Source organism: Zeugodacus cucurbitae, chromosome 5 (assembly GCF_028554725.1).
Source record: "Zeugodacus cucurbitae isolate PBARC_wt_2022May chromosome 5, idZeuCucr1.2, whole genome shotgun sequence".
NCBI lineage: Eukaryota > Metazoa > Arthropoda > Insecta > Diptera > Tephritidae > Zeugodacus > Zeugodacus cucurbitae.
This window is the reverse complement of record NC_071670.1, coordinates 36,219,064-36,363,242: the sequence shown is the minus strand read 5'-3', so window position 1 is coordinate 36,363,242 and position 144,179 is coordinate 36,219,064. Positions and strand designations below refer to the sequence as shown.

Genomic DNA, 144,179 nt, shown 5'->3' with positions numbered 1-144,179 from the left:
CTCACTAACGAAAAACGTCAGAAACACTAAATTTCACATAAGAAATGGCAGATGGAAGCTGCACTCAAATTTTTTTACAAAATGTAAAATGGGCGTGGTGTCGCCCACTTATGGGTCAAAAACCATACCTCAGGAACTACTCGACCGATTTCAATGAAACTTGGTTTGTAATAGTTTCCTTACATCCCAATGATATGTTGTGAAAATAGGTCAAATCGCTTCACAACCACGCCTACTTCCTATGTACCAGAACTTTGAAGACAATCTGAATCGTTTACTATACAATATATAAAGTAAGCACTAGTGAAGATATCGATGCAGAACTTTGCACAAATACTACCTTTATAGTGTGGCAGCCCCATTCTGAAAATCGCCGAAATCGGACCATAGGTTTTCAAGGCCCCATATATCGAACATGAGGACCTCGGTGCTTTTAACCTAATATTAGGGTTACCAACTTTCAATGGACTATATAAAATATATATGAAGAATATGTGGGTCAAATTGTGTATTATATAATAAAAATAAAGTTAAATAAATAAATTGCGACAGTATAAAATGTTCGGTTACACCCGAACTTAGCTCTTCCTTACTTGTTTTTGTATTGAATTGTCCAACTGTTCTATTCCGTTCGAAGCAAGTTCAATGGGGAATTCTCTTAATATTACCGGATTTTAGCCGTCCAAAAATTGTCCTTTCGGCAATTTGAAACTACTTGGAGTGGTGTATAGTAGTAGAAACTTGCTCTGGTTACAACTAGATTAAAAATAAAAAAAATACAATTTATAAAGCCAACTTCTCAGGTTCAAGAAATATTCCTAGAAAGCTTGATACCTTCTTAAAAAATCTGGGAATATGGTTATCAAAGTAAAGAAATTTAAGAAGACTTGCAATTGAAAATATTTTTGAGTAGGGTTGCCAACTATTTCAAATTATTATTCAATTATACTTCTTAAATAGATGATATTATAGATATACTAACGTATTTATATCGACTTTATTAAAAAAAGGTTTTTGTCGAAAGTATTTTTGGAAAGAGTTGCCACTTGTGTCGAAATTTTCTTTCAATTAAATTGGTAAAATTAATTAAATATTAGCTGCCATCGATTGGTCACTTCTCTGCTCGCTATCTTTGGGCGCTGCTCGCCTGTCAAAAATTTTACATGTGAAAGCAACAACAAAGATATCTAGTTGAATTCGTGCTGGAGAGTATGCGAATACCTCATTAAAATTGCAATCGTCGCTTGTTGTGTGCTACCAAGTTTTGTTTTACACATTTTAGAACCATTTTACTACTGTGAACGGCTCAAAGGACAAATTACTGTCAAAATAATTAAAATTGTTATACACAAATTTGAAATTGAAAAGGGCAGGCGAAGATAAATCGTCAGTATTTTTGTATTGAATTTATTGAATAAAAAACTTTAATAAAAATTAAATTTGTTGTAGAAAACGTTAGACATAGACGGTGGTTGAAGAGTTCAGTGCGACCAAGTATATACAATTCGATTTCAGTGCTGCCAGTTTGTATGAAAATTAGGAAAGTTTGTTCGATTGGCTTGTCTATAGCAGTTAGCCAATCGATGACAGCTATTATTACAATACGGTTATTCAACTAAACAGTGTTATGAAAGAATGTTATCGGAAGTGTTTTTTGTAAGGTTGCCACATGTTTGAAAATTTAAATTTGAAATAAAAATATATATATAAAACTAATTTAATATTACAATACTGGTAGCAGATAAAAGATATTTGAGAAATTATTTTTGTTCGTAAAACATTTTGAATAGTCTTAGCATTTAATGGATCACCCTTCAGATATCGTTAATCAACCAAGTCAAGTTTTAGAACTTTATTTTAATTGCATTGCAGGAGGGTTTTCCAAAACCCACAAATTGTATGCGGAAAAATGGAAAGTTTTGAGGAAAGCACACAAATGTTCTTTTCACACAAAGAAGACAGTACCGCCGTCATTCGCTCTTCACTACATTGTTTATTGTTTACTTAATTCTCCTTAATTACGTTCATTAATCAAATTTAAAGCATATGTAAATCAGAAAGCAATGTAAGCTCTACAGGCAGCCGGTTCGCGCAATTATCGCTTGGCAATTAAATGTGAAGGCAATAATTGCATTGATATCGCATAACTCAGTAATATTTGAAAAATTCAGCAGTTAATTTTTATGATTATTATTGATTTCATTGTTGAGGCGACAATTGGGTGCTTGAAGCGGCTACTAACAGCAGTCTTTAATGTGCTTATAACAATGCAATGCAAGATTAATGATAATCCAAAGCAATTGATCCTATAATGAAAAAAAAAATTTGTTTATCTCACTTTAAACAATTGTAAAATATTTTTAATTTTATTTGTGTTTTTTTTTTGCTTACGTTCTTATTGATGATTTTTGTATGTGCATACATATGTACTTGTGTATTGTATATAAATAAGTTATTTAATTTAGTTTCGGTGTGCTTCGGTCGATGAGGATAATTTGCTTTGCACGCTTTTGCGCACCCTCTTTTGAACTCGTTCACTTATTGGCTTATTTTGTCATTCAGCCACGACAGTCAAGCTTAGCCAAGTCACAGTTGTAAACAACGCAGAAGCCAATCAAATTCAAAAGTCAACAAGTTCATTCACATTTGTTATTCATTTCTTTTTTATTACTAATTTAAAAATTATTACAAAAACAACAACAACAGATACTATAACAAAGAAAACAACAAAAATTGTGTGCGTGAATTCATTATAAACATCACTCATAAAGACCGATTTCTTTCGAATAGATCGAATTATAAGTGGTGTTTTGATTGCGAATTATAATTATCAGCAGATATTTCTATGTTTTTATAATACAAGAAATAGCAACATAGAACATGCACAATGCATTAATCCAAATAAAATATTTATTAAATCATATAAATTTAAACAAATATATTTAATTTGAGACTAATAAATTTATAAAATTTAATATTATTTGCCGATATAATACAATAATTAAAGAGGTGGCAACCCTTCCGTTCATACTTTTTACATGTCATAACTAAGTCTAAATAAAGTTATGAAAGTAAAATTTGGTACACAGGATCACAATAGGGAGGTGCATATTTGGGTGTAATTTTTTTGGGGAAGTGGGCGTGGCCCCGACCACAAATATGTTTTTTGTACATATCTTGTAAACTATTAAAGTCGTTTCTTTAAGGTACTACCTTATACAGTCCAAAATGGAGGAAATCTGATTATAACCACGCCCACAAAGTTATGTTCCCATACAAAAGTTATGTTGAAAACCACTAAAAATGCTTTAATTCAGCAAGGAAAAACACTGGAAAACATAAATTGCATAATAAAGAAGGTACAGAAAGGCTACATTCAAATTGCTATTCAAAAATTTAAATGGGCGTGTCTCCGCCCACTTATGGGTCAAAAACCATATCTCCGAAATGACTTGACCAATGTCAGTGAAATTCGGTTCGTAATATTTTCCTTGCATCCCAATGATATGTTGTGAAAATATTACAAACCGGTTCACAGCCACGACTACTTCTCATATACCAGAACTTTAAAGTCGATCTGAATCGTTTTCTTTACAATATGTAAAGTAAGTACTAGTGAAAATATCGGAACAGAACTTTGCATAAATACTGCATTTATAGAGTGGTACCCCTTTTCTAAAAATCGCCGAAATCGGACCATAAGTTTTCAAGGCCCCATATGTCGAAGATGAGGACCTCATGGCTTCTAATCTTTTTTTACCGGAAATTTAGGTAAGTCTCTCAGATATTTTGAAGAAATTCAGAGGGAACATTTTTCTTCTAATAATATGTCTCCGTGCCAAAAATGGGTGAAATCGGGTCATAACTTCACCTAACTCTCAAATACCTAATATTAGGGTTTCCAACTTTCAATAGACTTTATACCATATATATGACGAATATGTGGGTCAAAGTGTGCATTATAATAATAAAATTAAATACGTAAATTGCGAGAGTACAAAATGTTCGGTCACAACCGAACTTAGCCCTTCCTTACTTGTTTTAATTTACTTTTCTGTTACTGATGCTGATTTAAGATAAATCTCTAAAACACAAACTGGCAACAATTCCTCGAAGTAAAACCCTACCAATCATGAACTAAAACTTTGCAAAGAATTGAAAAATCAACGTTGACCTCAACAATAAAGCAGATTATCATGTTAGAGTCGAACCATAAAAGATATTGAGAGCCTTTGCCAATACCACAATGCTAACATCTATTCCCGTTAAAAAGAAAAATATTGACAATGCGTTTGCTTTTACGGTCTCACTATCCTGCTTGGGTACTCTTGTACGCTGATAATATAAACCCCGAAAGACCCTTGAAACATTTACAATAGCATACATTTTTTAACTCATCATCTGGGGTTGCTGGGTTTTTTCACATAGTTAAGAAAAAAATTATTGTATAACTAATTCAAACTGTACACGTGGTTTCTTCAATACCTACTTATAAGAAACTTCACCTTAAACTCGAGTTTATTGATTTTTTTTGTATAGTCTTTTTTTAAATAGCCTCTTCAAACACGATGTTTAACATATAAAAACTTATATGATTCAAATTAAACTCATGAATGATTTAATAAACACAATACCTTAAACTCGTGTTTAGACGATATTTTACATTAAGAGGCTCCTCAAACACTGTGTTTAACATAAACTACTTTTTGATTCAAATTAAACTCTGAGTTTCACAAACACAAAATATTTAACTCGAGTTTATTGACGATTTTGAAGTTTAGTGTTAATAACCTCATCGACAATTTCTTTAACATAAAACACATTTGTTACAAGTTAAACTCAGAGTTTCATAAACACCAAATATTAAACTCGAATTTATGGTTCGAACTGATTACACCATTAAATCATAAACAAAATGTATATTGGTTATACATGTGTACCTATCTAGCGAAATTGTCCACATAATGGGTTGCAACCAAAAGACACAACTAAGCGCTCACCACTGACACAGTGCCACAATAGAGAACAAATGCGCTGCCACATTCGCTAATCGCGCTTTTTTTATGTGCTTAAGAGTTGGCTATCCACATATATGTAAATATGTATACAAGGGTACCGCACATTTAACCTAAAATTATTATTCATAAATAGGCCATGGCCGTTGACACTTGCCATGCCACGCCCACGCCACTCAAGCGCATCCTTTCCGAAAGCGCGCCGAATGTGAAAGCTAAACTCATTTATATCTGGCTACGGTGGCTTGGTGGTGCTGGTTGAGTTGCCAAAGTAGGAAACAAGAATAATGGAGGACAACAATGCAACAGCATAATAACAACAATAACACCACAGTTGCAGATTCAACGACATTACAAAACGATAGCGCCATGAATAGTGGCAATTTAGTGGCAGAAAGACGGCGAAAAAAATAACAAAATGAGCAACAACAACACAAGAAGATTTATGATTTGTAATATGGATGAATGTGTGTGATACAATTGCTGTGCAGTGACGCACAGCGGAATTCGTTAAATGTCCATTGCATTGTGCCACCCGGCGTGTTGCATGCAACCAAGCTATATGTTATTGCCACAATGGCAAAGCTGTGAGCTATTTGGTTTTTACGCTAGCTGGGCACCACTTCTCCCCTGCTCCTATCACTCTCTCTCTCCCTCGCTATTTCGCTCTGAGAACTACCGCAGCTACCGCTGTGGTTGTCATTGCCATAGCCGCCGCTGTGATTTCGTTTGGTTACTGCTTGTTGTTGTTACTACAGAAAATTGTTGCCACTTGCATGTTGCACATGATCGCCCACATAAATTGCTACGCTGCCATAGCGCCTAAAATTATGCAACTTGGCGCATTCATTCGGCCATAACGCTGCCAATGCAGCAATAGAGTTGGCGAAAATTTGCATCATTATGAGTGTGTGTGTGAGTGTGTGTGTGAGTGTTTTCGAGTGCGTGTATTGGTGTGACAGCTAACAGCTACACACACATCTCCAACTATATTTGCCAACCGGATATGCTTGCTTGCTTGCAATAAAAACCCAAAATCAGTGACTAACCACGAAGCATGCGATTTGCTCTGCTTGATGAGATTTCGTTCTTTCATTTGTTGTTGTTGTTGGTGTTTATTTTTTTGTTGTTGCTTGTTTCCACCGCTTTCTTTCGCCATTTGTCAAGCTTTATGCGATTTCTGTTGCAATTTTTCATTCGTTGTTGTCATTCATCTATGGCAGCGCACACAAAGTTGACGTTGATGATCCTTGCCGATGCATGTTGGCATGCACTCTCAAGCACCCACAAACACACACATACAAATGCGATTTTCGCCTTTACAGCTCTCTCTGCTACATTTGCAATTAAATCGCTGGGAAAAGCGTGAATTCACGCTGAAAGTGTCATGCCATTTTTTCGCGGCTTGTAAACTACAAATGTCGGTTATGCAGCTCTGTAGAAAAATAAAGATGAAAATTAAATGCCAACTGCTCGTAATTAAAACATTTAGTAGGCTCTTAAATAGTTAAACGATGTCATAACTTTCGCTTACAATTCTATTTGCTTGTGTGAAAATGATAAAAGTGCTGCAGGAGAGAAATAAATATATTATTGAATGAAGAAGGTGTAAGGAAAAACCAAAATCGGGTTGAGTCGAATATAATAGATTCCTGACTATTTTTAGTTTACAAATATTTTTTTCCTGATTGTTAAAAAATGTTGGTAAAGAACTTGCCATTTTTACAACAAAAAAATTCTACTCTAGCTAATAAAAACATAAAAAATCGCGCTTTCATTATACGTGTGTTATTTGGCAATCAGCACACTTTGTTTCAAAACTCTTCCAATGTTAAGGTAGGAAACTTCGCCAACAAAAGAAAATTTAAAATTTTAAAGAATATAGCAATTGATCTCAAACATAGTGTATTTTAACTCGATACTCTTAACCCAGGGATGCTCAAAGATCTACAAAAGAATTAAATGGGGCAGCACTCAGTTCCCTAAGTCGTCCGATTTGGTCATGGCGACAGCGCAAAGATTAACCGGTGCGTTTTCAAAGTGGAAAGGCACTTATTATTTCGGAATAATATGTCATAGTAGATCACTGGAATCTATAAAGTCGACTTCGATGTAAATCATAACTTGTGAAACACAAAAAACGGTGGACATCACCTTTCCCGTCGATAATGCAGTCTTCGCTTCAACGGAGCAAGTTCATCAGGAGAAGATTACTGTTTTCACTACATCTTGGTCTCTAGTTAGTACAAAAAGATCCACACTTTGTCAACAACATGACGGTCACTATACTGCAAAGGGGTTACAAGGTTCTTACCCGGATTTTTGAAATGCTTACTGTCTCAGCAAGGAACGTTGCAAATCTTTAAACCAACTTTTGCCAAACGGCATTGAAGTAGAAGAGTTGCCTCATTTACCATCCAAGTGCTCTATGATTTCTTTTCAAAACCAATAATTTTCTATTTTTAAAACGTATTTAAATGATATTATAAAAATAATTTGCTCATCTCAAACATATGTATGGGAATAATGGCGCCGGAGTGGAAACGTGTGGGTAGTCCGTGGTCCACTTGCTCCAGAGTGCTGGACACACTGTCTTTGAGTGAGCATCTGCGCAGTAGCGAGGGCCTTTTGGCCCACAGTGGTTCGAAAACGGCCTTTGCAGCTACTGTCGCTCAGTAAGGCTCATCTCTCCGCGATCATTGGAGTGCTTACTGGTCACACGCGGTGAGGTTAGGGATCATGACAGACGCTAGTTGCCAAAGCTGTTTGGAGGAAGGCGAAGAGGAATCGTCCCAGCACTTCCTGCTTCAATGTCCAGCATTCGCCAGACTTAGATTAAAGCACCTCGGTAGACATATTTTCTGCGAACCCAGCAAAGTTACTGAAATCTACATTAGCCGGCTGAAGAACTTTATTATTGAGTCCAAGAGCTTCGTCGCAACATAAAGGTCTTAGTGATCCGTTAGGAGTTTTTCCGGGTGTCACAATGGACAGTCGAATCTGTATCAGTGAGATTCTCTGCAATTGCGGAGATCTACCCCTTAACCTAAACTAACCTAACATATGTCACCAATCATTTTTAATCGTGGCACCAGAAGCTTTATGGACTCTGTTACTTACGCAAGCTTTCTTGGCACCAGAAGCTTTATGGACTCTGTTACTTACGCAAGCTTTCTTGAACTCATTTGGTGGGGACAAGGACAGTCTATTTGGATGGTAAATAGCTTTTAAAACTACAATCATATTGTTATTTTTGAGATCGGCCATTAATATTTCCAATCTTATTTTCATGGGATCCTAACATGAAACATTTTGGAACTCTTACGCATAGGGGTTAATACTGTCCTTTCAATGTAGTAAGACTTTGTTTGATTTTATGACTTTCCTTTGGCTTATTCCTCACCACCCAAATAATAATAAGGCCACGAAGACCGGATATGTGCTGCTTAAATCCATGGTCAATAGAAATATATTTGAATATTTGCCCGTGAACTACAAAAACAATTGGAAATATCTTATAATTTTTGAAATTCTTGAAACTATAATAATATTTATTTTCTTAACAATAATCTCTTTTGTACCACTTTTTCATATTTCCAAGCACAATAATCTCAATAACAATTACCGGAATGTGTGCCTTCTTGAAAAATAATTTGTGATATAACTCAAATATATATAAATACTCATATATGTGTATTGGTTCAACGACCCTAATTGACGCAAAAGGCCTAATAAGCGCGCAAATTTTTACTTTCGCAACCACACATCTACACGCACACGCATTTAGGCCCACGAAATATTTCAAAATTCGAGGACCACTTCTATTTCCTATCCATTTAATCAGCTTTTAGCTAATCCTCCAGTCACGAAGCTTATTTGCAAAGTCTATACAAGCGCTTCCAGCTGAACACTCGCACGCACACTAATCCAATCCACTTATGCAACAAAAGCAAAAACAAAAAGCATAAAGAAATAAAAACTATATTAGTTGTCACCAGCTGCTCGCGTCCGCGTCCGCCTGTTACAAATAATTAAAATTCTTATCTTCCAAGCACAAATAAATCACCAACCATGCACGATTGTCAGACAAGCCAAAACAAGCCGTGCCAGTTGAGCTTCGCCAGTTGTGGCTTTGGGTAGCGGCACGACCGAAATTACCGGAAAGTAGCGTCACACACATTCGTTTGTATGTGTGACCTAGCCGTTGTTAAATGAGCCTATTAGAAATGACTTGAACGCCACTGCCAACATTTGTCATTTCGCAGCGCGCTTGTCACTCGCGCTTCCCACCTCATACGCATGCTACCAATAACGTCCCAATCAGTGTAGATGACAAAACTCTTTAACCCCGACGAAGGATGATCACAAACGCCTTCATTAGAAGTCTCTCAACGCGTTCTTGTTTCTTATTTTTTGCTTTCTCACGCACGCATTGTCTTCATAGAACAAAGTATGTAAGTGCGAAAATTCGATTGTGTTCGCTTTAAGGTGGTACTTTAAGGTACCAAAATATATATGGCATATTGCAATAGCTTGAAATATTATGTCTCTGTTTTTTAGTAGACATATCATAACTCGAAATTTAATTCCTATCTGGGAAAACTTGGAAAAATGCATTTTATGCTGTCAAATTTTGGGCCATATAAGGTTGAAAGAGAATTTCGACCTGACTGTTCAATTTTTCACCATTCTACTCTAAAACCTGACCTTATTTTACCAATAACACACCGAAAGTTTATTAATATCACTGATAATTGGTTTATGAATAAGGATCATTGTATAAAAAGTTGCTACTACAGTGGTATCAAATCACATAACTTGGCTGGATATATACAAATCTAGTCTCTAATATAATTCGGTCTTCGAGAAGACCTATAACCTACAGCCTAAATTGACTAAATCATAAGCTACAATATTGTATTATATTTACTTTGACAAATGGCTTGACAGACATCTAAGAAATGTTATACCTACAAAAAAGAAATAAAACAAAATATTTAATTTTTTTAAGAACCACCCTAACGATGAATATAACTTCGTTACATGTCCAAATTAGTATGTAGGCTTGTTGCCAACTGTTGTATGTTTTGATTTTTTGGCATTGTTTGCTTTGACATTTGAAATGTCATATCAGATGTGATTTGACAGCTGACATGCGTTGGCTCAAGGCGTGATGCGCACTTGATTAGTGACATATTTATGTGTATCAGTGTTACATTGACATTGAAAATAAAGTTGGATTATCTCTTAACATACGAATTATAACAAATATTAATAAGTGGTCTTGAAGATTCGCATAAATATGTATTGAGGTAGAACACGGCCTTCATTTAATAACTTTATAATTAAATATTGGTGCCTAATTCTATATCTCTTCATTAGTAATGATGCTATTGATTGAACTTAAGCTGACCGAAACAGTTTATTATTGGTATAAATTGGATAATGTGTCTTCAAAGACACATTGATATTTTGCTTCGTAAATACCTATGTTGTCGTTTGACTCTTAGTTTGAAAAGTGTTTATCGTCGTTTACGAACAATCCAAGATAATTTTTTGTAGTTTTCTAAATTGCTCATCCTCTACAAACTATATTTTTAGCTATTATTAAAATTAAGAACTAAGAAAAGTTCTTTCCGTTTAAGAAATCTAAGTAGTTTTTGTTCAAAAACTTTTCGAAATTAAATTATATCATCTTGTTCATATCGTGAGACACCACATTGACCACATTTGATAACATCAATGGGTATTCTCAAGAAACGTATCGTATATTGTTTCTAAAACATGCAAAGTACTTCTTTTGGGGACTGAAAAGTTTTGACGTCTTACGTAAACCTGAAAAAATCTTTCCTATCTTACTATGTAATTTATGGTCTCTCACCGAAAGTTGTACACTTTGAAAGACTGTTAGGGTTGTTAGAACTTTTGTACAGAACAAGATCAACCCTTAAATTTATCAAGCTTTGTATGGTCTTTGATTAGAAATATAGAAGATCAGATAAATTTCAAAATATGTCGGAACATATTTCATATTAATATTCCAACCTGCAACTATTAAGTTCTGGTCATACATTTAAACAGTTTAATATCATATCCTCTCTCGACGAACAAAAACTAAACTCTACCTACAAGCCACTTATTATTCGCGTCCTGATGTATTGGGCTGAAGCGTGGACGATGTCAACATCCGATGAGGCGACACTGGGAGTTTTCGAGAGAAAGGTTTTGCGGAAGATTTATGGTCCCATAAACATTGGCAACGGCGAATACCGCAGATGATGGAACGTTGAGCTGTACGATTTATACGATGACATTGACATAGTTCAGCGAATAAAAAGACAGCGGCTACGCTGGCTAGATCATGTTGTTCGAATGAACGAAAGTGCTCCATCTCTGAAAGTGTTCGATTCAGTACCCGCTGATGGAAGCCGAGGAGAGGGAGACCTCCACTCCGATGGAAGGACCAGGTGGAGAAGGACCTGGCTTCACTTGATGTTACTTGGTGTTACCAATTGGCGCCAAACTGTCAAAAGCAGAGATGCGTGGCGCACTGTTGTGGACTCGGCTATAACCGCGTAAGCGGTGTCTATGACAATCAAGAAGAAGAATATCATATCCTTAAGAATAGAGTGCCTTTTTGTGTTGTAATTCCGCGAATCTATTAATATTAGCCTGTTAATAGCTTTCCATTGGTTTCTTCAGCAGTCCTCTTATCTGCCTTACTAAAGGGTGATTTTTTAAGAGCTTGATAACTTTTTTTAAAAAAAAACGCATAAAATTTGCAAAATCTCATCGGTTCTTTATTTGAAACGTTAGATTGGTTCATGACATTTACTTTTTGAAGATAATTTCATTTAAATGTTGACCGCGGCTGCGTCTTAGGTGGTCCATTCGGAAAGTCCAATTTTGGGCAACTTTTTCGAGCATTTCGGCCGGAATAGCCCGAATTTCTTCGGAAATGTTGTCTTCCAAAGCTGGAATAGTTGCTGGCTTATTTCTGTAGACTTTAGACTTGACGTAGCCCCACAAAAAATAGTCTAAAGGCGTTAAATCGCATGATCTTGGTGGCCAACTTACGGGTCCATTTCTTGAGATGAATTGTTCTCCGAAGTTTTCCCTCAAAATGGCCATAGAATCGCGAGCTGTGTGGCATGTAGCGCCATCTTGTTGAAACCACATGTCAACCAAGTTCAGTTCTTCCATTTTTGGCAACAAAAAGTTTGTTAGCATCGAACGATAGCGATCGTCATTCACCGTAACGTTGCGTCCAACAGCATCTTTGAAAAAATACGGTCCAATGATTCCACCAGCGTACAAACCACACCAAACAGTGCATTTTTCGGGATGCATGGGCAGTTCTTGAACGGCTTCTGGTTGCTCTTCACCCCAAATGCGGCAATTTTGCTTATTTACGTAGTCATTCAACCAGAAATGAGCCTCATCGCTGAACAAAATTTGTCGATAAACACATTTCGAACCGAACACTGATTTTGGTAATAAAATTCAATGATTTGCAAGCGTTGCTCGTTAGTAAGTCTATTCATGATGAAATGTCAAAGCATACTGAGCATCTTTCTCTTTGACACCATGTCTGAAATCCCACGTGATCTGTCAAATACTAATGCATGAAAATCCTAACCTCAAAAAAATCACCCGTTATGAACTACAAAATCGACTCAATGACTTACAAAATGTTGCAACAATTAATAACAACAAAACGAAAGCCACAACAAGGCAGCTGCGTAGCCCTTACAACATGACGGCCTTTTACGACACACAACAACAACTACAGGTCTCCCACTTAGAAACTCCCTTTCAGACTTATTGGACACACACTAAATTGATTTTACACGTAACGCGTCAACGCGCCGCACGTATCGCGCATGCGTAATGGCACGCCAACCACCGACGGCCGTCTGTCGACGTGCGCAAGCGCTGTGTAGCCTGTCCAATTCGAGATGCGTCGATGCCAACGCCAACAACGTTAGCGCCAATTTCAAAAGATTCGTAAATGCATAAAACAATAAAAAAAAGCAAATGAAATGAGAGCGTTGATTCCTTGTCGTGCGAACTACAACAACAAGAAAAAGAATAACAACAACAACAATAATAATAATAATATTAATATGCAAACAATAAAAAGCGACAAACAACAAAGAAGCGCGCCAACAAAAGAGTGGGAGCGCATCGGCCCCGACACTGGCGACACTTGGGACTCCTCAAAAAGCGGCCTCAGTCAAGTCCGCGTCATACTGTATGCAACTCCTCCCGTTCAGTTGGGCGAAAACACTCGAGCGTTGTGCATGCATCGGTAGCAAATTGTATACCGGAACGACGACAGGCTGACAAGCGTAGCCGAACCACGCACGGAAGAACACAAAAGAAGAAGAAGAAGAGTAAGCAATATATATGTACGCACGTAAGCGCCCGTGTGGGTTAAGGCGCGGATAAAGCCAAGCAAAGTGTGAACTTGAAATCGTAACGCTCGGAGCGTCGCGCTCTGTGACAACATACGGCTATGTAAGCTCGTGGGTCGCACATTTATGTTGTTGTTGTTGTCGTTGGCTTTTCTTTGTTTCTTTTATTTATTTTTTGTTATTTGTGTCTCTTGTGCGCCTTGTGTGTCGCAGCAGACGCGCTGATTAGAATGCGAGCGGATTGCGGCTGTTAAAGTCAACGACAAGGCGACGATTTCGCCAAGCAGCGCGCAGAACTCGGCGATTGCGCAAGCGTGAAGCACGGTTTGCGCGGAAATTAATGTTCTTAAAATATTTCAAATAACGAACGTATTTGTTGTACGCACGCTAAAAATAAAGTAAAGTAAAGTGGGTGTGTTACATGTGGTGGAGTGAACTTAATGAAATTGAAGTATGAGTAAAGGATTTTAAAACTTATTAAAAAATAATTAAAGAAAAATAATGCAATTAAAGAAAACAGAAAATTCAAACTAATACATCGTGGCTCCAAACAATGCATAAGTGATTGAAATTTAAAAATAATAGAAAACTACAAAAACCTACACAAATCTCCTAGAAAGCCTAAATATGACTAATAAAACATAATAATAATTTAAACATATTTATCTAAAAATATTTCATAAAAAAATATTTCGAAATATTCTATAATCTCGACAATCCTTTTATATGGATTAAAAAGTCCTTTATACTAAACTCTGCTAAATAAATTCCGAAGTGTTCACGAAATACAACAAAATTCCTTAAAACAGGATACACACCTTCGCACTGTTTTTGTGCAGCTATGGGAGCTGTCCGTTTATGAGAACATTCCGTCTGCATTGGGAATCGTCACTGCACCTGAAACTACCTCATACCTTCCCTACTTAGTTCGATCTCAGCTTCTAACTAACTTTACAAAAGTTCTTGTTTCAAATAGGGGTTGTTTCACATTATACAACAACAAACTTCATTCCTCGAATCGTTTTTCAGGAAAAATGCTCTCATTACTTTTAACTCCGATCTTTTGTCGAATAATAACCGGAAAACCAAAAATGGGTGAAGAAGCTTAACCAAACATCTAATATACTATAAATAGAGTAATCTATTAGATTTCAAAAAAATTTTGTTAAAACAATGTTTTCGCAGATCGCAAGGCTCTCTCGTCATGATTATCATCTCATCAAGGATCCAAGGACTGTGTTTAAGTAGAGAGTCTCAAAATTTAAACCCAAATACCTACCTACAATCTCGTAAATAACTATACTTCTTCAAATCCATCTAGTTTCAAAGATTTCTTTGTAGTACCAGGATATATCCATATATTAGTTTTCGAATACCAACACCTTTCGATCTATGTACATTATTCTAATATTCTATAGTTTCACGAACATTTTACAACAAGGTCTTCACTGTGTATTCAATGGAAAATATAATTGATTTCTCAAATTCTAAATTGTGGGTGTCTGATTTACAGCTTGAAAAACCAAATATTAAATACCAATACATTTTTGATTTAAAAAAACTATATTTAAATATTCTACTAGTGATCTGTAAAGCTATCTCCATCACTTCTTAGATCGGTTTAAGAAGCTTTAAGTATCCCTGAAGTCGACTTTCGAAACTTTAAGAACATTAACCTTAGAGTCATAACTGAGTAATCTGTCAAGTCGGATGAGACAGCCGCTTATCGAACTTCGATTATTTTACATATAATTTGTTTCTTAAGCATATGAACGGAATTTATTTCGCAGATTACATATGTATATGTTTCACCATTTGGTAAGGGGTGTAAGAAAATATCATAACCTGGAGATCTAGTTCAGTGGCGAATCGAACAAGCAACTGGTATAAATTAAATCAAATACTGGCATAATCAGAGAAAAATAAAAACTAGAAAGTTTCTAACAGTTTAATGAGCTACCCAGTTGCGCTCTTAAATTCCACCACAGAACCTTGTTTTTGCTAAAAGTTGAAATTTTGTATCAAAGAGCGGGCAATGAAATTTTCAATCGTTCAAGCAAACAACCCAAAATCGCTCAATTTCAAATGCTTACACTCGTTTAATCGAAACATCAAATACATATTTAAAAAACTATAAAAATGTTTATGAGTTTACAGCAATTCAAAATTGTGAAGCGTTTTAGATTTGTCGTTTTGATATGCATTAATTCAACAATTATTCGCTTACAACGAGTCAAAAACCTTATAAACGAGCGCGCAAACGAAAACATACACAAAGATACATACATATGAAGCACATTGCGCTGGGCGCCTTTATAGCCACCCAAACGCCTCGCGCTCTAACATAAAATACACACACATACATACATATACACTCACATGAGTATGAGTGTTTTCAAAGCCAAACGCATGTGCAGTGCAACATCAATTTCATCAGTCGAACTCGTCGACACTGCTTTTCCTGCGCGGAATACAAAGCAAGTTGGCCGCTTTGCACTGGCAACATTTCGGTGCTATGCAGCATTTTGTGGAGTGTGCGTGTGCGCATGCGCGTTAAGTCAATTCATACACACACAGTGTCTCAAATTTGACCTAACAGCATTTTGAATTATTTGTAGTATTCTAATAGTGCTTTATGACTTCAAAAGTACTTAAAAAGCTCACAAGTGTTCTCTCACTCTGATTCTCTCTCTCTCCCTATTTTAATGTTTCAGCTGAACTTTTGTACAAAAACAAAAACGATAAAACAAAGGAAGTGATATAAATATATATATAGAGAAATATATATTCAAATAAATATACAAAAGTATTGACGACAAGTAAATAAAATTGGCTGAATAAGTGACGAATTGAAGGTTAAGGTGAGTAATCATATGAATATGTAAAACAAATTTTTATTTTATTTATTGATCGATTATGTGCTAAGAATACACAAGTATGTGATAAGATTAAAAAAAAAATCCAAAATTTTCAAATATTTTTAAATCCATATTTTCAAAGTATTTTTCTTAACTAAATTATAAGAAGTAAATTATATATTTTTTTCACTTTAACTCAATGGCAACACTCTTTCTTTAGCTTACTTATCTAATTTGTATTCTTTCGTCACCTCATTTGCTTAACGCGTTGTGTGCCATTTTCGTTAATCGACTCTACACACAGCCAACGAAAATGCATTTTCTATTCCGATTTTCTTATAAGGAATGCGCACGTAGCAAAGAAAGTGTTTTTTTTTTCAGTATTCAGCGAACTGGGTAAAACTTTCCGTTAGTAATTCGATTTTTATGGTCACTTGTAGTTCAAGTGATGGTCACTTGTAGTGAAGTGAGCGAAAGTTATTACAAAAATGGGTGTTATTACACCACATTTGAAAATTACATATCCAATTTATGAATATATGTAGTTACTTGTTGTGCAATAAATATTACCGCTTAATTTCACAAGAGATTTCAAAGAAATACTATACATAAAAATATATGTGAGATTGGGATATTACTGTTAGCAAGGTCAGAAGCATTCCCCTTAATTTTTTCGGTAAGGGGAGACATCATAATATATACATTGATACCCCATAATATAATGTATTTATACGATTATCTTGTTCAACAAAAATCTTGTTCTAATCTAATGGGCTTCTCAAGGTTCTTCCAAATTCAATGGTTCTCAAAATGTTTACAATAGTTATAAATTTCTTCATTTACATCGACTTTTACCGAGGCAAAGCCCACTTTTAAAATTAGCATCTGTTCGTATGTACTTAAGTAATTAAGATACAATTTTTATTTATATAGTAACAATAGTATATACTTCGACTGCGCGTTAATGGAAATAATCACGTAGAAATTAAGTCGCATATTTGAAATTATTGTAGTCCTAACCCAGATCTGATATTTTCCAGCCCCACAATCAAAAGCAACTATGCTTGGTCGCATAGCTCATATTAGACCCCAATTACACTTCTATCAATCAATCTGAAAGTAATTATCAAAGATGTCCAAGTGTACTAAGTCCTTAGATGTATTTAGATCGCGCTAAATGATACACTTTGGCCTGTTTCACTTCTATTGATAAGATCTATTGACATTATCAAATACTGCTCCAACTCATAGCACTATTTTCGAAATAGAGAGGGTTGTGTTTTCTGGACTGTTAGCTTCGGCCATTCTCTCTCTCTTGGTGAGATGTTTCATGCGTTGCTTAGTAAACTAATATGTTCTGATACATATTTAAAGCGGTTAGTCTATCATAAATAATTTCTATATTGTTCCAAATACATATGTTTATTCTAACTAGATAATTTAAATAATATAAATATAACTGTACAATTGAAGTGAATTCATATTGTGATCTTTTCTTGAAATGAATAATCCATTTCCATTGTTCCTCAGCAATCTGAATGCATTCTGAGGTAATATTTGGAAGTACATACATAACTGTAACTGAATACTAACTTTTTTAAAAAGGTTCTGACACAACTTTTCGAGATGAGAGGTAGGGGATAATTATTATCTGAAATTTTATACTCTCATAGAAACCCCTTAAGAAAAATATATAGATCAATCTAAATGAATTTAATATTCGAAAGCATATTTATATTTAAACTCTTCGTTTTTGTACCACCCTATCTCATTTTATTAGCCACTGAAAACATTTTTTGCTACTCATTCACAATAAAATCATTGTTTGTCAATATTTACCACTTGAGTTTAATGTCAAATAATACTTATAAGAAAACAAGTTAAGAAGCAATTAACAACAAATGACAATAAAACGACACGTTTTCATGAGAACCATAATGATTTTAAAAATAAATGCCAACAAAGATAAACAAATACGCAAAAGAGAGATGCGTAAAGCAGCGCTAAAGTAAAAGTCCTTGCAGTGCAACGACCTTGAAGGGAAATACATAATATATTTGATAAGACCAGTAAGCTATATTGACAATAATATTTTTATTTACTGAAAAATAATATTTTCGAATTTTTATACTCAAATTTTTTATTACTAATTAAACATTTTTTCTTTTCCTTTCTATTCTATTTTTATTTTATTTATTTTTATTTTTTTGTTTTTGTTGTATTCTTTATTTATTGTCTTATTATATTTTTTAATTTATTTCTTGCATTTTCGTTAAAAAAAAAATCACCTATTCTAACGGCATTGCTTTAAAGCTTTCGCCGAATGTTTTTACTGGTTCGGTAACTTTTCGTTCCCACGGGCACATATCATTCTGATTGCGGTTTTGCGCAAATAATTATCTTGCACACTGATTCTTAATTGAATATTATTTGCGTCTATTGGCAATTAATGAAATTTATAAGCGGATTTCGATTGCAATTCAGGCAATAACATAAAATGCGCAATTATTTAGCAAATAACGACCATTTTGAATGTGTAACGGTAGTTAATTTCGCACCCAAGCGGTTTATATATATATATATTTGTATATATATGTATTCCATTTTAATAGAAATTTTCGCCAAATGAGATCATTCGATTTGAAAACCGTTAGATTACAAATTCGAATTGTGTAATGCTTACTAAGTACCAGAGCAAGTTCTATGCAAATATAAGAAAGAAAAAATTTAGTCCAATTCTAGTTTTATGAGTGTTCTACGGGTTATACGTACGTACACATACATTCATAGTACGTCACCTCAGTCGTTAATCACGCCGTACAATGGAATTGTTAAATTGACAATTTCTTTTGATTGGAGCACTTCTGCAGCATACAGCTATGTATGTCGATTGACACATTTTTCGTGATTTCAACTTATTGTTGTTTTTGTTTTTTTCTATAAAATAAAAACTTTACATTTCGTGTATTTCGGTACGTGCGGAGACCCAAAAATCCAGTCGATTTATGTTTTTCGGAAATCGATTCTTATCGCCTGTCATTGCAAACATTGCCATCGCACAATTACCCAACTATTTGTATGCGTGCCGAATTTTTAATTTATATCGATCGGTTTTTCTGCCACAAATTCATTGAATTTTGTTGTATTTTATATTGCCAATTTATCGATTTTGGTCAGCTCATTTTGCTAAAAAAATTTGCTAACATAAGTTCCTAAAACTTCTTATATAATCTTTACTTAGGCAAAACTTTCCTTAGTTCACTAAATATGCAGGAATTTCATTCAAAAAACATCTTCAATTCTCGCGCGCACACATGACTGCTTTTTAACACCCGCCTAGTATATACTAGTTAAAAGCATACAGATTTTTAAATTCTCCAGTTGATTAGTGATATTTAGCACCTACACTCTTCCTAGCTACTATAGGTCAACGAACTAATTAGTGATAATTAGGCAACTCAATATTTAGATATCGTTCACTCACCCTTTTATACGCCTTCGACATATTTTTTATTAATACAACATAACTTCAAAAACTGATATCTAGAAGAAATCGTCAAATCATAAGCAGTGAAGTATACTTGATATGTCGTGAAATATAAAGGATTTTTCAAAAGACACGCTACAAAAGTATACCGATAGGGACAGCAAACGACGCCATATTTTTTCTCTACAGTAATGTTTACCATTTCATCATGGAAAGATATACGAACCAACAACGATCCAACGAGTCGTAATCATTAAAATTTACTACCGAAATTCGGAGTCAGTGGCCTCAACTTTAAGAGCGTTACGTTGAAATTATGGTCGGCTCATTTCTGGTTAAGTGGCTTCGTCAATAAGCAAAATATGCGTTATTGGTTTGGCAGCAATCCTCAAGTACTTCATGAGTTTGATGTGGCTCCAATAGGACGGCGAACATCAAATCGTGGATTATAGCGATCATCATAAACTATCTAAAAGAGATAGAAAGATGATTTTATTTTATAGTCCCAGAATTACTTGTAATGACTTAAACACTTCACATTATACTAATGAACGCTAATTAGTCACAAGATTCCTTCGATTTTTTTCTGTTCACAAGTAGCTTTGTTCCGAATTTCACACCGCTCTGCAATCTATACAAGAATGGTGGTGCTTCCATACCAACCAACAATAACGGGTAATTTAACCACCAGCAATATACACATGCACCCATCGAGTGCTCATTCATTAGAAACAAAGCTTATTTTCAAGCTTCACTTAACACCGTTTTCCGATTGTAATTAGAAGAAAGCTATGAGTAAAAGCGAGCACCTCGAAGCGGTAGGCCACAGTCCCTGCGGTAATGGAAAGTTCATCTTTCGCAATCTTCCTCACAATTTCCACGTTTACAATGGATATCCTAGCACAGCTTCGTACATATAAACGAGTCTGTATAACGGTAAACCACAAATCCCACAAGAAGGGCTGACGGCGGCTTTGGCACCGTTGGCTGCTGGTAGATATTCCAATTACGTGTAAATGCATTGTTTACCAGACGTTTGCGAAATGCTTGCATAACAAAGCAACGAAAAGGAGATTTGTAGATGTACTAGAGCCTAGTAGATAGAGTGCAGTGAGGAGTACCTACTGATTGGCAGCTTAGAACAAAGAGAGTGTTGGGGGTGTAGGTAATACAAGAAGGTGACTTTGTGGCAACGCTAACTTTAATTGAGATCGAAATTAATCTTGGTGTATTTATAGATATACATTTATAAATAAGTAAGAGATACATACATATCCATATATGTAAGTCGGCTAACTAGGGTGTTTCTGAAATGTTTATATTGAAAAAAAAATCTGTGTTGTTGCTGAGTGGTATGGCATAGTTTTATGTTTTGACGGTATTTGATAACCACTTCTCAGAAAAATAAGAAGGTATTCTATACTTCTAATCGCAGAGCAACCGCCGTCACTCAGGATCCGATCTCCTAATCTTGAAGGATAATGGATATCGCCACCCCTTAAACAGCTCATACATAACCACATCTTGCAAATATTCAACTTTTCAGGTTCCGTTGCCTCCTCTGGAAAATTTCGTGATATTTCAAAGATCTCGGCACTCTATCACTGGAATCATATTGTCGTCTGCCTCGTTTTTATGGCCTCGAAAAACGATGTCGATTAGATCCAAGTTTAGAAAATTATACAAATACAATGCTACATCAATATTTCTAACAATTCTCAACGATTTATCATTCGAATCTCTCCTTTTCAGCATATTTCGGTATATCCAATGTCATAGGATATCCAAGAGTCATATTACTTCCTGATTTCGATAGTTTATACTCAAGTCGAATGTAATTCTTCCAAGTCCTTATTTTATTTGAAGAATTGGAGCTGACTGTCAATACCAAATGAAATCAATTTCTTCTTTTTTCAACCTTTTGCTTAACCTCCTGCACCTCAAACTAGTACCAAAGAAGCATTTGCTAAGACTGACCATAAAAGGTTTATAAATATGCCACTGAAATGTCAAGCTTCAGTCTGTGCTTTCTTCCGCAAAAGTATACAACAAAGAATCGATGTGGCAACGCTGTTTAAATGAAAACATATCAAAAATTCGAACATCGAAGCAAGATACACTCTCAAACATAGCTTAATGTTCACCTGCGGTAACTTTTATCACCACCCTCATACAAAATGAAACTTATTTGCAAACGCCCGAAAGGGATTTCGCAATTAATTTCATTGAAATGCCAGAAATGCGTCGAAAATATTTTATTAAATCGCGATGCCGCCGACAAACTAGGCACATAACAACATTAAAGACCGCCACGGGTCAGTCAACAACCGACAGCCGACAGCCAACAACTAATTGCTGCAATGCTGTAAATTAAAGTTTAATCAAGCACGCAAAATCGCGAAATTTTGCAAGAAATGCGCAATTTTCAATGCTACAACTAGCAAGCGTACATAATTTAGGCCCTTTGGCTCACTTTTTTATTTTTATTTTTGCTGTTGTTGTTGTTTATTTGTATTTTCTTGCACAAGCCACAACTCGTATTGTGACGCAAATAATTTTCAGCTCATAAACAAGAGGGCGGCCTACAGGCCTTTCTGCCAACCGCGACATGAGTAGCAAAAGCTAAAATCATTGCTGTTATTGTTGTTGTTGCTGCTTATATTATTGCCACTATTTTGGTTGTTGACTTAACGCCCCGAATGTCCTTGTAATTATAAATGCACAGCCGTCGGCTGAACTGCCACTACTGGCAGGCCGCAATTCGTAAACACAAACAGCAACAACAATGGTAAGACAACAGAAGAAGCCACAAAACAGCGCCACCGCCGCCACGGAAGAAGGCGAAACCCGATAAACTGCGTATGAGAATTGTTGCAAATCTTCAATATTACGATGCAGGCAATAAAATCGGACAGGCCCTCCGCCAAGCTACCATAGCGACAACAACAAAGAAACGAGAAATGAAGCAGGAGTCTACAAAACGGGTCTACGTGGAAGCAATAAGGAAGAATCGATAAACATTATCTCAGTAGTAAAAGGGGGCTGGTGTTGCGCGTAGCAAGACATTCAATTTAATGCGTCTTCGAGCCCTGCGGTGCGTGAAGATCGCAAGCCGTGATGGACTTGACATTCATGCCACATACGCTGCATCTGGCGACAACTTGCAGCAATTGGAGCAATAAATTGCAGGTTCTTGTGGGATTTCAGATTTCTTTTTGTTGTTGTGCTGTCCAGCTACGCATGTGTACAAGATGATTAGTTGTCTGATCGGTTTTGTTGCATGATTGCGGTTGAATGCCTTGCGTCTTGTAGAATGCGGCATTAAGAAGACACGCATATCTCGTACATAACTCGTGCATTTTGCGGATGGTCGCGTGCATTGATTGAAGTAATTAATCAACTTAAAATCTCTATGTAATGACAGTACATTACATTGCATTACGCACAGGTGTAGTGGAATTTTTTAGCTCATTCAAAGACATTGTAGCATTGGAAGAAGCTGCACGTGTACACAGTTTTGTTGGACTTAAACAGCTTGTGTGTTAGCTTAGCGGGTTTGAGCATAAAATATATTTCTTTTGAGCGTAATCACACAAGCAATTTTACTTGTCAGTTATTCTCCAAGACATCTTATTCTTCTAGTAGCATCTTCAAATTACTTCTCGCTTCTTTTGAGGAAAGGAAGTGAATGATAACTTTCAGAAAATTACGTAGAGCAGAATAAGGAATTTATTTAAAAAATACAGCTTTTAAATTTTATAAAAAGGTGGCAACAATTTAAAAAAATATATCCACCAGTACGCTTTCTAAGCTTTTTTGAATAGTTTTGAGTATCTCTAAATTATTACACCCATTTTTAACCATAGAAGTTTATTGTCATAAATTCTTTAATTTGAAATTTAAACAGATGGCAACACGCTTCGAGAAATATTTTCCGTTCTAAGCTGTTTTTAATCCCTTTCGTACTTCATACTTCTGTTATTTTACACTTTGTATTTTTTTCTTAAAATTTTTGAAACGGGTGGCAATTGTCTTACTGATTGGTTATAAATAATTTTCAGTAATACCAACAACAGTAATATTTTGAAGCATTTTCAATTTAAGTCTTCTCAACATGTTAAGCTTGATATTCCTTATAAACAATTCGTCATATTATATAATTAACTGATTACAAAAAACAAGTGGCAGCACTTTTAACTTGTTTTTAGCTGAGCACCCTTCGAAATTCTTTGGTTTGTTGTACAAATTACAATTAGTCGATCATCTGATATTTACTAATTCAAAAAATTAAATAGGTGGCCACCACCTGATTACAAAAAAAAATAGGTGGCAACACTTCTAATTTTTTTTTAGCTGAGTACTCTTCCAAATTCTTTGGTTTATTACACCAATTACAATTATTCGATTATCTGATTTTTACTAATTCAAAAAATTTAATAGGTGGCATCCCACGTCAACAAAATGTTCAACTCTTGGCCCTTTTACGGCTGATATTTTTTAAAATAAAACATAATTTTTATTTAAATACATTTCTTGTTAAAAAATATAAAAAAATAATTAAAATTTTTAACCATGTGGCATCCCACCACACTAAATATTTTTATCTTTAAGCTTTTTTAAACATTTTCATTATAATTGCTATATTTCAGCAAATTTTTTGGCTATTATTTTTTTAATTAAAAAATAAACATGTGGCAACCTTCTTGCGTTTTTTTTTTGTATTCAAGTATTTTAACCAAAAATCTCAAAATGCCTTTCCATTATGAAAAATAATTAAATTTAATTAGTTATCGAATATTTTTTTTACAATTATGGAATTAGACTTAAAAACCAGCTTTCAATAGAACCAACTAAAAAAGCTCCAATAAAAATCAATTAAAGTTCGAATCACAAGTGATCATTACTAACAGCATATGCTAAACCTTAGATCACGTTCTCGCCTCATAAGTAACATTTTCGCTTACTATAAGTGGGTTTGCCCAATTAGTCTAAGTATTTTAAAGCAGTTTTTTGCTGTCATTCCTTGAGCTACGCATGCGCAAGGCATACACAATTCAAACCGCACACAATTGATATGCTGTGAGGGAAAAAATTCAAGTCATGTTCATCATACAAAAAAGTGGGCTCAATGTCTTGTGCTGCAAAATAAATAGGCCCGTTTGTTAATGGCACGAGTTTATGAAGGGTGAGCTTATTAAACAACGACGAAAGAGCAAACGAAACGAAATAGCCACAAATGAAGCACAAATTATTATTAAGTGTCTTTTATGCTGATTGGGTGTTATGAAGTGTCTTGTCAACATTTCAAAATGTGTAACAACAATATCTAGTCTAATTAAATATGTATAAATGGGTATTGAAGATGATAAACGGCTTCTTTACGAAGCTACTCTGTGCGCTTTGTGCTCAGCTCTTTAACAACAGTTTCACATGTTAAAACAACAAAAACAGTAAACAATTGAATATGTGGCTAAGCCAACAAAGTGGTATAACTTCTATCTATTCAATATGTGTTTGATTTATGTCAGTTTTTATTTCGAGTTGACACTCCCTAAATGTTATTTATTAATATAAGACAGCTAACGGTGTTCATATAGACCTAATTTATGCCATAACACAATCATTCATTAGTTATATATTATATATATATCATGCTGAAGTTAAATTAATTTTTTTTGTTCTATTCCTGTAATCCTAGACCTTTTCATACTCAACATATCAAGCTTTAGTTGAAATATACCTCATGTTGGTATTTCCGTTTGCCATTCGATCTACTGCCCCACACATTTCTTGTGGTTCCTCACGTTTTATAGGTATTTTATTATATCTGAAGTGAAAATTCGCAAAGCAAAGAAGTCGCTAAAAACCGCAAACGCACTTTTAAATGACGATACTCAAGTACTCAAGTAACTTATGGTGTTTATATGTTTGGTATCCCTAAAGAATTTAAATGATTCAGTGAGTAATTGCCACAATGCCATTCTTCGAAATATTGTATGCCTCAATAACAAAGCGCCAACTAAAAATATACACATATGAGTGGTTGTCATCACGTTTTGATATATGTATATAGGATTGAGTGATGAGGTGAATTCATACAGTGATGTGGTGGATATGGTGTACCAGTGTTGTGCACATGAGGATCAGTGATGAGAATGTTTTATGTTGAAGCTCATTTCTTCTTCTTCTTGACTGGCGTAGACACCGCTTACGCGGTTATAGCCGAGTCTGGCAGTTTGGCGCCAATTGGTTATACCAAGCGAAGCCAGGTCCCTCTCCACCTGGTCCTTCCATCGGAGTGGAGGTCTCCCTCTTCCTCGGCTTCCACCAGCGGGTACTGCATCGAATACTTTCAGAGCTGGAGCACTTTTATCCATTCGAACAACATGACCTAGCCAGCGTAGCCGCTGTTTTTTTATTCGCTGAACTATGTCTATGTCATCGAACAACACATACACATACATCATTCCATCTTCTGCGGTATTCGCCGTTGCCAATGTTCTGAGGACCATAAATCTTCCGCAAAACCTTTCTCTCGAAAGCTCCTAGTGCCGTCTCATCGGATGTTGACATCGTCCACGCTTTTGCACCACAAAGTAGGACGGGAATGATGAGGGACTTGTAGAGTTTAGTTTTTGTTCGTCGAGAGAGGACTTTACTTTTCAATTGCCTACTTAGTCCATAGTAACACCTGTTGGCAAGAGTGATTCTGCGTTGGATTTCCAGGCTGACATTGTTATTGCTGTTAATGATGGTTCCCAGGTAGATGAAATTATCTACAACTTCAAAGTTATGACTGTCAACAGTGACGTGGGAGCCAAGACGCGAATGCGCTGACTGTTTGTTTGATGACAGGAGATATTTCGTCTTGTCCTCGTTCACCACCAGACCCATACGCTTCGCTTCTTTATCTAGTCTGGAAAACGCAGGCGCGGGTGTTGTTTCCAATGATGTCGATATCATCGGCGTACGCCAGTAGCTGTACACTCTTATAGAAGATTGTACCTTCTCTATTTAGCTCTGCATCTCGTATTATTTTCTCCAGCATCAGTTTAAAGAAATCACACGAGAGTGAGTCCCCTTGTCTGAAACCTCGTCTGGTATCGAACAGCTCGGAGAGGTCCTTCCCGATCCTGACGGAGCTTTTGGTGTTGCTCAACGTCAGCTTACACAGCCGTATTAGTTCGTGCTGTCCTTTTCGTGCTGTAGAAAGCAGCTTTAAAGTCGACAAAGAGATGGTGTGTGTCGATCCTATTTTCACGGCAAATTGTGCTCATTTAGCCAAAAATAAAACACGAATATCAGTAATGGTTTTTTCAATATTGAAAAGTCTATATCAAAAAATATCTCACTCCACTTCTATACGCGAATTGCTAGTAAAGACGAACTTTTATCAAGGATAGTATGGTCACCTATTATATTTTGAACTCTATCTTGTTCAACACTCATTCTTCGAGCAATACTTTATGACGCTAACCAATGCGTCCGACATCAATATATTCTTTGTATAGTACAAGAACATTTTTTCATCCATAGCTATTAATTTAATATTTGGAATAGGTCACTTACAAAGCTCACGTGAGATCTTTCCTTTTTTTCTTATGATCTGAGATTACATTGTAAAGACATGCGCAAACACAGATGTTGGAGGGATAACATTCCTTTACTTATTCATATCAAAGACTACCAATTTACAATATTTTACGCCATAATATTAGTTGCCATACTTTTAAACAAGTTAATTTATAAAAGCATTTTTATTTAAGGTTTAAAAAAGAGTTGCCATATTTTTATCAATGCAATAAATTCGAATATATTTATTACATAATTAAAATTTAATTAATATAAGTTATATGAGAAATCTTTGTCCGCCTTCAAATTTGCTATAAATACATAACACCTGACACATATGTAATATACCATACATACTTATGTAATCAAGAATATATAGTGACTATGACACTCTTAATTACACGCCCGCTTAAATTAGTTATGGCCATAAAACGTGTTTCAAACAGCTAGAATTCACTATTTTATGCAAATTCTTTGAAATATTTCGCCACAGTTCTGCCTGGCGTTTTATTTAGCCGGCTTGCCATTGTGAAACATAAAATACTAAATTCGAACTTGATTAATAATAATAAACATTTTCGAAATATTTACGTTCGTAGTACGAGTACGATGAACTTACGTTGCATAAATTAGTCACTCGTAAAAGTAAATTAGTGTCAGCGCTGAGATTCATTAACATACGACCTATTTTCGGCCCAAACGGGTAATGCGCATATTTATTTACTGGGTATAAAATGTGGCAAATTAATAAAAAAATTAAAAAATGTTAAATTATCTCATTTAGTTTTAATTATTAATAACATAATTTTGGTTTTAGTATGAACAACAGCTTACCTATGAATATTGATATTGTGTTTATGGGTGAAACACCCGCCTATAAAAATATTAAATATTGATCGATTAAGAATATTAGTCGAAATTTGCATAATAAATTGCACGGACAAAGTATTATTCGTTTTTTTAATGTTCAAAATTTTATTTTATATGACATTTTTGTAATAAAAAAAATTGACACTTGTGATGTTAATGTGAATTGAAGATAAAAAATTAACAAATGAACTAATGAAGGAGTGACGTCGTAAAGACAGATAGAATTAAATATTAGGTATTTTTCGATATATATTGGTCTACAACTTTGCTTCTGCCGTTTGCCAATAGATGTCTCTAGGGTCAAGCACTGGTCGATTAAATCGTTTTATATCGATCATGGACATCTGTGTCAACATTAACCCAACAAAATATTTGTAGAGATCTGTTTGCATCCCAAACTTATTCTCAACTGAAAATGTCACTTTTTGAGCCGAATTCTCGACATTTGCGGGGAATTAAATTTACAAAAAAAAAACGGCGGAAGCAAAGTTGTAGGCCAATATTGTTTTTATTTTTTTTCGAAGATCAAACATTGACTCTGCATAGAATCTGTGATATAAGCTGGCGAATTAGTTTTACATGTATACCACTAGCAGACCACTCCGGCTTCGCACGGATTTAAACAAACATTTCAAAAGTTATAAGTTAGAGGTTTTGAAATTTTGTTCAGCAAGCAGCTGCGAGCGCCCGTTCCTCGACTTTCTGGAACGCGATTGCGATGCGAAGAGAATTACTTGCAAGACGATTTTCAGTTTCAGATTAAGATTCTCCATCACGGAGTCTTTTTGATACCCTCACCTGGGAACTATTTCCAGAAAGTTGAGATTCTAGCAATAAATATAGCCCATGTTACTCGGGGTGAATGTAGCTTTCCAATGGTGAAAGAATTTTGAAATCGGGACTGTCGTTTTTTAGTTTATTCAATACAAACATATAATACATACAAATCTTTCCTCTTTATAATAGTAGTATAGATTGTATTAAGAAGGTAATTTTGATTTTATATATATTTTGGATTTATTAGCAGTAGCTATATCCTGTAATTAATAATATTTTTTTAAGTCCTTTTTTCGGACTTCGAATCCAAATATTTCGATTTTGGAGGCTTTGGAGACTTCGAAAATCGGAGAATACATTTTTTTTACTTATGACTCAATATCGCGGAAAAAAATAGTTGGGTCCAATACCCAGCCGATTGTTGTCCAGTGTTACGAACAACATTTTACTCAAACTTGGAATACATATACAAAAGTAACTCCCAATTTTTGACAAAATATTGAATATCTAAGCACAGTATTCAAATCAATAACATTTTGTTAAATTATTTATAATATTTACGTAATAACTAGAATATTGATGTCGAATAAATAGCTGTTCAATTAATTCTAAACCGGTTCACCTTTCTTTCTAAACCAAATTAGCAATCTAATAAATATACAAAATTAAATTTAATGCGCATTCTACGCAGCATGCTTTCTTTTAGATTATTAACCTTTGAATTATTAAAAATAGTTAAAAATAGTAAAATATTTGCTTAAGAAACGCATAACCATGTCAATGACTTTGCATTCGTATTTCCGAGGGAAGCATAAACAGATGTTCTTATTTAAAAAAAAATTAGAAGAAATGTTTTTGTAAAATATCATAATTCTATTTTACGCGAAGAAATTGGAAGAACGTCTTTAATTCACAAAAAAATAATATTATTTGTATTTTTATGTCTTAAGTTTCCATAATGTAATTTGCTTGTTAATAAATTATAAATAATAACATGTCATTACAATCGATTTATATCATCTCAGCAATTTGCTCATTAGCGTAAGATAACTTTTGGGTAAATACGAGGAATATTATATGTACTTACAAGCAGTCGTAGTTTCATAAATACGAGTATATGAGACCTCAAAAACATGTCGTCCTTGCAATTGATTGAGACATAATTGCTGCACCGCTTCTGGTCTTAATTCACCACTGTCTTTATCATTGCCAGCGCTGCTTTAGTATTTAACTACTGTTTAAATTCAATAAAAAAGGGCAAAGTCCTGCCCTTAATATAGAAAAGTAGTTGTTTTGCATTCGTTAATCTTGTAGAGGCGCGAATCGAAGAAATCATTTCTATAAATCAAATGGACCAATATACTTAATTGGGTAGAGCTAGGATAGCAAAAGATTGTACCACTTTAATGAGTGGTGAATCGAAAAGAAAATTGGTATAAATGTATAAGACTGGTATAATTATGAAAGGGTAGAAAACCAAAGGTTATACCACTTCAATGAGGCATTCGAAAACGTTCTTGTATTGTATTTAACGGAATAATTTCTTTTGAAAGCTCAAAAGTAGCGTTATTATATTTTACTTCTAAATTTACATTTTTACTGTTACTTATATAATTTTTCTCTTTAATTCTAGTTCATACACTTATATAACTAAATAATTACACATTATGAAGTCTCTACTGTTCGCACTGGTAAGTTTTACAGCCCTATATATCATAATCATACCAAAACATAACATACCATTTAATAATTTTCGAAATTGAATAGAAACACAAGAAACATCGTTGAATATTATACATATATTTACTGATATTTGTACTCATAAAGGCTTTCGACTTTGGTTTACCCTTCTATAATAATTTTTACTGTCAAAAACAATACTGGATTGCGACACTTTTTTCTAAGTCTAGGTTCAACAGAAGTGTTTTGTGTATCGTATATCTATTAATATTAAAATTTTATCTACTTGCTGAAGTAGTTGTAGATTATCACTTTCATGTGATAGACATCTATCTTGAAAATAAAGTATTAGGTTGTCAAATATCTCCTTTCCGCTTTTTTGCTCTTTATTCAATGATTTATAAAAATTACAATGATCGGATTTAGTTCAAATATTTGCCGTTTCGTTCGATAATCTGTTTTCATCTGGACGGCAATTTCATAAAACCCCCTCGTAGAAACCCACCTGCTTCTAGCGGTCCAGTTGTTCGCAGTAGATGGTAGAATTAAGCGTCTGGCCATATGGGAGCAGCTCATAGTAGATGATTCCCTTCCAATCCCACCAAACACACAGCAAAACATTCCTGGCCGTCAATCCCGGCTTGGACACTGTTTGGAACGATTCAGCGGTCTTCGACCACGACCGTTTTCGGTTGGTATTGTCGTATGTGATTCATTTTTCGGCGCCATTCACCATCCGTTTCAAAAATGGGTCGAGTTCGTTCAGCAGCATATCGCAGGCGTCCAGAAGCTTATTTTCCTTCAAATCATGCGGCACCCAAACATCAACATTTTTTGTGTATCCAGCCTTCTGCAGATGGTTTAAAATGGTTTGGTGACTAACTCCCATCTCCTCGGTGATGTCACGAGATGCCACATGCCGGTCTAACTCGTTGTTTTCAGTGATTTGATCAGGTCTTCCGCCGGCTGGCTTATCCATGGTGTCCTTTTCAAACGCTCTGAATCGTCGAAAACATTCCTCCACAGTCCGAAGTGATAGAGTACTATCCCCCAAAACACCATTAATCTCACGGAACGTTTCTCTAGCGGATTTGCCTTCAACGAAGGAAAACTTTAAAATAGCGCGAATTTCGGCGTTAGTGAACTCCATGTTTGCTCGACTATAACTAATCATGCATAGCGTCGTTTTGTAGGTTATGTCAAGATCTCTCTAATATGTATAGTATTGCCAGATTCGAGCTCTGTAGCGCTTTATACATATTCAAAAGACAAAAAGACAACCTAATATTGGAACGAATAACATAATTTAGCCAGATAGCGATCTTCAATCAAAGACTTTACTCACCTAAACTGATTTTCCTTTTACTCGACTATTAAGATATTCATTATCCATGTAACTCAATGGGTTCCTATTTGTTCCTTTAAAAACTATCAAAACGACCCGTTCTAAAATGACATAGACTTGATATGTTATTCGTTAGGGAAGGTCGAATTCTCTAGAATACAATGAAAGATCGGATCATGTAGTGTCCGGCAATCTCAATCAAATCAACAAGCATGCATTTTCTGACAGTTAGGTATATCTACATTTTGAACCAGTATTAGGAAGCGCATGCCGTGTTCTGCTTTTAGGGCTTAAAGTTTTTTGTGACACTTCCCTGCGTACAACCTCTCATTATGTTATGTGTTAAGTAATAAAGGAATTATCCCACTTTTGTAGGCTGCGATTTGCAGTTGGTGCATAAACACCGTGCAAGGTCATGGACGCCTTATGGATCCACCTGCACGAAATGCCATGTGGCGTTTCGGCTTTCCAAATCCCGTAAATTATAATGATAACGAACTGTTTTGCGGTGGATACGCGGTGCAATGGGAGCAGAATTCCGGTCAATGTGGCGTCTGTGGAGATGCGTATCACGTGAAGACACCACGACCACATGAGGCGGGTGGTGAATTTGCAAAGGGCATCATATCACGATACTACGCAGCTGGACAGGTGAGTGTTTGAAGAATCATTTGAACTACACTAAACAGATGGAATAAACAAAACTGTTGCTGGATAGTTCCATAAATTTGGTTTTTAGATCGCTAATTAATTTTATATTTCCAGGAAATCGATGTTGAGGTTGAACTCACCGCCAATCACTATGGTCGTTTCGAAATGTTCCTCTGCCCAAATAATAATCCACGACGTGAGGCCTCACAAGCGTGCTTCGATCGTTATCCACTGTACATTTCCGGTAGTCGGGAACATCGCTTCCTGATACCACGTGACGCACCCAAAAAGGAGATCTTCCGCTATCGTGTACGTCTGCCACCTTACGTTACATGTACTCAGTGTGTGCTGCAATGGACCTACTACACAGCCAACATGTGGGGCACTTGCTCCAATGGCACTGAGGCGGTGGGCTGCGGCAAGGCGGGTATGTACATTGATTATAAGCACTTTGGAGCGTTCTTTTGCAACTCGCTTACGAAACATTTCTATCACATTGTAAATTAATTTCATTGTTTTTTCACAGAAACCTTCCGTAACTGCGCCGATATTGCCATTGTCTCCAACACCGGTGGCGGTGTTCCACCAATCTTTGTGAATAACAAATCTCCATATCTGCTCTACTACAGAGATTATCGTGCGCCAGATGATAACAATGTCTTCCCACTTATTGTGCGGTAAGTTTTTGTTGTGACTGTATGTGCATTTCTCTGTGTGTGTGTGAGTGTATGTGTTGTAAGGAGTGCCTTAAAATCAATTTGAAAACGTGTTGCTTTAATTTGTATATTTGCTTTGCTTTTCTAGCAACAACACAAGGGCTTAAACTGCGCGCGTAATGAGCCTGCTTTTATTTTTCGCTTTATACTGTTGCTTCAAATGCTTTTTGCTGCTTTATTCTTTTAATTTTTTAGCATTAAATTTATTTAGAAGGTAGGCAATTATCGAAAAATTAATTTACTCTAAGTAAACACTGCTTAAGCTTACTTGAAAGCAGTCTTTTTGCTTCCCTTATTCATTTATTTTTATTATTCAAACAAAATATTTTTTTTTGGTTTCGGCATTATTTTTGTTATAAAAATGAAATTTAACTACATTTTAGTGCTTACATAATTAAGCTTTTGCATTCCAACTATTAAATATTAAACTTTTTAATAAAACACAATTGTATAAATACACAAAAACAAATGTATTATTGTTGTTTTATTTTAGTATAAATAAATCATTGGTGTTGGCATACATTTCTTAAATAAATTCAACTTTCATTTCATACAAAATTTTCATTTCATTATATACCAAAATATGAAACTGTAAATTTGTAAATTTATAAATCATAACTTTATTAAGAAAATTAAGCTAAATTTTTTTATAAAATTTCTAAAATGTATACAGTCAAACCTAGTTAACTGACTCATACTGCTATTTCCTTTGCACATCCTTATGCGTTTTTTTAATAATATTTCAAAATAAATATATATATATTTTTTTGATTTTAAATATATGAAATAACATTTTCATCTATTTAAAATTGAACAATATATAAAAACAAAATAATGCTCTAATTACTTTTTAATAATTCTGCTAACAAAACATTATACTAAAAAGAAGGAGGTTCGTGATTTTTAGTAACAAATTATAAAAAAATGTAATAAAATAATTAAAAATATTTTTAATACTAAGGTGGTTTTGAACCTCTACGAAAAGTATTTGATATTTACTTTATAAAAAAATCCCTTTTTAAACTTTTATAAAAATTATTTTATATTTATAATATGAACTATTCAATTTGTAATCTAAGGAACAAGTTGTCGAAGCAAATATATGCTTTCTAGTGGTTACCTCCTAAACATGCTAAATTCCTCAAAAGCGTCTTTAAACACCGACATTCACAAACATTTTTACCAAAACCAAAATTGAATGAAGTCATTGGACTACAAGTATATTATTCTTGGCTTCCAATTCTCAAAATACGCTATAATAAAATTTGAAAAATTTAAAGAATTTCTTTTTGAATTACAGTTGTTGTTTTTTTTTTTTTGTTTTTTGAAAATGAAAATAGTTTTCCCCCATTTTCCATTCAAAATCTTTGGCAGCTTTCAGGAATTTCCCCTTGTATAATTTTAGAAAATATATTTATAAACACATTTCATTATTGAAATTATTAAATTTTCAGGAGTTAAAGAGTTATACATAGTTATCTTCGATTCGCCAAATCTGTCAGGCAGACCAAACCATATAAACCTTGCTTCCAATCTCCATTTATCACATTATCTCCATACGTTTTCACAATGCTTCTAAATACGAAGATTAGGTTTATAGTTATCTAAATTAATTGCCTTAATAGTTATATATTCCATCCGATGTTTAAAAATAAAACTCTACCCGACTGTTTTAACATAGCAGTGTCAATAATTAGCTATTAACTATGTTATAGCGTTTTTAGACAGGAGCTAATTGAGCAATTAACCGGCCTCTGCTCGATTAAGACGTTTATTAAGATCGGTTTACCATACAAAATAAAATCTACATTTATTTTTAATTGAATTTTAATTGACTTGAAAATCAAATGCAACTCTTCTACAAAGACGTACGATACGATATACGTTCTTTGTCTGCGACTGGCTGAATTTTTTGATAAAAAAAGTTACAGTAGATGTCGCTGTTAAGAATACCAATCAGCTTACCAACTTACCAACTTCTTATGAAAAGCAAAAACAAAAATGTATAAAAGCTGATCAGTTATCGAGTAGCCGGCAGTGTGAAGGGCAAAAATTGGTTTCTCAATCAAAATTTTAATTGATCAATTAATTTGGTTGTGTGAAAAGGCTATTAGATCGATTTATCGTACAAAATAAAAATCTCATAAATTTTTTATCGCGTTGTAAACGCATTGCATCTCTGTCGTTAGCAGTAATGCAATTTCATGGTGGCTGAAGCTGTCGTCAATTTGAAATGGCGCCTTGAAACAGATCTTACAAAATGTTTTCTTACAATCCCAAAGAATTTTAAGAATAGCAGAGGAGTAGTGACTAAGATGGCGATATTAAAAATACAAAAATTAAAAATGTTTCATCATAGTGTTGTTGAAATCTTTAACTATCATTTACAAGAGTGGTTACTTAAATCTAATATTAATTATATTTTATGAAATCTGCTATCAATTAAAAAATATTTTATGCTTTTAACTCATGATTTAACATTAACCGATTTGAAGAAATTTCCTCATACTTTGTTGCATAGTGTCCATTTCTTGTCTGATTTTTTGCTCATTACGCATGCACATATATCATTCCTAAATAAGCCTGAAATTATGCAACGAATTGTGGCAGTGGCGCCATCTGTTAGCTCAGTTCGCTGTTATTATAGAAAATGAGGTTAAAAACTTGGCTAAATCTGTTGTAGGTAATGACTTTACTAATGGTAGTTCCAAACAAAATTTAAATATTTGTAGCATTAGGGTGAGTTATAATATTGAACTGATATTTTTTGTACTTCTTTATTTTTTCCAACTTTTTTTATGTCCAGCCATTTCTCTATCATAACTAATTTCTAACCTGGAATAAAACGCCACTCTTTTTTTGTATAAAAAGAACTCATTACATTTTACTGCACAAATTTCGAAAATTCAATGAAATATTTTGACAAATAGTGTGATACAACCGAAAATCGTTGTAAAAGAAATTACAGAAATTAAAATCCTTCTCCTACGCATATCACAAAAAATTTCCGCTTCTGCAATTTCCTCTCCAATCAGAATTTTGAACTACATACATATATCTTGGCCGACCCGAATTATTTCGAAATACATATGTTTAAAAAATACGAACGAACGAGCGAACAAACGGTCACTAGCAATATAAATAAAAAATGCAATGGTACTACGAGAACGAGAGAGAAAGAGAGAGAGCTTATAAGCGCGCTTCACCATTACAGCCAGTTTAACTCAAGCAATTCAGCACCTAACATCCGGATATGTAATGGCCATGATGAGTAGAAGAAACACGGATATTTGTACGCTACCTACGAGTATCGTTTTGAAAATGTTATTCTTCGGATCCGGATTGCTCTCCGGTGACAGCGGGGTGTGATGACGACGTATACGTCGACGTTTACGTCCACGTAACGGTGCTTCACATAGACAAACATGCGCATGTGACGTGTTCACCGCTCTTTCCTCTAGAGTCGTGGGGATTTCAGCCTGAATGCGCGTTGTTGATTGTTGTTGTCCATTATAGAGTGCTTCATTTATGGTGCATTGTATCTCTTCGATCTGCAATGGCTCCTTCTCATACGTGTATGGTACACGCGCGCTGCGAGCGCTATCGCCAGCTTCCTTTGTTGGTGTCTTCGGAGCTGCCTCTGCAGCGTGCATGTCTTTCGGTAGCGACACAGTGCTTTCCAAACTACCAATGACACAAGGGGAGTAGAGGAAACTATTGAAGAAACAGGGGTCTTGTTCGAGCACATTGAATGGCACGAGTGTGCTTTTCGGCTTTAGGTAACGCATCAGCAAATCGGGATTCTCTTTGAGACGTTTAAACGAAGTACGCTTTAGTTCCGTACTATCTTTGTTGGAAGGTAGATAAAAGTGGTGACTAGCTTGCTCCTTCAGTTCCACAATAGTCTTGTGCTCCATACGAAACTCCTGCACAAGGCCGATGCATCGACGCACGCCCATGGAGAGGAATTCATTGCAGGCAAATTGAAAATTATCAGGGTGGCTGACATGCCACTTCGTTTCGAGCGTTGTAGCGAGCTTATTGAGTTCGTGCAACTTAATATCACCTTGTGAGACGGTGCGTTTCAAAGTGGCTTCTAATTTCTCGCCCAACGCCTTCAGTATGATAATCTCCTTCTCCAGTGTGGGCACATTTTTGAAGATCACATCCACTTGTTGCTTTTTCGGTTCCACATCCAGCGCTAGGACGGGCTTTGGTATAGCTATGGTAGTTGGTATGTTCACTACGGAATGGTCGTTTAGATTATGTAACGCTGACTTCACCACCGTCTCCTGACGTATAATCTCCTTCAACTGTGTCTTGAGTATTTCTTTGAAGAGTATAGAATCGTTCGGCTGCAGTTGACGATGCCGCTCATCTGTTTTCACCACATTTTTAATGGTGGCTATCTCTTCCGGCGCCATATTCTTCTTTCTACCCTCCAATAGGCAGCGGAAGTTCGAAGAAATTGTTGCGCTCATATTCAATGAGTCTGTTGTGGGCACTGCCATCAGTGGCGCAACCACAAAATCATCCGAAGAATCCTGTGACTCCCCTTGCTTCTCCATCTCGGAGTCTTCGAACTCATACTCGTTGTTGAGATGATCATTTAGTAAGCAATTGACATTTTCCGAACGCGCAGACACCTGTTTCAACGAGCATTCTTCCGAAGAAGTCTTCGAATTGCAAATACTACGCGCAGTTAGTATCTCTTTGACGCGCTTACAACTGAAAGCATTCATATCCAAATCCAATTCATTCAAATATGTCGCTTTGCTCTTAATTCTTCTGACAGATTTCTTCTCCGTTACGCGTTTGTTGAGATTTGTGTTCGGCGTTAACGGTTTTTTATTCGTACGTTGTGTTGTCATGCGTTGTTGTTGTTGCTGTTGTAGGCGTAGTGTACTCTTCGCTGCCGGTATTAGCGTACGACTTTTGCCGCCCAACAAGAAGTTCCCCTCATTGCTGGCGCTCTTCTTGACGCGACTCAAACGATCCCAAACGGTTTCCTTGTTGACCAGTCCTGGTGACCGCTCTGAGAGCGAACGAAAGGTTACTGCAGTTACTTGAAATCAGTACTAAGTTCGGGTGGTGGAAATCGTGGCTGACAAACGTCCTACTCACCTTTATGTAGACTCTTCAACTTGCGCCTCAAATCCTTGTTCTCATTTTCTTTTTCCATTTTCATCAATTGGCTCGTCTTGGCTTTATTCACCACGTTCGGCATTGTCCATTCGTTTAAATACTCTGTCTTTTGAAAAGAAAAATAAAGCTTGCGTTTATTTTATTGGAACGATTGTATTATTTTTAATATTTTTTCCAATTAATTGATTTAATATTTTTCAAAAATTTTGTTCTCTTTTTTTCATTTCACATTCACAATTTTTTAATCATGAACACTTTTCTAATGTCTACTTTCTGAAATCAAATTTTTTATGATATTTGTTTTTGAAAAAAGTTGGAAATTTGGAAAATTACTAATACTCACGTCTTACCGGTTTAGAATATATTTTGTTGTTTTCTGCGCGTGCAAACATCGTTTGATTTGGACTCAGAATTTTAGCGCGGTCAATTTGGGATAACTAAAAAAATTATCAATAAGAGTAAAAAAATAATAACAGATTTGAATAAAGAATAATGTCGTAGACATTCTAAAAATGAAAAAAAAAACTATTTTTGTTTTGATTTGTTTCTATCATGGTTGCCATTTACAATAAACAAATAATCAATATTTTTGTAAAGCATAAACATACATATATAAAAGCTTAGACTTCCGATACGGGTCGGCTTTAGTATAGAATCACCCAATTTCAGCATTGAAATGGGTATGGTTGAAAAGAGGAAAAACTATGGAAAACTATAAGTTTCCAGCGGCAAAAATTATATATATTCGTAATCTGGAGATCCTCCTCTATTCAACCATACCCATTTCAACCCTGAAATCGGGGGCTACTATACTAAAGTTTCCCTTCAGATACGTTTAAGTGGTGAGAAGAGGTAGTTAGCTTTAAATGGTGACTAAATGTTTATAAAACCGAAACTGATAGGACTTAATTCAAGACATTAAGACTACATAAGTATGGTTTTAAGCGACTAAAGTATTCATTATATGTACAATTGTGCTACTGGGGCATCCCAAGGAAACCTGACTCCTATATTATTCTAGGAAAGACAGTATTTTAACTAACCTTATGGAAACGACGAACTCCGCAGTCTAGATTCAGACAGACTAACTTAAAAATTTAAGTATTAAGTACCATTTTATTACCATTCTTACAAAATAACGGAATAACTAGGCACGAATTATCTGAACTTTAAATTTCTTCCGTCCGGTTAAATCGTGTTCTATGTTCTTCGAAGTAAAGGTAGTGATATAAAAGTCACTTTTACTAGTGTTATTTGGGAAGTACTTCTTAAAACATGGTCCCAACATTTCATTCCATTACCTCACCAGGTTTACTGTCTGAAATCATAATTGATTTATTCTTATTAGTTTCCAAACAACTGTAATAATAGGCCTTGAATGGAAGCCTTCAATGGTTAATAATAATTATTATTTTTGGTTATATATAACATATTTCCTTGTTAATTTTTTTTAATAAATAAATTGAAACTTCTAACTCATATAATTTGTATATTTCTTCTTCTTCTTTTCAGCGATCAGAAATGTATTGCCGCGCCAGCATTCCGCACCATACCCGGTATGGACAATTGGTGTGAAACGAACTGCTTGCGTTACCCACCCAACTGTCCAGAATCGGCATGTCATTGTCCGTAAGTGGAACTAAAAATTTTACTTTATTAACTTTAATCAAATACTAACACATTTTGAACTCTTTAAAAATCAAATTTCATTGATTTATTGATCTATAGTTTATCGATTGAATTTTAATTATTTTATTTCTAAAAATAGTATTTTCTCATTTGGTGGTTGGGACTTCGTAATTAAAATTAAATTGTTATTTAAACATCTTTATTTTTATTTATTTAATTTAATTCGCTGCGTTTTTGTTTTTAAGAAAATTCATTTATTAAGCTCCTCTTCTATATATAAAATTATCTTCTTAACATTAATTTCTCTAAATTCGTAATATGTTCCAGAACGTCACAAACCAAACTTCATAATCATGTTACGAGCTAAGATCTCGATACATATATGTACATACGTCCTTCCGTCAGAGCACACGAACCTCACTATAAAATTAATATACATATCTGAACTGCAATCGATACTTATAGCATCTAAGTAGTTGGTGTTGCAAATCGAAGATCATTATCGAAGAAAGATCGCATCAACTAAATGAACGATCAATTTTTCATAAAGTTAATACAATACTAGTGATTTGAAATCCTTAAAATCGGTTAAAGCTCACCGACAAGCCACATAACGCTCTTAGTTAATTGTGGCACCGACCACTTTCAAGAAAAAATACATATCTCACCAATTGCTTGACGGACTACTCGACTTCGAGCCTAATGTATTTCATAATATCTTCACTAAGTGCTATTGATATAGCTTCTGATATATGAGATGTTTCTTAAGTTAATCCGTGGCATCGTTCAACTTATACCAAATATGAGAATCTACAGCTCTCTGATTGATCTGAGATATGTTGTAGTTTTTATAGGCATTTAGTATGCTATTATTTAGTGCCAGGAAAGGACTAATCTCAACTTAACTTCCATAAACGAATTATGATAATTTTTGCTCCGAATTAATCGGTCATTATCTGATCTGAGGTTAGAACCTTGGTATAAGTTAATCTTTAATCTTTAATTTGTGTTTTATATTCTACTTTACTAACATTTTATATATACTAAACATAATTTTGTACATAATATTAAAAAATCTGTCTTGTAATTACAGTAAGGATTGTGTGGCGATTGGTGAGCTAGAGGGGCGCGAAGGTGCGGACACATATTGTATGGATGAATGTCTGAATCACGCTTCCGTGTGTCCAGTGGATAGATGCCGTTGCTTCTAAGGTAACACAAAGTTTTTCAAACACTGTCTGTAAGAGCATTGCTTGGACTGGTTATGCTCTGCAGCGAACAAAGTTCATAAGCGCTCAAGCTTGTGAAGAACGGATCAAAGCTGTGCTACAAATTCTGTGCCTTTTTTAAATATCTATGTATGTACGAAGTAATAAAATGTTTTTGGTAAAAATTGGCGAGAGATTTTCATTTCATAAGAGGATTTGAAGATAAGTTTATTCCTTTACGGATTATTCGATTTTTACCGAGTTTTAGGGAGGACTATAGCACAGTCAACTGTTGAAGTGCGGTCTTCCAAAGTGTCTTTGGAAACTTGTATTATCTATAACCTTCTATTCCAGGCGCGAGTCTTCTAAACTGTCGTTAAGTCGTTTAATCGCTCCAAATAAATTTTTACAGTTACTTTCTCACGAACCTTTATAAAAAAAATACATGTATACATTGGCTTAATGGTTTTTTTGTATTTTTATTGCAAACTAAAATTTTCATGAACTGTGTGCTACGGTACAATGGAAGTCAATTGGACTGAGTCTATTTGAAATGAACGATGACGGCATGCCTTGCTGAACACTTGTTGAGAAAATAGCACTAAATTCAATGTACTAACATTGTAACTTAGCACAATAAACCAGGATTGGTGGACAACTGCCAAACTGCGAAAGACTAGAGGTTGCATTTAGAAAGGAAGAAATGAAGATTTACGCCATTCAAACATAATGAACGCAGGCTACTTTCCAGGCACCACAATAGATACGCATTTACTTTTGTCGATTAATTTGATTCGGGGCTGCGATGTTCAAAAATGCTACGGAATTCCTCAACACTTAGCTCTACAGCCTTCTTGCCGGCGTCACGTAGAAACGGTTCCAATAATTTCACATAGGTCTGCACTTTGCGACGATCATCTGTTGCATTGCTACACTCTTCCGAAATTGCATTTCCCAACATAACTGAACTGGGATCCGGTAGTGGTTGCAACTCTAATGGATCGAGCGATTCGACACTTAACAGCACCTCACCGGGTTGCAGCTCAGCTTCGGAATTCGGTGGCGAAGCTTTGCTACGCAACTGGCTTATCGGTAAATCGGTGTCGTTCGATATGGCACGCAACGAATACTCATCCGTACCGACATCGCTATTGTCCTGCAGTGGCGGTGGCGCATTGCGTCGCAAGAACGCATCGAAACGATGACGCACGAGTAGCGCTACTTTGCGCCAACGTTGACGCGCACGTATACGTCGATCCTCATCGCTTTTGGACGACAAATCCGACATTTTGGGTTTGTCTAGCGCTCGACACGTATGCAAATCTTCTAAGGTCATCGTATGCCGCGGTATGTCGTTAAATGTCATCGACTGCATTTCGAAGCCACCAAAATCTCGCGTGTATTTGGTTTGTAATGCATCACGTTCGGTAAGTTTGCCATAGTCAAACGCATGCAAAGATTTACCTTCGGTGGCCTTACGATGACCATCCTTCTTCACTTTTCTAGCTAAATTGCGACTGGAACACGAATTACCGAATTGGAGGCGAGTTTTAAGTTTATCCTTCAATTCCTTGAGTTCCTGTTCCGCGCTAATTACGGTCTTCGTACTTGATTTACGTTGAGTTGTTGAGAGTTTTTGTATATTCATACGCGAACGATCATTGCCGTAACTGATGCGTTTATCCGAACGCGCTTTACGTTCTAACTCAATGCGCGATGACATACTGCCGACGGCGGCACCCGATGCCACAGCATCGAGACGCGACGAACAACGATCCACAAGCGCATTCATTTTCGAATACTCTTTGCCAAGCTCTTTGGCCTTGACCAAGGTTTCGACGCGTATCTCCTCGTTCGTACGCAAACGATCTACGGCCACACGTCGTCGTTTCCATTGCGATGATGTCTCTTTGATCTCTTCGATTTCGCGAAACAGTCGCTTCAAGCGCACCTGTCGCATTTTCATTTCAATCGTGCGATCGTTGAAATCTTTGATACGCTCGTATTCCTCCTTCAGACGCTGCAGCTGGCCATTCTTTTTACTTGTACTAACCATGCGTCGAAAAAATGGTGTCGACTTGATTTGATAAGACATCTTTGTGTTGCCAATCGTATACGTGTTTACCGCCTTTCGTTATTGAACCTTTCTTCGTTCTCCTTTAACAGCTTGCTCGTTTTTTCATAAATAAAAAATTTCTTAATTCTGATTGCAAAATTTTACATAAACAATAAATTTAGTTGACACTCATGAATTTTGGGTCGCTTCGGTTAGATTCGGTCGCTTCGTATGGTAAAGTCTCGGTTTACGCTAAATTTGTACACCAGACACTTTTTATTATGTTTTTCTGATTTCTAAAAAATATTCAGCTTCTTCTCAAAATGATAAGAAAAAAATATTAAAAATGAAATACAACCATATTGTCAAGGAAACAAAATACAATGCGGGGTAAATTTCAAGATTAACAACAAGTATTCTTCCCTTAAATGATTGCGAAGAAATTGTCAACATTGATTATTTTTGGAGACTAGGAAAGTTCCCCTTATACTACCTCTTGTAACAAGGAACAGGATAGCTTAGATTCTTATGTCTTACAACCAACAATTTCAATGGCCGTTAAATATCTCATGTAACCCAATCGGGAATCTTAGAACTTCTGGAGCCTTCGTTTTGCGAAATTAAAGATATTTTTAAATTTTCCGTTACATCCTAAGAAAGGTACTGAACTTCACCTATCTATATATACACTTTAGCATCACACGGTTCCTCATAATGATGACTTAACGACTTATGATTCCTCAAATGTAAATCTAGAATTCAACATTCGGTATTCGACGAAGTCGTGAATGGATTGCACTCATATTTAGTAGTATAGGTAGAGTAGGAATAGTAAAATCTAGGCTTGAGATTTTTTTGGCAAGCAATTTTATTAAGAAAATTCACAATTTGACTCATATACGAATATGGGATATAAAGTCCACTGGGAAAACGAAAATCATTATATATAGCAAATGGGGACTGTGATAACTCCGTACTCCACCTTAAATTAAATAAATCCCCGTTAGTCCATTATAAGAAAACAGTCCCACAGTCCAACAGCTGGCATAATCTTAGCTGAACTAACTGACTTTCTCCATACAGTGCGGTTACCAACTGATCCAAAGATATTAAACATGTATTCTTTCGAGTAAATTATGGTCTGCCACTGATCCATCGACCAGTTTCCATGCTCTTTTACCCATACATACAGCAGTTGTCTTATTCGTTGGCTCGAAAACGATCGTTTTGAAGGCCGTCGGCCGTTAAATCCTGCCCATTTGAGTCTCCGAAAATCGTTGATGTATCCACTTCCACTCCTATCGCATCACAAAGATCCTTTTTAATATCTGACTAGGATTTAAATCGATCCAGTAGACTAGACCGTCGGATGAGCCTTGTCTTGGGTGACCGTCAACTATCGGTCTCTTCCAAACCCTGTACATCCTATAAAGTCAACCAGAATGTTGATTAGATATATTGGAGCTTGGTGAAGTATTGGTCCCATTTTATCTAGTTTTGGCACCAGAGCATGGCTTATAAGAAAAAAGGTCCTGTGAATTTCATTGCAATGTCTCGGAGAATTAACAATATTTTGAGTAAAAGGTCAACCATTGGTATTGAGGTCTTCGTATTCTATATACACGAGGCCATAGAATTAAATTTATTCTGATATCTTCATCGCTGCTCGAGTTATACATTGCTCAGTGAAAGAATTAGAAGGAATTTAAAATTGTACTATATGAGAAGTAATCATGAAGGGATGCTCGTGGCTATTAGGGATGGAAAGAGCGCGAGCGGAATCGATTTTTGACTTTGGAATTGACTTCTAGTTTTTCGATTCTGGAAGTCAATTAATCAACCCCGATAGTCGACTTTTGTGACTTAAGTTGACTTTTTATAAATTAAGCAACTCGTACACGAAATTCATTAGATATATCAATATTTTTTTAGTTTTTAACATATTATAAAAAGTATTTTAGGATTTCATTGCATACATTTTGGTATTGGATAATAAAATTGCTTTTTTTTAATTAAAAAAAAAAATTTAAAAATAAATAACTACGAAAACCACATTTCTTCGCCGATTGATCTTAAAAATATTAGCTCATTAATATGCTGAGGTGATAAGCGACTCCTCAACTGATTTGCGATAAGTCCTGCATGTGAAAATAATCGCTCACAGGGTACAGACGTTGCAACTATTGGCAAGTACTTTTTAGCTACTTTCCATAGATACGGATATTCATATTTCATACTTTCCCACACAGTGAACGGATTAGGATTTTGTTTCCGATTGACAGCCGGGCGTGTCAAATATTGTCGTAATTGTATTGGTAATCCTCCAGCCTCATCAGAATCTGCAAGATTGGACCTACAACTCACAGTGTTATCAAAATAAGACCATAAATCATCTTTGTCATCGTTCGTTTTCTGCGATTCCGGACCTTGAATAGCTAATATCTCATCTTGAGGGTTAATATTTGCCACCGTTGCTGCCAATGCTAATTTTCGTTCTGTCTTGACAAGATCAGCTACACAAAAAATTATATTAAGATTAAACTAAACCATAGAAATAATCAAATAATGTTTGCATAATCAACCTACCGACATTAGTTACCGCTCGTGCAGAATCCCGAATACTTTGAAAACCAAACTTTTTATAACGAGGATCAACCAATGTTGCACAAGCGTACAGTTTTACGGATTCAATATTGCCGTATTTTGTTTCGATGTCTTGAACCATTCTCTTTTTCAAATGTCGCCCAATTAAAGTTTCTGGCGTTAACTCTTCAATCTTCTGTAAAATATAAAATCAATTCATTCAATAAAAATTCAAAACAAGATAATATTGCAATAGCTTTGCTAGTTTAATAATGGGAACTTACTTTTCTAAGACTTGAAATCAAAGGAATGCACTTGCTCAATGTTACACATTTCTCAAAACAAACCTCTTGAGTTATTTGCTAGAGAGGTTTTAAGATGTCACGAACTTCTACTAACGCATCGATTTCCTCACCTGTGATCATGTTAGGTGGCTTAGCTTTCGAAGATTTGTCCATCTTCACTTGTAAAAGCACTTTACTGACATGATCAGCAAGCACAATGAAACGGTCAACCATTTCAAAACAGGAGTTCCATCTCGTTCGCACTTCCTGAATTAATTTCAGACGAGAATTTTCAGGCTTGTCCTTCTGTAATTTCAGCAGCTCTGTAGTCGCTCTTTCACTTTGTCGAGAGAATGTGACAATTTGTTTGTTTTGACAATAGCTCACGCAATGACGATTGCTCAGTATGATCTGTAATTAAGTCTTCAAGATTGTCAATAGCATCATTTTCATCAGCGGGTAAGTCGGAAACTTGATTTCGAGATTCAGATGCAGGTGGAGTAATATTAACTTCGATAAGGCGCTGACCAATATTATTTATTACATGTCCAAAACATGAAATGTGTTTCCCATCGCCGAACTCACTTTTAATAGCTCCTTTGATGTTTGCGCCCCCGTCTGAAACGAATACTGCTATTTTACTATCATCAAGACCCCAGTCATTGCATATATTTCTTAATTTCAAGCTCAAATTTTCTATTGTTTTCCTCTCTTCCATGAGATAAGCGCCCAGCTCAACAGTCTTCATCTCAGTTTCTGTGAAGAAAGGTTAATATGTCAATAAAGTTAGATATTTGAAGTTAAAACTGAATGTAATGATTTTTGAAAATAAAATCAGTAACTGACCTTTCAGATAGGTTGCAGTGTTTTAATAAATTTTCTGAATCCTGGTCTTTCTGTGGTACACAGAGGCATATTATCAACAGCGATCATTCGTAAAAGAGCTGTGGTAGCTTGATCATATCTACGTCCACCAGCTAGGAAACAATGAAAATGTATGATAGAAGAAATTAATAAGATTAACGTTGTTTCCTAATTTAATTCACTACTACCTGAAAAAGAATTAGCATTGTTTATACAACGATCCATAGGACCTTGGACCTGAGATTGTACTGTGGTATTTTCTTGAAGAGATGATTTTGTTTGAGGTACCAAAGCAACCGATGGAACAGATGATTCGACAGCGACTAAAACCTAAGAACAAACATGATTAAGTTAGTATCAATATAAAAAATTAAATTGTCTGTGGAGAGGAATAATTTATGTACAAACTTTAAAAAGTTCTTCAAAAGCACTTACTTTTTTAGGCTGAACTTCGAAATCATTGTGACTGTCATTCAATCTTTTCTGAGTTTGTTTTTCATTACATGACGGAGGAGCAATTTTGTGAGCACATTGTAAGTGCTTCATCATTGTTGATGTGCTTTTATTAAACAAAAACTGTTTATGACATAAATCACACTTAACTTTACTGCCATTGTTAACTTTTGTGCAATAGGCCCATATCAAACTGGGAGCCATGATAAAGAATTGTTCAATACTATGTACCGTATATTAAAAAGTTAATTACATCAATTACCGGCGGCAATATAAACATTATATTGTTATAGACCAATCAGAAAGAAGCTATTTATAAAGAAACGCTTCGATTGGTACTTTGTACTTTGTATTGTGCTTTTAAAAGTAATCTTATAGTGATTATCTTAATTCATCAACTGTCAAAGTCATCGAGTAAAAGTCGATTTTAATCGATTCAAGACAAGCTTGAATCGATCCTAAAAAGTCTATTATTTCTAATAAAAGATCGATTTTCGACTAAAGTCAGAGTCGACTTTTCCATCCCTAGTGGCTATTATCCGTTTTCTCCCGTTGTCATAATGTACAAGGAAGTACTAAAGAGGGAAATGTCTTTAGGTTGATATGATGTGCAATTCTCGTTACACAGATCCCTCGATTATTTTTATTCTCGCATTCCCCTGTATAATCCTACCACGTTTCATCATGATGTCACAATTTGTTCCACTTAAGGGAGTCATCTCATGTGTTGGACTCAAATAATTATTATTATTTGCATAAATTGCTTTCACTACTTGTCGGTAGTAAAGTGATTTTTTTTTAATTCGACGACGTTTTAAAGATTCATCAGTTAGAATAAGGAGTTGTTCGAAGCGCTGTGTTGGCAGTTGGAAACTTTGAACGCGTTTATCTCAAAACTTTGTTTTCCAAACATTCCTTCATCGGGTAATCACTATTGGACTATTATCAATAAAAATTCGAAAAATCTCGATTTTTAAAAGCAAAAAAAAAAAAAAACGCAAAATTCGAAATTTTTTTCAAATGACTACCGAAAGTTAAATTTTTGGTATATTTATTTGGTAATAGTCCATTCCATTCATTTAAGCTTACAGATTAATATGCTAATCAATTGGAATCGTGAAGGAAGGGCAACCCCATTTTTTCGAGGCGGGGTATTCAGAACGATGTAACTCATGTTCTACATAATGTTTTTTGCTCAAAATATATACATATTTGTACTGTCGAAATATATGTTAATAAATGCTAATAAACATAAAGCAGTATCTATTTACTGGCCGTGGAAAAATTCTAAAAATCCCTAAAAAAAGACCGTCATATGGTTAATACATAATTTTTAAATACAACATACAACCAAAATTTTAAATACGATTTTTCTTTTGTATGGCAAATCGATCTAAATCAATGCAGTAATCGAGCAAAGGCCGGCTATTTTATCGATTAACTGCTGTGCGAAAAGGCTACAAACTTTAAACATTTGAACTTATTCCAATTTAATTAAATACGCATTAACTCACCACACCTATATTCACCACATAATCCTTACTAAATGAGAATATAAATTTACTTAATATTCCGAGGTGTATTAACACTATTTCATTTTGGTAAATATAATCACAAAATGCTTACTATTTTCCACCAAAAATTCCATTCAACTACTGGTAAACAAATAGTTTATACCAAGAAGTTCATCGCTTACTATGTATATGCGTACAATAAAACCAAGTTTATTTATTTTGGCTACATAAAATATATATTCTTTATAAATTGATTGGCGTGTGCACATTTGAGTGTGTGTAGACTTTACATAACGTATGCATGTTTGGTATGTGCCTTCTGTAATGTAACTTCTGCATGGTGAATCTGTAAATGAATGCGCACGCATGCGTATTGACGCTAACTGTAATTGACACTTCTTTTCATAAATGTACTTAAGTGTATGTGTGTGTGTATGTCAACATATAGTACATACAGACATACAGCCGCCAAATCATCGCCTTAAAATGTTATTCACTTTATATTTCAGCAATGTGACCTTTAAACAAAAACAACAACAAAACTAACAAATAATCAAAGGAGAAATAAAATGCAATTATGTGTGTGTTTGTATTTGTTTTTTATGTTTAGTTTAATTTAACAGTATAATACATGCAAAATATTTGTTTAATAATATATATGTATATGTATAGGTAAGCTTATATTTAATTAACATTACGCAAGTAACACTGTGTGTGTATATATGTATGTGTGTGTGTGTCATTTCTTTGTATTAAAAAAAAACAATAATAATATTATGAAGGCAGGTGTTTTAAAGTGAAAATGCTGAGATTTCAGTTTAGGAATGAATACAAAAATAGAACTTGGAAATCAATTCATCATTTCATTTATAATTTAATTAAAGCCAATGAATGTTTGAAAAAATGAAAATGAAAAATTTAAATAAAAATTACGAGCATGGAATTCTTTGTATTGGCTGCACGAGCGTGTAGACATTTCACTAGCAAAGTGTTCGTCGCATTCTTTTTAGACACGCTGCAGCTTGGGAAATTTGTTTGAAATCAGCTTTTTAGCGCAAGAAAATCAGTTGTTTTCGAAAATAATTTTGTCATTGTATTATCACAAAGCGGCTGTAAGTCAATTATGCTCAATTCAACGGCCGGAAATCATCGCAGTTTCTGTTTAAAAGAGAAATTTCTTCTTCTTCTTCTTCAATTTCTGTTTATCCATATTTAGTTCGGATTCATCAGCATCCTGTGAAGCATAAAAATAATTTGTTATTATTTCAATATTCTAAAGCAATATCAAATTTCATGCAACAACCTTGTCCGCATCGATTTTCTTGCTTTTGCTCAGCTTTTTCGACTCCTTCTGTTTCTTCTTTTCCTTTTTGGAAAGTTTGGATGTGATCTTCCGCGAATCGGTGTCTTCTTCACGCTGCGCGGTATGCAATTCTAAACGTTGTTTAATACTCTGAAAATGAGATTAAAAAATAGTAAATTATTATAAAACAATTCTTAGAACATTAGGGTGGTACATAAATGATGGAAAATATTAAAAATTTATAATTAAAATTTTTTACAAAAATAATTGTTTTCAAGATTTGGAGTTAAAGAGAATATAAAAAAAACAACGAGAAAATATAATTAAAAGTGTTGCCACATGTTTTAAAATAAGAGCATAAAAAAATCAAATTTTTATAAGTTTGTGCAAAGAAATTTTTGTTAAACAGTATATATATTATTATTATGTTTTAAAAATTGTATTAATAAATGGAGTTGCCATTTTTTTTTTTTTTTGAAAAATTAAGAATAACAAAATTTTTAATTATTTGAGCATACTCAACTTTGATTAAAAACATTAAAGAAAATTAATTAATACACATAATTTAAAAAAATTCATTAAATTTAACAATTTCGGGAAACTCGTTTTTATAACATTTGCTTGCTTTCTGAATTAAAGCAAATTCTTTGCAATTCTCTTATTACATTATCTTTGAGTCCATTTTGTTATAACACTTACCAAATCTTCTTCGGCTTCGCGCAGTCGATCCATTTCCAGACATTCCACGACCTCATTACGCAACTGCACCACCTCTACTAAGCGTGCTATGAGCGTTTCTTCACGCGCTTTATCCGAATCCGTCTTATTGCGTTCCGGTTGCGCCATCAGCACGCGTATTTCATATTCCAAATCGGCTTGCTCCTGCTCCAAACGATGTTGGCGGCGGCTGTGTGAAGAGAAAGATGGGAAAGAGAGTTAGTTTAAGCTTTCTTCAAAGTTTGCATTTGGTATTCTACGATGTTAATTAATTTGTATGTACTATTCTGTTACAATGGAAAAAGTGCTTAAGTGCTGAAAGTCGTACCGAATTTGTACCGAATTTTTTTTATGTAATTATTTCATCTATATTTGTACCGAAAATTCGATAAATATATGAAATTCGGTACAGAGGGCCGAACATATCATCCACATGTTAAGGAATCAAATTTATGTTTATTCAATTATTTGTGGTACCGAATAGTAGAAATTTTAATTTTGTTGTACCGAGAATGCAATTGTACCGAAATTATTAAACTACGGTACATGCAGAAATATGGCACAAATAGCCTTCTTGAAACATTACTTTTAATCAGACTTAAGCACTTCTTCGTAAAAGTACCGTTAACTCTAATGTACCGAATACTTTTAACGAAATTTTACCAGCATTCCGATTGGTCTGCATATTTAACTTTTCTGATTGCTTGAGCATTTGCATGACATTTTGAACAAGTGAACTATTGAACTATTGATTAAATTTTATGAACCGGTTAATTAATATACTTTATTCTAAGGCAATTTCTCTTAATACTTACAGGTACATGAGTTCGGCTTGCCGACGAAACAGTTCGTTCTTCTCGTTAACCAACTCGAACAATTGCAGTATGAGATCCTCGACCTCCTTCGAGTTCTGCACACCCTCCCCGCCACTTGTGCTTGTTTTCTTGCCGTCTGGCGCATCTTCCGCTGTGCTGTTGGCGCCCAAGAGTTCACCATTTTGTCCCTCGCAACGATCGCGTATCATTTTCTCCAAAATAACACCTTGCTTCTCCAGACCCTGTTGCTGCACTTCGATTATGTCCAATTCGTGGCGAATCTCTTGCAGCGGCAACATTTGCAACACCTTGCGCGGCGGTATGGGCAATGCTGGCGCTGGTCCCTTACGACGCTTCCACTTGCCGTGCGCTGATTTGTTATATGGCGTCGTGGTGATGTCGCAGTCTTCTGCGCCTGAAGAAGCGGAAATTTGTGATTGCCGATTGCGATTCTGCGCCTCTTTATTGTCCTTCAACTTCTCCAATTGGCGATCGTGCAGCCCGCCATCGAGCAGCGAGTTGGACTCGCGTGTCGGCGTCTCTAGGCAGGGCGGCACAATGACACGCCGATACACGACATTCGTCTCCTCTTGCTCGCTATAACGCAATAGCTGTTGCTTCTGTTTCGCATCATCACACTTGCCGTCGCCATCGGCGTTAGCGTCCGCGTCCAAGTGTTCATCATCGTCCAGCAATAGACTGGCATCTAACGGTATGATACGACGTGAGCTGCGCCGACTGGCCTGGCTGCTCAGCTCATCATCGTTGGCTGTCGTCATCAACTTCATGCTGTCCATGGACAACTGTTTGTTACCCTCCAACAATGCTTTCTCTTCGTCGGATAGCTTCGAGTCGGATGTTTCACTTTGCAGAGGGTAATTAAGCGAGTTTTTTGGCGCCGTACCGTTTGTATGCTGTGCTGCGGGCGATTCTGTGGGCAGCAAACTGGGATCAAGGCGCGCGGGCTTTGGTGGCGCCGGCGCGGGACGCTTCTTACGACTCATTTTCGGTGTGCCGACAGTGCTCGAACTCGGTGTGGATGCTTTGGAGCTGTCGGTCTGGCGATCGCTTGGGATGGTCGACGTCGCCGATGGCGGCGGTGGTGTGGCTGTGGGGAATAACTCCTTGGCGAGCGGTGTGGGCGGCGCGGGCGCTTTGCGTGATTTGCGCGAACGTATTGTGCCACCAGCTGATGAAGTGAGGGAGTTATTCGAGCCGCGCAGGTCTGTGTTGCGTTGCAGGCTCTGCGGTGTGCTGCCGAGCGAATTGGCGCTGCCATAGTAATCGCTGGAATTTTGCAGAATGTACGGTGAGATGGATTGTGCGGATTTGTTGCTGAGACGTGGCGTGGGTTCCGGTGTGGGATTTTGTGATTGTGATCTAAGTTTGTGCGGTGGTATATATTTGTATTTAAGCATTTTTGCAAATATTTTTTTTTATTTTAAAGTTATTTATAGGTGCTTAAAGTGCTGTAATATAAATTGCTGTCGACATTTTAAATATATTCGCTTGAGTAACCGCTTCAGGGGCTACTCAAGTTATTTAATTTGCTTTTATTTTTAATTTAAAAAAATTTAATTTAATTTAATTAATTGTTGCTTCCAATTTTTACAAGTTCAAGCGCTGCTCTTGCGCCAGCCAAGCGCTGGACCCTACTAATTACGGTATAACGCCAATGAGCGCTAAGTCCGACTTTCATTCGATTGGTCCGTCGCCAAAAACTTCAATGCCAACTTTATCAGACGTCAAGTGAATACCAATTGTTCTCAAACAATGGCGAAAATTACGGCGGAAAACTAAACGAAAACACGGCTTACTGTTAGGCAAGCCACGGTGTGTATAGGGTGAGCACTATTTTGCGAAATTCTTGAAATGAAAACAAATTGCGAAAAGTAGTCACCACATTGAAGCCAAATAAGCCACATAAAAAGCGAACAACAACATGCATTCCAACAACAAAAGTTATAACTGTTGAAATGTAAACAGCTTTATAGCCCACAAAAGTGCACAAAAACCACAAAGCCCAAATGGAGTGCCTACAAGTGTCTTTGCTTTGTAACTTCAGTTCGTTGACCAAAATGTAGGCAAAATAGCAAACAATAACACGCTTACATGACCCGCTGGACGCTCATTCGCACTTAGATAGAAATACGTATGTACATTTATGGTTGACATACAGGGTGGTACATAAAGTGGTTGCTTTCTTGGGATTCAAAAATATGCAAATCCTTATAGATATTCTGTATATAAGATTTCTACTGAGAGCGGGCTTTGAAGAAGCGCTGTCTTTTTAAACAGTTTTTGAAGATCTTACTGGGTACAACTCATTAATGTCCCATAATAACAACCTCGGGTCCGGAAATTTTTTTGAATTAATCGCATACAATCCATAATTTTTATAAAAACTTCCATACGCAATAGTTTCCAATGCCAAAACTAACATATTTTTAAAGTACAGCAGTATGTGAAGCACCCTGTATTGCTATAGAATTTTTTATCCACTTAACAACTCCACCTATTTGAAGCAATCAACTCACTTAAGCACTCATAAACTCATAATTTCCTGTACAACTCACTCACTCAACTCATTCATTTGCATATCAATTATGAGTGGCGACTGAAAAACGTCGGCATTCACAACAATAAGCCGGCAAGCCAGGAAGCAATAAATGCAGTCAAAGGTGCGCAACACGTCCGCTGCTTACAATGGGGTCTCTTGTGTTACATAAATGGCGAAACATGAATAATAGCGGCACATTTCTACAGTTAGTTTATGACACACATACAATCATTTTGGACACACAATATGGGGCAGCATTTGCGCAGGCGCATTGAAATTATACTAATTTAATGAGCGCAGATAATAGGTTTTAGTTCTAGTGGAGAAATTAAATTTTGTTAGACTACCACGAATGAATTTTGGATATTATGAGAGAGTTTTTTAGGTGAGAAAGCATTTAAAGAACTCACGTGAAGCGACTATTATTTGAAAGAAAAACTTTTTTGGAAAATATTCTTGGTTTTTCTGACGTTCGGCAAGCTCAGGCGCCTGAGACTAAACCTTTCATTAAACGTCTTCATGACGTCACAACAACATCCAGATACTTATTACGATTATATTCGACTACGAATTTCTAGTCTGGGGCGACTTTTCTCACACTAACCTAATCTAGCTATATATTTTCAATATGCTTTTAAGAAAGAGACTATCGGGTTATTTTCATCATAAAACAATTAAGTAAGCTATTTGATCTTAAATCCCGACCATTTAAAAAGTACCGATAGTCTCGTCGGAGCTCATTGTGAGAATTCAATAACAAATGAAAGAACAAAAATGAATAGTAAATTGTAAATATTGAGAATATAATTAATGTGGTTACGAAGCAAGTATATGACTGACTTAGAAAGAGACATATCTTGGAACAAAGGATGGATTTATTGAGAATTTTAACAAGTTGAAAGAAAATATCAATAACGGAAAACTTTAACGAAGATTCTTTTATATGGGTCCATGACGGGTTTATAGTTCAGAATCGTGAACGACAAACAAATATGTCTCTAAAAAGCTTTGACCTAGTTCGAAACATCAGGAATATATGTATATTGTGAGACGAGAGCCGAAAAATCATTTTTAGGGTCTATATTAGAGATCGTATTAAGGCATATCAGACTATTGAGTATCTGAAGCTTAGTGAAGTCTCAATAATGGTTTAGAGTTTGTAACTACTAATTTCATAAAATCCTCCAACGTTTTCCAATACGAAAATAGTTTGAAATACACAATGTTGCCACTTATCGCAAATAAATAACTAAAGTATTACCACTTCCAATAATTTTTTTTATTTATTTTTTAAAGCCCGAAATTATAGTAATAATCATTACTGTCAAATAATCATTACTGTCAGAATACAATAAATGTAATAAATTGAAAATACCACAAACACAACAACAAAAGCAATCACAGAATCATATGTTATTAGAAGGCATGTTGCACGCCCACAACAACAACAAGCAAAAAAGTAATCAAACACACCGACTAATTACAAATACACAGGCGTGTAGGAGTTTACTTTAAATTGAGTTTGCGCAATGGCTTGTTGTTATATAATGTGCAACGCCCGCATTGAATGTTTACAATTACAAGGCGCAAATACGCGACGGCAGATTAATAACTTTGCTTTCAATATAATAAAAAAATCAAGAAATAATCATAAACATTCAGTAAAAAGTGAGGAAATAAAATATTGTTACCAAAAAAATAAAAAAAAATATCTAAAATGTTTAAAAATTAAAAAAAAAATATACTTAAAAGACATAATTAAAAAATTGTTCAAAAATAAATTTATCAAAAATTAAGCGACAAATGCGATTTAAATAAAAGAACGCGTCACGGAAGCCAAGCCAATGCTTAGAAACTTGAGTTAAGAACCGCACATTGCCAGCCGCCTTTAACAACTGAAATGGGAGACAAGCTAGCATGACATACATTTTGTACATACATACACACAAACGAGTACATATGAGATTGGCCATAATAATAAATACAAATGTATGCTTGTAGACAACAAAGCTTGCGCAAACGCCGCATTAGAATGAAAAAGTCTGGTAGGTTTATAATTTTTTTTTTTTTTTCAAATAAGGAGTGATAAAAACTAAGAAAAATTAACTACAAACGCCTAAACAGTCTTTTTTTGTTGCGCTGTTGTTGGCAGCTTAATGCGTCATGCGCACGCTCAAACAGAAATAAACAGACAACTTGATGCTTCCACATATGTATAGACGTCAAACAGACAGCGCCACTCTGATAACAATGAACAAAAATCGCAGCAACAAATCACACACACGAGCTTTGAGCCGCTGGCGCGCATGCGTCAAACAAGCCGACAGCATTGTGGCATTTGCCAACTCATGCATCAGTTTGACAGCGATGATTTTAGACGCGTTAACTCGGTTAAAATCAAAAAAAAGGAAAAATGTTATTTCAGTTGAAAATCATGAAAATCCACATATGTACTTTTTTGAAGTAAATGGGGCAGTCGGAAAATTGGTCAAGTGGTTTGCCTCAATTTCGTTGTAAGTACTTGTTTTTGTGGCTGGTTGCAAAGTCGAAATTTTCAGTTGGGAGGTTTACTGTATGAACATTAGGGTGGTCCAACGCAACAGTTAATTTTTAATTTTTCAGTTTACGCTGCTAAAACACTAAAACTGCAACCCTAAAACAATGTTTTCAGATGCTTTGATATTCAGCACGCTATTCAGCTATTATTTTCTTGTGCTGAAAGCCAAAATGTTTGGAGTCCCAGCTCAAAGATTGCATCATTTTAGTGTTCAAACAGACTTAATATATAGAACAGGCCCGTAAAAATGGAAGTCAAAGAATTTATACTATGCTGAATAAGAAGAGAACGACTTTTCATCAATTTTATTTATTATATATTAAATACAAATTAGGGACAGAATACTAAAATGAAATGAAATGAAAGACCGTTCTCCGCAAAAAATTATGAAACCTTAATTATATCGAACTGAGCTATTCTTTAAGGCTAGTTCCATAGCCAGAGACAGCGATGTCTGTGTCCAATGTTTATTAATTTTTTTTTTTCCCTAAAACCTTAACTATTGGATGTTATAACGCCCTACAGCTCAACCAACTCGATATAAAAATTTAAAACTGGGCGGTCTAAGGCAGCATTAGTCAGCGAAACTCATCATTTATTCGAAAATATAAATTTTCCTGCACAAAAAATAATTGCCACCCTCATGCTTATAAGCATTTACGGAGTACTTATTCAGACCCACATTACAAAAACGGTTCTAGAACAGCATTGTTTACGCCGTTAAACATTTGCAAAGTCACGCAAAAACGGAAAATGGACATAAAAACGTGAGGTTTTTTGCACTTAGAAGTATTAATATAAAAAACATATAAGTTCAGTGTTGCCACTTTGAGATGACTTGACAAAAATTTTTAGTTTTTTCAAGTAAGGGGAATAGACTGGGTGCTTGGTAACTGAAGTGACAACACTAGTAAAATACAAATAAAGGGTGTTTGATTTCAGTTTATGCGACAATTTTGAAAGGCATAAGATTTCTAATCTTGTAAAGTCGATAATGCTCAATGTTTTTTATGATGAAATTTTTCGAGTAGATTGCAAGAATTTCAAAATTTGATGAATTGAATTCAAGTTATATAAAGAAAAAATATAGAAAAAAAATTTAAGATCAAATTTTTGTGTAGCGAGATAGCTAATCGAACTCAAAATATTAATATAATTATTCTTTAATACACGTTTATGTGCAATCACTCTCGAAACACCCTTTAATTTGCAACACATTCTACCTGACCATCAAACTGTGCATGCGTACAGGTATTTAAGGTAATTGTGCCACTGCCAACGATAAAAGCAGCAGCTCCAAATGCAAACAAAAGGCCGAATAATGTTAACACATACATGAGTGTCAGAGATGCCTCCTATTGTCCGTCGGCGGCAACCATAAGTGGATAATGGCAATAAAAATGTATGACCATTTAATGCCAACAACAAAAAATATAATATGTTGTAAGCCTCATAAAAGTAACAAGGCACCTTCACTCACATAACAACAACAAAAATAAAAGAGAGAACAGCACATGAGATTATAAAATACTCTAATTTTAGACTTGCCACTTGCATACACAATAAAACCGTATGAATTTGATATTATTCTTTCGTTTTTTTGGAAATAAACTGGCTTAAAGTAACTCACATGAAAGATAGGAAGTCAATACTCAAAGACAGGTAACAGAAGGAGAGTGTCACTAGTCTAAGAAGATGAGTAAGGCAAATAAATTATAATATGAAAAGGCTTATCTGTGAATGAAAGTGTTTACAGAACACTAAAAATTATAACCCAGATTGGATAGGCTTATCTCTTAATGAGTATAAGATGACATTCGGATTGTGGTTTAACAACTAGAGGGTATCGTGTTCCCACGACAATCGGTACCACGTAAACAGAACAGACTCCAAATATACTTAGAAACATTACAACAACAACCAAATAGGATTCACTTTAACTTAAAAACTCACGATCACTAAAATTATTGGAATTCCTATCCTCAGAGGCTTTCACAAGTATTGTCTTTTGTTCTCAGATTTTTGAAAACTTTTACTACTTTTGTTTTATGCTATTACAACAAAAACAACTGACTTTCCATAAAATCCCATTTCATAACCTCACAAAAAGTATTGACCAAATATTCAACAAGTAGAAATTGGTAGTAAGAAACTAAGAGAGTCGGAAATTGAAGATGTAGACTCGGAACGATCCATATATATTCGATAGACCTTGACACAAACGATCCTACATACGCTAAATTCTCTAATGGTTCTACCAAACCGCCTCTAGGTTGTCAATTAATATCCATGAAACTGCATTTGAAGATTGTTAGAACTCTTTACAATAATGCTGGATGGAACGATGTTTTGTGAACAATCTAATGACGTTTCAGAACTTTAAAGTGAATATTAAAGAGACAATAAATTAGAAAGAATCAAAATTTATCGCCTAGATTTTGAAATCTAGATCTAGATGAACTAAAAAAAATGTTTGTTATTTCAAAGAAACCAGCATTGTATAGAAAGAATTTAATGCTTGGTTAAATTTCATAAATCGGCAATTGAACCACCCTGTAATCTTCAAAATGTAATAAATATACAAATTATAGACTCAAGCCCTTCTAATTAGCGCCATATGTTAAGCTATACATCAAAATAATAGGCTGACGTGCTCTATTTAATTCTGCCAGAACGGCGTTGCAATACACTTTCGAACTACCGCAGAAGGTAGACACAAGTGACAGTTCATCAGCGACCCCACAGCAACAGTTGCAGAGAAAATAAGCGACCAGCTGATGCACACTTGGCTGTCAAGGCGGCAAGAAGAAAGAAAGCGTAAATCGCCGTGCGCTCCATAAAACCGACATTAATCAACTCTCCGCTGACACTTTAAGCAACAAGTTGTTGTGGTTGTTGTAGGTCTTAGGCAATAGCACACACAAATTTGTTGCTAACAATTTCTTATTGCTTTCGTCACTGCACGGCCACTAAACTTGAACTGAAATACACTTTTTGTTTTTATTGTTAACACTGTAAATTTGTAAGATTTTTATTTGTCGAAACGCACGCTTGTTTATGAATCACTTGACTTCTGCTTTCTGCAGGTAGCTTATTATACTCGCGCACACAATTATTTATATACTTTTCTTATTGCGTTGGCTCAAAACACTTGTACCGACTCGTATGTGCTGACTAGAATGACTGACGTAGCCGTGTCTGTGCATGGGAGCTGCAGCCAGCAGTCAGACTTCTTGCTGTTATGTCAATTACGAATTTGTTTACATTGAGTTGAGTGCGATAGTGGTGCGGAGGTTGAGTGAAGTTGTGAGTTGAAATATCAAACTCAATTTTTGAGTGGAGTTTTTGTTTTGAAAATTTTAGTTTTTAATGCAATGAAAACATTGTAAATTTACAGCAAAAGGAACCATTTCGAATTAAATAGTTCGTCATTAATAGTTTGAAAATTATAATTTTTCTGTGAGCCGAGTTTTTGAAAGGTTATTTCGTAATAAGACTGGAGTTTTTGATGAAATAAAAATTTGAAAATTTTGGGGTGAAGAAAAAAAAATTATTTAAATATTGATAATGTCACAGACCGCCAGTTGAGATCCTACCTTAATTTCGAATAGTTCTTGAATTTTGGAAAAATTATAAAAAAATCAAATCAATATATAGATAGGTCTAACTAGCATCTGCAAGTCTAATGAATACTAGAGGACTTGTTTCTCTTCGAAGAAAAAATTAAAAGTGAAGATCTCGTAAATGAATTTTCAAATTTTAATTTTAAAGTAATAATTAAAAAAACAGCTCTTCTACAGCTATTTGCTTTTTTTATAAATTATGTAATTTAAAAGGGAAAAATTAAAGATTTTAGTAGGAAAGCGAACATTAATTTCCAGACAGTTCGTTCTAACGTAACGGTAAACGTGCCAAATTTGTCCAAAATCTTAGTACTGTCATTGCAGAATTTTCTAAATTATTGGAGAACAAAAACAATAACAACACGATCATTGCAGATATGTTCTTTTGTCGAAGTTATTATGCTGTTTGCAAGATAGGTTAGGTTCTAAGATAAGATAAGAAGACAACTAAAAACATTTTCTTTTTTGATAACAAATGAATCTTCTGTAGATAAATGGAAACATTCGTTCTGCTTAGACGATCGCTTTCAATTGCAGTTAGTTCGCATGAAAAGTTAGGTTAGGTTAAAAAGATTGACCTCCGCGACAGGTTTCGCGATGGATCCCATAGCTAAAGGTTCCAGTCGGTTGTTATGCCAGAAGACTAAAAACTAACTAACTAAAGGAGTCCCTTACGTATCGCCGAAGCGATTTGAGCCTATCAGAAATTTTATGAGGCGACTAATTTCTAATTCAGCAAGTTCGCATGGTTCGCCTAAAATGAAAGGCTTAAAGTATAAATCTAATAATATAATCTCGAAATCGAATATTTTGTACAGATAAAATAGAATATTGGAAATTATTTTTGTTTTCGATATTTCAGTTGAGTATACTAGTGTTAGAAAACATCTTGTAAGTCTGAGAAGTTCGAAATTTTTCAACTTAACCTCAATTTTAATTAAGTTTCAACAATGTTTCTAATTTATACTCATTTGTAATAATTAATGCAGAATATCAATGCTAAACAATTTAAAGAAATTCTATAATTAATGAAACGAGTTCTAGCGTGATCTCCATATTACTGGTTTGCCCATTTACGGACTAAAACCCTAAAAGCTGCAGCAATGAAGAGTGCTTTAACTATATTTGTATGTAAATTAAGGTTCAGCCCACATTGCGATATGGCAAACTGGGACGATGTGCCACCCACTATACGCTTGTTGTATAATTGCTAAGCTACTTGCTACTCATCACTGAGATGCTTGATATCTGCTGCCAACAAAGTGGAAATAGTAGAAAATCTAGCGAAAAAGAACAATATTGTCGCAAACAAGTAGTCGGTTGACAGCAAAAAATAATAGTAATTTGCATATGCTCACACACACACACACAATTTAGCATTTAATTATCAGCTTGACAGTGCAACAAATTGTGGCAAGTGTAGGTAGTGGGCGACAATGTCTACCCATAAGGCCTTTATAAACAATTGCCTTGCGGAAACGTGCAATAAAGCAGCGGCAGTAGCAAGACGGCAATGTAAGTGTGTGCATCTTCATGCATATGCAAATACTTTAGAAGAGGGGAAAAGCGTAGAGCGCGCCGCTCGGCTGCTAAATCTTTAAAAATGTCGACAGCCCAATAACAACTATGGAAAATGGAAAATTTTCTTATAAATTTGCAACAAAAACAAATAAATCGCAGATACTCACAGATTGGTGCGCGGCGTGGGCACGGGCGTCTTCTTCGTCAGCGATGATGACAAACTGGAGTGACGTGAAAATTGCGACGCGGCCTCTTCGTCAGTCTCTTCGCCGAATGGATTGCGCGATATGCGCGGTGGTGGTGGACGCGGTGGCGGCACTTTGCCGCCTGTAGGCGTAGAAGCGGCCGTTGAGGTGCGTGATGATGGCTTCTCCAACTCAATCTCATCATCGGAACTATCGAAAGGATTCAGATTTTGCGTCTTCTCTGCTGATTTGGCGACTGCGCTGCTGTTGCTGACAGCACGCGGTTGTGGTGTTCTTAGCGCCACTTGTTGTTTTTGTAGGGTTTCCTTGTTCGCCACGCATTCGTCATCTTCGTCCTCGGATTTGAAGGGATTTAAGTCTTCAGGATATGCTACGGTGCTAACTTTGCTAGGTGTAGTTGCCAGATTTTCGGCTGTAGTGGCTTCGGGGGCCTTGCTGGATGCATCTGCTGGTATTTTGGTGGCGCCATCAGTGTTTGGAGTCTCCTGTTTTGGTTGTGTATCCACCATTGTTGCGTCTTCGTTAGTCTCCGCTGCACTTATTTCTATTCTCGGTGCTGCCACTTGTGTTTTCGGTTCCGGCTTGGCTTCGCGCTCGCTTACATCTAATACTATATTATTGTCTTTTGCTGTTTCCATTTCCAAAGGCACTTCATTTACGAGTGATTCCTTGATTTCATTTGCTTTAGTTTCAATTTTATCAGCCTTCTCCGTTTCTATTGCTCGTAATTTCGCTTCGTCTTCGAGATTTACTTTAGTCAAACTTTCAGTTGCACTTGCTGCATTGCTTGTGGGCGTGGCTGGTGGCGGCGTAGCCGGCGCAACCGTGTTGTTCTCCTCCTCAGCATCCACATTCATTAGTTTCTTATCTTTATCAATGTTAGTATTATCGGTTTCAGGTTCACTTAGCTTATCTTCAGTGTTTAGTGTTGTATTATTATCATTACGTGTATCATTATCGGCTTGCTTCTCCTCCTCAGCGTTATTATTACGTTTGTTTGCAATTACTTCGAATTGTTGCAGACGCGCACGCACCACACTGAGTCGTTCGGTCGTTGCCACATCCTCCGGCGACTCCAGTGACTTTATGCGCATTTCAACAGACTTCTCCACGGACATGTCCATATTCTCGGTGCCGCTCTCCGTATCCAATTCGCGGAGGTTGGCACGCAGTGTCTCGAGTTTCTCTGCATTCGACGTCGTGGTTGTTGCTGCCGCAATTACGTTTGTAGCTGCATTTTGGTCTTTGGTAACATCTTCATTAGAATTAGGTTCACTTAAAACTAAATTATTTGTTGCTGTTAGGCTGCTTTGCGCTTTTTGTTCTGGTGTTTTTGTAGACACATCTTTCGAAGCGTCCTTGTGTTGGCCATTGTTGTTGGCATTGTCGGCTTGTAGCTCGGCGCGTGCTTGCGGTGGCGTTGGAGCTGCTGCCGCTGTGTCTTCCGCTGTTTTTGCTGCTGTCAAATTCAACTGCACCTGTGTCCGCTTCTTCGCGACTGGGGTGCCAGTGCTGCTGTTACTTGTCGGTGTTGTCTTTTTAGTCGGCTCTACGTTTTCCATGTTTTCCTTGTTGGCTGCTCCAAGTTGTAGTTGTGCAGTAGCTGTAAATCTTCTATTATCTGGAGTGGGTGACTGCGCTTTCTCTCTCTCAACATCACTACCCTCCGGCGTGACCTTTGGTGGTTCGGTCTTGGGCAATGCTGGCGCTACGTCATCCAAACTTGTCTCGGCATCGGTTTCATTCTCAGTGTCTGAGGTCTCCATTTGCGTTTCGGTGCCTGATTTACTGTCCACAGTATTGGTTAGACTCTCGCCGTCATCGCCCTCACCGTCGATGGTGTCATTGAGAAAGCTACTAAGCGCGCTGTTCATTTTGTATGCCGATGTTGTGGGCGCTTCCATGCGTTGCAGACTCTTACTCTTTTCTTCGTCCGAAACGCTTTTCTGCAGCAAAAATTTACTGCTTGTAGCTGCTTCACTGCTATCACTGGCGACCGCATCTTTCTTCGACTGTTCGAAGAACGCCAACCGATCGGCTATGGAGCTACGCACATTCTTCGGTAGCGCTGCATTGAGACTGCTGCTGCTCGTTGGTGTTTGCTCTGCACTTGGTTGACGCAATTGCACATCGCCAACGGCTAGTTCTTCACCAGCAGCGGGCGCATTCAATTGCACCTCCTCGTCAGGGCAAGTCTCACAGCAGTACTCGCCATCCACCTCGGTCTCATAGAAGCTGCCTGGTGTCAGTTGTGAGCCGCAACGCGCACATTTCAGACACGTGCGATGATAGACTTTCTTGCCGACCAATAGGCGTTCGGCGAGAAACACAGGCAATTGACATTTTTGGCACGGATCTCGCTTGGGTACGCCGACAACGTGGGCCATCTGTAAGAATAAAGAGACGTGATTTAGTAAGCAGAGGTTCAAGTAATTTTTGTATATTAAAGTGTTCATTAGTTGGTTAGTATTTTAAGTTAATAGTTAAGTTTGGGTTTGCGCGCCGAAAAGTATGCAACGCAGTCGCTTGTAATTCTATGGATAAGTTGAAAGTGCAACTCTATAGTTTCTCGGGTATTTATGTTAACTGTATTTTTGAATATTATTTGTGTAAATATATTAAAAATTTATTAATTTTCTTTAAGAATGTCAAGAAATACTTATGGAATCTACAGGTTACCAAATAACTGAATGGATTTTTCGAAACTGTGTGGATTTAGATATTATGTACCAGAGAGATTTAAGTGGACGACATAATTTGCAAGGAGTATTTAAAGTTTGCATGTGCCTTACTTCTATTTTGTAACCCCCTTATTCGTTATTTTTCAATAAAATGTAACTGTTTCAAATGTTCATATTAAAGTTAGACCAGAAAGCAGTCTTCCGCTTAATACTAAACGAGAACCCCCATTGTCTTTTCAGAATATCTTCTAAAATATATGTCAAGGTTCTTCGAATTGACCTTATTCATATGGATTTCGGTATAAAGTTGGTGTAATAACAGAATCCTACATGTAAGCGCTAGAGACACACAGTTTTTGAAAGTGTCGAAATTCTAAGTCAAACACGAAGTTAGTTTTTAAGAGCCATGGAACAATATTTGTAATAAGAAGTATACTTTTAAGCACTATATACGGTATATACGGGTTGTTAGTACAAAATTTTGAACTTTCTATGAGCAAAAGTCCATTTTAACCATTATTTAGAAGCATTTTTGGACTTTTTGTAAAGAAAAGTCTACTTTTAGGGGACAAAATTATTTGTAGGGACAAAATTTTGAACTTTCTAGGAGAAAAGGTATATTTTTGAGCAATAATCTGAACTTTCTATGAGCAAAAGTCCATTTTGACCATTATTTATAAGCTTTTTGTAAAGAAAAGTCTACTTTTAGGATTACACAACTAAGATTTACAACTTTCATAATTATTAGTCTAACTTTAGGAGCTGCTGAAACCACTTTCCTATTAAGATTCATAATTCAAAGCATATTTTAAGGCGCTAAAACCACAAATATATTAAAAATCTACTTTTATCGACTGTAGAGCAAAACTTTTATTTGTCCCACGAATAATTTTATGGCAAAGATAGTCTGTTAAGCTTAGAGGAGTTAATTTTCCTTCTTCAGTGCACACAGCTCTTCTTGCCCGCGCATCATATTCAACTTGACACCTCTAATGACTCTTACTATTTCAATCATTCTAGCACTTTATTACGCTGTACTGGTTTCTCTTATCAAAAAGCGCAGATATGTTTGCATGTAAAGCATGTGAAGCAATAGAGCAATAGAGTATTTGCATATTTTCTAGGGCAAAAGAACATAGATTTCAGATAGAGATAGTCTAATCAGCATGAAAGTAAGTTATGTAAATATTTACTACAATATGTGTGTTTATGTATGTATATATTGCATGTCAGGGAATGTGTTTTGAAAGCAACAACAACAATTAACGGTAAATGCGTGGACAGCAATAAAAGCAGTAGCAGCGGGAGAGGCAGCAGCAGCAGTAGAGGAGGCGAAAGCATTTTAAATACATATGTATATATATAAGATGGCTTGTAGGACTAATAAATATGTAAATGCCAACTGTTAGACAACAATAACAACAATACTTATAAACTACGTTAGATTATAGCGCAACTTTTGAGGTTAATGCATGGTTAGTGGGTATAGTTAGTTATACTTATGACATATGTATGTGAGAGTATGCATGACTTAAAACGAAAGACACACACAGTTCATAAAGGCAGTTTAGATTTAGTAAAATATACAGTTATGCGTTGCATTTCAACTGCAGCCGTTGAGTGAGGGCTTACCTGTAGAACGCAATTGTGCGTGCGTCTTGCTTTAAACGTTTCTTTTGTATATGTATGTGTGTGAGCGTGTGTGCGGACTTTGATAACACACTCAATTCCTTGTGGATTTATTGCGCATGCGCTCACGAGCCTAACAGGTGCGTGTGTGTTGTGTTGGTGTTATTAAATTTACTTTGTTGTTGTTGTTGTTATTGCTACTGTGTGTGTTGTGTTGTAATTTATTATGATTTGTTTGCTTATATGTTATGTGAGTATGTTCTATAGAAAATTATAGTACCAACTCGAGCACGAAATGTTACACACTTAATTGCTAAATTTAGTTTAATATTAATTAAATTTAATAACGCGTATGCGTCGAGCTTCAAAAAGAAAGCAAGTAACAACGCGTTGTACAGACACAAAAACAACAAAGAGTCTTAAACGATTTGAATATTTGCAGAATAAAAAACACAAATTACAAAAACAAAATATTCAATTAAACGTACGCTTAATTGCTACTTAATTAACGCTGCATTTATATATAATATTTGTTTTTGTTGTTGTTTTTTCTAAACTAAAAATCTGGTTTGTTCAATTGCGTGATGTATTTAAGCTGCTGCGTGTGTGTGTGGGTGTGTGTGAGATACTTTCATTTGAGTGCAAAGAATTTCGCCGCTTAATTGCTTGAGCTTCGTTTTAGTAGCTTCCTTCAGCAATACTTATTTCTTGTTTTTGTTCGTTTTCTTTGTATTTGTTGTACATTTGTTTTGTTAAAATTGTTTTTTTTTTTGTTCGTGTTGCGGGAAGTTTTGAGTTTTTTTCTTTTTATTTTGTTTTTAATTAGTGCTTCCTTATTATTTTAACGTTTTTTTGTGTTAATGATATTATTTTTGTTCGTTAATGTGTGCACTTTTGCAATATATGTGTGTGTGTTGAAACTCAAAATAAACAACTGAGCGCGCTTTTTTGTTTGTTTAGTCCTATTTGTATTTAGCAGAATATCTCAGGTTTATATTGTCCAATAATGTCCAGAGTTTTCTCGTCCTGTTTAGAAAGAAATAAGTAAAAAAAGAAAAAAAGTCCAATATATATAGAGATAACGTTGTAAATGATTAATGAAACATGAGAGAAAAAAAAAAGAATTTCGAAATAAAGAAAATTGCAAGAAACCAGCGAACCATGCAGAATGTGAGGAGAAGTACGAAACGAAAAGAAACATTTATCTAATCCAAAATTATTCTAAAATTAATTGTGTGAAGCAAACCTACTAATTTACTAATCTCGTCTTTAATTAGAGCGCGGAACTATATTTTTATCCAGACAGAACTTGATAGACTCTTAATTTAATCAATTAACAAATTTTCTAAAAGAGGAAACAGCTGAAATGTCTATAATACCATTGCAATTAGTTTTTATTAAAACTAAAAGCTTTATATTATTTTTTACTCTACAAATTGAATGACAATTAAATTAGCAAATTAATTACCTGAAATGCTTTACATACCATGTAGCAACTGATTACTTTGTAATAATTTTATAGATTTTTGTTTTTATTTTAGATTTTGATATTGATTTGATCTCAATTAAAATTCTGTTAGACAATTTACTAATTGACTCAATTAAGTTTACATAACAATAATTTTCAAAAATTTTATTTTATATTTTTTTCTAAAAATTTAATACCAATTATAATTGTAAATAGCTAATTTGATAATTGACTCAATTAATATTACATTAAAATCATTTTAAAAATCTTATTAATTTTATTTTTATAAATAATAATAATACCGATTATAATTGTAAACAGCTAATTTGATAATTGACTAAATTAAGCGGTTGTCTGAAAGGTATTCCTAACCCTGTAGCATTTGTTGGAATACAATTCAAGACTTCATTATATGTTTTTTCCTATAAATTAAAGGTCAATTAGTAGTAAAATGCTCGAATACTCGATTAATAAAGTATGAAGCTCCAGAATTAAATTATATTATTATTTTTTTTTGGATACCTCGATGGCAGCTCTTTTAAAAAAATATCTAATTATATTTAAGAAACGTAGTGTTTACAGGGATTCTATATAGAGCGTTTCATTTCGAAAATTCAGTTTTTCCATTTCTTTCTGTAGAATATTCGGTGCTTTATATAAAACCTAAGGCCTAAGGAAATTATTTAATATATTTAAATATGTACGTTCAGTATACATGGCAGTATACCACAGCAGTCTATCAAATTTCAAGAGATAGAACACGAGCATTTAATCTATAAATCTAAACAAAAACAATAAATTATAATTTCAATAAATTTTCCTTTACCAACATCCCTCTTTTCCACAACAGATTGCATTAAGCTTAATTGACCTATTTATTTTTACACGGTCTGCTGGTTTAATGAAGGCAAAATTATATGAGGTAATAAACAAACATACATACATTTTTCTAAATTTCAGTAATATTTTGTATATACAAGTATATATGTACAATTTTATAAAATAAATAATACTAGCAAGTTGCACAAATTAGTTGTTTTTATGGTTGTAAAAAGCATGAAATACATACATAATATAATTGAAGAGATACATATTTACAGGAAGATAACACTAATTACAGCACATAAATATATAAAAACCAATATTACATACGAAATTGAATTTACAAATCTGTAGAGCAACGAAAATATATAGCTTTTCATTTGAAAGTTTAAAAATTTAGATAACATAAATATAATATATACAGTTTGACAAATATCAATACTTTTAAAATAAACCGCAGGGAAGATGTCGATCACTCATATAGGTCGTCTTCAGAGCTCGAATAAATGAACTTTAATAACTCTGTAAAAGACCGATCCATTAACTACGAGAAAAGTTTACTAATGAAAGTTATTTTGAATGACAACCCTGTTTCTGTCAACTAAATGTCATTTCAAACTCATAAGATTGAATGAAAATAGAGAAATACAATTTTCTATATATCTATTCCGTACAAATACCTCATCGACGCCAAGAAAGGGTCCGATAAATACTTTAGACATTTTGTAACGCTATTTAAGGATTAAGGTTCAATATTTTTTGTCGACTAATTCTTCTCAAACGATATCAAACGATTATGTTTGCTGGGTAATGGTAACCAATATGGATTTCAGAAATCAGTAGAGCGGAAAGTTGGTAAACAAACTCATGTGCGTCATTAGTTTGACAGCTTGGATGAGTGATCTCGGAAAAAGTCAGCATAAATAACAAATATGCAATGAAGAATGGATTGGACTAAGACTAGTATCTAGTAAGGAAGAATCAAATTAGAAACGAAAAGGAACTGTGTTAGCTTTCGTCCATAGATGTACTTCGAATACTGATTGATAAAAAAGTAAAGAGAAGAGGAGGATATTCTGTTCCTTATACGAAAAATGGAACTGATCAAAAAATATTAATTTAGAACCAGAATCATAAAAGAATAATAATGAACTAGTCAGAAATAGGTCAGACTCGTACCAAATATAGAGCGATTTATTAAAGGTTGGCTATTGGGGTTTGTAACTAACAGTTTAAAGCTATTTTACAAATAGCCCTTTGCACTGCTGGGCACATTATTATTAAAATATATATGTAAATTAGATCGTGTATATTATTTCACTGAAAAATCATTACAAAATCAACGCTCACTATAGTACATCGTTATCGCTATACATTGTCATAGTAAAGCGAATTACAACAAACGGATGAAGCAGTCAATCTCTGACTTTAGCTTAGTCATAGCAATTATTTTCTGTGCTTTTTTTGCAAAACCCTTATCGTGCTCTGATTTCGTATTGAACTGTAGTGAATCGTGAAAAAACAAACATTAATTTTATAGGTGTGGGTGCACAATTTATAAAAGCCTCTTCTTTTTTTGTTCCAAAACAATCAAACGGCAATTAAGTATTCAATACAATAATATTGCAAAATGATTGTGGTGTGTTGTGATGGTGCGAATCTGTGGCGCATGAAAGGTCACATTGAACAGATTGACAGCGTGATAGGCCAGTTGATTGGCATTTTTCTAGGTTATGCAAATAGTTGGTGCGGTTTTAAACACTCTACGGTATCAAGGGCATCAACATATGAAGCTAAGTGTTGGGGAATTTGTAATAAAAGAAGAATATATATAAAGATATAATAAATATTAGTTATATAAACTCTATATATCATTAAAGAAACTTGCGAAATTCGCTAGAAGTGGTGACTTGAATGCAGTTACAAAAACAAAATCTCATATTGCTTCCGCTCTCTTTTTATATGGAAAATGTTTACAAGTTGAGTAATACATTTTGTTGAAAATATAGAAATACAAAGAAAAAATAACAGCATATTCTTACTCAATAGTAAAAATAAGAAACTCAAATATTTCCAAAAACTATGCAATAAACAATAAGATTTGCAAAATAAATAAGAATTAATTATTTGTTTATATTTATCTGAGGAACGCAGATTCTTCAAATGAGCCAAATATTTTCAAAATTTTTTCAGAGTCGAAGAAATTTGCAACTTTTTATTTATTTATAAAATTGATAAAGGGTGATTTTTTAAGAGCTTGATAACTTTAAAAAAAAAAAACGCATAAAATTTGCAAAATCTCATCGGTTCTTTATTTGAAACGTTAGATTGGTTCATGACATTTACTTTTTGAAGATAATTTCATTTAAATGTTGACCGCGGCTGCGTCTTAGGTGGTCCATTCGGAAAGTCCAATTTTGGGCAACTTTTTCGAGCATTTCGGCCGGAATAGCCCGAATTTCTTCGGAAATGTTGTCTTCCAAAGCTGGAATAGTTGCTGGCTTATTTCTGTAGACTTTAGACTTGACGTAGCCCCACAAAAAATAGTCTAAAGGCGTTAAATCGCATGATCTTGGTGGCCAACTTACGGGTCCATTTCTTGAGATGAATTGTTCTCCGAAGTTTTCCCTCAAAATGGCCATAGAATCGCGAGCTGTGTGGCATGTAGCGCCATCTTGTTGAAACCACATGTCAACCAAGTTCAGTTCTTCCATTTTTGGCAACAAAAAGTTTGTTAGCATCGAACGATAGCGATCGCCATTCACCGTAACGTTGCGTCCAACAGCATCTTTGAAAAAATACGGTCCAATGATTCCACCAGCGTACAAACCACACCAAACAGTGCATTTTTCGGGATGCATGGGCAGTTCTTGAACGGCTTCTGGTTGCTCTTCACCCCAAATGCGGCAATTTTGCTTATTTACGTAGCCATTCAACCAGAAATGAGCCTCATCGCTGAACAAAATTTGTCGATAAAAAAGCGGATTTCACATTTCGAACCGAACACTGATTTTGGTAATAAAATTCAATGATTTGCAAGCGTTGCTCGTTAGTAAGTCTATTCATGATGAAATGTCAAAGCATACTGAGCATCTTTCTCTTTGACACCATGTCTGAAATCCCACGTGATCTGTCAAATACTAATGCATGAAAATCCTAACCTCAAAAAAATCACCCTTTAGAAGCATGCGGTAAAAAACAAAAAAAAATATGAGAAAATTATTGAGAAGATTTTTAGGAGTAAGAAGAAGAATTTTTCAAAAACATACGTAATAGTTATTATTTTTGAAAATTTTACAACAACTTAGACCCCAAAAAGTATTAATAAGTTTCGTCTACCATAATTTTGAACCAGACCAAAACAGAATATGATGGGAAAACGTTAAAAATACAAATATTGTGCATTAATTAATTGAATATGAGGCAAAATCCAAAATATTTGTATTCAGTTTCAGTAGAAGAAATCTTTATTGATTTTAGAATTATATAAATGGTTCTGTTGGTTCAATGACAATTTAAGCTCCAATTAGACATTTAACTTCAGAGCCCTTAAGAAATAATACGAACATTTTCAGTTTCAAAATTTCAGCTATTTTACTTTTTTTATTAATTAGCGATCATTTCTGGGTTCAAATATAGCTTTTTGCTATTTTTTTAAAGCACTCGACCTTATTGTAATTCCAAAATTACACTCCCCGAGCACTCGCATTATAGGAGCAATTTGATTTGCAAAAATTCTATAATTAAACACAGGGCTGCGCTTGAGCTTAACTAAATTAAGTTGGCGCATAAAATGTGTGTGAATAAAACTATAATTGAATGTAATTAGTTAGAAAGTGCGTAGTTTCCAAAACAACTGTCGCTTACATATATATTGTATGTAACATATACTAGTGTATACACAAATATATCTGGAAAATATTGAACTAATTCTACTCAGCTGACCGCAGCGATGACAATCTGAAAGGCTTCACTGGCATCGCAATTATACAGACAATGAACTATTGCACAGATTAACAAATATGTATGAACTGATATTATATATAATAGAGCGTATATATTGAAGCGATGCATATCATAGCTCACACTGCTAAAGTCCAAAGGACGCCTACTAGAGGTTGTTTCATATATGTTTAATATACACATATTATACGCACTTCACTATTATTCAATACTAATGTGCGTTCATTTTTTCAAATATATAATATACTGTGAGTGCCATTAAAAGTTGTACCAAACGGGTCTACGGAGCCGGAACGGACACTGATTTTTATTCAACGAGGAACTGTACATTAAGAACAACAACAACATCAAACAATAAAAATTATTTTTCCTATAAATGCATACCCAGGAATGTTGAGGTTAGTAAATGAAACGGATCGAGAATGCAAATCCATAGAAGAATTACCTCTACAGCAATTCCTAGGAGTATTTTAGGCCCTAAAACAACAAGACAAATTCCTAAATCATCCACGAAGATACATAAGTGGAGACCATATAATTATAAGTCCTCCCGATTCTTTGGGGTTTTCCTCTAAAATAATTTGTTCTTCGAAGCAAAAACAACTTAAAGCCTTGCGCAAAAAAACCATGATTTTCCTATCACTCTCGCCTCCATGTAATTCCAATAATAACGTTTTTGCAATGCACTTCATTTGTTCAGACGCCAACGGCGGATGCGACACTTGCCAACAACGCGCCAAGCTATTCGCATACATACATACATATACAAATATATGAACATTTGTATGTGTGTATGTGTGTGCGTCGCTACTTATATAAACAAATTTGCATTATTATTGCTTCTTATTTTGCAGCGACTGGTTTCCAGTTGTATTTTATTGCATTTTTTTGTCATTTCATTTAAGTCAATTTGATTTGCAATCGATGCGCATACGCAAATATATATAAATTTGCTGTAAATATGTATGTTTGTAAAGCGGTGCATCACTTGCGTCATTTCGTTGCTGCTGTACTGTGCCTCCCATGTGCTTTTATGCTTACAGTAGAGTGAAGTATATTCTTGTGCTTTTATGCTTACAGTAGAGTGAAGTATATTCTTGACAATGCAGTAATAAATTGAATTTTGCGAAATTACACACATACAAAAACTCATACATCTAAATGATGGATATTGCGGCAACGTGAATAGCAATTGGCTATTTGTAGCAAATGCAGTAGCCATGAGAATGAGAATTGCATTAGCAGAAGTGCAAACCTTTTAGCGGCATTGGCAAGACACAAGCATCGACTATGGAGCTGAGGAGATACATGTAATGAAAACTTTGAAAAAGGCAACTTACTACAAAATAGTCCAATTGTAACTGGTAATCAACTAGTTTGATTTTAACTAGTTACAAACTAGTTCGAAAACTGACAACTTCAATTGAATTACATTTAAGTTATTTCAGTTAGATTCGCCACTTTGTATTTCTTCTATATATACCAGAAGATCCCCCTATCCGAGACAACTACCTCGAAGACACATTTAGGTTAAAGTATTTCAGGTGCCCTTTTCATAAGGGCCTGAATTCTTAAATTTCCGAACAATTTTAGATAACAGATCATAGACACTTGATATGAGCTAAAGCATTATTATCTAATACAAGAAAGTTTGATCAAAGTCAACACAAACATACAGAAAACGTGGAAATAGCAGTAAAGTTCCGAAGATTGTGAAAGGTCTGCACTTGATTCGAAACATTGATGCCTGCTTGGGCAAAGTAGAGATAATTAGCGGAAGATCCACCTGAGAAAAGTTAGCATAAATAAGTTTCAAAACTCAAAAAGCTTTAGAACACTTTACACAATAAAACCAGAGTGGGAACCAAGAGTAACTAAGTCTCATTTGAGACCAACAACTAATAGTAGTATCAAGATAAAAGTATAATTAAAACCAGATCCACTTCGCGAGATCACAGCTTTTCCCCATTTCACAAATCATACTTTGGAGCAACTGCGAACAAATGCACACGAACTAGTCGCATTATAAACTGGGAACCATATTGCACTTCATTATTTCTACAATACATAATAAAATTACCAGGGCATGGTACTGAGTACTACATGGAACTTACAATTTATGTGCAATCAGAAGAACAATAAAAAAGAAGCTTTCAACAATGCCGACACTTCAAAGGAGGTCACTGCAACAAATCACTCGCGATCGATAGACACTATCACCGCTAACGCAAAAATCGAACACCACAAAACGGAACAACCGAACCACACAAACAACAAATTGCCACTGTTGCCGCTAGACGCTTCTTTAACTGGTGGTTTCAAGTGGAGAAAAATGCGCTGAGAATGTTTTAATGACACACACAGACACCGCATTTAGCGCTGGAAAACAGCTTTTTTTTCTCAAGTTGTTAACTAAGTATGCATATTTGATGAAATAAACAAAATTGAATAACCAACTAAACAACTTTCTTGAGAAGAAACGACAAGAAGACACTAAATCCGAGGGAAATGAGACGAAAATAAATGCCTGAAACAGGTTTTCGATGAAGCGCAGCGGTTTAACTAATGCAATTTGTGTATTTCGAATGAAGATTTTTTGGGGAAACAACAGATTATTCGATCTAACGACATCCGCTGTAAGAATACACATATGTTAATGTGTAGCATTTGAAGTTAACCTTTGGAAGAAAAGCTATACATTTCTATATGTTAGAGATAGCGCTGAGAAAGTTAAGACAAAGTAAAATGCTCACTAGCCTTCAAGGCAGCCACTCAGCCAGCCAGCGCATCAACCGGCAAAGCAGTTAACCTCAAAACTTAAGTATTTGTTTACTTTACCGCGAGTATGCAAGCAACTAATGCCAAGCTACATGCTGTTACAATGAAATGCCAGCCGATGAATGTGAAGAGCTCATGCATGATGTGGTGCCCACACCGAGCCGGCGGCTGACCTACCTGTTCTCACATACCCACACTGACCACTCGCGCAACGAGCGACCGGACATTGAACTTAGGGTTTGCAGTGGAAGCGATGATGATGCTCGTGTCTTTACTATTTCGATTTTACATCGTTTGTACAGCAAGTTGGCGATCTCCTGCGGAGCTGCAGCATGGTTATGTGGCGGTGTTGAAGGGTGGTTGAATGTAATTGTGGGTTTTTGTGGCATTTCAAATTTGTTTTGCTAAACATTTTTGTGACGATTAAAAGCGCAGTGTCTTATTACCTTTAAGTAAACCATAATTTAATTATAAATATTTCCAGTTTTACATACATATATACAGCCAGTGGGGGAAAACGATTTAATTACCTTCGTGGTAATAAAAAATGTTTAAAAACATATTAAATTTTTAAACTGCCAACCATGGCGAATGTATAATTACACTTTTCTACCACTAAAATGTGTCGAAATCGGTGGCATTCACTCAGAGTCAAAGTAAAAGCTTTGTGACATTTGCTTTTTCCAACTTTTTTTTTCAACATCTCTGACAATGCTGACAGTGGCGCGAGTGTTTTCTTTTGCGAAAAGTAAAAGTCTGAAATATGCATTGCTGTCGTGGTGGTAAAAGTCGACATTTATCACTGTGTGCCACAAAAAAAAAAAAAACAAAAAATAAAAAATGCTTTGTATTCTCTTTCTCTCTTTCTATACAGTTTTATACATTTCATACAACAGAAGAGCTCATTAAGCGTAAATTTGGTTTTTATTCAAAAGTCATTGCTATCGAAGACTTGTGTGCACAATAGACCTGTATGCAAAGTGGCGTGACCTTGACTTTGTACTATGTCTAACAAATCTATTTTTATTGTAAAAACTCAACATAACCTCAAAAATACTGAATGACCGTATTTTCTTTCATATTTTTAAAGGAAAATTCATTATCTTATATTTATCTTTCTTTGTTTTCCTCTGACTTCCTTTTATTTTGTTTTCGTCCATGAAGAAAATGATCAAAAATTTAGCTGAAATTGGGTTTGTTTATTATTAATTGTTAAAATATTTTATATTGTTGTGCCAAATTCACAAATCGTGACTGTTTTTAAATTGCCGATAATAAATATTTTTTCACAATAGGGAGAACAGCAGTAACGGAATAATGTATTCTAACAACTCAAAGAACAGAGCAAAAAAAAAATATTTTTCATTTATAAAAGATTTACGACTTAATAAAACTGCCAATGAGCTGCCAAGCCGATTTTCAACAAAAGTTTAACCGAAGTGCTTTAAACAAAATTCTCGATTTCTCCACATTTTTATGTAAATCGTTAGCTATTTCCAGCTTTTAAGCAACTATTTATGAATTTTGTGCTTTTTATCTAGCCATTTATGGCATAAATAAGTTTAAAAAATAGTATGAGAAAATTAGCAAACAAAAAGTGTGGAAAAGAATTGAGGCTGCCTAACAAAGCACTGTTTCACTGCCGCAAGTCATAAAGGAAAGATTAATGGGTCATGCAAACAATATTTTTTTAATATTTTTCTACTGAGAGAGCTGTAAAACAATGTCAATGAAAGTATGAGTTATGTACAGCCATAATATTTTATTATTTTCTTAACAAGAAAAATTTTAACTAAACGTCTGTTTTTAGCTTTTTGCAATAAATTCTATTTTTGTATGAAACTGTGTGTTTTCGAGATTTTAAAATCATATTTGATTTTACTTGAAATTAACTATGAGATGATTTCATACAGACGTTCATTGTAAAAAAGTGTTTTGAAGTGATTTTACACCCACAATCACTATAAAAAAGTGTTTTGAAGTGATTTATAGATCTGAAATTCATATGAAAAAATTTAAAAAAATATGTATTTAATTTAAAAATTATTATTTTTATTTAAATTGACTACTTTTTCAAAGTAAAAGCTTTTTGAAAATATTTTCAGCTGTTTTAAGTATGTACTTAAAAGCATTTCCGAACAAATTTGTTTCAAATACAATTTTTTAATAACATACATATATACAATCTATATCCAAATATGTATATAAAATAGTTCGACAAATTATAAAAAATTTGAAGAAAAACATTTGCCTGGTGATTGATTGCTCTCCATACCAAGAATTCTAATTAATTTAACACATTTTGAGGTATTATACATTTACATGCATATGTACATAAATAAGTAAAAATGTTAAATATTTAAGTACACTTAATGCATACACAATAATATTATATATATTTCCCTGCTTTTAACACATTTTCCACAATACAATATTCATTATTTGAACAACTGTTTAACAAGCAAATGTGTAAAATGAATTTAGGTCATATGCACCAGTCAGTATGCTTTTGTGTACATGGTAGCCATTCTTTGATCAATTAATTCCTTATTTTTATAAGTAATGAGGTTTAAGTAAAGTGTAAGAAATCTTATTTTCCTATTTGTCACTTGAAAAATAAATTTCTTAGTTATACACATTATTACATTTTTCCAACTCTGTTGTATACATGTAAGTCTCTTCCGATTTAAATGACCTTTTCTCACGCTAACCTCATGTCGGCAGTCGACAAATGATTTAAATAACGCCTTAAATTTCATTAATACTAAACCACAGAGGCGACTGACTTTTTGTTTTCTGCTTCTTCTACTCCATTCATTAGCCTTGAAACAAGCAACAAAGGCAACATACAAATTTACCACTTCACATTGGCAAATAGTGTATGTAACTGCGTACTAATGTAAAGGGTGATTTTTTTGAGGTTAGGATTTTCATGCATTAGTATTTGACAGATCACGTGGGATTTCAGACATGGTGTCAAAGAGAAAGATGCTCAGTATGCTTTGACATTTCATCATGAATAGACTTACTAACGAGCAACGCTTGCAAATCATTGAATTTTATTACCAAAATCAGTGTTCGGTTCGAAATGTGAAATCCGCTTTTTTATCGACAAATTTTGTTCAGCGATGAGGCTCATTTCTGGTTGAATGGCTACGTAAATAAGCAAAATTGCCGCATTTGGGGTGAAGAGCAACCAGAAGCCGTTCAAGAACTGCCCATGCATCCCGAAAAATGCACTGTTTGGTGTGGTTTGTACGCTGGTGGAATCATTGGACCGTATTTTTTCAAAGATGCTGTTGGACGCAACGTTACGGTGAATGGCGATCGCTATCGTTCGATGCTAACAAACTTTTTGTTGCCAAAAATGGAAGAACTGAACTTGGTTGACATGTGGTTTCAACAAGATGGCGCTACATGCCACACAGCTCGCGATTCTATGGCCATTTTGAGGGAAAACTTCGGAGAACAATTCATCTCAAGAAATGGACCCGTAAGTTGGCCACCAAGATCATGCGATTTAACGCCTTTAGACTATTTTTTGTGGGGCTACGTCAAGTCTAAAGTCTACAGAAATAAGCCAGCAACTATTCCAGCTTTGGAAGACAACATTTCCGAAGAAATTCGGGCTATTCCGGCCGAAATGCTCGAAAAAGTTGCCCAAAATTGGACTTTCCGAATGGACCACCTAAGACGCAGCCGCGGTCAACATTTAAATGAAATTATCTTCAAAAAGTAAATGTCATGAACCAATCTAACGTTTCAAATAAAGAACCGATGAGATTTTGCAAATTTTATGCGTTTTTTTTTTTTTAAAGTTATCAAGCTCTTAAAAAATCACCCTTTACAAGAGTTTTCGTAATTGAAATGTAAAAATTGCGTGCCGCATAAAGGCATAACAAAAGAAACGTGTTACTTGGTGACCCAGTGACTTATTTGAATGCAAAAGAAAACCAAAAAAAAAAAGAATAATAATAATAAAAATAAAAACAAAGACAAAAGTATAAACTGTAAGCAATAGCAACCAAAAAACATTAAAACAAAGCAAAATTGAAGAAATAAAAAAATCAAAAAACAAACAAATAGTGAACCCGCAGCTAATACTTGACTATAAGTGATGCATAAGGAGTTGCCTATGTTTACACAAAAGGAAAGGTATTTCTGTTGAGTGTGCTGCAAAAGTAAGGAGCTATAAAATACGCGTACATACAATAAACAAAAAAAGTAAAAGTGTTAAAGCAAATAAAAAAAGCAAATACAAAAATAAGTGGCTACAAATCTATAAATACACAATTTCAAGAAGTACACTGCATGCAGTTGATAATATTTTTAGGTATTATATCTCTTTAATAACAAATACAGCAAGGAAATCAACAATAATATACAATAAATTTGTTAAAATGAGTCATGCGGTGAGCGTGTTCGCTGCTGCGGATCACAATCGATTATTTCGACGTTAGCGCCATGGAGCTTAGTGTAGCTAAAATATTGCAACGATTGGTGCAAAAGCAGGCCAACAGGGCAATAAACTGGCAGACAGAAAAATTTGCTAACAAACGTGCTGTAGACCAAAAGATCTCTATGGCATGTCGAAGTCGCATTAAGCAAATGGAATTTGCAGGCACAAACAAGGCTGTGGCGCACTGAAGTGTTTAAGGAGTAAACTGCTTAACAACTGATACAGATACCTTTAATGGTGTATATGAAAATGTACAACGATTTGTATGTATATGTACTACCCTACTGCCCACATGCTGGGCATTAGCTTCGCGAATTTCATACGCACGCACGCAATGCTTTTATAACAATGGGTACACGCCACAATTATGCAAAATTTAATTCCAATCAAACATATTGCTTGTGCATAAATATTACGGTATGTATGTATGTACATTTCAGCATTTCATATCCAAAAGTAGCGCCACAAGCCACTCCCAAATCGTGGCCTAGGCACGCCAAGCGCGGCGTCCATGCATGTCGTGTTTTGACTAACAGCCAATGAGCAAGCCAATGAATCCATAGAAGTAGTTATGGTACATAATACTTTGGTTATTTTCATTTAATTCGTTAATATTTTTTACAAACACTCAAAGCCGCAATGGCAAATGACACGAATTCAACGTTAAACTTCACTGAGCAGCAAGTTTGCGGAAATATTTAGAGCGATAAAATGTGAAAAGTCTTGAGTAGAGGCTGCTAATTGGAGAGCTGCTGCGAAAATAAACTTTATTACTGCAGGGAAACTATAAAGCGTGATCAACTATAAAATATTAATATTATTTTTACTTTTCTAAAATAAACCTGCTATTTATAAAGATTTGTTTTAAAAAACAGAAAATAATTACTAAATATTTTAGCAATACAACAGACCAATTTCTTGAACTTGTAAAAATAAGTTTTACATTAAAACACTACAAATTAGAAGAGCATAAACAAATGACTTTAAATTAGAAAACCTAAAACAGAATATCGCTAAATGTCTAACGGTTTATTTTCTTCAGCATACAAATTGCAAATTTAACATTCCAGTTTACAACAATAAGAATTAATGATTTCTGTTGACAAGAGCAAATAAATATTTACATACATTAGCGCTTAAGCATTCTTATTGGATTTAATGCCTACATACATACATACACACATTTACATCTATAGTTCATCCCATATGAACTTGTGTGATATTTTGTGGTTGATCAAAACCGACTAATCTCCTGGCAAATGATAAACTGTTTGCGATTTTGCTGCGCCCAATGAAGTGCATATATTTAGCATTAGTCACCAAGAAATAAATTATTCCAAAAAAACTTAAATCAAAAAGAGAAACGGCCTTGTCATTACTGCTTACTCGTTAGGGGCTTTAGCTAACAGCACAGCAAAACCGTGGCGTAATTTCTTATCAGCAACAAAGAACCACGATTGACTTGCCTGCTATTTGTGGTTTACAAATATAAATTTACTGATAAATGTATATACTTCAGTTTTTGTGTACAAAAAAAGCAAAAATTTGCACCAGAACTCCGAAATTCTTGCATTTATTTGTAACATACAAGTAGCCATACTTATTTACACTCAACCACAGTATTTATGTCGATAAATGTCATGGCAATGAGTCACTTTCCCAGCAGGCGGTCAATTTCGACGCTAACCAGTGCGTTGCAAAAACAAAATAGCAGCATAATTCTACAACAAATTTGTCAATTTCTTTTGTATTGTTAATATGTATAAAGGAATAAAGCAAAATTATGTTTTACCTTCTCAGAATGTCGTTGCCATGCAAAGCCGGTTAACCAAACAACACCAGCTGAGCCACTGCAAACGCCACGTAATAGTCCAACACCAAAGGAAACCAAGCACAATTAATTGCAGTTTTATAAAAAAACGATATGCCACTTCTTGCAGAATAGTTTAAAATTTGTTTATTTAGATTTGTAGCTGTAAACCGACGAAGTTTCGCAGACAACAATTACTTTAGATTTCCACGGTTTGGCCAGCACTTCACAACACTTGCTTATTGCTTGTTTTTCACTTGCGTTTGCAAAAGCCGCAGTCAATAAACTCCTTTTTTTGGATTACAATAAATTCATTAAACAATTATCACTGAAATTTGGTTTTACAATATTTTTCTAATCATTTCCGTACCAAAAATAAAAATTGTTTTGTATAAAATCAAAATAATGTCAATGCGAAGAAGGTGGGCAAACACACCCACCCAGCAAATTATTTTAAAATGGACTGATTGGAAAAGAGATGCGCAGCTGAGAGCGTCGCCGAAAACTTGACAGCAGCAAGGTGTAGTTTGCCTCACAGCAGATGGCGCAGTAAGTTAGCTGTCATTTAATGCTGACAATCGCGACATCTGTGTTGGGGCTATTGTAACTGAATTATACTTTGTAGTGTGTAACTTAGATTATTGCTGTTGCAACTAGTGAACGCTAGGTGGCGCATTGAACTGTTATATTAGAAGAATTGGATATAACGGTTTAACAGAAATATTGTAATGTTTTTTTATAAAATTGAGGTTAGTTTATACTAGAAATTATTTTTCATTTCTATATTATAAAATTTTTTAGGGTGGGACATTTCTATGTTTTCTGAACAACTTGGCGTTTGAAGATTAACAGTTCATATAACAATTTGAAGGATTTCTTGTGCGAAACTCCTTTTTAGAAGTCCTTAATATGCATTAAGGAAACATGAGAGACTCTTTGCGGTTCTTTGCTACTAATTTTTCGAGACTCGAACACATAAATAGGGCGGCTGCAAAAGAAAAACTTCGGTTCTTATATAAGAATCATATTTCTGGAGACTTTCTATAGAATTAAAACTTCTAAAATGAAATGCAACAACAACAACAACAACGACGGAAATCAGCTATTGACCTTGTTCGAATGCCTTAAAAGGTCTTAAGCCGCAAAAACACAAAACGCTAAATAACTAGCGCTGCAACTATATAATAGCCATATACAGGGGCAACAGCAACAACAACAAAAACACGCGCTCGTTACTATTGCAGCGTTGCATGCGTCGATGGATGGCCAAAGCTGCCGGCTAAACTATATGCCGACAATTGCTTTTTAATGTGTGTACGATCATTCGCAGTAACAACAACAAAAATTCTGCGCATCCAGCACTGCACATGTTCTACCGATTTGTCGCCGCAGCAGCGTTGGCTGGAATTCTGCGCATTTTATGGAGTTTATTTGGCCAACAGTTGCAAGTATTTTGTTGCAACTAAACTGCTGCGGGAGTTGTTGTTGTTGTACTTGGAGCTTTGTAATAGCACATAGTGTTTGTTTGTATTGGCGAATTTCCTTTCTTTTCGCTATACCGCCAGCCGTTTCTTTAGAACGCTTCGCCTGCATTCTCTATTGGCTGCCTTTGAAGTTCTGGTTGGCACTTTGGCTCTGGGCTGCTTTCTCTCAGAAACTCTAACGATATTCTAAGCTTCTTTTTTTCCCGTTTGCAAAGTGGGGAATTGTGCCAATGTGTTAGCAGGAATTGACGGCAGAACGCACAAGTCAAGGTAAGTCTAGATAAGGTATGGATCGCAGCAAAGCACATATGTATGCGTGTAATACTTATATGTTTGTATGTATGTATGATTCAAACTGCGTCAGATAATCGTTGACATATTTACATGCAAGCACAGATTTTACTGTTACAAGTGTTTTCAAGGCAAAAGTTATACATACAAGTTATCTTTTATAATTAACTATAATTATTTGGAGGTTAAGTTTTGAAAATCTAAAAAAATAAGGAGATTTTGATAGCAAATACTTGAAAGCTTTTTCTGAGCTTTTGTGACTCTAAAACATTTTATAGAATTATCTAGAACAATTTATTTATAGAAACAAACTGACTACCTATGATGGGTCTTATTAAAAATAAGTTAGGGACTAATGCTAACTACCTAATGCTAAATACCACACCATATCTCAAGACTAGTCTAATATTCAAGCTTAAATCATTAAAAATCATGATAAAAGCTTTATAAAGCGCTTAAAGGCATTCATATTAAAAAAATATATATAAAAAATTGAGGTTAAGACATATTCTAAAAAATAAAACTATTTTTGAAAATAAAAATTCAAATTGAGCATGAAAATACTAAAAGAACCAGAGAAAGTTTTACTAAAATAAAATAAATAATAATTTTAGAAAGGAAATATGAATATATACAATGAGTAATGAACAATGCATGAAAAAATCAATTACTACAGGCAAATAGCTGTAAATTAGAAAATACCAATATACAGTTACGCGTTATTACACACCAAAACATTTAATAAGAGCATCTTAATGACACCGAGACACAAAATTTCGAAATTACTTATTTTGTTTTGAAACAAATAATTTTTTAACAACAAATTTCACATTGACCCGTAGTACATAAATATAGATAAATAGGATAGCTTGTAGAAAGAGTACCAAGGAAATGAAATTAATATTATAACGGTTTCTTACTTTTGGCGGCGGTCCGGCGGCCTTCGTGATTTGCGTTTTTTCCGCGGATGCTGCTGGCGATGGACGTTTCAGTCTGTTGGGGGAATCTGTAATAAAAATAAATATATGTTATAAATATTGTCAATAAAATACTCTAAAAATCAAAATTTCTGAACAATAAGTGTTATAGAGTGAGGTCTTAACGCCTTTCGGAACTTATTTTTTACTTAATTAAAATGTTAAAAAATCATTTTTTTGTTAACTATTAAACTTTTTACTTCAAATTATTTAAAAATATTTTTTTAATTATTAAAAATACCCACAGAACGATAAGTAGCTGGTAAAGTGTTCGAACTAATCCCACATTACAGCAGTTTGAATGCCACTGCATACTAGTCACAATTCAACTATTACATAAATTTAAAGTGCGTACAATATTGAAAAAAATCACAAAAAACACAGATCAAATAGAACTTTTTACAAGCATATACATAAAAGCTTACATCATCAGCTTTTCTTATTCGTCAACAACGAGAAAAGCTCCGGAAAGTCAATTCAAAGCTCCGTGCTGACGCCGCAAAAAGGAGTCTCATATATGTACCTTTACCAAATATTCAGAATTTACAAAATTACGCTTTCTTCCGATTCCCTTATATTTATTCCACTTTCATATTACATTTCAGCAAACATATTTGCTCAATTTTAATTATAAAGCTTTCGTTTTTTATAAATTGCATTATTTACCACAATATTTACTATTTTATGCTCTTCAACTGACGTGGTACGGAAATGTATATGTGCAAGCATTTGAATGGCGGAAGAACTTTTGGAAAGCACAGGGTTGCATTTACTATGAGCAATATGAGATTGTGGTATTCACAATAGATTATTTTTAGTAATTTATTTTTATTATTTTTTTATTTGATTAAATTACTGGTTTAATTTAATATTTTATATTAAATACATCGTTTATAAAATCAAATAAAAATATTAAATCTTAAAATTATATAATATTAATTAATTAGATGTAATATAAAAATATATACAAACATTTGCATAGAAAAGCAGTTAAATTTTCCACTGACATTTATTTTTATTTGGAAACAAGAATCATATTTTCTTCAATATTTTTATATTTAAAGATATCGTTGGCAAATCTGGGTATAACAACCACAAATATTGCAATCAAAGAATTTTGAAAATATTTAATTTTGTTTTTTGTTATGAAAAATATTACTTTTTCCTTTAAAAATAAAAATTAAATTATATTGATAAATATTTTTTACCTTGCAGTAACATGGCAAACTTGGAAATTTTAGTTCATTTTAATTCTATTTCAGTAAATTAAACCAATTTATATTTTTAAAATATTAGTATTAGTATTAATATAACTCTGAAATATGAAAATATAAAATTTTCTCTAAAATTATAATTTTACATTTACTTTATTGTGAATACCACGCTAAATACTTTTTGGACATAAAAATGTAACCCTGCGCTTTGCAAAAGTTCCGCCGCCATATTTCCTTTTCAGCTAGTTCTAATCGTTTTCTCGCGTCGTGCGTGTTGCAATTTCTTAAATTCGTGAATAAAATGTAAAGTAATTGTAATTATTGCAATATTTTTGCAAAAATCTCAAGTACTGTTAGCCATAATAAGCATTTAAGTGAAATAAAGTTCGCGACGGTATTTTTCAATCGGTTTTTCGGTAAGTGATTCGCCAGTAAGTGACGTGCGTTCGCGCGGCAGCGTAGAAAGTAGTGTACGTGTGAGTGTTTTGCAGTTTAATGAAAATATAAAGCGAATTGCAGACTAGTTTCTTCAGCTAAGCAAAGTGAGGTGAGTGTTCTTTAAAAGAAATAACATTACGTCGAAACATGACATATCGTTTTGCGGAGCACCCAAACTGAGACAGGCATCAGCATTTCTGTGTCTGGAGCTTTTTCTTGAGACTCCTTGCGATCTCAAGTGCTTTAGTGCTAAGCTTTTTCGTAGCTGCTGAAGCTTTCATATATGCTACAAGAAAATCACTGATTTGTATGGTACACGTAAAATCAAATTCCTTGCATATTTTTAGGCAGCAACAATTTTTATATCCAACATGTCAACAGTTTGGGAGCTTAAGTAATGAATTTTGAAAACTGTTGAATTAATGTAATTGTTGCTGTACTTGAATTAAAGTGTTTTGATAATATTTTTTCTTATTCATAATATTTTATACCCAAGTCCAAGTCAAGTTTAAATTATAGTTTATTTCAATTTTATTTAATAAAATGTATCATATTGATGGATTTATTTGTTTCATTCGAATTTTTTAGGGTTAGGCTGACTTTGAATATGACTCAAAATTAATTATCTAAGTTGTTTAAAAATTTAATATAATAATCATTTACATAATTCAAGAGAGATACGTTTTTGTCTATAGTTTATTTGGAAACCTCGTGGGCTTTAGGTCTAATGTGTTTCCTAAGTGACTAAAATGCCAATTGTTATCAGAAATATGTGTATCAAACTGAAAGTATTGCTGAAATCTTTACTTTAGACACATTTTAGAATAGAGTTGCCACCTAACGTTAAATCAAAAAATCCATTAACAATAGAAATATTAGGAAATCTGTGGTTTGATCGATTTTTTTTGAACAATATATAAATAAATTTAAATTTAATCGATTACTCGAATTTATTTTTTGTTCTTCTTCTTAATATTTATTTTTTTCTGTTTTTTTTTTCAGGTAAAAAAGTTCATACTTTATTTGACTGAAGAGGTGAATCAAGGTTGTTTATTAAAATTTATTTTAATTTATATTATTTTATCTATACCATTTTTAATATATATTTATATACAAATGTCTGCACGTGTGTATGAATATTACGCATACGCACCTGCCAATTGCAACGCAACATTTGACGCTCTGAGGCATTTACACCATCATTAATTTCATCAATCACTTTTCAAGCTTTCAGCAGAGTGAAAACGCATTTCACGCACATAGTTTTGTGTTACAACGCTGACGATTTAATGAAATGTAATTTGTTTCCTTTCATTTTGTTTTAAATAAAAATTTACTTTCAATCAATGGAATTTATATATATGGTATGTATATACAAATATAATTAAATTATATTATATTATATATTAGATGTTATATATGGGTATATACATATATAGTATCAAAATCTATTTCTTTTGGATCACTTTAGCTGACTCATGTCTTAGTGTTCATCGTCATATCGTTTAAGTTGATTGGAAAGTAGCCGCTCTTTTTATATCTAATACATAATTATATACATATATATTTATATGTATATACATAGATGCATGTCCCTCCACAGCTGTTTATTCGAGTTAGCTGCGTGCGTGCCATCGTTCGGGTCAGACAATTTGTATTATCATAAAACAGAAATTGAATGGGAAGTGTCAATTGGATTTTCTCTTCCCCTGCAGCGTCGTTATATTTTCTTTCTTTACATGCATATGTGTTATTAAAAACAAATTAATAACCAAATTACATCCGCTGCTGTCGGATTGACATGGCTTTCTTACATACAGTATCAATTCATATGTATATGAAGATAAGTGCATAATTAAATGCTGCTATGTGCTGTTATGTGGATTAATGTTGCAGCAGAGCAGTTGTTTTATTGTAAGTGAGTGGCAAAAGAACATGCTTGTAAGTAAAGCAACAACACATTAGATATACATGTACATATGTATGTTTTTTTCGAATTTTCCAAAGTCAATTGAGGAATAACGACTTGTCATTTAGTAAAGTATTGCGAAAAAATATAAAAAATTGCAAAAATCTCTTTAAGCATTAAAAACAACAAAACTATATTTTTAAAATAAATATTATAATTTTTTCTAAAATTTTTTTGTGAAATTTTAACGAAGTTGAGCTTTCTTTTGACACTCGCTTATAAAAATATATAACTTTTTTTTAAATAAATACAATACATATATATTTTAAGAGTTTCAATTAATTAAAAAAACTTTAATTGAAATACTTTTTTTTTAATTTTCTTCTAAGCATAATGTTGTTATTGTTGTTGTTGTTTTTATTTAGCCATTCGTTGCATTTTCATGTTAAGTGCGCGCATTTAAATTAATTTGTTTCGCTTCATATACAAATTTATATATTTTAAGTAAGTACCCATGTGTACATATACAAACATATGCCCTTAACACCACAAAAGCAACAAGAAACATAAACACATAAATACATATAAATTTCAACAACATAGAGCTCTCCACTCTATTTTAGTTTAACCTTCCAAATCGCATTATCGGCAGCAATTCGCTATACTCTGCATGCAAGTGTATGTAGACATGTTTGTATGTTTGTGTTTCACTGCACTTTTATACTTTTTACAGTCAATCGGTCTTACTTTTGGTTTTTCATTTTCATTTTTTTTTTATATTTTTTAATTCTATTGTATGTATTTTTAAGTCCATTCGTTCATTACTTTTCGTCCGTCCGTCCGTCTTTTATACATACAAACTTATAGTTTGTTATTACTGTGTTGTTGTTATGGCATTTTTTGCTGGTCTGGCTGTGTTGTGTACGATTTATAGGCGTTTATTAGCGATTTGATTATAGCCCATTCATTACGCGCTGTAGGTCCATTATTATTATTTTGTTGTTGTGGTGGTTGTTGTTATTCATATTGTGCTTTTTCTTTTACGTAATCTTTTTTTATTATTAGAAATTAAATTGCATTCGTTATATCAATCAGTAAATTAATCAAATTCATAAGACCCACAATCATGTGTGTATGTATGCTTGCGTGTATGTATATACAGTTACCTGCGCCAAAGTTGTCATAACACTAACAAAACGGTGCAAACGTAGCCAAAGTTGGTTTCTTTGATTTTAGTTTTACTTTTTTCGGTTAAAACGATTTTTTGTTACTTCGAAAATGAAAGTATAAATTGGTGTTGAGACATTGCACGATTTTCGAATGTTTTGATAATTTACACTTTCTGTTTTTGTTTTATTTTTTTTTACTTATTTATATTAATTATAATATTATTTTACTATTATAAATATATACTTTGTTTTTAATTTATTGCGCCTTTAACAGGTTAGCAACATGCCAGTTGTCTATTAAGACATCAATAAAAATACAACAATTTGTTTTAATTTTTTGTTGTTATTTATTGACCTTGTTTATTATGGATTAATACTATTTCCTGAACTGTGACTGAACTCAGTATAATTTGAAAGGTTCTGTACTAAAAACAAGCTGGAAAATGATTTTTTCTACTTATTCCTTGAGATCCTGGTGCATATATACATTATAATTTATCTTTATCATTTTTTCATTTATAGATGGGATTCATTATATAAAGAAGGAAAAGAATACACAGCTTCCATAAAAGGATTTGAAGAGTTTTAATAACATTGATAAGAATGCAGTTCTTAAGCTAGATCAATGTTTAATACCAGTGATATTATCCCAGTTCTCAAGTTAGATCAATACCAAATATTGATTATGAAGAAAAATTGTGCAGTTCCTAATTTGAAAGAGCGGTATAGTCCCGTTCCTTTAGTTATGTTGGAAATTTTTCAAGACTTATACGAATTCCGGAAAATAATGAAAAGATTTTACTGTATTAAACTTTGAAAACCGTAATTTTATCATTTAAACGAACATATTACTTATCGAAATTACTGCTATATATCATTATATAATACAGTTGAACTTCCATAACTCGAAGTTCTCCATAATTCGAACTCGTTAATTGAATATTGGCAAATTGAGTTTGGGAAGTTCAACTACATTAAAACCTCTGCATTAAGGTAACCTCTTTTTGTTCTATAGCTCTGTTGACAGTAACGCGACTCTCGGTTAATATAAATCTCAAAGGGAGGATCTGAATATACATATGTATTAACAATCACAATATACATACATACCTAGTATGAGAGATATAATAGATCGGGAAATTGCCGTTAATACTTACAGAAACAATTTTAAAGGAGAAATGAAAGATGCTACATTTCATTTGACTTTAGTCTTTGGTAAAGATAACATACATATTTAAAATTATTATAAAAGAGTTAAGTTTCAATGAGAGGTTTTGCACACAAATCAGTTCTTTCTAACCAAAACGAACCGAAATTAGCACCAAGAATTGTCACTCAACTAAGGTTCAATTCGATATTTCGAAAATGACGAATTTCAGGCTATAAATACGGATATTTTAAATACTTAGTCATATAGTAAGGCTATTTTTTTCAAAGCTAATTATTATTGCCTAAGAAATATAAATAAAGTCGGTCTTTAAATTGGAATTTATATATTTGCGACATCAGCGCCATCTATCGAATTACGTCGAAAATGGTTGCCTTGGCAAAATTGGGTTTAAAGCCGAATTCTGGGAACCAATATTTACTATTTACACATAATACCGACTTGTTGTAGACGTTATCAAGCCATTTTTGACCACATCATGACTACATGATTTTTCACATGCCACTTAATATAATGAAATTAAAGTAAATTGACACTGATATGCTGCCACAAAAGAAATTTAGATGTCTGGGAAAATATAAAAATATGAAATACTTAAATTTTATTTATTTATACATATGTATGTATGTCACTAGCAGAAGAAAGCCTCATAAGTACTTTCTATGAAAATGCGTGAGTCGTCTAAAATTTCAAAACTAACAAATACGCAGGCGCAGAAACTGGGGCAAGTATCAGTAGGCAATATATGTATATATATTTATCTGTATAATTGAAAATGTGTCTGTGGGTATGGATTTCATGACCAGTATACGCACCCATTGATCAATATGCCGATCGATCACTTTATTTGTGGTTTAATGCTGATGAAAGCTGATTGCAATAAAATGCAACAAAAATGTACACAGATATATGAATATATATTTGTATGTAAGTATGTGGGTTTATATATTTCATAGGAAAACTTACAACGTTATTGCCGCTGATCAGTTACGGCGCGTCTAAATATGGGCGTTGCATAGAAATCGAAACGCATTGAAAATGAAATTGTCCACCAGCAAGCATTCATTGATGAGGCAGCAACAATAATAATAACAACAAAAGTGCAATTCACTATAAATCGATTGATAATGTCCGAAAGGTAGATAGGCAGGCGTGGCGGGGGCAGCAGCTAAATAAGCAAAAGTGGCAACATTTCTATTGAGAATGACAGAGACACAGTCATATATATCTACAAATGTATATATGAAAGTTGCAGCATCAGCACGATGAGTGCTTTGAAATCACAAAAAAGAAATAAAATCACTTAACAATAATCGCAGCAACAATAAAAGCAACAACAACACACATGAGTAGTGCAACATTATAAAAATTACACATAAAAGAGATCACTTAAGTGGATCGTCAACTAGTTGAATTGGTGCATATGGTTTCAACATATACATATACATACATACTCACATATACAGCGCTGCACTGTAAGTAAACAGATCAATTTCACTTTTGAGGTTATATTGAAAGCATTTGAAATAAAAACGAAGTAGAAGCAGAAGAAGCAGTGTAAGTGGGAGAGTGAGAAATAAAATTTCATTCACAAGAAATTGTGTTGATTGAATTGTGGGTACTTAAAAAATACTGAAACACTACTACCACAACAACAACAACAACAATAACACTTGAAGAAAGCTTCATTGTGGCGGCAAGGTGGTCGGCGAGTTCGATCGCGTCATTGATGCCACTATTGATAGGGTGCGGTGCAGACGTTGATTATTTTCGTTTTTTTTTTACATTTGGTGGCTTTTTGTTTTTGTTATTGTTATTCTTTTTTTTACTTTTTTCTTTAATATCATTTGAGGTTTCATGTTTATTGTAAGCGTTAAACTACAAGTGGCTGGCGTTAAGTGGGGTGGTGAGGCATTGAATTTGACATGTGTGCAGCTACACTGACAGTTTCAATTGCTGTAACGCTGTTTGAATGTATTTTAAGCTGCTTTGTTATATTTATTTTTTTTTTGAATACTACTGACCGAGTTTGAATTGTTGACGGCAGTGTAGTTATTGAAAAGCGTAGTTTCTAAGCGTTTAATGCGATCAATTTTCATATTTCGAAAACAATAAAGCAACAAATGATAAAACAGAAAGTGCAGAGAAAGTAATAAGGAAAGTGCGAGTGTGAAAAATAGGTAATCGAATTATTTGTGGACTAATTAATAGTGAAACTTCGGTAGGAAATATTTAATTCCTTGAAATTGTTTGAAATGATCCGAAAATTTAATATTATTTATTGTTGTTAGTTTTAGAGGAAACTTTGAATATAATTTCACTTTTCGAATACTACTTATTCTCAGAAGAAATGGCATGAAATGTGATGGCTTTATAGCAATGATAAATCCCAGAAGATGAATAGTAGATTGAGGAAGCTAAGTTAAAACCAGTGAAGAGAACTGGAGATTGGAGACTGGAAATCATGATGAATTCGAGAAAATCTCCAAGCTTCTCTTTAAAAAAGTTCACTTTTCGCTATAAGAAAAAAGTTGATTAATATTTCTTATAATTGTATTAAAATTTCCTCTACCGAGTTTTAAACCAACATTATATAATATACATTAAAAGAGAGAGATCAAAACAGAGAGATTCCCATAAACTTCGTCGGGCCTAACTTAAAGGACTTTATAAGCCTCTACCAATGGCATTTGTCCAAAGTCTGTATTGAGCGAAAAATCTTACTTTTGTGAAGGTGGTTGAAAAGAGAACGAGCGACAGCTAGAGAGTTCAAATTATCTGTATAACTAGCTTACAGAATATTTGACCTCAAAAGAGGGTTTAATACCTAAATTATCAACGAACTCAAAACCAGAGCGTAAAGAATGGCGTGAAAAGTCGACCAAAAGATAAGATGACTCAGAATAGTAAAGGTGATAGATTACCTCGTTGATTTAAATCAGGTTGGAACCGAGTTGATTTTATAAGACTGTACTACACTTGGCTGGGTATTGAACCAACCTTATTTTTTCCTGGTTATTCAATCGAGGTTTCGAAGTTATTCTCCAAAATCGAAATTTGGTTTCGAAGTTCGAAAAAATTCGATCAAGCTTATATGACAGATGCTATAAAGTGTTCAATATTAAAACTTTTATTTGTTCTATCTAATCTAATTTTGACCCCTCATAGCTTCCTGCTTTTACTCTATAGTGTAATGAAAGAAACAAAGGTCGTCAATAACATATGTGCGCCTCCATATTAAGCATGTCTCTGTGATCTTCGCTTTGCCTTTGCACCACTTAGCAAAATAATCAAGTCAGCACGAAGGCTGATCAATAATTTAATGTATCAGGTGTGAGAAACCGGTGATCTAGTTATACTAACTTAATGCAGTTCAATGTAGACTCCATTACATTACTGTCTCTCTCTTCAGCAGAGTTGTCAAATAACCATAATTGTTGGAAAATATCACACTTTCTTTGTGACATGTAAACGATACGGCAGCAGATGGTGGAAAGCTTCCACTTGCAAGCCAAAATGACTGTTAATTTTCAACAATAAATTATTTTCTAAACTCCCTAAATGGACGTTTGTACATATACTTATCATTTGAGTACATACTAGACAGTAACAACAACAATAATGTACATATATAGGTGTATAATTTCATATAAAGACTTGGGGACTAGAAAACTTGCAGTCAACGGTTAGTGCACAAGCACGTACACTTATGTATATGCTTAAGCTACAATAACAACGCAACGCCAACAACATAATAAAAATGCATGAAAAATGACAGTGCAATTACATTAGTGGACAAACTTCCTATTACACACTTACACAACTGTGTGGATGTTTGTATGTATGTATGTATGCGTATATTTGTTTAAAAACTTAGATTCGTTGAGTGGTGTCTTATGCTAGTATAAAAGTACATTTATATATGTATGTATATGCATTTTTATTTTTATATGCTTGCATACGTTGTCTTCTCTTTGCTGTTGTTGTTGTTATTGTCTAATAATGGTAAAAGCCACGCGACTTTATATGCCATTAAAGTCGCATAACAGCAACAGCAATGACCTACAATTTATGAAATGAGCATTTAAGTAATTGTTGAAGTTTTGCTTTAATTAGACACGAATAGCCACATGCACATATGCATACAGCTACACACACAAATACATATGTATGTATGTGTGAATTGCATGTTTTGTTAATAGAAAATATACTTCTATTTATGTGCGGATAGTCATTGAAGAAGCACTGGATACTTGCATATCGGAGGTGTATATTCACCGTGTATATTTGTATGTATATTTATACTTGTGTGAACATGGATGGAGACGTATTTGGTAGTCGAAGGAACAAGTATGTTACCAGACTGATGAAAATATAATAAATTTTATGAAATAAGAGTAGTTAAGTGATCATAAAGTTACTCTAGAGATCGAAATTTTTCACATTTCTGATTTCAATTTGATAGTTTTGTGTGTTAGAGAGCACTAATGTATTTCCGTCAAACTTGCTTTACCAATAGCTGTAACTCTGAACATGGTTCCTCCTGTACGTTCCTGCCTGAACGAGTTCAGAATGAATTTTGCTTGGTCTAAACCAATACGGTTTTTATAACAATATTTTTGTTTTGTTGTTATAACAACAAGGTCCTATGATTCTGATCTGGTCTGATTTTTTACAATTAAAGCTCTAAAGAAGACTTTCGTGGATACTTCTTGTTTTTATTGTTGGTCCAAATATTGATGTTATGTATTTTAATGAATTTATTTTATTTAGAAGGCTATAACATCTCCTTGATTTGAGAGTTTAATCTGGAGTGCCTTGAAACGTTCTATTTCAATCTTTTATCAATTTCCATGTAGCAGATTCAGTCAAAAAGGAATGACAGATTAGCTAATAGATCGCAGATTGTTAGAACGTTTTTTTGGTTAGAATTTAGGTTTTAGCAAGTTCGTCATGCTAGAAGGATAAGTTAGTTAGAAGTTTAACTAATACCGTTCTAGGAACAAGCTGATACTTATCCTCCTCCAAGATCTATTCGTCTACAAATAGGAGGAGAAAGAAGTGACCGTTATTATGATTATCTTGATGATTCAGGATGAGGTTGTCCGTGGTCTATTGCAAGATAATACGTTTATATTAGACGGTTGTTTTTATTGTTGCAACTCTCTGTCTCTCTCTCATAATTTTTTTAACTAATGCTCAAAATTATTTTGGGGTATTTTCATGTATACTTGTTATTGTTGGGTTACGCACTGTATTTTATTTGTATGCCTCAATATTCACAATGCATTAAATAATGCCAGATTAGATGCGCTTCCAATAATTCTGTTAAGTACTTAGATCTTAACAATCTCATCTTTCGTTTAGTTGTCAGGCTAGTTTGAAGGTAATCAGAAAATTAACTAATTCTTTATAGTAAAAAGCTGACATCCCAAATAAATCATCAATAGCAAACATTTCTTGAGAGGTAAAGGTTAAAACTCAGTAGTAAATAAGTTTCAAATCGAGTTTCGGGAGATGTTGTCTACAATAGTAGACCTAATCTTTAAGGACATTTGTCATAAAAATGTAGCGTTTATTGTTTGTGTCAACGAACGAGAAATTAGTGATTACTTATACGATTACAACTGTGAATTTAACTTAATTACGTTTACAACAGATTAAAATCTAATATGACAAATGAGAACTGAGCTCAAACTTTAACTAACAAGCATAAAAACTTGTGGGCTTAAACATCTCTTTTGAGCTCATAATAGCTTAAACTGGTAACGGTAAAGTACTTGAAATTAAGATAATGATTACAACAAACGAATTTGAACGAATTTGGATTTGAAATGTCGCAAGCGAAAGACATTTTGATGGAATTGAGGAGAATTGCACAGAGCGTGACATTGTGTTGATTAGGCGTGTCTTTGCGGCAACGCCAGCCAAATTGTTGAGGGCAAAGATATTCAAACAACATATTTTCTGATTATGTCATGCGCTTGGGTTTCATAATTTATATATTTAGCTACACATTCAACACTTTTGTTGTTGTTTTTTCTGGTTGTCATTTGCTCTCATGCGTGAATTAATGCGAAAAATTTGGTAAGAACACAACACGCATGAAGAAAATTCTATAAAACATTGCGAGACGCACGAAAAAACAAAAAAGCTCCAGCTGCGTGCGGCAATGTCAGCAACTGTTTTTTTTTTGTTTTTCAAGCAATTGTGTGAAGATGTGTGTGTGCGTGCATTTACATAAATGCTGCAGACAGATAAGTGAACAGCTTTAACGCCAAGTCACATGTGGATATTCAAGGCAGATAAAATGTTCTGAGCTGGGAGCAGCAGACAGCAGTAATATTAATAACAACAACAGTAGAATGCTGGAGCAACATAAATACGATGAAATATTACTCACCAAATGGGCGACTAAAGCGATATGAAAAGGGTGTGTGTACCCAAAAACAAAAAAAAAACAGTCGAAAATTAAAAGCAGCAAAGATAAGTAAATCTCAAGCAGAAAAAAATTTAATGGAATACAAAATTTGAAAGCGTAAAAAAATCACAAATTTTCGAAGCAACTTACGCACACCTCTTTTTTCCATTTTTATTTATTTTTTATCTTGTTATTGTTGCTTACTGGTAGCTTGCAGCCGCAGCTTTGACTCGAAAGGTCAATCACATCGGTGGCGGCCGGACCGAACGACAAGCGACCAGACGAGCCAGATTGAATCTTCGTAATGGCGAGCGCAAAAGATCAAAAACCCGAAATTTATGCGCAAACTCAAAATCGAAGTTCGGTAAAAGCCACAAAAAAAAAAAATATATAAAAAAACAACAACAAAAATAAAGCGAGACAGGAAACATGTGAGCGGTCGCGCCGAATTTGTGCCGCAAAAGCATAAATGCGCCACAAAGCGAAGGCAATGAATATTTTTTTTGTTTTTTTTTTCGGGGAGATGCAACATTATGCAGCATCGATGATTGCATCAATTTTCTGCTCAAATTACGCAATAAATACAATGAAAACATAAGAAAAGGTAAACAAGCAAAAAGAACGTGAATTTTGGTAAAGGAAACGCCGTCGCCGCCACAGCGCAATCGATACATTTGAGTAGGGTCCTTAACTGATTTAAAGAGTTTCTGTTTTTTTGTAATTTTTTTTTTTTTTTTTAATTTTTGGCAGCAGCACAACAAGCTTAAATGGCCCACAATGTCTACAAAGCAAAAAACAGGCTTGTGCGAAATGAAAGGAGGTCCCAAGCGAGTTGTTGGCGTTGTTGTTATTGTTTCATCTTCCGAAAAAAGGAAGACCGCAATGCGCTGCAATTCGTGGAAGTCTACCTACCGGGCTGTGATTTTTAATTTGCCCAAAATCGGCGAAAAAAAAACGCTTAACAACTTTTGTTGTTGTTTGCAATAATTGCCGGCAATTTACCTTCAAACACGTTTTAAAACGCGCTGTGCTGCCGCTAACTAAGTGATCATTTATTGCGTCTTATTAATTATTTGTACCAAGTGTGTTGGGTTTTATGGATGCATGTTTGGGTTCTAGCGAAGTGACATCTCTGGAGATATCATATTATTCGTGAAGTTCTACTTTATGTAGGCAAAAACATACTGTCACCCGGTAAGGGGATTGCGAGTGTCATAAAGTAATTCAATTTCAATGGAATATTCATATTTTGAAAGTATGTTCTTCAATTCTAGAGATAAGATGTAAGATTTATGCTCGGAGACAGGGTTGTTCTTCATATGGAGCGCTGAAATCAAAAGTGAATTGCATATCACGATCAAGAACTGACTTTTGCACTACAATTTTTATATTAAATCCTCCAGACACACCTCTCAGTTCGTCATTAACGGCATTTTATAATTTAACAGCTATCAAATTTAGATAATTTTTATTCAAAAATCACATATTGTGACCAGTTAATATGCTTTTTGCAAATTTTAATATTTTCTTCATTCTTTTCTTCATTTTTTTATCAACTAGAAGATAAGCTTGCAATTAAGCATGAGTCTGCAACATATTTTCATTTCATAAGTATAAATTTGCATATGTGTTTGTTGTAAAAATTTGAGTGTCTGCTTGCGGTAAAAAATTGCAAAATAAAGCGTGCCAATAAATCAAATCCTGTATCCATAAATTTAGAAATTGACACGTAGATTTATTGCTGAAAAGCCGATAACAAGCTTGCAACACAATTGTTGCAGCAATATGAGGCAAAAATCAAAAGCGTTGAAATCTTAAGAAATCGGTATAAAAATAAAATATTTTATGAAATGGAATTCTTGTTTGAATATGTGTTAGAAAATGAAAATAATTGATCTTTCATTGAGAGAATATTATTTTTACTACTCGATGGTAATGACCAATACCCTTACTCATTAACTATGAAGCTAGAAGGATGTGTTTTGTGGGAGACTAAATCATAATTTCCTTAATTTTATCTATATAGTTTAAATTTTCTGGTCAGATCTACAAATAAAATGATCAAAAAAATGTAGATCCAAGGTCAATGAAATGAAAAATAATATTTTTCTACCAATTATTTCAGAATATTTACCATTCAGTAGTGCTTTCAAGTATACTGATGATGGACATGATTTTCGTACGATTTTAATCATTTCGAACTTTAGGATGAACAGTTCTCTACATTTATTTTTTACATTACCATTTTCTCCAAAAACCCTCTGCGAGTTAAAATTGTAATCAAGAAGCACTGTGATTTAACTAAGAAAAGCAGAATCCTGTGACCCATGATATAATACGAGTTTTTTTATCTGTATGTATGTGTGTAGTTGGGGTAGGAACCGTTATTCGATAATAGCGCGACATTCTTCTCTTTTTCTCTCAATTCGGCGCCATTTGGAAATCCCAAGTGAAACCAGGTCGCTCTCCACCTGATCTTTCCAATGGAGAATAGGTTTTCCTCATCCGAGGCTTTAACCGATTTTTCATTGGGGGATTCGTTTTTAAGTGTCGCACACAACCGCAGAAGCGGACTTCGCCTTCTCACATTAGCTCGCTTCCAAACGATTGTCTGTTGGCTACCCAGAGAATACTAAAACCGGAAGTCATGAGCTGCTTAAACCATGTGGAGAAGAATCGTTTCTGACCACTCCCAGGTGAATGGCCATCAAAAATTTTCCTCACTTATGTGGACTTCTACATAATTCATGAGGCAAATGATGCTCTTACACTAACGGATGAAAAATATCTCTATATTAAGTAGAGTAGTGTTCAGCAGTTGTAGCTGATGTAAATAATTTCGGCTAGGCTGGTTCTCCCATTCGTGAGCTAGAAACTGGCTACATTTGAGCCGGTGAGTTGCAGAAGTCTATCTGGTCAAATCCCAGCATTAATCCTACGTATACGTTTGTACGGAGTCCTCTAAGTTTCATTCGGAACTCTCTCTCTGTTCTGAAATTGTTGTAGATGGAGCTTTCAAAGAAATTTAAGCTTTGTTTTTATCACCCTCCTTCGTGTTAGTACTGGCTACGTAAACCATATTTAATGTAAGCAGTTCGTGGCACCCTGCCCTTATTCTCATTGATTTCATAAAAAAGCTATTTTTGAAATAAATTTTATGAGCCATTGATTTCCAAATTAAGCTCGTGAAATTACTTTCCTTATCAGCTTATTCATCAGCTGAAGTCCAGTCATTACTATAATCGCATTCCGAAAATTCGCTACAAAAAAGAAAATATGTGTGTTCAGGTAAACAATGTAGTGCATAACTCATATCTTAACTATCGCCGCCTCATCGCATTGTGTCATATTTTCTCTCTCGTAATTTACTTTCGCAAAATCAATAAATCTTGCATTCCACACCAAATTTAAAGGAAATCGAAATCGATTAAATATTCCCACTTATAATCAACAACAAACTTCCACTCACGTTTCTCCACTATCGCTATCGTGCATTATTATGCGACCGATTGTAAGCGCCTGCCATAAACTAAGTACTACTTCCAAAACAGCGACAGAGAAAGCGCACGAGAGAGTGAGTGAGATAGCTAAAGTTCATTGGCTGCGCGCTGACTTTATGAATAGCCTTGCCAAAAGCTGCCAATAATCGTGCCGTGATCTTACACAATCGGCAAGAATTTCAGTTGTAATTTATCTGCTTGCAACAATCTACCGCTGTACGAAAAACGGAGAAGGAAGCCAGCGAGCGAAGTAAAAAGCGAACTACGAAATCTTGCAACAATTGCAAATCGGTTACTACGAGTACTATTATTATAGGCGAGCGAGAAGTGAAAGTAAAATTGTAACTTCTGTCATACAATCGCGTCGCCTTGCCACGCTTTTATATAAATAAGTATTATGGCAACACGACAGACAACTGTGGCGTTCGGAGGATAGCGCCTAACGCTCACTTTTTAAATATTTATGTGGAGTTTTTGGTGTTGTTTTACTATAATATTTTGTTATTGTTGTATGGTAGACATTTCTAACACCGGTCGACGACCGTGCGATGAAAGTGTAATTGCTTTTGACAAATAAAAATAAATTATTGCACTACAAGGAGGGTAAATGGGGGTAGAAAATATGTTGGAAGATTGTGACTCATAAGTGTAAATTCAGCTCTTATATATTTAATGGTAACAATCTTTTTTTATGCTGTTCGATTGGCCACTTCACTGCTTGTAGTTGAGCTCTGCTCTCTTGTCAAAATATTCAACAAATACAGTTTTAGTTGATTTCAATTAAAAGGACGAGGATACCTCAATAAAATGGTATACTTTTTTTCTTTTTTAGCCTTCTTTTTAAAATGCCTCATGTTTGTTCGATTCGCCACTCTCTAATCAGATTTCCTGCACTTTGTTCTTAGTTGTTGTTCCACTAAGTAATTAATTAATTCGAAATATGTGTATTTATCCGAAGAAGAGCCTTAAATGCCCTGCTCTTATCGCTTCCAAGTCGAAAGATTGTTTTAATAGCTTTAGAGTAAAATAAATTTCATCGAAAAGTCGAGTGTATCAAGGTATACTCTGAGCAACGTTTAAATGTCTTATTCATTATTTGATATGAATCCATTTTAGACTAATAAGTAAAAGTTTTACAACATAAGAACTTCTCACATCCCATTGTACTGTTATTTTTTCGGTATTCTCGCATATAAAAGGTTAAACGTTTTTTTCGATATTCAGACGACCGTTCCCACACAGCATCCGGAGTGATTGACGACTTTATTGGATACACTACATTATGCAAATCTGTTAGGCCGATTCTGAGGTCATTCCTAAAAGTATCTGTAAAGTCGAATAATATCGTCTTTTGAATCAGACTCTCTGTCGGGATTTTTCACATAAACTGGTGGGAAGGAATTCGAACGAATATCTCTTCATGATAATAAATAATGTCCGGTCAAACCTCAAGTTAAAATACTCTGTCTAACTCTCTATCTCATGTTGCGTTGCAGCCAAGCGACACCTTCGAAGAGATCATATTGTTCAAAATGTTCAACTTTCTGAAGACAAAAACATACCGGTTCTCAACAAAAGGACTGTGAGAGTGATAAAGCGCTTCAATTTCAATTAAACATCCATACTTTGTTACTCAATTCTGGAGATTGGATGTAAGATTTAGGCTAGGATACAGGGTTGTTCTTCATATAGATCGATTAGATATTAGTCGGCCAGACCTCAAGTTAAAATACTATGTCTAACTCTCTATCTCATGTTGGGTTGCTCCCAAGCGGCACCTTCGAAGAGATCATATTGGTCAAAATGTTCAACTTTCTGAAGACAAAAACATACCGGTTCGCAAAAAGGGATTGCAAGAAAGATAAAGCGGTTTAATTCAATTAAACATCTATACTTTGAAACGTATGTCCCTCAATTCTAGGGATAGGACGTAAGATTTATGCTAGGATAGAGGGTTGTTTCTCATATAGATCGATGAGATCTTAGTCGACCAGACCTCAAGTTAAAATACTCTCTCTTTTTATATGTAAATATCTCAACAGTTGTGTGAGAATGTAGAATAAACTTCGATTAAGCGAAGGAGAGAGTGTGGGAAGGATTTCATCGATCGGAGAGAGGAATGTTAAAAATTATAGCTGTTATATAGATAGTACACCCGTCTTCAAATATCAAATGAGAAGTAGGAAAAGAAGAACCTAGGTAATTTTGAAATATCACTAGAAAAATCCGATTGACCTCTCCAGTTACGCTCGCACGGTGTGTCATCTTCGTTCTTCGCGTAAGTAGGCAATCGTATTGCATAATCATAAAAGAACAATAACAACAACAAAATGTCGCTGACAAACAGCTGTAACGTTCACAACAAGAAGCCAGGGTGCAAATGTTGCAACATCTCCTATATGTCGCAAGTGTGCCGCAAACAGTACGCTACGCGAGTAGTCAGAAGTCAAACGGAATCGTGATATATCAAAAGGCGCGTTTAATCAATTGTTAAATGCCAAAATCAGTTGTTGTTGCTGCGAGTGAGTGAGAGACGCTCAGCGAAGCGACCAACGATTGTTGAACGCGCGAGGCAATAAAATAAGAAATAAATAAAAAACAAAATAATTTTACAAACAAGCAACATTTCAATATTGTTGTTTTATGTATGTGTGTGTGTGTTGCACAGCCGCCGAATCAAAAGTGTGTCATCTTCAACTGAGCGGCGCACAAAGCACGGAGCGCGTCCCCATTAACGCGACGGTATTGTTGTTGTCTTTATATTTAGCTTCTTTATTTATTAGCGTTGGTTGCAGAAACAACAGCAGCAACAACAACAACGCCGTAGTAGTGTTAATAATAACAACAGCAACCATTGCACATTTGTAAGCAGTTGGAGTTTGAAAAAAAAGCGCTGCCGTGTGCGCGCAGCTGGAAAATCTTATTGCAACCAGTTGCAACTGTCAAAAGTGCCAACCTTTTAGTATTTCCCCTCTTGTGTGTCTGTCTGTCTATCTCTGTATGTGTGTATGTATTCAGATGTGAGCTGCTTGCTCTTTCAACTGCTGTTGATCATCTTCTGCGCTTACTTTTTCTGCTACATTGTATTAGTTTACGATTTGTTGTTGTTGTTGTTGGGTATTGCGATTGCATAATCGCCGTAATAACGTTGTTCCCACAGTGCCGTTTGCTTAGCGGCAATTTTCGCTACTGTAACGCCAACTGGGTATCTGACGGCAAATGCAATATTTTCCACACATACAGACGTAGCTCCAACTTATTGTTGCTGTTGTTGCACTCAGCTGGTGGCATTGTGTGGGGAGTGTTGCAATACAGACGCTGAGGATGCGGTGGCGCTAATGAGTTCTCCTTGGCACTAAGTTGTCACTCACAAATACCTTTCCATTGGTTTGCCTGTATATATTTTTATATAAATATGTTTGTAAGTATGGGAGTGTGTATGTTCATTTTATGCAATGAAAATTTGGTGCGTCTACAAAATTTTCTGACGTCTGTCCCTTTCATTACACAACTCTCTTGGCAGCTTTATTGCTGTTAGTCTCCCTCCCGTCGAGGCGTGTGTGTGGAAAATTCGCTTATTAACGGTAATTGTGAAATATTGCACAATAATTTTGGTTGGAGTTCATAAAAGAGGGTATGAACCCAAAGTTTTTCGAGTGGAAATTTTAACCATGAAATATGATTATTATGCCATTTATATATGTATGTATTAGGAAGACAGTTCGTAGTAAAAAATGAAAAAAAAAAATTGTGTTCAGAAAATGTTTTCTACGATCTAATAAAGTTACTTTTTGTTAGAGAGTTTAAAAAATATTATTTAAATCATTTCTTGAAACACCCACAACTTGGGTACAATTAACTATGCTTTAACCTTTTAAAATGCAATTGGTTCCAATAATGGTTTCTAAAAAGCAGTGTTGCCAGACATTTTCATTTCATTTTAATTTGTATTATAATTTTAATAAAGTTCAGTGGTTGTTTTATATCTTTTGAAAATCGGTCTATAATAACCAGAGTCGCCAGATTTTTTAGATGTTTAATAATTATTTGCTTTAGAAAAGTTTTGACTTGACTTTCTTTCAAGATTTTAGTGACAATTTTCAAATTTGGTTTTGAAATTTAACCTTCACTTATATCAATACTATTCAGGTGTAGATCTTATCTCAAATTGAAGAAAAATTCAGATCAGATATTCAAAATGGCGGACCAATATGAATATATTATAAAATATGTCCGCCATATTGGACTCGCCTTTTTGAATTTAAAAAAAGCGACACCGGATTCATAATCCGAAACCCCAAAGTACCCAGTACCCCCGGGTAACCAGTTTCAAGCAAATACGATGAATTTTTACATAAGCTGTTCACCATATTGGTTTTTTGGGGTTATATCTAAACCTTGATCTGATAGAATTAAATGCCATAGGGCACACATAGGAAGACCACCAGGTCAAAACCAAAACTTGTTTGTGTGGCTGTGGCTAAAGAAAATTAATTTTTGTGTAAGAACTTATTTTAAGATTTTTTATAGAAAATCTTTTTATTATCTATTGAAATTGGCTTTTTACACATAACATCTTTTTTAGAAAAAAAAATATATTTTGTTTATATAAATTGCTTTTTAAGAAAACAAGCGTGCGTGCTTCCAGCGATTAAAATTCTCCCCAAACATACATACATTTGTACATATTAATGCAGCGTATCCCCTTCACTGTTCAATTAAAAAAAACGCCTCACATTACCCCACTAACCATGCAATGCCCCCAATTGTCAGCGTAACGCTTTCCGCTTGTCGCTTCGCCAAACAGCCTTTCGGGGCAAAAGCAGTAGCTCCACAAAGCAAGTTTTGTTATGACAAAAACAAAAGCACAACCAACTTCATAGGAACAAAATTAATCAAACGCTTCAGCGCATGCGCAGGCAGCGTAACTGACTGCAACTGTAAATTGTTAATTGCTTGCACTAGTCGAAACAACGCCGCCAACAATTTACCGTGCCAATAATAACAATAACAATAACAACAACAAAAGGAATGATAACAACAACCACATTTTAAAGACAACAACAAAACCACAAAAACAACAATAACAGCCATAAAGAAGCTAACAAACTCTCTGCCTTGCCTATAAAAGTAGATTAGCACAAAATCATAATAAAAATTTGCCCACACTCTCCCCCCGCTTCGGCGCTTTTATGCAGCACTCAGCGTTGCATTTGTTGTTGTTTTTTGTTGCATTTTCTGCACTCATTCGTTGGTAGTACAAATCGAGCGTGTGTTTTTAGTGGAAAGCGCCGCTGATAAATGGACGCGGTGGGGTACTCAAGCGTTACCCTTTCAGCCAACCGACAATTTCAATTTAGCGCAAGAAAAAAATAAAAAAAATATAATAAAAAACCTATTATACTCTGTGCCGCATGTTGTGAGGGTATAAAAATCAACGAAAAAGTATTTAAAAAGTTTAAAAAAAAATTGAAAAAAAAATAAAAAATATCAAAAAATAATCGTTTAAAAATAGTGTGTTCCAACTGCTGCTTTGTGGCGTCTCCAATCTATTATTTGTGAATAACGGTACTTTAGCATAAAGCGGAAATAATGCATTATTTTTTAAAGATAATAGGCAAGATTGCCAAGTAAAGTAGAGTTGAACTAACGAAAGGGATTTTAGAGCTAAATACTGCTATATATCGTTGTATATAAATATGTCCGTATGTATTTGAAAATCTCCTCACTTTTAAAATTAAACGCCACTAAAATGTACAAAGGCAAATGCCTCAATTGCTAGTTGATTTTCAAGTTTAATTATGTGTTAGCTTTGCAACAACTTAGAGATGATTTTTAGTGTATAATTACAACAGACTTAAATATATGATTATTTAAATTTTTAAATTGTAAATTAGTACTTTTGCTATAAATTATAGTGGCTCCTCATTAATTCGACAAATAAATTTGCTCTACATCTTTCAATTGGTTTGTGCCGCTTTGTTATTATGTTTGCCTTGAGGCATAACCTCAAATTTAACACTTTTCTTTTCAGTTTAGGAAAATTTATATTATTAAAGACTTGTGTTGTCTTCGGTTCATTGGTTATATAACATAATTCAAATCTCTCAATATTTTTTTTTTTATTTTTTAATATTTTATATATCAGTTCAGGTGGTCACGCCATAAATTAATTATTTTATTATAATAATTTCTTAGAAAAAATATAATTTCAAATTATAAATTGAGTTCAACTGTATAGTTCCTAGCAGATTCCTAGCCAAGTACTTATTTATAGATATAGTATGTAGTCTAGAGTTGCACTTACCTTGTGCTGCAAATACTTGATAGAATTGTGATAGATAAGTGAGTATCGATAATCTGTCTGGTACTTCATAGGTGGCCATATCGACAGCATCCAATAAGGCAGGGATTCCCAAATATTTCTCCGCGGTGGTGAAGGCCAATTCATTATTGTAATACACATCGGATTTGTTGAGTTTGTCAAATTCACTGGGGATTAAAAGAAATAAAATAATAATATTAATCATTAATAACAAGTAAGGAAGAGCTAAGTTCGGGTGTAACCGAATAATAATAATAAAATGTATTAATTTAATACACAATTTGATTCACATATTCAGCTTAAAGTCCAATAGAATAACGAAAATCACTATACAGAGTATATGAGGGCTGAGGTAAAACCTGAACTGATTTCACTAATTTTCACCACCAACATACATTATATCCAAGATTACCGATTTATAAGCGATTAAGCCCATCGTATTTTTAAAAACCTTATACTTAGGTATATGGGAGGCAGGAGGTGTTACGGCCCGATTTTAATAAATTTTGGAACAGAGACACACAATTAGGAGAAAAAAATTTCCTCTGAATAAAATTAAAATATCTGAAAGATTTGCTGATATTTTTGGTGAAAATCTACCCTTAGGCATTGAGTCCTTCATGTAGATATCCGGGGCCTTGAAAAGTTATAATCCGATTTCGACAATTCTATACAACGCTAACATGTTTATTTTAGTATATATATTCCTATTTTTAAAAACTTCAGAAATACCCATTTAATAACAACAAATTTATAATTTTGCTAAATCATCTGTATTCCTGAAACAAATAGCAAATTCGGTACTTTTCGGTGACATCATTTCTTTCAAGAATGTTGTCATACAATGTACTAATTTATTTATTTTTTTATTTGTCAACCAACTAATTATGCATAATTTAATACAGAAATGTCATTAGCAGTTGCTTTGGCAAAACCGCAAAAAAATTTGTTCTTCAAAATAATTTTCGAATTAGAAAATAAGTGGCTTGGACGTTGAAAATAAATGTTTTCACCGCTTTAGAAGTGGGTGTCACAGTTCGCAGTTAATTATGAGCGAAATATAATTGCCTCAAATAAATTTGCATAAATTATTCAAACAGACGTACATATGTCTGTAATATTCTGCTAAAAATTATCAACAACCAGGCAAAGCGCAAGTTTCATGCGATAGAATTCGAGACTGTACCAGAACTGGTGGCAAATGGATGCTTAGTGGGTCAGTTGATGTTTAAGAAAAAATAGCGCTAGAGTCTACCTTACTATCCTACTTACTTCTGGCGGTATGGTGACGATTTCGTTTCAGATAATTGTCAAGAGCTCATCAATGGTCCGATAATTGTTGGTGTTCACTTTGATTTTCAATGGGAATCACCAAAGGGAGTCAAAAATCGAATTCGTGCAGTCGGCTTATTGTAAACTAGTAGCTGTTAAGACATTTTTAAAGTATTTGTGGAGGGATAAAATGAATAAAAAAAAATTTCTATAGACTCTTTGGTTCGACCAAATATGACTCAATGGTGATTTTGGTATAGAGGCTAGTATAAACTAGTTTTTTGTGTTCCGTGGATCTGGAATGGATTTTCTCGTCTCTCCCAAAAACTAATATATTTAATTTAAAATTTTAATGCTGCCAGATTCTTTAACGATTTGAATTTGAATTGAGTTTTCTAAAACAGGTCTAAACTCAACTCAAGTGGTTAGATAATGTATATTCCATGTTTACTATTCTGTGCAAGTCACTAGGCCACATAGAACTAGTTAAGAAGCCATTACAGACTTCTTCTGAGAGATAATTAGCACTTCGTTGGTCATTGTTAAAAGCGATATTAGAAAACATTACATTGGGATTAATCGCAAACCAGTGCCGTCACTTAATGAGTTAGCTCTGCACTAATTCCGTATTATGTAGATCAATTCTCTGCTCGTATTTCGGGCAGACACAGTTTCTTTGAATTTTTTTGGAATTTTTTCTAAAATTTTTGCAATTAATTTCAATTGACATGCATGAAAAGTGCTACAAATTAAATTTATGCGAGGAAAAAATGTATCGACACCTGCGGCACGCACAGCAATCGTTTAGCCGACGAAATTTGTGCAGCTGCCAGCTGAGCGCCTAAACGGCTGACCACAAATTCTAAAACAGCACCAAAAGTGACCGAAAAGCGTTGCTGTTGCAGCTGGTCGAACAACTTTTGATTAATCAAATGAAAAATGTGAGTTCAATAACGAAATATTGGCAACAGCTAGAATTACCGCAGCTAAATCAAAAATGTCAGAGATCAGCGGGGCAGACTGAGTTATACAAACATACATACATATCTCCAGTCAAGCTAAAAGACCTTGGCAAGGCTGTTAGACGTTTTTTTGCTGTTGCTATTTTTTCTAGATCTTGATTTCGAATTATGTATAAATTCAGCTGTCTAACCATTAGTAGCCCGCGCAGCCAGTCAACAACTGGAGTGGTTGTTGCCGCAAATGGATATGCGTCTAATAAATTTATTTTTTATTTATTTGAGATCTTTGTTTGTTGTTGTAGTGCATTAACTGTTTAAAACAAAGCAAGTAAAACAACAATAAAATACATATTATAAACTATTTGGCTGGCTCATTAGAGTTTATGCAGTATGCGATTCTCTTCGCACCGCGCGCTCCTCACCACCAACAACACTCGAAATGATTAATTTCCCCCTCAAATTCAAGCTACGCCTTTAATTTTGTATTATTTTTATTCTTTTTTCATTTGTTTCATTGTTGTTGTTGTTCTGCTGTTAGTGCATTATAATTACAGGAAACCGGAAATCATAAGTGAAATACAATAATAGCGCTCGAGTAAGGTCTGAGTGTGAGACGCCCGAAATAGTAACGTCGCTTTTAGTGCACGCAGCTACAACAACAACTGAGTATTACAAGGTGTTCGTACGAATGAATGGAAATGAAAATGGAAATAAATGCCACAAAGCCACGCGTTTGTAATGACTATATATGAGTACAACAAACAGCAAATTGTAGTTAAAACAATATTCGTAACTAAAATAAGCGAGGTACATAGTACATACTGATGTCGGATAATGGCGCATAATGCGAACAAAGACAAATTATTTTTAATTGCAGTATAAATGGTGAAATAGAATAATTCAACATGTAATTTGTCAGTTAGACATAGTGACATACATACATACATATATAGATATGAGTATAAAAATTGTTAAAGCACTTAGAAAGATTGCTTTGTATGAAAAATATCTAATATAGATACAGAGGAGCTTCAGACAAGTATCTGAAGTCAATATTCTCACTAAATAAGTTGAAAATTTCTTCCGAAAAAAATTTTATTGCCCTTATATTTATATTAAAACTGTCAGCTCAAGACCCATAAACAGAGCACGAAGTCAAGAAAGTGACACTTTTTATATTATATTTGAGATTAACTATAAATTTAAAATAACTTTATTAGTTCCACAAATATTTAAGGAATTTAATACCAACAGATATGCCTCCTAGCGTAGAAGTATTCTAGAGAATATGAAAAAAAGGAGAAATAGTGAAAGTCCCATAATTTTTTGGAAATTGTAATTTTCTGTATGGAATCTGAGGCGGATTATTAGAAACATCATATACCTGAGCTAGCGAAATAGATATATCTAAAGAATAGCGATTACTATCTTAATTCTATCAGAAATTTTCAGAATTCGATTTTCGGTTTTGCTACATTTATAGATCTGACATTGTATAAATTTCACATCTCCACTCGATTTGACAGTTTATCTAATTTATACCAGTTCGTTGTTCGATTCACAACTCTCTATCATTTCATATATTGAAGACAACTTCTATCTCACTTTGATTCTTCCAGTTTTATGAAATTATACCAGATATTTTTCCGATTTTTTACTATCAGAAATTTGACAAATTTGAATGCAACTTCAGTCTATGTTTAATTTCATCAGTCTAATGCCTTAATACAAGTTTTTTCTATACCTAAATTTAGTATAACTTTAATTTCCCTTCCATTATACCAGTATAATAAATTTATACCAGTTTTTGTCGATTAGCCACTCTCTTCAATTTGAGACAAACTTAAATTGAAGACAATTTCAATCTCCCTTTGATTATACCAGTTTAATGAATTTATACCAGTTGTTTGTTCGATTTGCTACTTCTAACTTTGACAAATAAAAAAACTTATATTTCTCTTGAGTTTTTTTCATCGCAAACTCGGACTACTGCATTGGATAAAACTCTGAGTTCTTTCTTGTTCTTTTAAATATTGTTGAGCTATTGAAAGGTTAAACTAGTGCTCAATGTGTTGGACAATTCTCTATTTTTCAATATTTTTTCTCTATATTTGCAATATTTTTAGAGAAAATGCGTACTTTCAGGAATCGAAATATGAGTACTCGTTGAGCTGGATACCAATTCTTGAAAAGCTTGAGTCTCTCCAATTATAATTTTACAAAATTTAAAACAACTTTATTTTGCAAATTATTATATTTTGTCTAGTGGATAGCTGGAAACAGTTTGTTTTATTACTATATTAAAAAAAATTGCTTTTATTTTTAGCTTTTAGTATTTCAACTTATAATTGTTTTTGTCATCATTATTATTATTATTTGCATGAAAATGAATAAATGTTCCTTTTAAATTGGCAAAACAATGGCAGTGCTTTAAGCGTTGCTTAATTTTTCAATAAAAATTAGAATGTGACCTAGAGAAAAACCAGCTTTGACAATGTTGTTACCTCGAGCTTTTAATTTGTCTTCTCACATCCAACCAAACATCGTGCGGCATCTACAAATCTAAACAAAACTGTTTTATTATTTGGATGTGTGCGTTTTTGTTGTTCTTTTATGTCAAACGGAAAATGCCGCTATAAAGCGGCGATGTAAGCCAAATTTGTCATAAAAACCGGTAACAGTGTTGTTATTATAATTATTATTGTTTGGTGTTGCTGCCGGCAACTCGTCTACCGACTGTTTGCCGTCAAATCACACAAGAAAATACATACATACATAGACACATGTGTCTGTTTGTATGGCTGCATAAATAGTGGAATTAAATGACTAAAACTTCTAAAACTACTACCTGGCTATTAAAAGCTGTCAAACGGTTAAACGCAGCTATACAAATACAAAAACAACAACATTACTTTTTACAAAAATAAGTAAAACATCTGTATATATAGACGTTTTTATTACAATAGCCTTTCTAACTACTAATTTTGTATGCATTGCGTGCTTGTCAGCTCGATTGTTGCGTGATTACATATTTACATGCGTACACACATACATACACATGTGTACTGTGTCTGCTTGTAGCAGAGAGAGGTTCTTTGACCTTTGTCGGTCAAAATTTTGTCCCAACTGGAAGTAGGTTTATGCGCTTAGAGTTTACATTTATGCTAATAGCAAAAAAAATGTACCCTGTAGAGATGTTAGATCAATTACATTTATATTTCAATTAAAATGATTTCAAAAGCAGAAAAGATTATTTGAAGTTTTCCATTGAAATACCTTTCTAATAATATAACTTCTATTATTTGTTAAATTTCCAAAAAAAAAAAAATTAAAGTTTTTGTAAAAAGCTTTCATGGAAGCTTTCACCGAAGCTTTCACATTAAAGTTTTCATTGCAGCTTTCACACAAAACTTTCATAGAAGCATTCATAGAAAACTTTTCATCGAAACTTTTCCAAAAAAGCTTTCGCCGAAGCTTTCACATGAAAGTTTCCGTAGAAGCTTTCACTGAAGCTTTCCCATTTAAATAAGTTGTCTAATTAATATTAATAAATATTCTTTTTTTTTAAATTTCAATAGAAAATGATAAAAAAAATTTGAAAAAACTCAGATTTTACACAAAACTTTAACAGAAGCTTTCATACAAAACATTTCATTGAAACTTTTGCAAAAAAGCTTTCACCGAAACTTTCACATAAAATTTTCATCAGAGCTTTCACTGAATCTATCGCAAAAAAGTTACATCGAAGCTTTCTTACAAATTAATCGGAGCTTTCATGTTAAAAATTTCCACGGAGCTTTCACGTAAATGCTTAAAAATTTGTATACTAAAGCTTACTAAGGCATAAGCTAACTTTAATTTCCTACCGGGTTTGGCATATATTTATTTTTTTATCGATTACCATTTTGCTTTCATATTTGAGTATAATATATTTTCCATTCTACAGCTAATTCTACAATAATTGCCGACTTAGTTTGCCTGTTGGCATTATGCCGCTGTCATGGCTTATTATTATTCTAATTAATTTAGAAAATTTAGAAAAAGTTTTCCTAACTATTTCTATAGATGCTATACATGTTATGAATCTGAAAATAATATGAAAACAGTATTCAAAAAAGATCATTTGATTTTAAAATCATTAGCATAATTTTATTTTATTTTAATAAAATGGCTTTCATTTTTATGGCACTCATAAAATACAGTTCAAACTTGAGACTAAAATTTTTTTATAAGAAATGTCTGGTGAAATTATTTTATTTTCAATCGAGTAAAATAATTTTTTGCAATAAAATTGAAATATCATAGGAAAACTTACATTAAATCTGGGCGGAAGTGATGTATCATAGCGCAAAATGCCAAACCATCTCGCCACGATGTTGTCATATTATCGATTTTGACACCTGGATAACCATCGGTCATGCGTCTGCACCATAATTCCAAAGCTTTTGTACCACGACGTTCGCCCATTTTGTTTATTTTTTGTTTGTGTTGTTTTCAAGTAAATATTATTAATTTAAAACTGATAGAATTTGTATGACACTTTTGTAAACTGCAATGAGAAATTAAAGAAAATATTCATTAGTAAGGTTATGCTATACATATTGATAATATAATTAATTATCTTATCTTATACCAAAGAATATAAAACGTTATATTTTTTACTGTCTTAAAATATATATATAATATATATTTTTACTTTTATAAAAGTCGCTCCATTTAATAACAAACCTAAAAAGAGCTCCTTCATCGATCTTATGATTGGTAATGATTACTTCGGTTTTGTAATTGTTATGATTATTTCATAATTATTTTAATAATTTTGGACGAATGACTTGTATTTATTAATAAGTAGCCCAAACAATAATAATAATAATTCAAAAATTTAAAAAAGTAATTGAATTACTCTTGGAATAATTTCGATTACTTTGATAATTAATTTATTTCTCTTTTTTACTGTAAAGAAACAATCTGAGTTCTATAGTCTTAATAAGAAAAAATATTCATAATTAGAATTAATCAAAAAAGTGAAATTGTAATGCATTAAGTTATCACAAATACCGAAAATTTTAAATTAAAAGTTCCATTACTTTTTATTTTTCTTGATTACTCCTTTGATTTAAATTATAATATTTGTTTCACTCTTAAAGACTCTTACTCTATTAGTAATTATAACAAAAAAAGTAATGGTTTTGTAACTCAATATCTCTGTGATAAAAATAGTTTAGTTCCAAAGGAAATTCTTATTTAATAAGAACAAGCTGAAGTGCGTTGACTCATTCGACCGCACAGACATTTATATGATTCCTTTGGTGAATGCAGCCAAACAACAACAAAACAACAAACAAATAATAAATGCAGACATCTTCAATGGCAAAGGGTTTTCATATTTTAATATACTCATAAATATATGTCTGTCCATATCGATTTAATATTTGCAGTGAAGTATATACACATATGTATATATTTACATAAATGTCATCTTGCCAACACCTATTTGTAGCTATTTATTACATTTATGTGGCATTGACAGTCGACTTTCGCATATTCTTTTATCCATTTGCATATAATATACATATGTACATATATTTATGTATTTAAGTACATAAAGCACTGAAGTTGTAAAAATGCTCATCTGCGGTAATCGCTTTCCTCTTCGATTGCGCCCTATAGCCTGTCGGCTGTCACAGCGCTTCGTCATTGACGTTCATTTACTGACACCTTCGCAGCACTTACGTCTGTGTTTACGTGTAAGCATTATTACGTTTTACACCCCATAAATTATAATATTCTATATTTTTTCGAAAGCTTTAAAAGCGCTGCAGCTGCCAAGTGCGATAAAAGTATAAGATATGCAAAAAAATCTTTGCGATTCTTCAAGTTGCATAAATTATTGCGTGATTACTTTGACGTTGGAGTATTGAAAGCGTGCAAAAATGCCGTAATCATATTTAAATATTATAACAATAGCAAAAAAGTCAACCTGAAGTCCTTGAATGGTTGAAATAAAATTTATGCAAGCCTTTGAAAGCATTACAAGTAATGAATATTAATTGTAATGATTACATTATTTGTAATTTTGAAGTCTCAATTATCCGATTATCATTAAATTAGTCAAGAATTTGAAATTCCACAAAAATAATTAGTAATTGTAATGATTACGAATGTATTTAAATACAGTGCTGGTAATATTAATTATAAAATTTAATTATAACTGTATCTAATAATCTATTAGTATATACTTGAATAGTTTTAAAATAATAATTTGTTATTAGTTGTAGAACTTTTAAGTAATTTAAGTAATGATTACTAAATAATAAATTAAGTAACGATATTTAGTTCAATTAATTATTACTTGACTACTTTGAAATTAGGGAATTGAAAGAGCTGATACGAATAAAACTGAACTGAACTGGCTACAGTTGTTATTGTCTTTGAGTGATAATGACAGCTGCTTGTGGATTACTTGTAATCATTATTGAGGTTATATCATGAGCAATATAATATAGGAAATATAATTTTTTTGCCATTACAGCGATGTAGATTATAGTATGGCGCTATCAGAATATGATTTCGTTACTTTATCGAATTTTCATAAAGTAATCAGCCGCTTGTTAGAAATATTTAAAATTTGGTAATTTCGACATACGACATTTTACTCGGAATCTAAAGGGATAAACTAAAATATGATTTTATTGGCTTTCGAATATCGGCGGACTTTTCTTGATTAAATGCTTTAAAACAAGTAATCTATTTTAAATTTGCATAATTTTCCGTAGCAATCATAGCTACCCTCAAACATTGATAATTCTGCTAAAATTAAACGAGTGTCTATTAAAAAGGTATTTAATATTCATATATGTAAATCATGTAAATCCACAATATAAACACTGAAAAGCACATGAGCTATGCATGACTTCATTGTGAGGATTAATACACGTGAACGCGTTCGACTCGACTTGAGGTTGCAGTTAATGAGATTAAAACAAAAGCAAAACAAACAACAAGACAAATATCAAATCTGTCTGGGAAGATGTGCGCTGTGTTTGAGGTCAAAATGAAATGTGAAACGTTTGCACTTACGAATATGATGATTATGGGAATTTGTTGCTGGCACTAAATAAATGCCATGTTATTTATGCATGCAATTTATAATTATTATTTTTCAATATTCCCCATATGTACTTTGTTGCAATATGAGCTGTTGTTTCTTTTTTTCTTCTTATATTGCTCTTGTTGTTTTTGTTTCAAACATAAATTTGCGGTAACGACTTTTCCATACGCACAGTGGCCAGCAGCCCAGCAGTAACCTTGGCCAAAGGCGTTAAATTACACCAGACTGACTGTTTGTATATATGTATATGTAATTATATTGTTATTATTATTGTTGTATTGCCACAAGTATGCCATGGCGAACATGAAGTGCAAATCAACAGTCAAGTGCAGACTCAAACACACATACACACTGTATATTCACACATTTGAACGCCCAAATACAAGCCTGCCGCAGTTTGCCAGCCACAAATAATTTGACATTGATTGCAATAATGACATTCAAATATTGTAATAACACACACATACATATGTACATATATATGCGGTAAATACTGTTTACTGATTACCAACAAAAGGATTGCACTTTTGTTCGCTCAATGTCAATGCCAATGGAGTTGAAAACGTGACGGCAAGCAGCTTTTAGTTGGCAAATGTTCATATCCCGATGGCAATACTTTCTTTTTTGGGATTTTGAAAATTGTTTTGAAATTAAATTTAGCAAAGCAACTTCTTGTTTGTGCCGCGTATTAGCAACTCTAAGACAAATTACATTAGTGAAAGTAGTTGAGAGTCTCCTTTGTTGAATCTATATTTCGTTATTAGTGGCTAACTAGTTCAAAAGTAGGCCAATAAAAGCCCTGGATTTAAGTTTCATGTTTACAAAAATTTATATATACATTGTGTTTGGGGATGGCATAGAAATATAAATCGGGTGAAATGACCTCCAGCGTCGGTATGAAAACAAATAAAAGATTTGCTTTACCATTATTTTAAATTTTCTTTCTTTGCTCCACGCATGTAGTCTGTTCTAAACTAAAAATTGTCTTTTAATCGATTCTTCTGGAACGTGATATTTGACATATCTCAAACACTATAGTCTGCAGTATCGCCCTCCCGCTTATACGAGACTTGAGTTTCATGACTGCTTTTGAAAAGTAATGTTCGCTTGTAGTAAGTTATAATTGAGCTTAAAATATCGTCGAGCTTTTAGACGCATTTAACGAATCTAGAAATCATTTTCTACGCTAATAATAATCTGCAGAAGAAATACTACAGCAACACATGTATGCATTTTAGACATTTTTTGAGAAAACATTGGCCAGATTCTTCTTGTTACAAGGCAAACAAAAGATCTCAGGTATAGGTTTGATCCTAGAGTCGCTGCTTTGACACTTTCGGAAGAAAAGTTCTTTTTTTAATACATGCTTTCCAAAGAGACCGTCTGTAGATACTTTTCCTGGCTCCTTTATCTTCTCTAATTTAACTATTACTCTTCCTAAAGTGAAACTTCAATACTTATCTTCCTCCTCCAGGTCAGGTAAGTAACCGTTGTAATTCCTGCGCTTGTTACTTCAATTTTATTTTCCATGAAATAAATGATAATTTCTTCGAATATTTTGACGAATATTTGAACTTATAAACGTTGAAGAATTGTTAAAATTAAGCTATTAAGAGTATAATTATAAGTACATTGCAGGTAAAAATCCGGGTCCATTCCATTTACATAGATCCGATCCGATCCGATCTTGAAAACGGAAGTTATAGGTACCAAGAACAAGGTACAGGTTTTTCGGAACTTTTATATTCTTTTTATTATTATTTATGTGGAATAACAAAATTGATATTTTATAATGAATAAATTAAAATTATTTATATTAAACAATATTTTTTCTCTTTTTCAGTACAATCATGAAATACCCGGTAAGAAATTATAGTATATGTTCTATACTTTTTGTCCCTATCATATGTAAATTCTAATATTTAAGAGAGTCTCCAAAAAGGTAATAGAGAATTCAACTAATCTTTATAGTATAAACTAGGATTTAGCATATTATCCACAATTTTTTTTGTTTTCAATATTTGTTTATTTATTGAATCTGCTCTTTGGAGCCTAACAATAAGTTATAAAATCTTAATTCTAATTAAAACTAAACAAGCTCAACCAATTGATTGAGTTGTTTTGGTGAAACGTTGCTCTTTAGCGTGCTGGCAAATCTCTTCTTTTTAGACGTGATTGATTACAAGAATGTACTAAAGCGTTAGCCAATGGGTTTGGATGATGTCGGAGTTTGGATAAATATTTATTTCTGATGTTCTCTACTTCTTTCTTTACCATGAGAATACCAAGATCTTTATGGATATTTTCATTACGCATGTACCATGGTGAGCACGTGATTGTTCTAAGCATTTTTGATTGAAACCTCTGAATTATATCGATATTGGTTGCACAGGTCGTACCCCACAGTTGAATGCCATACATCCAAATCGGCTTTATGACCGCATTGTATAAAAGCACTTTGTTGTCTAAGCTAAGTTTAGAGTTTTTATTTAAAAGCCAATTTAAATTTGCAGCTCTTATCTTCATGCACGTTATTTTACTAGATATATGTTTTCTCCACGTAAGCCTTCTATCTAGGTGAATACCAAGATAGGTAACTTCATTCGCTTGAGGCACTAGAATATTGTTCATTTTTACTGCCGGGCACATTTTTGGTCTTAGGGAAAATGTAACATGCTTGCTTCCACAAAATGAATGCAGAAACCATTTTGAAACTATTAAAGATTATTACTTAAATATTAAGAACTTAAACCACGAACGAATAAGCTTTAGATCGTGATTCGGGAAAACTTCTTAAATATGTCTTGCCCTTTAAGATAACAAATAGAGAAGAATGAGTGACTTTAAAAGAAAAAGTCATTGAAATAGTAATGTTTCCAAATACAACTAAGCTACAAATAGGCAACACTCTAGGGTCCAGGGATCCATGTAGCAAACTCAGCATTTTTACTTGTTTCTTATGAATCTTGTATGTTAGATTTACTTGCTTGATTACCGCCATTTAAAATGTCTAACAGCAAAATGTTAAAATTAGTTAAACTAATATTAGTGCAAGTGAAAACCTGTCAACAGCAGCAACAACACATGAAAGTGATATTGTGCAAATGCTGATGCATGCAGTAGGCAACTAGTTATGTTAGGCGGAAAAATAAACGACAAAATGAAGAAACATGCAGCTTTTTTTAGCATCACACACCTTTTGGCCGCTAGGGTATTTACTATTTGGATGATTTTTTACACAGTTTCAAGCGACAAAAACTCGCTTGACACATATAGGCATGACGAGTGGCCAGCTTTTGGTAGAAAATGACTGACTGCCTGATCGCGACTGGTAGTCAGTCTATTTGCCTTTTAAGTAAACTGTGTATTCACATATATATTTACTTAGGTACATATAGAGTATGTGCCTACATAAATTTGTATCGCTTAGTTGCGTATATGGCGGGATTACTTGCTGATGTGCTTATATGGGTATAAGTACTATGAGCGTTTTTTTGTTGGTTAAAATTAATGAAATAATCCGTTTTTTGTAATGTTCAATTATTTTTTTGGAGAAAAGTTCCGGTTGGAAGGGGAAATGTTTGATATATTTTTTGTTTCTGAATAGAATAAATATAAAATTTATATAAAAATCAGGAAAAAAATTATAAAATTAAAATTTAAAATTAACTAAATGGCAACATCACGTACTTATATATTTGTAGTAATCCAATTTTGAGAAACACTTCTTTTATTGCTATAATAAAATTTTAAATCAAGGATTGGAAAGCAGCTTTAATATTGTTAGCGCTAGTAACTGCAAATATATTTATGTGTATCTTAAATCTGGCAACTTCTTGAAGTGATATTTTTGTGGTGTTTGTTTCAAAAAAAGAATTCTATACGTTTAATAATTAATATTTAATTAATTTTTAAATAATTTTCAAAGTAAAACCTTCAAATTATAATAATAACTAGTGACAACCCTTTTTTATGCTAGGATTGAGCTCTAGAATGCGGCAAAAATTTAGAGTTTGATAGTAATACTATTCAGTATATTCTCTAATTATTATTTAGTTATAGACATATTTTTCGTGTCAGATGGCAACTCTAGTGAATAATAATTTTGTAATAAAGTGTTTTAAGTGTTTAGGATTGAGCTCCAGATTTCGAAATAGAGTTCTATAGTATTACAATTAAATATATTATACAACAATTTAGAAAATTTTCATGTCAGATGGCAACTCTAGTAAATAATAATTTTTTAATAAAGTGGTTTAAAATACTCATTACTTAATTTTATTTTACATTCTATGAGTGTTTACATTAAGTATAAAAAAAATTAAATTAATAACTAATATCATAATTAAACAGTGTGTTAAAAATTAAATCAAATTAAAAATAAGTTAATATTTTACACCCAATACATGCATATATAGTATTTAAAACTTGTGCGTATTTTCTATACATTACATTTTTTTGTCAGATGGCAACTACAATTTTTTTTTTTAAATAAAACTATCTTATCTTCGTGCTTAACTGTAGACAACGATACTGCAAAATTAGATAAAATTTTTTTATTGTTAAAATTTTTTAATAAGTGGCAATCTTTGCACTCTAAAACTTTCAATTTAAATTTTTTTAAATAAAGCTATTATTTTATGCACATTATTTATATGCACCAACTAATTAGCACAGTTACAATTCACCGCTATGGCAATAAATCACTTCGGCATCTTAAATTATTAACATTAATCGACTTAATTTGCTGAAAAAATGTGCAAATTCGTAAATAATATGCTGGCATGCGTGGTAAAACGCTCAATAATAGCAAAATAATTAATTAAAAAATCTTTCAAGCATATGAGTGTGCATAAAAATTGCGGCCACTTGGTCAACTGGTTTTGAAAGTTGCATGCAGCAAAGTGTGCAATCAAAATGAAAAACAAAAACAACTCAAGAGCTAAAGCGCTAGACAACACGCAATTCTACGCACAATTTAGTACAGTGCACAGCTGAAATGAGTCTTACACGCTACGCTTCAAAAAGAAGAAAACAAAATTTGTGGCTTAAGAAACGAGAAGTTAATAAAAACTAACGGTTAATAAAATTTTTTGAGTGTTTTTTTTTTGACATTTTAGAAATCAATTTGTGTTAAATAAAAATTAAAATTCAGAAAAGAATATAAAGATGTAAAATTTCTGAAATTTAAAGTTGTTTGCAAATAGAGTTGCCACTTGTCATAAAAATTAAAAGTGAAAATTTTATAAAATGTTTAAGCAAATATTGTTGGTAGGTTTTATAAACTATTGAACAATATTTTTGGCATTTTTTAAATTACTTAGTGCTAAAATTGCAAAGTGTTGCCACCTTTCGAAAAAAATTAAATTGAAAATACTAAAAAATGCATAAACGATTTTTGTAAAATATTGAAGGTTTTATATTTACATATTTTCGTAAAAAAATAAAAATGGTGTTGCCACCTAAATAAATATTTTTTTGACAACTGATTGCTTTATACCTAGTGCTCATTCATACATTGCAACAAAGTTCCAAGATACCTTCTAAAATTTGTATATATATCCATTACAACAACACCATTTCAGCGAAGACCTTCAATTGAAGAAAACTTGAATCACTGCAGCATGCATACAAACATACATAGAGACATACAAATGAGCGCACGCATGCATCATGACTCACCAGACAACAAAGAACTGCACATCCAGCCATACTTATGTACTGCAACATTAAGGCTTTGTAAGCGAATATAGTGTGGTTATCGAACCATATTCTATGGAACCACTATTTTGCGGTTTTTCCTAACTCCAACCAACACAACACTCTCTCAGTCTAAATGCAAGTTTGTAGAGCAACCAGTTAGCTGAAACAGTCTGCCGCTTCTGCTTCTTCTTCATGCAACGCTTTAGTGGGATGTCAATAAAATTTTACGCAGCCGCACAAAGAAAGCACAGCCATTCAGTTGCGCTGCTTGAAAACCAGCAGACCAAAGAGTTGCAAACCAAGTTCAAATTCATCAATTGCAATCAATTGTTGCACGAAGTGAAGGCACCAACCAACCAGCGTCGCACACAATGTGCCACAGTGCAAATACAATGCCGCGCCGCATTGAAAATGTGTTGTTGTTGTAGTTATTGTATGCAGACTTATTAGTGCTCATATTTTAACAAAAGTCGCGCAGAAAAAGGAAAATAATGGAATGGAGTGCATCGCAGCTGTCTGGGTCTTGGCTGTTTTGGCATTAACAAACCAATTCTTTTGTGTGGCATTTAATTTGATGTGCAAATCTGTACAATATAACTTTCCATGAGTGTTATTTGAGTACTGAATGCTGTGTTATTTATGCTTTATGAAAATTGACTTGACTTTTTGTCAACTAATTTGAAGTAATTTGTGACGACAATTTCTAGAAATTTATAGTTTCACAAGACGTGCGTCATCAGCTAGAGAAACTTTATAACTGGCCTGAAAGGAATACTTTAGAATATGAATATTGAACTCAATTTGAAAAATACTACAAAATGAAAGGTTCCTTTCTGGAGTCAAGAACTTTTATTCCTCATTTAAAATATTTTTCTGTGACATTCCGTAGAGGCATTTTTTTTACAAGACTATATCCAAAGCATTAACGTCTACTGTTATTTAGAAAATTCTGCTTATAGTTCAATTACAATGTTATAAAATGTAGACGAGTTACTAATTGACTAAATAAAACCACTAAATATCTGTTAATTGACTAAATTAGATACTAATTATAAATTAATTGACTACATTAAGAACTTATCTTTTAATTCAATGTAGTTTAATTACAAATTATTTGGTAATTGTCTACATTATACCACTATTTATCCGTTATATGATTAATTAAATCACTAATTGTATGTTAATTGACTAAATTAGATTTTAATTTTCAGTTAATTGATTAACTAAATTAGTTAATATTTGTTAATTCGATAAATTAGGAAACTATATTTAAAATTTACTAAATTAAATTACTAATTATCTCTTAATTGACTACATTAAATTACTCACTATCTGTTACATGAGTAATTAAAATACTCTATATCTGTTAATTGATTAAATTTGATACTAATTATAAGTTAATTGACTAAATTAAAAATTTATCTTTTAAATTACTAATAATTGACTAAATTAAGAAACAATATTTGCATTTACTAAGTTAATCGACTAAATTATAAAATTACCTGTTTATTTCTTGTACTGAATCAATGGGTTAACGCGAATATATATTCTTTTTTGTATCAGAGTACTCTATAATTGTAGCGAGAGTGGTGAAAATTGAAAAACGCAACTCATTCAAATCTAAAAGCTGTGTTTTAGGATATGAAAAATTGCATGAGAGAAAATATTTCGTAAGAGCAATATATTATTTCGGGTTCTTCCAATTGTTTGATAGAAAAAAATTAAATTGTGAATCCTATTTAAGACTTGCAAAGATTTGTGCGGTTAATAGAGCAATTGAGTGCTAGCATACAATTAGTCAACCGAACTTTTTGAATAAATTGAGAATTTATATATGTATTTCCTCACATGCACATATAGTATATCTAAAATTTATATTCTAAATGCAAATGTGATATTCACCTCAAAAACAATGGATTTCCATATGTACGTGCGCCTTATTTCGATTCGTGTGCTCTAAAAACCCAATAAAAATCCGCCAAACTTCTCGTATTCCCAGCGGCTACTTCGATATACGACGCTTTAGCAAAAGAACCGAACGTGAATTTGCGAATGCGCGAGCACTAAATCTAAGATTTCAAATTGAAGCGGATGATAAGAAAATGGCAGCAAAGCCACGATGAGTATGTGTGGCCAATATATCTATGTATGTGTATATATATGAAGAAGTATGCGAGTGCGGATGTGTTCTTTTTTGGTGGCAACCGGTAGCAATTAGACCTGTATGAATGCTACAATGAGCGTATATATGTACTCGTATATCAGCGAGCATGTGCAAGTGCTTATGTATGCCGATCATATCGATCGAGGCTTGGCATACAAACATATGCACACACCCAGACAGCTGAGTACGCGCATTTGTTCAGGAGAAAGTGTACATAATTAGACTTGACCAAGTTATTGTAACAAGCAAAAAGTAAAAACAACAAAAAAAAAAAAAATAAAGTAAAACAAATCAGCAACAACTTAGGAACAACAAAATTGTGTGCTTGAAACAGCACACACGCACACACATATATGTATTTATCGCTTTATATGTGCAATATGTGCTTAAATAGACGCCTTGAACTCGAATTCAATCTTCATGTGTAGATATGTTTGTCTATCTGTTTGCCATCATGTTCAAATAGAGCTGATCGCAATTTGTTGTTGCTCGCCGCATATACTCAACTGCAAGAGGGCGGCAACTGACGTTGTTGTTTGAGATCAATGATCGTTGTTGGATAAATGAGCGCGTGCTTGTAAATTAGAGACGCCGCCGCCACTAGCTGGCTTTTGCCACACACTTGTTCGCACCACTCATTCACCCACCACCCCCTTCACAGCCGGCATCAACACCTGTGCGCTGTGCGGTGTCGGCTGAATTTGTAACTACAGTTCGGTCGGTTCACGGCGGAAATGATTATAGTTGTTAGGTGGAGGCAAAATAAATGTACAACAACAGCAAAGTAAACAGCAACATGGCAAACTCTCGCTGACTGCCAAACAAATAATGTGGAAACTATACATACATACATACGAACATATATGTATTTACAAATAAATAAAAAATAAAAGTAGAAGATAGAAAATAATAACAAAAAAGATGAGAAAATTTAATAGAAAGACGCTCGTTTGGAGGCTACTATAGTGCAATACATGTTAGTGGTGGCAAGTTGGAAATTGATTTTGGACGATGTATGTATGTGCAAATAAAAGGTGGTCCATGTTGTGTTTCGTACTTAAATAGACATTGACATTGACAACTCAAAGTTTCAACAAGAACAATTCCTCTATATATCCATATATAAATGTTGCGAAGACAGATTTCAGAGCACGGGAGCTTGGTGTGCAAATGTGTAGAGATGGTATTATTGGCACATCTCGATGGAAATTTTAGACATGGACTTGGATAATAAACGATCTCTAATATGTGAACAACCCAATAAAGACTCAGACCATTTAATATATATATATCGCGGCAGTCATTCATTAGTTAGAGCTAGAATCATATGTAAGTATTTAGAAAACTGAGTTTCAAATATATCGGTTCAAAAGAGCTAAAAGAATGAAGTTGCGAACCATAAAAAATGGAAACATTTCCCCTTTCGAAGAATAATTTAATTTTTTTTATGAATTATCAAAAGATGGAAGACCACCCTGTAGACAGACAGATATGCATTTATGTATGTACGAAGACAAAATTATATTTTTAAATTTTTTTCATTAATTTTGAAAACAAAAGCACATTTTGAACCACCCTGTACTCATACATATCTCTATAGCAAACTCTGCTATCGTGTTGTGTTTGACCACTAGTATGGATGGGCTATTTTGTAAGTTTAACGCCATTGAAAAATACTTGCAGAAAATTTAAAAAACAAAATAAAAGAGCGGCGTTTCAAATGTAAAGGAAACTCTTTGGCGGCGAAATGCGCAAATATTCACACTTGACCAAATGCAGCGCGATAGCATCTGGTTGGCCGTAAAACTTGCGCCTGACCACTTGTGTTGTTGCAAATTTGCCGCTAATGCGAGATAATGCGAATGTGTGGATATGCCTATATATTAGGGTGGGTCAATTTGGATGAATTAAATAATAAAGAATACAAAAAAATTAAAATATTCCAAATTTTATTTATAATTGTAATTAATTAAATTAAATTAAATTATTTAATTAAATTGAGTTAAATTAAATTAAATGTAATGAAATGGAATGAAATTAAAATAAATTAAATTAAATTAAACTAAATTAAATTGAATTAAATTAAATTAAATTAAATTAAAATAAATTAAATTAAATGTAATGAAATGAAATGAAATTAAATGAACTGAAATTAAATTAAATTAAATTAAATGTAATGAAATGAAATTAAATTAAATGAACTGAAATTAAATTAAATTAAATTAAATTAAATTCAATTAAATTAAATATTGTATGTAGATTTAAAATGCTTTTTAAATAATAATCTCATGCAAAACGTACCTCCCTAATGTATGCACACCGACAGTCTATCCTCATGAAATTGCATACACTTCATGCTGACGATAAATTTCGTGATTAATTAAGTGAGAAATTAATTAAAGTTGAGATTTTTATAGACGCTAATTTTTATGTTTTCTGCAGCAAAACAACGGGAGAAAAAGGCTTGAATTTTATGAAGTTGACCTTCAAAAAGAGTCTGCTATAGAAAATATACAAAACGAAATTTTTAACACAGTGAAGAACGAAAAAAACGAAGGCGGTGAAGCGTACGTTTCACCAAAAATGACTCACAACAGAGTTGGACGATTTTATACTTCGAGTCACTTTATTTGGCGCTGACTTGATTGCCAATTACTAAGCTACCCCACCAGAGTTTATATGAAAATATAAAGACAATAACAACGTGTAGAGACTAAGCTAACTCTCAACTCTCTACCAACTTGTCAGCGATAATGACACCTTTCAACTCGCTGGCGCTGCTCGCTGACGCTGGTTGGTAAGAAAAAGCGCGAAAAACAACGAATTTCGTATGCAAGTCAATGTCAGTCATTTGTCTCTTGCACTTCAGCGACAAGCTAAATTAGCATAAATACGTGCATAGCTTCTGCAAAACATGGCTAACATGACGTACAAATGTAGATAGACTATATGCATACGAGTATATGAGTACCACACATATGCACATATTAAACAGAGGCTAATGCGGAAGGTTCAACACAGAAATATTCATATATACACACTTACATAAATACATATATGTATAATATATACCTATATGCCTCCACCGAAATCTATGTTTATCTTTTATATTGTATATCCGCCGTGCTGCTAAGTGGAGAAAGTAAAGAAATGCAAAAAGTAATAAAAAGGAAATGAAAAGACAATGCCTGCATTCAGGAAATGTAAATTTCACATAACTAAATTTCATGCTGCACTTAAGCTAATCAAATTTATTTGAAACCAAAATACAGATTATACCACTGGCCTCTTCCGATATATATTGGCGTGTGCGTGTATGGAAATTTATGTGCTGCCAATGTGAGATTTATGCTTTTACTTGCTTTTTCTTCACCTCAACGAGGGTCAACTTGGCGTGTGGCTTAACTGACTAATACACGGTGGTACGTGGATTCAAATCTAATGTCGTAAAAATGCAGTTTTTCCGAAGAAAAAATTTAAAAGTTGCAGATCTCTTTATGTTTGAAGCGTATTTTAAGGTAGTGTAACGACGATTCTGTTGACTGTTATTTTGACAATCAGCTTAAGAAACCATACCGACCTCTCTATTTTAGATATAAAATTTCTTAAGTGGATAAATATTGGTTGGCAAATATCTCCCTTCCGCCTTTTTGTCTTTTGAATTTCGCGGTAACCTACAAAAGATAACCTACAAAACGTCGCTATGCATGATTAGTTATAGTCGTGACAACGAATACCGATCAAATCATGGAAGGCTGGATACACAAAATGAATCACATACGACAATATCAAGCGAAAACGGTCGTGGTTGAGAGCTGGTGAATCGTCCCAAAGAGTGGCCAAGCCGGGATTGACGGCCAGGAAGGTTTTGCTGTGCGTTTGGTGAGATTGGAAGGGAATCATCCACTATGAGCTGCTCCCACATGGCCAGACGCTTAATTCTACCCTCTACTGCGAACAACTGGACCGCTTGAAGCAGCGACCCATATTTAAGCCGGTCTTTTAATTATGTATATAAGATATTTCCTCCCTTTACCTTTCAATTTATATAGCAATTTTTTCCTGGTTCTCACAATTTTTCTCACAACAAATTGCGAAAGCATATTGCAAACTCATAAAATCACCTATTTAACAGTTGCAATCTAACGATCTTAACTACGACCCAAGCAATTGCAATGAACGATCCAGATGGTTTACTTTCGGTTAGATGCCTAAAAAGCATTATAAATTTGTTGTGCATCAAATTAGCAGCCTTCTCCGGCTCATTGTAATTAATTGAATTGGACTTGCAACAATGTTGCAACATAACCAGCCCCACAGTTGAGTTGGGCAACCAGAGTTGTTGCTCGTTGGAAAACAAAAGCGAAAAGCAACAAAAACAATGAAGGCAACCATCCTTACGCTGCTATCTTTACAACCACGGGCCATTCTACAAAGTGATATTCGCATGCAACAATGTTGCAAGAGATTGCACCTTGACTGCACAGGAGACACCTTGAGCACGAAGACACACACACACACCACGATTGTTAATAACAATTGATAAGTGTTTCCTGCGCACTCTGAGCTGAGCAGAGACAGGCGAAAATAAGTGGGAGCGATGCGAGATCGGTGATTGGCGGCCACAATTAATTGGAGGACCCACCAAACGCGAAGATTGCAGTTGGAAATTAAAGGAATATGCCGGCCTTGAAAGTGGTAGATTGAAAGCGCGTTATAATTATGTAATTACTTATGTAAATCCTTGGAGAGTTGATAAATATTGTGGGCTTTATTATTATTATTTAGTTTCTCTTTGAGGTTATGTAAGCTCTATATCTAGGTTAACGTATGTGAGGAGGAAAGAAAATCAAAAGTGCGCGATTAATTGCTTCTAATTTAGACAAATTTATAACTTTGAAGAGAGGAATGCTAGGTCTATATTTTGCTTTATAAAATTAATGGTTATAGGTAGTATATACTTAGATCTAGATATGGTTCTTGGGATATTATATCGACTATTTTTGTACATTCTCCGCAAAAAATGTTGCAACATGAGTATCAAAGTGCTTGTATTCAAAAGACATTTAATTTTAACATATTTTACAGCAGAGTTGCCACCTAACGAGAAATTTGCACAAAATTTAACGAAATTATATATTAAACAGTAATTTTGAAGAGTCTTCCAACATTTTTTACAAAGCTATAAATTTAGACATATCTTGAAATAGAGTTGCCACTTTTTGAAAATATATAATTTTAAATATTCTAGCATATTTGCTAACTATAAAGCGTTTACAATGGTTTTCCGCCTTTTTGAAATTGATTTTTTGACATATTTTGAAATGAAGTTGCCACCTATCGAAAAATTTACGTACAAGTGAAATACCATAAAAAGTATATTTGACAACGAGAAAGTATTTAAAACGTATTTTCAAAAATATTTTGTATAGGGTTGCCACTTTTTGGAAAAATCAAAGTTAATAAAATAGCACACAAGAAACTCTTTAATAAAGTCTTAATATTATTTAGACATTATTTGAAATATGTTTTGTGCTCCTGTTTCCTCATTAATTGTCTAATTTTATATAGTTTGCATTAAAAGAAGTGTTGGGGATCAGAGTTTATTTCTTAATTAACGACGTTTGCCTCGACTAAAATTAGGATTTAACACTGTGCCACCCTTTGTTTACATATAATATATACATATATGTGTGTATGTATGTTTGTATATACAAAACTATATATATAACGGAATACTTTCAAATCATTTCTGAGCTCATGAATATCTAATGGTGTTATAAAATTAATCTTTATGACGAACAAAAATAAAAAAAGAAACAAACAAAGATGACATGGGAACCACTGACTTACATTAAACTTATAAAAATATTACGCTACACAGCAGCTGCTAAGCTGAGTTTGGTTAATTAGCTGCAGCGAATTTACGTTTTTTATGCATACAAAAAGAGTAAATCAAACAAAAATTTACATAATTTTTTGAAAAGTTTAATATTTCATGATTATGCAGCCAATCAGAGCGAGTATAAATGGAATAAATGTTATAAAGCGATTTAGCGCGAAGCAGTAGCTGGTATAACAGCGCATCGATTGCGAAATATGGTGCGAATTTTACAAAAACAAAAGGTTAAATAACTGTAAAGCAGCAAAAAATATTAATTAGGGCATTATTTTGCTGTTTTTCTTTCGCTTCATATTAGATATCTTTTCAATATTATGTTGTGATTAATAAAGTTACCGTTATACGTAGATTTTTTTTGTGAGATTTCATAGTACAATATATTTGCTGTAAAGTTAAAAACGGAAAAACGTGTTAACAATGTAGATCGGGTGGTGTGATAGGAACATGAAAGAAATCGTTTTTGCAGAAAAAAAGTTTTGGTGACTTATCAAAATTATTGTTTTTATTGAATTTTTTTAGTTATCGATTATATAGGTAGCAATATTCCGCATATATATGGTCTCCTTCATGATTATAGCTCCAATCCAATTCTCAAATAAATTGTTATACTCTATCTAATGCCTAAGACAGACATATGGTTTCCGTACTACGATGTGTACGACGATAAAAGCTCTAGAAACCATGTACCAGCATTGTGACATAAATGTTGTATTGTACTATACACAAGCAAAATATAATTATGAATAACGGGCAGGAAAATTGATCCTGACTTAGTTATAACTTCAAGCAATCTTAAAATATTATTGTCTATCATAATTATTACTTCTCAACATATTTGTCACATCATTTTATTCAAATTTTGAATTTAATTTATTTTCTGTATGTCAAAATGTCAGAAAACATATGATTGTGGCAGAAGAGCTTAAAGCTTTCGGTGTGTTCAATGCGATCCATTGTAGTACATTCTAAAACACCACAAAATTTCAATGGTTTCTAGAATCGGAACACCGGTGATACACATATGGTTTCTGAAGCATACTACAATATGTACTACATCTCTGTCTCAGGTATAATACATTTGGAAATATTTTGGTCTACTTTCATTTGAATTTTGAAATATTTACATATTAAGGGAGAAGAGATTTGAAAAAAATGCCTCTCGATTATATTTTTCAAAATTCATAACATCGACTTTTATATATTAACAATATAGTGATCTGGGTCACATGAAGTGAGAAACTACCGATTATTTTTTCCCATTCCAAAACTGTTCTTCAACAATATATTCTTACTAAACTTGAATTTTCGCTACAGAGATTCTTTTAATTTCAAGAGATATGTATATGTTGGTGCCATTAATACGAAATCTGGAGTTCAGCTTTTTAGACAATTAAATAGGAAATTAGAACTATTTATGAAAGATATTTTTGTAGATAGTAGATTCTTAAAACAAAGTCGAGAAAATTACAATGACAAACCTCAACCTAAATGCAGAGCAAGATCTACTTAAATGTGGTCAAGAAGATAAAAATATATGATGAAGCGTGTCTACGGGTATACTCTTCATATGACTTTTTTGCTTTATAAATATTGGAAGAATTATATTACATAGGGTGATGAACGTAAGGCTTATCACAATTTATTTAAGAATTGGATTGGGAAGTATTGGAGGAAATTTATTATACATATCTATGCAGGCAAAATAAAACACTATTCAACTTGATTTTAAGTGATCTTAGCAATATATGCTTTACAAAATTAGCAGAATTTTCTTGCTGATCATATATCAGCTGTCTGCGATTCTTAAACACATATAGAGTAGCGAATTGAACAAGCAACTGTCTTAAATCAAACTGTAGGAAATGACAAAATGAAGAAGGCGTATGTATCACTTTGATGAGGTAATGTAATTATGTTATTCGTGATTTCTGTTGCGGTTTTTTCAAGAGTCTCCCGTAGTAATAATTTCTAAAGCTACTCCATATTTTAAAACAATCTCTTATTTTTAAATAGCCTCTAAACTCGATTAGCAACAGCCGAGTTAGTGTTTATGTCCTCCATACAGTTTGTTATTTTAGCAAATATTCTTTTGCCACCCATTTATAAGTGAACTCGGCTGTTTTTAGTTTTTTTTGCTGCAAAAATTATATTTATATAATTGTCAAAAGTCTCAAGAATTTCGCATTAGCGTTTGAAATTACACACTTCCCTGCGAGTTTGTGAAAGTTAAGTGTAAAATCTCCAGAAATGCAGCAAAGTGTAAGCCATATCAGTCGCTTTATATATAAATAAACAAGCAGGCCGGTGTTTATGAAGTAAATTTATAAATATAAACACACACACACACACATTTAAGCTGTAATTTAATTTCTATTTTAATAAAAAGATAATTGTAAAGATTATTTTTATACGACACTTAACACGTTGAGTGGGTTTTAATTGAAATTTCTAACGAAATGAAACGAATGCGAGATAACAACAACATTTAAACAAATATACATATATACTATATGTATGTATATGTATGTGTATATGCATATGAGAAAGTGTGACATACAAAACGCTGACTGGCAATGACAACAATTGCCACGATTATGAAGATGACAACGGCGTGGTCTTACACATATTCACATTTATATATTATATGACTGTGTGTATGGCTGTTAGCCATGAGCGGCGTGGCTTACAAACGTGCGCTTGTCATTTACAGCTGACAAATCAACAGCTGACTGTGCGTAGCGTTGTTGCTGAAATTATTTCTGTTGTTGTTGATGTTGTTGCATTAAATTTGTTTGTTTACGCTACTTTCACTCGTGCCGTTGGTGTTTATTGTTTGTTTCCTATATCCGATTTTCTTTTTTATATGGGCTTTACTTTTTATATCCGATTATGGCTTTTGTTTTGATTTCCAATTTTATATATACATATATACAGATATTGTTATATTGCTGATGAGCTTTTATATTTCTGGCACGACAACAATAATTTGTTATAAAAAGCTTGCACATGCAGTTTAAGCGCTACAAATATCCATGTATAAACGAATTGATGAATGCATGTTTAAATGAGGCGACGCGCCTGCGCAGTGTTATACATTTGTATACACATATATATTTAGACTCAGTATGTAAGCAATGTATTGCTCGATTGAAAGTGAAATTTACGATTAAATGTGGGTTTAATAGTAATAAATTTGATATAAAATTAATCTGAAATATAAAATAAAATCCAATTTAATATTATGATATAAAAAAAAAAAAACAAAATATAAGTCAAATGAAATGACTAAATTAAAGCTTCTAATAAGACAACTGAAAAAATTGAACAGTTTAACAACTAATTGTTCCCAAATTAATCCACAATAAAGCAATTAACCAATTACCTATGTAAGTGATATTGATAGTAAATTTATGTGAAAGGCTCCATGTAAAAAAATTACTAATTTTAACCGTTATTTTTTGTCAAATTGTCATACTTTAGAGCAAGTAACTGACTGATTTAGTGTTTTATTGAACAATTATTTATGCATTATTTCAATTTACAACCAAAATATTTCTATTCCAATAAATTTTTGAAAAATTTAAAAAAATCTAAATGTTTCAAGTTAATTGAGTAGGTGTGAATATAAAATATTTTGTCTCAACTAATAGCTTTCTTGTTCTAACTAATTAATATTGTTTTAATTAAGTTAATTCCCAAATTTACTGCAAAAAATGTTGATAATTGACTAAATGAAGTGTCCGGCTGAAACATATTAATTGTATTGAAGCAATTAGTAATGCAATTAACCTTTAAAAATTGCGGTGAAATTCATTCATAATGCCGTTTATTAAAAACAAAACATGTTCAGCAATTTCAGTCATTTTAACCATTAATTGTTCTCAATTTAGGATACTGCAGAGCTATTAACTAACTGATTAAGTATTTAATATTTATTATATCAATTTGCAACCAAAATAATTGTATTACAAAAGTTTTTTGAAAAATTAAAAAAAAATAATTATTTGAGTTATATGAAGAATGCAGAAAAGGTCGAGGTAACCTCTTATATATTAAAAATGTGGACAACTTGAATTTTAAGCGATCAAAGTGCGGGAATTTTTGTTGAAATTTTTCTTCTTTACAATTATTGATATTAGTTCTATAGCTAAGTTCAGTATGAGGAATTTCGCTATTTATTATATTTAATTATTATATAGATTTATACACATATAAGAACATAAAAGTATATATGTATGTATGTGACTATCTCATCTATAGAAAGTTTAGGTCAGTCAGTTGCGATTTCTAGCATCATAAAAATATTTCACACCGCTACACTCGTATGAATATGTATACTACCATGTAAAAGGGACTGTCTTAAAAAAATAAATAAACAGTAATGCAAAGCCCAACAAAATGAACTGAAGCGAGCGAAATAATAATAAAAACTAAAACGAAATATTGCATTGCCACAAAAGCGCATAAAAAGTCAAACTAAACAAACTGTAAAAAAATGACAATTTAACCGTTGACAGCTACAAACACAAACACATACAACAGACACATTTATTGTAAGTTGAAGCTTTACAATGTATGGCGCACATAAAAAGAGTGTATGTAAATATAACAGTATATGCATGCAGCCGACCACCTTCCCATCTACCGCTTTTCACATAACGTTATTTTGTAGCTTTGTTTTTATGCTTAATTTTTTATTTTTAAGTTTTTTTATTTTATTACTTTGTTGCTGCGCTCCCAAAGTTTTAAACATTTTAATGCATGCCTTAAATTTACTTGTCAATTTAGAAAGTGCCCAGCTGACAGTTGGGGGTTTGTCGGTTACTCGGCGCTGCAGCCACACACCACTCAGCTGTTTCAACGCTTCAAAGCGCCAGCGTCAAGCTTGTGTCTCACTTGGCCATCCGTCGTACCTCGCGTACCCGAGCTGTCAACTTGAAGCTTGACTCAGTTTATTTGATGGCTTGTCACTTTAATGTAGAAAAAAGTGTTCAAGTCTCGCAACCAATTGCCTTGGCTACGCTGCGGTTACTAGTAACCGAGCGGGGGAAATGTACTAAAATATTGTGTGCGAGTCTTTTACATCTCTATTAAAATGTGTCCGAGTTTTTTCCCCAACTCTAAAAGAAACGCTTCGCTTTCTCGCATTAAACCGTTGCAAATGCAGATACATATGTAAATGACACTAAACCGTTTTACCGACTCATCGTTTTCTTAGTTTCAAGCCAGTGCTTAGAAATACATAGTACTAAATATAGGTATGAATCTGGGAAAAAACTTGAAGAATTCGTAAAGTTTTTATGCTCGAATACAAAAAACTTGACAATCGTTAAGCAATAAATCAGTCCAACAAAGCTATTGCAATATATATAGCTTTTGCTTAGGGGAATATATAACATATACCGTTATATATGTATTTAATTCAATCCCTTCTAAATGTCTCAAGGGTTTACAGAGTTATGCACTGCATTAAAAGCTCAGTAAAAAACATCCCTTTAGATTCGTATATCTTAAAAGCATCGCTTTTCTGGTCTTCCAAAAACCTTGTGCCAAATAGCAAAACTTGACTTATTCGATCTCAAAAAACGTCTTTGTAACTGGACTTAGACGATAAGCTAGAGACGATATTCAAATCCAATATTAGTTCTGGTCAAGTAAAATGGATCAATTTTTTAGCAATCCAGTATTTTTCCTGTACAATTAATCTTTTAACAAACTTTGTTTCCTCAGAGAGACAGTATTCTCTGAGAAAACGAGAGCTTTGGTACCGCTGAGCTTACTTAAGGCTCACTTCTAACGGTTAGTCAACGAAATGTGGTTTCTGAAATAATTATTTGTCGACTGGTTATTCGTTCTTCGAAATATCTATGGAGTTTAACTCAGAAGAGCTCGGCTTTTTAAAAGGATTTAAGGCTGTTTCATATATGTAGATGCTTCGAGCAAATGCTCACATATAGGGAAGAAGTTCTCTGTAGTATATATAAATCACTACAGAAAGGTCTTTGGAGAAATAAAAAACCATTTAGATTTATAAAAATTGCAGAGAAGTGACACATTAAGTGCAATTCCGAGCCTTTGATTCATTCGAGTTGTATAATTATCATCAATTTATTAAGAATGACTAATAAAAGATTATTATTTTCGAATAAGATTATAACTGTAACGATCTTATCTACTTATGAGGCAATTTATATCTGCATTTCAAGGTCTTGAGTCATGCTTTAAGTTCAACATTGTTGCACCTCTTGCTCATGCTGGTATTATCAGTCTGTTTTCACTTTCTTACATAATTATGTTTATTTACAAATGTAAGTATAATCATATTATATCATATCTCCAAACAAAGGCAAGGTGCCAGATATATGAGAACTTCCTCTACTTAAAAAGTTTGTTAAAAAAAAAGATAAATTATCATACATAATAAACACGATAAAAGCAAGACAATATACAATTATCGCTTATCATTTAGAAAGATTTGTGTCGCCGAGATGTAAATATGCGCACTATTGCGATTTTTATTTAATTTTTTTGTTGTTCAGATGATTAACGCATAATTTATTTGTATTTACACAATTCTATACATTTATGATAGGCCTAGAAATTTCAGCTTTACTTTTATTTGTTCGTTGATAAATGGCGCAAAAGAACTGCATTATCAATTATATAAAAGTTATGAATAAGATTTTTATGATACTACTTCCTATACAATGTAGATAACATCAGCTACATGGCGTCTCGAAACTATTTTATTGCAATAATAATATTAAAAGACCATTAAATGTGTCACCACTTACCCAAATAGATAGCGCTGGATTTGTTGACAAGTGTCTTAAGATATTTGTAAATGATGCAAAGAAAGAAAAGTAAAATTTAGTTAATTTAGTTAGTTTTTTAAACAAATTTTAAATATGTATTTAAACATTTTTTTATTTTATTTATTTTTTTTTTATTTTGTTTTATTTTATTTTATTTTATTTTATTTTATTTTATTTTATTTTATTTATTTTTTTTTATTTTATTTTATTTCATTTTATTTTATTTATTTTTGTTTTATTTTTTTATTTTATTTTATTTTTGTTATTTTATTGTTTTTTTTTATTTTTTTTTTATTTTATTTTATTTTATTTCATTTTATTTTATTTATTTTTATTTTATTTTTTTTTATTTTATTTTTTTTTTATTTTTTTATTTTATTTTATTTTTATTTTATTTTAGATTAATAATATTGATTAAATAATTAAAAAAAATGTAATTTTATTTTGTTTTATTTGCGAATGCGCCTAAATGTAGGTCAATTAAAAATCGCAATTACAATTTAGACTCGAGTTTTTCCAACACTAGTTCACATTATCGGTTATCTACTGTACCATACAATGTACTAATAATAAGAATTTCAAGCTTTGGAATTTCACAAATATCCGCAACCACAGAATTCACAAATGCTGTCAGTGCTCATGCTGATTCCAAGAAAGGCCTACTGCTTTGAAACAACAAATATGGACTAAGTAATTATATGCACATATGTAAGTAGCTGCTTTGACTGCTTTAATTTGTATGAAAAATAGCTTTTTATATACAAAGATGTATATATATATATGTACTCAATTATGTATATAATCACACGTTGATGGGTTGATTTATTTGCTTAAACCGCAAATGTTAGTAATTATTGAACGGATATTGCCTCGAAACATATGAGAACTAATTAGAATGCTTAGGAGCAACTTCTGCAGTAGCTATTGTTCAAACCTTCATACATATACCTATAGATATATACATACATATATGCAAATCTGTATATGCTCATATAGATATGTATATTCTCCTAAATACTTGCACACTCCGCCACATTCACTTCAGTTGTACGTGTTCACCATAATTTTTAGGCACAGTCCCTCGGGCTCACCCATTCTCGGTCATTCGCGCAGACAGGCCAACCATCAACTGTCACTCGGCTTGGCATGTTCCAGGAGCGTTGATTGATAGCGTTTAAGTCCAAGTGGAGTCGCATAGAAAAAGCGCATGAAGATACGCAATAACTTTTCTACAAAATACGCGCGACTTTGGTAAGAGACAACAACGAAAAAACAATTGTAGATAACCATACTTCTTCAGAGTTGTCCTTCGACGAGTCTTTCAGTTCGAGTTAGAATTATTTTGTATTCAATACAGCATTTCAGACTTTGAGAAACAAATATGAGCTGTTTTGCTATTTTTATATATTTTTATACAATCGTATAAAAGGTAGAATTCTTCACATGTCTCTTGACATCAAGAAAACATTAATTTTCCTCCGTACAACAAAAGTTTTCGTAAAGTTCCAACCTTCTTTCTGTACTTAGTGTGTACATAGAGTGTTTACGTGGATTTTGTAGAAAAACGAACTTAATTATAAACGGAAACTCTCAATTAATTGGGAAAAAGTCCATAGGATCTTCATTCCAAAACTTTTCTGATACCTTGTATGAAAGTATCTTGGAAGATTATTCTAATATCACTGCACTCTAGATATATTCAAAGCTCAAGCATCTTCAAAAACTCAGAATTACATACAACAGTACTGACTAAACAGAATTCAAAAACTCATAGCATAGTTTTAGGCGCCAAGACCGAACAGTGTTTTTTTTCACCATTTTCCTTTAAATCAAACTTCGTACTAAGAATTCTTAACCACTGAAATTTATTCAAAGTAATACAATAATTTGTTTCGGCGCTTTCACGCTTGTTCTTTCCTATATAGGTAGTCATCAACTTGAAATCTCGAAGATTAGGTTCGCTAAATAATGTGTGTCTAATTAATACAAAATAGCGCATAATTGTGATTTATGATTTTTATTTTTTTTGGCTCATTGCTTGTTTTTGAGCTGTTTGTAATTCGTTGCCTAATTTATTTTCAGTTTCTTCTTCTGTTTTGTTTTGAAGATTTCGCATAAAATAAACATTAATAATTGGCAAAATGTAATTTATTGCAGTTCAAAGGAGCTGTGGTAGAAGAGGAGTCATATTAGAGAATATATCTGGCAGGCGTAACAAATTATGAATGAATTGTTAGCTTTTTGTATTTTTAAATTATATTTATGACAGTAATTAGGCGTAGAAGGCAGTTCAAACAAAAATCTATAAGTACCAAAATACGGAAGATTAATAGTTGAAATATTAATTAAGAATGATCGATGTTTCGCGTAAGTAAATCTGGTTTAACCTCTAAAAATAAGCGACTGTAAATACAAATGGCGGCTGCTAACGAAGCGTCGCTAATTAAAACTTTAATTAAGATAGTCAAGCTATTGTAAGTCAAATTTTGTTAAATTATAGGTAGGTGGCGCTAACGTCAAACCTTACTAAAAACTCTATTTATGCTTCTATTCGGCAATATTCAAGAACAATATTGATAAGTTCGATAGGAACTCCACTCAATGGTAGAAAATCGTGCCACTGGACGAATTGTCACCAAAAATATAACATAGAATATAGGTATTAAACAATTTTTCAATATATACCAAATTGTTTTTAATATTATGTAATTATTTCTGCGGCACGTGTCTACATTTAGCAGTACGCCCACAATTTTATTAATACTTTTTGCAAACATATGTTCATATTTAGATTAAATAGTCAAGGAATTATTAAATAGTCACGTACGTAGACATATGTATATATTTACTGTATGTAAGTCTGTTCACTAATAAATTTATTATTTCACGCAATTCGGTGCGAGTAAAAATGTCTTTCATTCAATTTTCTTAAATTGACATACAACAATTAATGTCAATTGACATTTTTTAACGGCATAGTTTCGCATTCAATTGGATAATTTATGTGACGCCCGTTTTTAGTTCGAAATCAAGCGAAAAAAAAATCGTACGAATTTCATAACCGCCGACAAATTAAGGCTTTTTGCAATTAAATGCTTGATAAAAAAGTTGCGAAAACACAGAAGGCCATAAATAAGCCAATATGATTGTGGGTATGTAATACATTTGAGAATTTTTTGTTAAAAGTAATTTTTGAATTTGAGTAGACATGTGTTTTATAACATCAGTAGATGGTAGGCTGTAGATGTTTGGCTACAGTAATTCAATTTATGTACCGTTTTCAATTGTGGACTTATGATCTCACTTAAGAACATATACTACTTTGCATTCGATATGACTTATATATTAATTTTATAGATTGAAGATAGGATTAGTACTGAACTTTTGCAAGTATGTAATTACTTAAACCATATCTCAAAATTAGTTGCGTTTGAAAGCTTCGAATATATAAATCTGACTATCATAAGTACCGAAGAAACTGAGGCCAGGTAATGTAATAATTTTCACTTGGTCCAAGATTAATTAAGATAGTAAATGCAATATACTCATATTATCACCAAGTGGCCCTTTGCTACCCTGCGGAACCATAGGACCAATTTTGTGAAAAATTATCTATACAATGTGACTAACGGTATATTTATGCACCCTAGTTCTTTATCAGTTCCATTTCATCATAATATTTTCCAACATTAAATCATTTGATAGAGCCTACTGTTTTCTTATGGCTTCGTAAATTATTCTAAGCTAAAAACCAGTGAATCATAGGTATTCGGTGTTTTCTCCACTTGAAATAGAGAAAAAACGATGGGTAAGCAAGGTAGAAACAATAAGTCTTGCTGATATCATTTGCACAGGGGATTATTTCTGATTTATTATTGATTATATTAAATTAAAAGAAGTAGTTATTGTTTAGATTCAAATAATTCAAAGTTGGACTTATAAGTTCTGGAAAAATATGAAATATTCCCATCATTATATAAATACTAGTTATATGTATAATAAATAGATAATAGAAATAGAGATAAATGTATAAGGCAGTTTAAATAGACTGAGACTGACACAATTAATATACTAGTAGGAGTAAACTCAGTTAATATAACCTGGGAACACAGGCATAGATGAAAATGAAAAGGCGGATGAGTTGGTTCGCTGGGAAGTTCCCTTAAACCGCCTTAGACCTTTCAGTTCGCTCAAGCGCTGTCTAATGCTGTCAATGAATGCTAGGGGAACATCTTAGGTCTTGGAACATTTACAACACGCATCATATCACATAACTAATATGGGCTAATGTTGACAGTGGAAACATCAAACAACTTAAGGAGTTAGGGGTAGCCGGAATTTTCAAAATAATCTCTGAAAATTTGAAGTTGATCCAAGCATTAGTTTTCGAGTTATTCGACAAATAAAATATACCGCTCGGGCAATCCTAAACGCTGGTGTGAAATTTTAAATGCGTTTTCCTCAAAACTATGTTTTTTCAACTGTTGACTATTGCAACTCGAAATCCGCTCAGTAGATTTTGATAAAATTTATACAGCTTTTAGAATACATAATAATCCTGAGCCTGATCGAAGTTCCCGATCTAGAAAAAAATTTCCTGAGGCCGAAATTTTATTAATTTTTGAAAAAAAAGCTTCCATCAGTACCAGGATTATCTATTTATTATTATCCGATTGAAATTAGATGTATCTCCAAGGACTTGTGATTATCACTGCAAGGACCTTTTTTTGGAACTGGGTCAACATAAAGAGCTATAAGTTTGGAAATTATGTGTTCGTGACTTCAAGTAAAAATTACTGAAAGTTCTCAACTTTTCATGTCTTTGACTACCCCTAACCCCTTAAAAGAGATAAGCAGTATCACAGGGGTCATTACGTGGCACTTACCTCTAAGAGACCTCCTACTGACGCTTGGTATAGTGGAAGAAGGGATACTTTCTACGACTCTCAATACTATAACCTAAGACAAATTGGGCCGATCGACCGAGTTGTTTAGGTGACGCTTATCGGTGTATTGAATTCAAGCGAATAACTTTGTTATTGCTCTTACTAGTTAATGTCAGACTACTCTCCTGTCAAGTTTAACAAGTATAGAAGTGGCGAATCGAACATCACTAACATTGTTACGTTTCTAGGGGGTAAATAGGTGTTAAAGCCTTTTAGATCGATTTTCAAACTATTTCTTAATTAAAATTTTTGTGCTTTTGAAACTTTAAACTAGTCTTGTGCATTTATCACAAATTTCAAACAAAACTCCAACAGATCTTCTTCCAACCAACAGATTTTTCGTTTTATCTAGATTAAATTTATTGGTATCATAAATTACTGAGATATAGGAAAAAAGTTAAATTTGCAAACTAATTAGAAACAAAAACAACTAAAGATCGACTGATAAGTTAAAAAAAGACTCCCAAAGCCGGCATTACGCCTTGGGAACGGAAAAGCACTAAGGCAACAATTGAAAGCGAGTAACAGAAGTTTGCAGCGGTTTATGCAAACATATGTGGATACAAATAAGTACATATTGTATTCATATATACACATATACATATCTATATACATATGTAGATACATATAAAGCTATAGTACAATAACGCCATGGCTTCAAGTGGCTTTTCCCCCATCACCCCAACCCCAAGCGAGCACACATTGCAATAATTCGTTCCAGACATTCACAGCGCATTGTCAGCAAGCGTCTATCTTCGCCTTTGCATTGCTGCGACTCAAGTGGATTTTTATTTCGTTGTATTTCGCTTTACTTGCGTTTTCTTTTGTTACAATTTCAATTGTTCAGCGACGATTTTCCTTTCACTAAATGAAAACAAAGCGTAAAAAAAAACGAAAAGCAGACTCAAATGAGGAACAGGGAGAGCTGTGGGGTAGCGAGCTAGGCAAATGAAATCGAAATCAAGTTGATATAAAAACAAAATAAAAGTAAAGTCACAAACACACACACACACACTCTGAAATATACAAATGATTTAACGAAGACTACAGATGGAAGAGATTAGTAGAACACAGTGGGGCACAATAACGAAAGTAAAAACAACAAGAAACAATACGCGACTTAACGGCTAAATGCCCCAGTGACTGGCTGTCAGCAGTGCACTTTGTGTTACAAGCGCCTGTGTTGGTGTGTGTGTGTGTGTGCAGCGACAAATGTTGCAAGAGCCATCTGGGGAGCATATCAGCGCGTGTAAAAGAGGGCTTACAACTACTGGCGGCCAGGGCACTTGCACAATGACCGCAGCGCTAAATTGAAAATAGATTAGTAAACATGAAAAGTCAACGGCCGCATACAGTACACCACACATACATACATACATACATAAGTGCGAGTGCAGTGCGAAACATTATCTGCACACATAAGCACATACATACATATATCACACTAAATATATTATTTTAAATATATATTATTCATTGGGTGTGCTCGAGCGAACGGAAATTGTGTTTTGCTATAACAGATATGACCAACAAGTGCGACGGCTAGCCGGTCGTTGAGTTTATTTTTGAAAATGTGCAACAGCTCGTTGTTGACCGCATGACCGCCCGCGTGAATGTAGGCCGAATTGGTTGCCACATATCGTAGAGGAAGCGTAGCAATAGTGTAAGGCACAAAACCTAGCAGGTCGCCACAAAATATAATGACAATAATATAAAAATAGTACATAAATATAAAAAAATTGCATGCGATTTTTCGAGACAAACAACTTTTTTATTAATAATTGTGAGAATTTAAAAGAACAATTGATTTTAGAAAAAAAATCAACATTAAAAAATAAATATCTCATGCGATTTTTTGGTAGGTTTAAATTGGTAACAGCTACTCAGTGAGCAATAGTAAATAAACAAGTAACTATCAGCCAACTTTTAATTTCTGTTTTACTTCGGAGCATTCTTTCGTGCATTATTTATATTCATTCATACTTGTATTCATATACATTCACACCCACCTTGGTTGTATGAAGTATTTAAATACATAATTTTTTGTTTTTTTTTTTCATATTCATCTCATTCCTACTCATATTCATATTCACTCATACTCATATTAATATTTAATAACAATTAATACTTATACTCATATATTGCGCATATTTCTGAATATTTTTATATTCTTCATACTCAATCACACTCATATTGATTTAAAGGTAATTAATACTCTTACTCTTATTCATATCCTTAAGAATCATATTCATATTTATTGAGCTATAATTATTCTTCAAGTATTATTTTAATTTATACTCGTAATTATTGAATACTCATTGATACTCATACTCAGTTCACAAAATGCTTTAAAATTCTGAATTGCAATTGGT

The 144,179-nt window shown here is 33.7% G+C and overlaps 4 protein-coding genes across 27 annotated transcripts; 1 reads left to right on the top strand and 3 right to left on the bottom strand.

Annotated features, from left to right (window-relative positions):
• The first annotated feature begins 13,252 nt into the window (after positions 1 to 13,252).
• On the top strand, positions 13,253 to 41,555 carry Klhl21_3 (Kelch-like protein 21). Of its 9 annotated transcripts, none has more exons than XM_054231137.1 (8): positions 13,253 to 13,411; positions 16,147 to 16,293; positions 30,630 to 30,687; positions 32,397 to 32,672; positions 32,787 to 33,099; positions 33,199 to 33,349; positions 40,046 to 40,162; positions 41,256 to 41,555. In XM_054231137.1, the coding sequence occupies exons 3-8, from the start codon at positions 30,664 to 30,666 to the stop codon at positions 41,371 to 41,373; spliced, it is 999 nt and encodes a 332-aa protein (XP_054087112.1). In that variant the 5' UTR covers positions 13,253 to 13,411; positions 16,147 to 16,293; positions 30,630 to 30,663; the 3' UTR covers positions 41,374 to 41,555. The 9 variants fall into 9 exon arrangements, with proteins under 9 accessions (XP_054087112.1, XP_054087118.1, XP_054087115.1 ...); XM_054231140.1 differs by having other exon boundaries at positions 13,283 to 13,426; XM_054231139.1 differs by lacking the exon at positions 13,253 to 13,411 and adding an exon at positions 13,673 to 13,830.
• LOC105215469 (uncharacterized) lies at positions 36,578 to 39,059 on the bottom strand. Of its 12 annotated transcripts, none has more exons than XM_029042406.2 (3): positions 38,877 to 39,059; positions 38,513 to 38,635; positions 36,578 to 38,453 (listed from the first exon to the last, which is right to left on the bottom strand). In XM_029042406.2, exons 1-3 carry the CDS (start codon positions 38,923 to 38,925, stop codon positions 36,622 to 36,624), a joined length of 2,004 nt encoding a protein of 667 aa, XP_028898239.2. In that variant the 5' UTR covers positions 38,926 to 39,059; the 3' UTR covers positions 36,578 to 36,621. The 12 variants fall into 12 exon arrangements, with proteins under 12 accessions (XP_028898239.2, XP_028898241.2, XP_011187699.2 ...); XM_029042408.2 differs by having other exon boundaries at positions 36,578 to 38,423; XM_011189397.3 differs by having other exon boundaries at positions 38,513 to 38,639; positions 38,884 to 39,059.
• A 274-nt stretch (positions 41,556 to 41,829) lies between the features above and the next one.
• On the bottom strand, positions 41,830 to 43,801 carry LOC105215506 (uncharacterized). The gene has a single exon (XM_011189449.3). The coding sequence runs from the start codon at positions 43,463 to 43,465 to the stop codon at positions 42,155 to 42,157; it is 1,311 nt and encodes a 436-aa protein (XP_011187751.2). The 5' UTR covers positions 43,466 to 43,801; the 3' UTR covers positions 41,830 to 42,154.
• A 5,893-nt stretch (positions 43,802 to 49,694) lies between these two features.
• Positions 49,695 to 136,895, bottom strand: LOC105215471 (MICAL-like protein 1). 5 transcript variants are annotated; one of them, XM_054231111.1, is made up of 9 exons: positions 136,841 to 136,895; positions 113,482 to 113,715; positions 106,915 to 107,099; positions 84,732 to 84,817; positions 62,388 to 64,813; positions 51,960 to 53,339; positions 51,127 to 51,334; positions 50,428 to 50,577; positions 49,695 to 50,358 (listed from the first exon to the last, which is right to left on the bottom strand). In XM_054231111.1, the coding sequence occupies exons 2-9, from the start codon at positions 113,631 to 113,633 to the stop codon at positions 50,287 to 50,289; spliced, it is 4,659 nt and encodes a 1,552-aa protein (XP_054087086.1). In that variant the 5' UTR covers positions 113,634 to 113,715; positions 136,841 to 136,895; the 3' UTR covers positions 49,695 to 50,286. The 5 variants fall into 5 exon arrangements, with proteins under 5 accessions (XP_054087086.1, XP_054087087.1, XP_054087089.1 ...); XM_054231112.1 differs by having other exon boundaries at positions 51,960 to 53,246; XM_054231113.1 differs by lacking the exons at positions 49,695 to 50,358; positions 50,428 to 50,577 and adding an exon at positions 51,808 to 51,889 and having other exon boundaries at positions 51,193 to 51,334.
• Between the last annotated feature and the right edge of the window lie 7,284 nt (positions 136,896 to 144,179).

Bases quoted from the DNA above. Each gene is read 5' to 3' on its own strand.
- Klhl21_3 (XM_054231137.1), top strand. From the start codon at position 30,664: ATGAAGTCTCTACTGTTCGCACTG. The intron at 30,688-32,396 runs GTAAGTTTTACA...CCACTTTTGTAG, and splicing joins AGTCTCTACTGTTCGCACTG to GCTGCGATTTGCAGTTGGTG. The intron at 40,163-41,255 runs GTAAGTGGAACT...TTGTAATTACAG, and splicing joins GAATCGGCATGTCATTGTCC to TAAGGATTGTGTGGCGATTG.
- LOC105215506 (XM_011189449.3), bottom strand. From the start codon at position 43,465: ATGTCTTATCAAATCAAGTCGACACCATTTTTTCGACGCATGGTTAGT.
- LOC105215469 (XM_029042406.2), bottom strand. From the start codon at position 38,925: ATGTTTGCACGCGCAGAAAACAACAAAATATATTCTAAACCGGTAAGA. The intron at 38,636-38,876 runs GTGAGTATTAGT...TTCAAAAGACAG, and splicing joins ATATTCTAAACCGGTAAGAC to AGTATTTAAACGAATGGACA. The intron at 38,454-38,512 runs GTGAGTAGGACG...ACTGATTTCAAG, and splicing joins GTTGAAGAGTCTACATAAAG to TAACTGCAGTAACCTTTCGT.
- LOC105215471 (XM_054231111.1), bottom strand. From the start codon at position 113,633: ATGGGCGAACGTCGTGGTACAAAAGCTTTGGAATTATGGTGCAGACGC. The intron at 51,335-51,959 runs GTAAGTATTAAG...CTCTTCACACAG, and splicing joins CAAGCCGAACTCATGTACCT to CCGCCGCCAACATCGTTTGG. The intron at 50,359-50,427 runs GTTGTTGCATGA...TATGCTTCACAG, and splicing joins AGAAAATCGATGCGGACAAG to GATGCTGATGAATCCGAACT.